The 144,179-nt window shown below is 46.2% G+C and overlaps 2 protein-coding genes across 3 annotated transcripts; one reads left to right on the plus strand and one right to left on the minus strand.

The window, feature by feature from the left end:
• The first annotated feature begins 14,255 nt into the window (after nt 1-14,255).
• Nucleotides 14,256-116,764, plus strand: JHY (junctional cadherin complex regulator). 2 transcript variants are annotated; one of them, XM_081113756.1, is made up of 8 exons: nt 14,256-14,337; nt 16,325-16,756; nt 29,893-30,409; nt 83,517-84,172; nt 99,793-100,081; nt 113,682-113,762; nt 114,500-114,628; nt 116,161-116,696. In XM_081113756.1, exons 2-8 carry the CDS (start codon nt 16,422-16,424, stop codon nt 116,353-116,355), a joined length of 2,202 nt encoding a protein of 733 aa, XP_080969882.1. In that variant the 5' UTR covers nt 14,256-14,337; nt 16,325-16,421; the 3' UTR covers nt 116,356-116,696. The 2 variants fall into 2 exon arrangements, with proteins under 2 accessions (XP_080969882.1, XP_080969883.1); XM_081113757.1 differs by lacking the exon at nt 113,682-113,762 and having other exon boundaries at nt 116,161-116,764.
• A 16,048-nt stretch (nt 116,765-132,812) lies between these two features.
• On the minus strand, nt 132,813-136,043 carry BSX (brain specific homeobox; the record flags this gene model as incomplete). Its single annotated transcript, XM_081114080.1, has 3 exons — nt 132,813-133,052; nt 133,913-134,109; nt 135,782-136,043. The coding sequence occupies 3 exons, from the start codon at nt 136,041-136,043 to the stop codon at nt 132,813-132,815; spliced, it is 699 nt and encodes a 232-aa protein (XP_080970206.1).
• Between the last annotated feature and the right edge of the window lie 8,136 nt (nt 136,044-144,179).

Genomic DNA, 144,179 nt, shown 5'->3' on the forward strand with positions numbered 1-144,179 from the left:
GGCCCCAGACGGCAGGGAGTCGAGCTGTAAGCAGTGCACACTGCACCTTCCCTGCTGGCACAGCCTCTGAGTCTTACAGTCTAAGCCTAGGACATGTTCTCCCAACGAGTCTGAGTGTTCTTTGCTTCTAACACTCCACTTCCTGCTGAAGAATGGGTGCAAAAACCTGACTCACTTCTGTGTTACCACCTGCCCAAAGTCTCAAATCAAAATATTTCACCTATTTAAAATATATTGCATCATAAAAATCTTACCAAGTCACTCATCCATTCAACAGATATTTATTGATCACATCCTAGGAGCTAAGAACCGATCTAGGCCCTGGGTTTATAGCAATAAACAAGAAGACACGATCCCTGACGTCTGGAGCTATTTGCTGTCAGTGCACTAACTCCTATTGAACTGGGCATTCAATACTGCCCCTTTCTAACATTTCAACGTTTAAAATCAGAGCTGGTCTAGAAAATAAAAGGCTTATGATCATCTGTTCATATGACAATCCTTGACGCTTTGAAGTTGGGTAAGGTTTCTTTGGAAAGGGTCTGCAATTGCACAGAACCAAGCCTGGTGAATGACAGGAGCGATGCAACTGGTGAAGAGCATCTATCTAGAGCCATGATAAAATAATGAGACTGGTTGTTCCGCGGGGCTGGGTGCCTCCGGAAGGCAGGGACTCTGACCTGTTTATCCCTCATTCCCAACGGCTGGCACACTGCCTGGCATATAGTGGGTGTTTGATGAAATTAGAGCACTCCCTTGGTGATCCCATCTAGTCTCTTTACGATCAAGACAGAAATAACTCCCAAATGTATATCTCCAGTCCAGAATTTGCCTCTGAATTTGGCTCTTATATCCAATTGCCTTCTCATCTTACCTGGCTGTCTTCTAGATATCGTTAACTTAATATGTTCAAAATCATGTTTTTTATTCCTTTTCTACCCCACTCACAAACTGTCCCACCCACAGTCTGCCCTTACTCAGTCAACGACAGCTTCACCCTTCCCTGACAGTTGCTCATGGTCAAAATCTTGAAGTCATCCTTGACTCCTTTCTTTCTTCTTCTCCCTCCTCCTCCTCCCCCTCTTTCCCCTCCTCCTCCTCCTCCTCCTTCTCCTCCTCCTCCTCCTAAAATATACTTTTATTGATTTCAGAGAGGAAAGGAGAGGGAGAGAGAGATAGAAATATCAATGACTCTACTGGGAATCAAGCCCACAACCTGAGCACGTGCCCTGACCAGGAATGGAACCATGACCTCCTGGTTCACAGGTTGACACTCAATCACTGAGCCATGCCAGCCGGCAGCACATGTACATCGGCAGCACATGTGCTAAAATTGGAACAATACAGAGATCAGCATGGCCTTTGCGCAAGGACGACAGGCACATTTGTCAAGTATATACAGTATATCTGCCTAAGTGACTGTTACAACCAGCCGACTGGCGAACTGGCTGGTAGCTATGACGTGCACCGACCACCAGGGGGCAGACGCTGCCCCCTGGTCATCAGTGGGTTTCCACAGCCAACCTCCTGCAGCCCGCCACCCCATCGTTGGCTGTGGTCCCTCCCCCCTGCCAGGTCGAGGGACCCCACCTGTGCATGAATTTGTGCACCAGGCCTCTAGTATCCTTCCTATATAATAAAAGCCTAATATGCAAAATGTTCAACGGGGAGTTCAACTGCTCGCTATGACATGCGCTGACCACCAGGGGGCGGCATGGAACATGGCACTGGAGTGGGTGGCAGTGGAGGCGCTGCTGTCCCCAATGGGCCCCGACAACAGCAGGACCACAGCAGGATGGTGGAGGTGAGCGGGCGGCGCCAAGCCAAGGTGGGTGCAACTGGGGGCCCAATTGCCCCGCTGGTCATCCTGCAGACAGCGACCAGTGGGAGTGGCAGGAGGCAGGGCCACCTCCTGGCTCCCTGGCGTTAAGGGAGCTGGGCAGGAGGCCCAGCCCTGATCGATCATTTTGCAGGCAGGATGGTGGATCAGGTGAGGGGGCAGCACCAGGCCATAGCGGGGGCACGAGCTGGGGCCCGATCCCCGCAGGCCACCCCGAGGGACCCCACACATGTACGAATTCATGCATCAGGCCTCTAGTGTGTGTGTGTGTGTGTGTGTGTGTGTGTGTGTGTGTGTGTGTGTGTATACACACTATATCCTAGCCCAGCCTGAACCCTCTCCAATCCGGGACCCCTCAGGGATGTCTGACTGCCGGTTTAGGCCCAACCCGGGGAATGGGCCTAAACCGGTAGTCGGTCATCCCTCTCACAATCCTGGACTGCTGGCTCCTAATTGCTCACCTGTCTACCTGCCTGGTCACCCTTAACTGCCCCCCACCCCCTGCAAGCCTGACTGCCCTTCATTGCCTCTCCGTGTCAGCCTGATCACCCCTAACTGCCCCCCGCTGCTGGCCAGGTCACTCCTAACTGCCCCTCTGCCGGCCTGGTCACCCGTTGCTGCACCCCCTGCTGGCCTAGTCACCCCTCACTGCCCCTCCTGCCAGCCTGGTTGCCCCCCACATCCCACATCCCCCCTCACCCCCGCTGGCTTAGTCACCCCATGCAGCCTGCTTGTTCAGTTGTTTGGTCATCCCTCACTAACCCCCCTGCCAGTCTGGTTGTAAGCAGCCATCTTGTGAGGGCTTGAGGGTTAATTTGCATATCACCTCTTTATTATATAGGATATTCTTATGGCTCTACCTTCAAAATCTGTATTTCCAGATTCTGTCTACTTATCACTGTTTCCACTACTTTTACTGGGTTCAAGCTACCATTACTTGTTTGTACTTTTATAAGAGTCTCCTGACTTGTCTTCCAACTTCTACTTTTGCCCCACAACAGAGGCTAGTCTGTTTCCCCACAACAGCCGGCCCGATCTGTTAAACATAAGTCACTACATGTGACTCTTCCAATGGCTTCCCCAATCGCTTGAGTCAAAGTCCTTAAAACATATTTTGTCCCAACCACATTTTCTACCCTCCCTTCAGCTTATGGTTCCAGCCACTCACTGACTGCCTTGCTGATCCTTAAATATCAGCATGCTCAGGACTCAGGGCCTTAGCACTTACCATTCCCTCTGCCTGGAATGATGTTCCCAAAGGGCTCTTGCTTCCTTGCCTCAAAGCTCACCTTTCTTGACCATCCCATTAAAAACTGGAACCACCAAATAGCTCCCATTTCTCTGGAAGCAGAAGAGCCGTGATTAGAAACCCAGAGCTAAGCCAACAACCTGTATTCTTTCCTGCAGAACCCCGTGCCTGCCCTGTGCTGGATGGAGTGGGGCGCTCCCTTGCAGCGAATCTCCCTTGTAAGGAATTGAGAGCTGTCAGAACAGAGCTTGATTGGTCAGCTCACTGTTAGGCACCGCCCAGTTCCTTCCTGTTGTGTTTAGTTACCTCGGGTTGGAAAGCGATGCTTCTGGGAGGGGGGGTGCTGGATTTGCGGCTTTGCCCACCTAGGCCTAGGGAGGGAGCAGGAGGCTTCCCGGTGGCAGCAGGCACCCGGAACCTAAAGTCAGGGTCTCGGTTTCCAACCGGAGAGCTGCTTCCGCTGCTCAGACCGCGCCCAGAAGCTGCTCAGTTGCCCGGGTAACCGTGCAGGCGGCTTGGGCGGGAGGGCACCGAAGCCCAGGTGAAGGGGCCGGAGGACATCGCTGGCTGCGGGGGGCGCCACAGACCGCAGGAAGCGGCCGAAGGCTGCAGGCTGGCGAAGGGACGGGGCCGCGGGCCTGGGAGCGTGTCTTTGGGAGAAAGAGGCCGGAGAGTGCGGCCGGAGGAGGTTTGGGTGAGGGAGGATGGGTGACAGCCCCTGGGGGAGGATGGCGCTGTGGGCTGTGTTCCCAGCCCTGCAGTCTCCCTGGGAGTCCTGGCCTCCGGGTAGGGGACACTCCAGGTAACGGTACTTACCATGCGGGTGAGTGAGACCTTACCGCCTTGCCAAATACACGTGGCTTTTGTTTTAATCCTCACCCAAGGAGTGAGGATATTTTTTCCATTGATTTTTAGAGAGTGGGAAGGGGTGGGGGGAAGAGAAGCATCCATTGGCCGCCTTCTGCTGGCGCCCCCACTGTGCGGGGCATTACACGTGCAACCGAGGTACCTCCCTTGACCGGCATCCAACCTCGCCCCTTCGGTCAGCTGGCCCCGGCTCTAACCACTGAGCCACCGGCCAGGGCTGTGGCATTCGTGTTTGACATTCTACACAAAATGCCGCATCCTTTGATGGCATTAAGTATTCTATAATTAGATCGACGCTAATGTCAAACACCAAAGAGTTGGGGATCAGTAGCTGACAGTCTGGGAACAGAAGGCCTTACTCATTGTAGACGCTCAATAGATAATAGATGTTTAGTGAGTGATGGATGGTGACGTCTGTAAATCATGGTAACTCACCAATCGTCCATAGATGCTGTAAGTAGGGATCATGTCCTGTTTTGCTCCCCTTGGAACCCTCATCACCTAGTTACATGCCTAGTACATAGATAGTTGCTACTCATTATTGAAACAATTGTAATAAAAAATCTGGTTTCTTTGTGGTGAATACATGTTTTTAGTGTCCTGGAGGAAGTTCAAATGACATGCTGTTTCTGTTTTGTTTTGTTTTAGTCTTCCCTATACTTAAATCTCGTCATCTTTTTATTTTTTATTGATTTTTAGAGGGAGAGAGAAAGAGAGAGGAACATCGATGTGAGAGCAAAGCATCTATAAGCTGCCTGCTGCCCCCCCCCGCACCCTCCCCCAAAAGCCCTCAACCTAGGCACGTGCCCCGACCAGGAATTGAGCCTGAAACCTTCCAGTGCAGGCAACAGCCGCACCGGCCAGGGCTTGCCATCATTTTAAAGCACAGCATTTTCAAGGAGTTTTACTTACTCATCTTTTTTCCATTTTATCCCCACCTTTCCTTCATCTCCCCCTCATCCACTGTACATTAGAGAAACTTGAATGGTTTCATTCCATTTCAAACTGCTCAAGAAACTCAACTGCTATTCTCGCTTAAAAATGATCTCTCCCATATTTTCTATGATTTGTGTGGGGCAGGATTGCAGGTCACCCGGTGGAACTGCAGGGTGAGGGCCAATGTACTGAGCGTGGGTCTCCTCTCCTGCAGAGAGAGTGCCGAGAACGCGGTGCTCCGTGTGCTGCTGCCTCTTGAGGCCTTAACGGATGACGGCAGGTACTATTGTACTTCTTGCCACAATGTGCAGAAGTAAGTGACAGATCTCTTCTATGAAATTGCTTATATGTTTCAAAAATTGCAGGTTCAGCCTGATATGGGACTAATAATTGATCTATTTTTATCAGTCTTGCAATGCCCACATTCCAAGAATATAAGTAGTTTTCAAGTGCTTACATAAGGCGAAGGGATTTGTAAATTAGATTTAGGATGAGCTTTTGAAATTATAGTGGGCCATATATTTAAACTAGAGGCCCAGTGTGCGAAATCATGAAAGCTAGCCCGCCACTGCTTGCCGCGCTCACCACCCTGCCCACCCGCCTGCCACTGCTTGCCATGCTTGCTGTCCTACCCGCCTGCCGCCCGCCTTGCTGCAATGAGAGCCTGTGGGACACGGGGAGGGACCGAGAGGTGCTCAATGCACCTCATGGCGACTGGTCGAGCGGTCATTCCGGTCGTGACACTTGTGGCCTCTGGCCTTTTATTATATAGGATGATTTCCTGATTCAGACCGTATAGTCTAGGGCAGTGGTCGGCAAACTCATTAGTCAACAGAGCCAAATATCAACAGCACGACGATTGAAATTTCTTTTGAGAGCCAAATTTTTTAAACTTAAACTATATAGGTATGGACATTGTTATTAACTTAATTAGGGTACTCCTAAGGCTTAGGAAGAGCCACACTCAAGGGGCCAAAGAGCCGCATGTGGCTCATGAGCCGCAGTTTGCCGACCACGGGTCTAAGGGGAAATCATTGAAATTGCTTAGAAGATGATGCATTTCTTTTTATTAGTTAATACTTAAGAGTTTTTAAATGTGTTGCGATACCTTAGAGGTTTGGAAGAAGGAATGTTAGAAAGACTGAGGGTTCTTAGGAGTATTTGCTGGAAATTTGCTTCATTTAGTCTTTGCACAGTACCTTACAGATTGCCAAGTGCTTCCTTACCCAGTATTTGATTTCCTCCTTGTAACCGCCTGTGAGCTATACTATTGTGCCTATCTAGGGACGGGCTATCTATTGTGCCTATCTAGGGACGGCACAATTGAGTGAGTTTGTCAGAGCCACACAGGCATAAAGTGTTGAACCAGGACTGGAACCTGAGTCTTCTGGCTCCAGTGCTCATTTTACCCCACCACACCTGCCTCTTAAAGTGGAGACTGCCATTCTATCCTGCATGGCCTTCGTAAGTGAGGCCACCTTCCCACTGGGAGTGCTGGGCCTGCTCTAGTGACACGCCTTCCAGGCAATCTAGATATTTAAAAAGCCAGTGAGTGGAACACCATAACGGCCGGCCCCACCCCAGATCGCCCCCGAACCCAATCAGGGGCAGGGCCTGTGGCCCACCACCCACAGCCCCTCCCCACGGCTGGCCCCACCCCCAATCAGCCCCCCCACCTCAATCGGGGGTGGGGCCTGCTGGCCAATCGCCCGCGACCCCTCCCCCCAGCCAGCTCTGTCCCGGATCAGCCCCCCACACACACCAATAAGGGGTGGGGCTGGCCGGCCAACCTCCCACGACCCCTCCCCCAGCCACTGACCCCCAATTGGGCCTCCCACCCCATTTGTGGGTGCAGCTGCCAGCCCACTGTCCACAATCCCTCGCCATGGCTGATCTGGCCCTGATCAGGTCCCAATCATGGTGGGCCGGCTGGCCAACCTCCCACTGGATCCCATCCATGCACGAATTCGTGCACTGGGCCTCTAGTATAACCAGAATAACCAAGGTGTGGACAGCCTGCTCTTGGGCAAGCTAAACATGCCAGGACTCTTCTCTCTGGAAAAGGATTTGCTCACAGTCTACAGAGCCAAGAAGGAGCAGCAATCACCTTCACCTCAGTGGCTTCAGAAAGGCACATCTGGGACAGATAAAAGTAACTGTAGACTTCTGCTTCTGGCCAGGATGGAGTAGCAGGGACCAGACTTATCTTCCTACCCTAAACAACTAAAAACCTGGAAAAAAATATGAAACAAATAAAAAACAATTTTCTCCCCTTGAAAAAGTGCACCTCTATCACACAAGAGCTTTTCCTTGAGACAGTTATTGTTCAACATACATGTCCAGGGGTATCTTTGTTTGGACCCGTATGTCAGCCATGCCTGGTGTCTGCAGTGTGATCGGTAGGACTGCTGGTTACGGACAGTAGGTTCGCAGTGGAGATGGAGGGCAGCACGGGCAGTTGCAGAGATTCCGAAGTTCAGATGGGCCCTCGTATTTGCCATCATAACCCCAACTCATTTCTCTTCCGCCTTAGAATCACGTTTCACATACTTTTCAGCAATGGGGCCTTCAGAAGAGCAAGCAGGCATATTGTGAAAACCCAGTTTATTCCGGAAGAAGGAAGGCTGTGTGAGTCACAAGACTGAGAAGTGGGAGTTAGAGGTGAAGATGGGTTCAGCCTCATCGGGGTTTATGATGCTTGCCAGGGCGTTTTCAGCGAAGAGGCTTCTGTTAAAGTCCAGAAGGATGTGGCCACTGGCCTAGACACTGGCATTAACTTTGACTTCTTATTTTATTAATGGAAACAAATGTATGGTCAAGTTCTAAATAGAAGTTTAAGGAATATAATTGTACTATCAAAAACTATTTTGTATATGTTTTCCCTTGTGCTGGAATACCTTGCCTGGCATTTCAAGATTCAGCTCAGAATATCATCCCTTCTGCCCTGGCCAGTTTTGCTGAGTGGGTAGAGCATTGGCCTGTGGACTGAAGGATCCCAGGTTCGATTCCAGTCAAGGGCACGTACCTCAGTTGCAGTATCCTCCCCAGCCTGGGCCTGGTTGGGCACATGCAGGAGGCAACCAGTAGATGTGTTTCTCTCACATCAGTATTTCTCTCTGTCTTTCTCTCTCTCTTCCACTCTCTCTCAAAAAAAAAAAAAAAAATCAATGGAAAAATATTCTCAGGTGAAGATTAAAAAAAGAAAAAGAATATCATCTCTTCTCAGAAGCCTGTGTGTGAAGAAGAGTCTGGGTGCCTCCAACCACCCTTCCACCTCCAGAGCAACCATATTTTTAAATGGCCGTGGTGCCTCTTATTTGAGGGAGAGGGGCTGCCACTATCAAGAAAGACAAATCGGATAAACTGATGTGCTTGTCGACGAGCTGAAGAGCTTCTGAATCTCTTTGACATATTTTGTTGAGAGGATGGAGACATGGCTCATGTTTCCTTGTTTGTTTGGGGCCTCGGGGCTCTCCATGCAGAGTTTCATGACTCAGAAGCCCAGGTCCTGTGGAAGGGGCAGGTTGGAGAAGAGGAAGTTTGAGAGCTGTCAAACCACACAGGATACAGTAATAAAAGTGTGACTAACCCATGGAAGTAGTTTAGGAAACATCCTTTCAAATGTGAGTTAATGAATTTAAATCAGCCCACGTTGAAGAACTTGAATTTACTGGAAAATAAGACATTTTATAGTCATCGAGTTGTGACACATTATCCTCAGTTCAGGAGGCAGGTGCTTCTCCAGAAAAGCAAAAGATGCTGTATGGTTCTAAGGTGACCTTTGAAAGAAGAAGAAAGACAGAAGTATCCGACCTATTAAGAACCTGATGTTTAAAACTAAAAAGCTATTGCCCTGGCCAGTGTGCTCAGTGGTCAGAGCATCAGCCCTGTCAAGGGCACATACCTGGGTGGCAGGGTCGATCCCCAGCCCTGGCTGGGGCACATGCAGGAGGCAGCCAGTCAATGTGTCTCTCTCACATTGATGTCTCTCTCTCTCTCTCTCTCTCTTTCTCCCCCCTCCCTTCTCCTATTCTCCCTCCCTCCCTTCCACTCTCTCTAAAAATCAATGGGAAAAAATATTCTCGGGCGAGGATTAACAAAACAATTTATAAATAAATAGATATCTATTTGTTGGTTACATTTTTGCACTGGAGTTTGCCTTGCACATAGAAAATCTGAATCAGAACCTGGGATTTCTCTTGAGATTTTAATATTTTTAGGTTAAGATATTGAAAAGGTTTTGTTGACTTGACTAAATACCCAAGTCACACTGAAGTCCTGTGGGTGAATAAATAAGCAATAAACAAAATTTTAAGCTGACATATAAACTGATAATTCCTATCCTAACAGCACAGCTATACTCGATTTTGGAAGGAAAGGGAACAAGTGCTTTTAAATTAGAAACTGAGTCTCCAATGTTCAGTAATATTTTCTTGGTGCTTTGGAAATAACTGTTCCAAGAATGGTAAGAGGTCTGCATCTGACTCTTGCCCTAGCCAGTTTGGCCCAGTGGATAGAGTGTGGGCCCACGGACTGAGTGGTTCTGGGTTTGATTTGATTCCCAGCCCTGGTGGGGGTGCCTGCGGGAGGCAACTAATCAATGTGTCTCTCTCACATTGATGTTTCTCTCTCTCTGTCTCTCCCCCTCCCTTTCACTCCCTCTAAAAATTAATGGAAAAAATATCCTCAGGTGAGGATTAACCAAAAAAAAAAAAAAAAAGTGACTCATAGGGATTTTGACCTGAGCAGCTGGAAGGAAGGAGTTACCAGTAGTTCAGACTTGGACCAATAAGTTTGAGACTTTAGCCATTAACATCCAAGAGGAAATATCAAGAACTCAGAGGGAAGGGGAGGGAGGGCAGGAAGAGATTAACCAAAGAACTTAACATGCATAGCCCACGGACACAGACAATAGTGTGGTGAAGGCCCTGGGGGGGAGTAGGGTGGGGGAGGGGTACAGTGGGGGCAAAGGGGACATCTCTAATATTATCAACAATAAAGATAAATAAAAACAAAAAAAGAACTCAGATACGCAAGTCTTCAATTCAGAAGAGGGTCTGGGCAGGAGGTATACATTTGGAGGCAGTCAATTTACAGCAAGCATGTCAAACTCAAAGGCTAACACGGGCCAAATAAACAAGGTGTAAGTTTATGTGGCCGCAAAAAAACAAAAGCTTCAATTTTCATAGAAACATAGGTTTATTTCAATAGAGACACGCTGAATTCAAAGGGCTGAAATAAATGAGTCATTAACATAAAATAATAGCTCTTAATAAAAATTAATATTTTCTCTTGAACATTAACTTACCAGACACTGATTAACTGCACAAATTAATAAGTGTAACGCAAATAAACCTATTTTTCTTGTTCTCCAAAAGTGAAATATTTCCTGTTGTGCACACCAAACAGGTCAGTCCAAGACTAATGAGTGGAAAGTGGGGTGAAGAGTTTTATTGGGATAGGGTTTAGGGAGACCGGGAGGGGAGGGTGTGGGGACGCAGGTCTGCACAGCCCTCTCTCTCTAGGCGCTCTGCTGTAAAGAAGTGCAGGTGTTCCTCCGAGATGCTGCAGGTTAGGCTCCTGGCCACCGAAATAAAGCGAGTACTGCAATAAAGCAAGTTGTAATCTTTTTGCTGATGGGGGTCTTGCCTTCAATTTGTAAAAATGCGACAACTGTGCAGTGCAATACAACAAAGTCTGGCTGTACAAAGAAATCGCATCGTAGCTGGAGTTCAGGAAAGCGTTTAATTGGATGAACAATAGCATATTCGCTTACTGATAGGAATGATACAGGAGAGAGTGTGGAAGTGAATGGTAAACAATGAGTAGAGAGACGAGAGAGAGAGAGAGAGAGAGAGAGAGAGAGAGAGAGAGAGAGAGAGAGAGAGAGAGAGAGAGACTTTGTTCCCCTGGGGTTGTAAGCAGGAGCTTTTTCAAAATAACCAACTTCCCAAGCTTTTGAGGGCTTCTGATGAGTCCACCCTCTGACCTTTCCCAGAGTAGACTGACAGGCCTCTATGGTCAAGCACCTTCCTTTGAGCCGTTTTCACTTGTACTGCAATGCGCTTACCTCTCCCTGGTCCCCCAGACAGTCCTGGATGGGGGAAAGGAAAGGTGTTAATCCTGGCGGGGCAAGCAAACAGGCTCACGCTCCCCAGCCCAATAGGCTCATTTCCTTTGCTTCCTTCCTAATATCTAGCTGCCCGTGGTAACATTTCACCTGTGAAGGCCTTGGGCCTTGTAATCTTATATGGGTAAATGGACAAAGGTCTCATCTTCTGTAGCTACTTCTTGCTGTCAAGGGCGTAGTCCTGAATAGCCCCAGGCCCAGGGATCCCTCCTATCTGCAACGGAGGAAAGGAGCAGAAGGGAAGTGGAGTCTTCCTACGGGTAAGAGGGATCTGCAAGGCCCAGGTCGGTGTGCTGTCTCTGGGAGGGGGCATACATGGTGTCTAGAGGATGACGTTGTTGGACGAGCTGGCATTCTTGTATTCCAGGGGTGACAAATTTGATAAGAAGGTTAAGGCATAGCTCAAAAATGAGGAGAATTATAGCAACTAGAGGTCTGGTGAGAAGTAAAAACCAGGTGACCACAGGAGGAACTAACTTCACAGTGTCCTGGAAGCAGTGTCGGAGCAGGTGCGTCACACCTGTCTAAGCCCTCTTGTCCACCATACTTGATTCAAATTAGGCTCGGGATTATGTTAAGATCCCCCTAAAGGACTGTGGCCTTTTCTGTCTGAACCATTTGGGCAGGAAAGTGAAAGTAGTTTCAAGCAAAGCCGACAGACTGCCCACACTTCACCAGCTCAGCCGTCTAGTCCTGACAGCCAGTCCATCCAGCCAGACCTCTGAGTCTCATTCCAGGAGACAGTGATGCAGATGGGCTTCTAAAGCGAGGCCTACACTGTGTCAACAAGCACTCAGGTAAAGAAGGTAATAGGCATACATTCTACGAGAACAGACGGAAAAAATAACCAAGGCTAATGCACACAGCAAATCATAAGCCAGTTTCTGAGTCTGCAAGGCTATCAGTTGAGAAGACTACCAAAGGCACGACTCTTGCTGGAATGATCAAGCAGTGACAATCTGATCAACCGTCTTTGTCTGCAGTTGGATCATCTTTGCTGATGTCATCAGGTGCTGAGGTAAATTCCGTATGGCATACACACAGCCTTAGGGAAAAACTTATAGTTCTCAATAATTCCTAGTCCAAAGATGGGAGAAAACGATACATTAGCTTAGAGAGTTGGAGAAAACTAGAAGAATTTAGGAACCAGTTCAGCTTATAGGTGAAAAACAAAACGTTTAAGACAATTAACTGCACTAGATCCAATATCCACAGCTGGGTATTATGATTTCCGCTGAAACATAGTTTTTTCCCCGAAAATTACCGTAATTTCCATCAGAGAGCTGCATTAAGTCCCGGATTATTTGCATAAACACAAGTACAGCAATTAGTTATACAGGCTCTTTGAATCTGCTCTCCAGGGGTCTTACAGGGAATCTTTAGATTGAGCTTTAGTTGGCCCCTCAGAGCAAAGAAGCCAAGCCACACAGCTGCCACCGGGCTCTTCCTGCAATACCCATAGGTTTGGGTGAATCCTGAAGTCCTGGAGGTCCCCCAAGTGTCTTGAGGTTCCTTCCTTGCCATCTTTCAGGAAAGCAACCCTGTTCCTTACCTGGAAAAGCTGCTATGAGCCATGTGACCAGGTGAGGCGCCAGGCCAGCTCTGCAGTGGCTTCTATTAGCTTCAGAGGTCAAGCTACCATTTAAAATTGATGGACAGACAAGGAGCTTTCCAGACAAGAAGAAATTGACGGAGTTCACCACCACCAAACCAGCATTAAAGGGAATTCTCTAAGAAGAAATAAAATGAACAACAGGAATAATAGAATAACTACAATAACTACATAACTATTGATAATTACTTTAACTATAAATGGGTTAAATGCTCCAATCAAAAGACATAGGGTAGCTGAATGGAGATGAAAATAAAATGTATATATATGCTGCCTACAAGAGACCCACTTCAGGTTGAACAACACAGGCAAAGTAAGGGGATGGGAAAAGATGTTTCATGCAAATGGAAACAAAAAAATCTGGGGTAGAATACGTCTATTGGACAAAATAAATTTTAAAACAAAAGTTATAATAAGAGACAAAGAAGGACCCAGCAAGTCCACCTCTGGGTGTTTATTCAAAGAAACCCAAAACACGAATTTGAGATGAGAGATGCATCCATGTGCCCACTGCACCATTATGTACAGCAGCTGAGATATGGCAATAACCTAGGTGTCCAGCAATAGGCACGTGAAGGAAGATGTGGCATAAATATGTATGTATGTATGTATGTATGTATAATGGAAGATTAGTCATCTGTAGAAAAGAATGAGATCTTGCCCTGGCCTGTGTTGCTCAGTGGTTAGGGAGTTAGCCCACACACTAAAGGGTCCGAGGTTTGAGTCCCAGTTAAGGGCACTACCTGGGTTGCAGGTTCAGTCTCCAGCTCCCTTTGGGGTATGTGTGTCTCTCACTTCCATGTTCCTCTCTCTCCTCCCTCCCTCTCCCCTCCCCCTCTCTTCCTCCCACTCACTCTAAGAAATCAATGGGAACAATGTCCTCAGGTGAGGATTAATAAAAAGAACGAAATACTGATATCTGCAACACGTGGAGGCCCCTGTGTCATTTCGTGTAGCTGGACTTCACTCGTTCTCACTGTTGGAGAGTAGGCCGCTATGCGGGACACCACGGTGGAGTGACCCATTCTATTGCCTTTCCAGTTTGGGGGCGCGCACACTTCTTAGGGTAAATGCCTAGGAGTGAGATTACTGACTCGCCGGGTCCACATACTCTCGCTAATGCCAGGCCCTTTCCCGGAGTGGCCGCCCCCACCCCGCGCCCCCCGCAGCGGCATGAGGGCCCGCCCGCCTCCCCCGCCCCGTGAGCGCGCGGAGTCCTAGCCCTGGGCCGACTGCGTCCCCTCGATCTCTACTGCGCTCAGCGCCTTCGTTATCAGCAGGTGTGTATCGGGTGTCCTGCCCCTTCGTTAACTGATTGTCTTCCTTTCCTGTCGTTCCCGATTCTGTCGTTCCTGGTGGCAAATACCTCCTCCCACTCGGCGGCCGCCTTCCCTGCCCGCTGCGGGACCTCAGGGTCCCGGCCGCCCCCGCCCGCTCGCGTCACAACCGCCCCGCCCCCGGGACCAGCGGGAGGCTGCGGGCGCGCTGGCCCCTCCCTCCCGGGCGCGCTGGCCCCTCCCTCCCGGGCGCGCTGGCCCCTCCCTCCCGGGCGCGCTGGCCCCTCCCTCCCGGGCGCGGGCCGCGGTCTCCAGGGCAGCGCGGGGCGCGGGGCGCGGGCGCGGGCGGCAGGACGGGGCGGTGCCCGCGGGCGGCAGGTGGCGGCGCGGGAGGATGCGGCCGCGGGGCCGGAGAGCGCCGGGCAGGTGACGGGCGGTTGCACCGAGCAGGGGGGGCGGGGCGCCCGGGAGGAGGGGTGGCCACCGGGGACCGCGGTGGGACCGCCGGAGGCCCCGAGGGAACTGGACGGACGGGAAGGGCTCGGAGCGGGAGGCCGGCGAAGGCTTCGGTGCCCACTTCCGAGCCGCTCGCCCTCGGCAGGTCAGGGTCAGTCCGGGCACCAGACCCGCCGGCCCGACACTCGCGGCCCGACACTGCCCCTTGCTGCCCGGTCTTGTCCGTCGGAGGAAAGGCGACGGGAGGACGGGAATCCGAGCGCCCCTTTGGCAGCTTCGGCCTGTACCCCAACAGCAGCTTTGCTCTGCCTCTCACGGCGGGCAAGCAGGTTCCTTCCCACCAGGACTCCCGCCCGGCCCGGGGGCTGGACCCGCGGCGGGTCCGGAGCTGGCGGTGCCCAGGGCCCAGGATCCCTGCGGGGCATGTGTCTCCGCGTGTCTGCCTCGGGGTCAGACACTTGGGTGGGAAACGCCACCAGGAGCCACGTCCTTACAGTGACCGCCCCTCCCGCCAGTCCCCCACCAGCCTGAGCTGGGCACCGACCTCCGCAGCCGGCTTCTGGCTTTGCCCCCTTCACACCCTCCCAAGCGTCACTACTCCATTAACAAAGGACTGTCTTCTATGGACATTTTTTATTGATTCACTCCAAGAGACACTAATCTATCTCATTTAAGAAAAGAAGGGAAAGTGGAGAGAATAATTTCATGAAGGAGCATTTCCAAATTGAAATGTGGTGATTATTTTAAGCTTTTTCTTTAAGATCCCGGGTACAGTGACTTGAAGTCTTAGAGTAACACCGGTGTTTTAAAGCTTCCAATTTTTGGAAGCTTTCGCTGCTTTGTAAAAATATCCCAAAAAGCAACAGTTAGCCAGCTCTCCAGTGTTAAAATAACACAGTGGCATGAAATAGATGTATTTTAAATACGAAACTCAGTACAGCAAACAGTCTGCAGTGAGACAATCACATGTGAATATGGGACCTGGCCTGCTTTGTTAGGTGCTTTTCTCCACGGAATAGATGAGGTTCCTTAGCAACAAATCAACATAAGCCGCGCTAGGGACAGGTCATGTGCTTAAATTAAAATTAGGATCTGCCAAAACCAAGAGCAGCCCTTAAACACCTTTAGCGTGCTCCCTGACGCCCAAGGTCCTGTTACCGGGCCCACAGGGACCCAGGTGGCCTCAGGCAGTGAGCTCGAAGCCAGCCGAGAAGTGCCAGGTGGAGATGACAGGCAGCCCACTCCAAACCCGCTCCTTCAGTCTGCTGTGAACTCAAAGCACCTTCCCAGAGCGTCTCAGGGTCTAACAGTCAGCGGCTGGTGAGGCAGGGGTGCACGTGGAATGACACTCTGACGCCATCAGGCCCGTCCCCCAGCACTCCCAGGGCGGCCTCAGGCTGCCCTGCTCAGCATTCACAGCTGCCACACTTCCGGTGAACAGTTTGAATCATTTTTCTAATGAAGTCGCTGAGGTTGACCCCATGACTGACCTCCCCTAGTTACCCCTGCCTCTCAGCAGCAGCAGCCTGTATCAGTGAGGGCGCCAGCGTGGGCCAGGGCCCCCCAGCTTTCTTCCCCCCCTCCCGGCAGTTAGGACTGTGGAAACACCCCCATCCCTTCCTGTGCACACGGCAGCCCGGACCTGTTTCTCTCTCCATGTGTCCGCGCCCTGGGTATTGAAATAAGGCACCAAAGTCCTGTCCACGTTACCGTGTGGCCTGCTCAGGCCTGCTGGCCCCAGGCCCTGAGCTGCCCTTGACCCTCGCTGGGTAGCCCTCTTCCTCAGACGTGCTCCTTGGAGGAGAAACGTCTCCAACAGACCTTCCTCGCGCACGGAGGGTGCGCCCCGAAGCCTCGGGCCATGTCACCCAGCTGCTGTCCTCGTTTACAGTTTTATTAACATGGGAATTAAGGAGACTTTAGTAGCCACAGAGTAACAGAAACATAATTATTTTAGGTAACGCTCTTGTGAGCCACAGCTGGAAACATTCGGCCACAACTTGAAACTGCGCCTGTCAACAAGAGTTTCCTGGTAATTTTTGATTATTTTCAAGATGAGTCACGGTAAACTAATTCCCAGGCTCTCTATTCAGTCTCCTGTGCATCGTGCCAGCCTAAAGGTCCAGGCCACAGAACCACCTTATCAGAAAGAAGACTTACCTCTGATTTCCAAAGATTCCCTGGAAGCCGACTCAGAGAGCCTCAGCCCCGAGAGTGCCCCTCAGGCTGAGCGTGGAGAGCGAAGCCAGGACAGCGACATGGAGCAGGACAGCTTGGAGGAGAGCTCTCCCGGGGACAGCCTGAGTGAGACCGAGGAGGAAGCCAGCAGGAAGGCGGCCCAGGCGGCCAGCAAGGATAGCCGTGCCCAGGACAAGGGCGCGGGCAGCAGGTCAGGAACCGGCTTGTGGACAGCGGGGGTCTCCGAGGCGTATTGTTAAATAGTTACAGGTACCATCCGCGAGGGTGAGGATGGGTGCTCACAGGGAGCCCCCTGCAGTGTCAGATGGGTCTCCGGGCATCTAAGGACAGCGGGGGCCGGGCTTTTGGCAACGGTCTTTTTTTTTTTTTTTAATTAAAAAATATGTAAAAGACAAGGAGCCCTGGCTGGATAACTCAGCTGGTTAGTACATCGTCCTGATTCACCATTCACCAAGGTTGTGGGTTCGATCCCCAGTCAGGACACATAGAAGAACCAACCCATGAATGCATAAATGAGACAATCACCTGCAACAATAACAGCATTTTTATTGTTGCAAGTTATATGCAAAAGACAAGGGAGCTATTCATAGAGGCATCTGCTTTTCTTATCCTCCTCATTTTCTGTCCATATTCCTGCTGTGGTCTCACCCTGGAGACACACAGAAAGGCTGGTACAGAAAAGTGCTACCTTGCAGTCAGATGGTCTTGCTTCAGGGCAGGCACTGCTGTTTAGTGTACAGTTTAGAATAAGCCTCTTAACTGTTTTGCATCTCACTTTTTCTTCCTTTTTAAAAAATATATTGTTATTGATTTCAGAGAGGAAGGGAGAGGGAGAGATAGAAACAGCAATGATGAGAGGGACTCATTGATTGGCTGCCTCCTGCATGCCCCCTGCTAGGGATCGAGCCCGCAATCTGGGCAGATGCCCTTGACTGGAGTCAAGCCCGGAACCCTTCAGTTTACAGACCGATACTCTATCCACTGAGCCAAACTGGCCAGGGCGCATCTCACTTTTTCTCACCTGTTAACTAAACCAGCCTCTCTCTCACAATTGCTATACATGTCAGTAAAGTACATTTGGGGGGTATGTACCTCCCAGGGCTTATAGCATCATATAAAGATTCCATTTCTAATAATCAGTATTGATGGAGCATTAACTTTATGCTAGATGCTACCAAAAACTAAAAATGAATTTGTGCAATATTACTCTGTTGCAATGAAAGTGTAAATGATGTGGTAGAGTATAGAAGTTAAAAGGTATTGATTAGAAAGAGGCTTTAGTGTGGTGGTGAAGTGCATGGTGTCCGCAACAGACCATCCGGTTCAAATTCTCCCACTTACCAGCTGTATGGCTTTGGCCAAGTCCATTTAATCTCTCTGTGCCTCAGTTTCTCCATAGTAACACTGGGATAATAATAATAATTACCTTACAGAGTTATCATGATGCTAAAATTATATATATATATTACTGGGAACAGGGACTGGCTGTTTATAAGCTATATATGTTCTAGATTTTTTTAAATTAAGGGTAAAATATGTTGAGGAAAGTTTATTAGAAGTCCTAGAGCTTGGACAGTTAGGCTTTTGGGGTCAAAGTAAATTTAGAAAACAAAAGCATCCCTAGCCAGTTTGGCTCAGTGGATAGAGCATTGGCCTGCGGACCAAAGGGTCCCAGGTTCGATTCTGGTCAAGGGCATGTACCTCGGTTGTAGGATCCTCCCTGGCCTGGGCCCTGGTAAAAACTCTTGCAGGAGGCAACCAATCAATGTGTTTCTCTCACATGCATGTTTCTCTCTGTCGTTCCCTCTCTCTTCCACTCTCTAAAAATCAATGGAACAATATCCTTGGGTGAGGATTAAAGAAGAAAAAAAAAAAGGAACAGGATTAGAGTGGTGTGTGCGGCACACTGAGGGACCCTGCTCGATGGCGGAGCATCCGCACTCGGTGTAGGGCGAGTGGGCTGAGTGGGCCTGGGGGGGCCATCCAGGAGTGAGACCCGCTCCGCCACCGCCAGGGCCCTCGGCCGGGGACAGGCACCGCCAGGGCTCTTCTGAAAGACGATGGAGCCTGCTCCTCACCTTCCTTCCTTCTTTCCATCCTGTCTTCCCTGGGAATAGTGAGTGGAATCAAGCTCGTATGCTTCTTAAGGACCTCAAAGTGCACGTGATAAACGCTGTCAGGACGACGGGTGCTGAGGGCATGGGGCTTGGGAAGGCGGCAGCCCCGTGCTCTGCGGGTGGAGGGGGGGGAGCGGGGCGCGCCAGGGGGAGTGCAGGTTGAGGGGGGTGGAGAGCGGGGGAGCAGTGTTCTGCAGTTGGCACGCTCTGCATTAGAAGCACACAGGGACAAAGAGACGCCAGGTGGTAAAATGCAACCACCACGGCAGCTCCAACAGTAGCAGCATCTGTAGGCTCATCAGTAACTTCACTTCATTCTTCCCTGTGACCCTGCGCACCTGCTCCCATGGTACAGCTAAGGAAAGGGGGCTGACTCGTCTGACATCATAGAGCCGGGAGGGGTATTGGTGGTTTGGCTGCTGATCCCGTGCTTTTTTAAAAATTTGACAAAATTCTAACCTACAGAGCAGCACAGAGAAAAGTGTTACAGTGCTGCGTACAGTGCTGCAGGGAAAGCGTTCTTTTTCCTCCTCAGAGATAACCATTGCATATTCGTCCTGGCAGTCCTTATTCACCTGTCTTTTCTCCACAATTCGGAGTTAGAGGAGAGATGCACATACAAGTGGAAGACCTGGCAGGGCTTGGAGACAGGAGGTGGACACGGTGCCGGCCACGTCCTAACACCAGCTGGCGTTACAGGGCGTGGCCTGGGCCCGCGCTCCCGCACTTGCCTGTGTCCGCTCACCTGATGCTGTGGCGGCCCGGGCAGGTGGACGCTACCACGCCCTGTTTTAAAGGTCGTAGGTGAAGCGTAAGAAGGCTACGCTATACCCATGTCTTACACCTGGTGAGTGTGGAGCGGAAAACTCAGGCAGCCTGACTCTGCTTTAAGCCATGTGTTTCTTTATTTTATTTTCCATCACCATTAGTCCCCTCGGCCCTCCTCCACCTCGAGGCCATGTTTTCCTTTTAGCTCCACCCTGAGAGAGTCCTGGTCTCCCGGGTGAGAAACGGTGGCGGCTGCATTACAGAAAGGGACGGTCTTGGCAGGGCATAGCAATCTGCCTGTGCTTTTAAGATGAAGAAACCAAGTCGAGGACCCAGGAAGTGACCTCATTTCCCCAGAGATGAGTTTTTTCCTGTTGGAGTCGACGCTCAGGGACCCAGCTTTAACCTTGCTCTTTACCCAAGGACCATGTCAATCCCACTCAATAAGTTTCAGAATTTTTTATTTACAAAAATAAAAATCATGGTTAGGGCCTTGGTCTTCCGATTCAGAGCTCCTTAAATAACGCTGTTTTCCTTAGGCCGCCTCGCCATGGAGATGTTTAATGAGAGGTGATGGTCCCCAGGGTTAGAATGGGTTACAGTTTGAACATTTGAGGACAGTTCTCCACTACAGAGGAAAACAGAACTACAGCATTTGGCCAAATAATGCCTCAAAAATATTATTCATGTGAGGGTTTAGCTCCTGGCCCCTTTCTCTGCCTCACTGAAGTCCTGGGAAGCTTGCCCAGGTGTACTGTTGCTTGGGTCTGGGAGTTTTTGAGCCATAAAGTAGACAAATTCCTATCAGACTCTCGATATAAATTAAAGTATGCCTTCATTTCTGTAAGGTAGATGGCATTCTGGGACTGGTAGTTCAAAAAATCAGTCATAGTTTTGCCTTAAAACCAAGGAAAACCCCTCTCTTCTAGCCTTTAGAAACATGTTTAACGCTGCCTGATAAATCACTTGAGCCTGCCTCTGTGTCTTGATGTTACTAGGACCTCCTCAAAGCAATTACTCCCGGCATCTCACCAAAGTCAGTTCAATGTAAATGGATTAGAGGCAACACTTTTCTTAATGGAAATTGGAGCTGCATTGACTGCAGTGAATGAATCAGGAGTGGAGAGAGGATCTTCACATGATAATCCTTAAGCCCACTCCAGGCCCAGCCTGTGACCCTCGCGCACGCAGAAAGAGATCAGTGTAATTCCTAGCGCGTCAGGAAGGACCTGCCCCGCCTGGGCCTTCTGAACCTTCGTAAAACCTTTGAAAGCACCAGAGAGCAGCAGCACAGCACCTACACGTGTGTGTATATGCATATGGTCTGTTCACAGGACCACTCAGATGCACTAGCTACCATTTGTAAAGCTGCTTGCTCTGTACACACTCTCATTCACCTAAAAAGAGCCTCCTGGGGTGGCTATCCCCGTTTTGCAGACAGGAACTGAAGTGCTGGGAGATGGGCGAGTATAGGTAGTGACTCAGCGGGAGAGCCTGAGCCTCTAAGTCACTGGATAGGTGATCAACGGCTGATCGGATAAAAGATTCAATGTTACTACCTAACAAATATTAAAGATACAACAATTTTAATGTGGACTCAACTGAGGCCCAACTATAGATGCATGTAAAATCAAATTTCATTGAAATCATACCAATATTTACAGGATCCGGTGCCCGCAGAACAAATGAACATGACTAATAGGTTATGTAGGGTGGCGAGGTCACAGTCCCTGCAAGCCTCCCCTCCCCTCCCCTCCCCTCCCCTCCCCTCCCCTGGGAGACAGAGACGCTCCTGTCCATCGAGGTCTGCAGGTGCCGCTTTCGGACCACCTGGGACCGGAGCCTACAAGGAAGCCCCCATGTCTGTCAATAAGCCCCCTTGTGCCAGAAATGGCCCGGCGGAGAGAGGCACAATGAGGAATTAGAAATTAAATGGACTATTCAGGATTGTCTGAAAGTAAGAAAGGGACTCGGCAATAGCTGCATTTCTATTGTTTGGTGGTGGTATATAATTTCCCTCTCAAATGCTTCCATATGTGTTGTTTCCGATTAATAATCAAGAATCAGGTGCAGTACTGAGTGGTTTCTGGGTCTTAAATAGCAATACTGGACAACCAAAATGGACCTGGGTAAAGACCAGAACTCGGCGTTTCAGCACCCCTCCGAGCGCACGGGCTGCTGTGGGCACAGTGGGAGCACTGAAGCTGGGCACAGGCCCGGATTGCTTCTGTGCTGGAGGGAGTGTAAGGCAGCCTTGCGGGGAGGGCTGGTATCCTAGTGTCATCAGGGGCACCTGTGTTTCCCCGGGCGGCTCTCACTCCTTCCGGTTTCTGGAAAGATTCCTCCCTGCTGATGTCTCTTGTCTTTAAGGTAGACTGGAATGCTAACCACCTCATACACATGGCACTGTCTTCCAGAGGTGTCACACAGTATCAGGGGTAGCTACTGGCATTTTAGTTATTTATTCAGGTCACATGGGAATCATATCGGAGATGTGACTTTTGGTTACTGGTAGTAGCCATTTCTGTTTTACGGGCCTTCACTGGCTCGCAAGTTCTGCAGTGGCTAAGCCTGGTCCCCGCCCCCCGCCCCCCCAAGCAGGCCCGGTGCCATCACGGTGCCATCGCGCAGAGGAGCGGAGGGAGGGACCCGAGCTGTGCCAGGGATGAGTGTGTCTGTTAAAGGCAGAGGTCCCTCCAGAAGGGCTGCAGCCACAGCCACTCCTGGCTCCGTCCCCGTCCCCGGAGACGAGCAGTTTCTTCCTGGCTTGTTTCAGCACAGGGATGCATTACCAGGTTAAAATAAGCCAATCAGCAGTGGCTCTGAACCCTCCCCAAGTAGGATTAAATGTGTCACCTGCAAGCCTGTGTGTTCATCAGGAGGACTCGGAAGGTTGTTGCCGAGTTCCTAAAGGGATGGTTTAGTTCATGACCTTTCCTGTTTTCATGTATTTCTGCTCTGTGACAAGTTTGAAGATACAGAGGCTTTAATAACTATAATCATCAATGAATTGAATTTAAAACAAGTGCTTTTCTCCACACTTACTGTCGATTGCCAGGCTTCCCCGCCAGGCCCAGCCTGTGGCTAAGTGGGGGGGTTTTAGAGCAGCTGGGGCTCCTCAGCCTGTCCCCGTTGATGTAGGAGGAGGAGCTGAGGCCTGGAGCGGCCAACGCCTCCCCCAGGTTCCCACAGCTCAGTCAGTGGCAGAGGCTGGACCCAGAGGTCAGGCCTGCGTGTCCCAGGACATCACAGCTCCCTGGAAACCCCAGAGCCGTGCATATCTGTCATTGAAGATACAGGAAATCCTGCCTGGAGAAAGTGTAACACCCAGAAGTGTTCCCAATCCATCCGACTCTTGGCCCTCATCTCTAGAGAATGGGAAGTGCAGAAGCCGCCCTCCTGGAGCCCCTGGGGACTCCCACTGGGTGAGTCCCAGCAGGTCCTCCAGGAGGCAGTCTCTGCTCCACAAAAGACACACTTGATAGAACGAAAGTGCTAGAAGTTGGCCTTGCAGCCCACCATGCCTCTTAGACCATTTGTTTTCATGTAACTCACAGACTGTCCTTGAGTCAGGCTGTTACTAACAATTCTAATGATCGGGGGCCAATATCTGGTTATTTTGCAGCCATAAATTTGTTGTCAAAGAAAAGAAAGGACTTCAGTCGGAATTATACAATTTATATATTTGCTGTAAAAAACATCCACTAGATAACAGCCCAGCCCCTCTAGTTTAGTGTGTTTCTGTAGACAGTCGTTGGCCTTCGGTTCATTAAACCACCTTTTTTTCTATTAAAATGTTGTTGTTTTTTGACAGAATAGTGCCTACAGTAAATGAAATTTTCTGGGTTGTAGATAATCTTCCCAAAGCATTCCAGTGTATTTGAGGAGCCATTTTATTTCGTACTTGCAGCAGTGATTTTTTAGTCCTTTGGGGTTTTTATTTACTTAAAAGCTCTTGATAAAAGATTAAGATGAGCATACAATTCAGAAATCCTTGGAAACAATTGCCAATTTTATAGTTCTTAAAGAGCCATTAAAAACTTTACACTTAAATAAAAATTGAATTTGCTGTTCATATGCATGAAAGATTTAATGGCATATAAATTAGCAATAATTGTTCTGTTTAAAAGGATTAAATTAAACCTCAATCAATAATAACATGTGCAGTTTCAATTTAACCGGCTACTTAAAATAAAGTAGCAAATAAATAACTGCTCAATGATTAGCAGCAATGCTTTTATTCACCTCCTCAACAGGCAAAGTGGCCAGTTATTGAATATTTTATTATGTGCACGAAGGATGTTAATTGTGCTAGAAATATGCTCTGATTTTAGTGATTTTTTTGATTGAATACTGTGCTGAAGATGAGGCTCTTCATTAAGTGGAGATTTTATTTTATTTTGTTTGAAGTTGTCACAGTCAGTAACCAAATAGGGTCCATTAGGGCCAGCAGATACCCTGGCACATGCTCCCGGGACTGCCTCCGGCCTCCCATCCATCTCCCACCCCGGCACCTGGAGGGGCACCTGGCACCTGGAGCCGAGCGGTAACAAAGGGGTGTCGTCCTCATTGTCCTGCCGCGCGTCTGTCACGCGGGGAAGGGTGAGCGCTGCGTGCAGATGCCGCCGGTGAAGGAGCACTTCACGCTCACTTTGCCCCCGTTGACCTGGCCACAGAGACAATTGAGCTGCTTCGCACACAAGCCCAGGACAATGGGCTCTTTAGACTCAGCCATCAGGTTCGCTTCTGTAAAGTGTTACAGCTTCCACGTTCATGGTTTGGCAAAACATAACCTCCCATTTATCTCAACATACGATTTCCATCCAGAAAGGGGACGGAGGGAATGTGGCAGGGTAGTCACTGTAGGGACGAGGGGTGCAGTGTGATCACTGCGCTTTTAAGAGCCACATGTTCAGATTCTATCTGGAAGGATATCTCTTCCAGCAGTTGGTTCAAATGCATTTTTCGTAGCCAAAGCCATTCATGTTGTCTGATTTGTGTCACAACGTCTGCATTTTCTAGGGCCCATAAGACCTCGGCCTTCCCTGTCGTGTGTGATGTTGCTTCCCTGGGCATTTCAGAATGGACGTTGCTGAGGCTAGAGCGCAGAGCTGTTTCTGAAGGTCTGAAGTGATGTCCTTCTGCCAGTGTACCCCCTCTTCGTTTTCCAGCAGTTCTTTAGGAATTTCATCATGTGGAAACACTGACCTTTCTTAATCTCATTTCCTCAATCACAGTTCAAACAGATGCTCAGGATGCCTAGGTCATGGCCAACAATTGGATTTGCACAGATGTGCTGATTTTTCAGCCACTGAGGTGCCTCAGGAGACCACTGTGTGCCCTGGAGATAACAAGCTCTGGGAGAGAGGAGCCCAGTGCGGGCACCAGCAGGAAGCACGACGCGCAGCAAGGTCATGTCATGGCAACGGGATGGAGCCCGGCCGCCCAAAGCAGGGAGCCTCACTGGCGGCTTTCAGAGCTCGTCCTATGGACGCTCACTCTGTGTGAAGGCATAGCGCTAAATGTATGCAGAGTGTCCCAGAAAATGTGTACACAATTTAATAGCTGATAGCTCAATTTTGAAAATGAAATGCTCTATATAATAACAGGGTAATATGCAAATTGACCTAAATGGCGGAACCACCAGGAGCAACCGGTCGCTATGATGCACACTGATCACCAGGGGGCAGATGCTCAACGCAGGAGCTGCCCCCTTGTGGTGAGTGTGCTCCCACAGGGGGAGCTCTGCTCAGCTACAAGCTAGGCTGACAGCTGTGAGCACAGTGGTGGTGGTGGGAGCTTCTCCTGCCTCCTCCACAGCCCTAAGGATGTCTGACTGCGGCTTAATCCCTTGAGGGTCCTGGACTGCAAGAGGGCGCAGGCTGGGCTGAGGGACCCGTCCCCCAGAGTGCACGAATTTTCGTGCACCAGTCCTCTAGTATTGTAATAAATGCTGCCTTTATAATTACTTAAAATGTGTGTATACGTTTTTTGGGACACCCTCTCTATATAAATTTGCTTAATCCGCTCAGCTACACCGTGAGGTCGGTGCTGTTATTACCCATTCCATTTTGTTGATGAGGAAGCTGAGGCACAGACACATTAAATAATGTGCCCACGCGACTCAGTCCTGGGAGCACCAGGCATGAGCCAGGCAGTGGGTTCCAGGACCCTCATCCTTAGACACTCTGCTATCCCATTTCTCAGAACCCAAACTCTCCAGATGACTATTCAGAGAAGCAAAGCACCATGGAGATTCCATGAGACTGAGGAAGGTCTAGAACCGTGGCTGTAGACATTATTCCACTCTCCACAGGTGCTGGTTAAATATGATGACCAATCTGGGAGCCAGTTTTTTAGTATTACTGCAGCGATGGAAGTCAGGAAGCCATTTCCATCAATCACTGAAGACTACCTAATTTTTATAAAACATATTTTTATTGATTTCGGAGAGAAAGGGAGAGGGAGAGAGAGATAGAAACATCAATGATGAGAGCGAATCATTGATTGGCTGCCTCCTTCACGTCCCCCACTGGGGATCAGCCTGCAACCCAGGCACGTACCATTTTCCAGAATCAAACCCGGGACCCTTTGGTCCCCAGGCCAACATTCTATCCACTGAGCAAAACGAGCCAGGGCTAATTTTTGTAATAGTAGACCCTCCTCAGTTATTGAGTCTCTTATGAGTTTATAATAGGATCCTAGAACAAGAGTGTTGGAATGAACTTTGTGATATCTTCTAGCAAGTGAATCTGGAAATAAGAAGTTAACACGTTTTCAGTGATATGTCCTCCTACCTTAAATACCCATAATGCCCTCTATCTCTTTACATTTCTAACTTGTTAGTTGACTATCACAGTTGGTATAACAAGCCTATCTTCCCCACTGGCAGGGAAGGTCCATCACCTGCGTCTGTTTTTCTCACCACTCAGTCTTCAGTACCAGTACCTGGGGAGCCACTCAGTAATACTTGTTGACTGGCCAAGTGACTGACGAGTGAGCTCGCTAGCTTACATAAGGCAGGCCTGTGGACAACGTGTGCTTCGCCACGGCCTATAGGAACAGCCGCCTGACAAAGGGCAACTGAATGGACATGGAGCCGGGTCCTGGGACAGACTGCCAGGACTATGTCCTAGCCCCATGGCGGCAAACTGCAGCTCGGGAGCCACATGCGGCTCTTTGGCCCCTTGAGTGTGGCTCTTCCTAAGCCTTAGGAGTCCCCTAATTAAGTTAATAACAATGTACCTTCCTATATAGTTTCAGTTTAAAAAATGTGGCTCTCAAAAGAAATTTCAATCGTTGTACTGTTGATATTTGGCTCTGTTGACTAATGAGTTTGCCAACCATTGTCCTAGCCCCTCCACTTGTTAGCTCTGCGACCTTGTAAGAGTTACACGAGCTCTGTAAGCCTCAGTTTCTCGATCTATTAAATGGGGATGATAATAGCACCTCCCTCAGAGGGTTGTTCTAAGGAAAAACTAGAGATTCGCTAGAAGCATTCCCTAGGTCGGCATGCCATAATATATGTTGTCCCCCCAGTTCAGCCGGCACCACATCCTACCCAGGACAACGTAGCAGGCAGTGACCCCCACAAGACCTGCCACTTTGAAAGGTTGCCAACTCCTGCCTCAAACAGTGCAAAGGAGTGCCTGTTCCAGAACGTTCCAAACACCCCAGAAAGCCCTCCCAGCCTCTGTGGATAATGCCTGCCAAGCACTCAGCACTTTGCTCTCCAGAAGTATGTGGGTTACTACCACTTTGCTCTCTATGGAGTTATTTTTGCTGATCAGATTCTCATAGGAGCTTGGTTAAGCCAAACTCCTCACAGAGTCTACAACACCCTCCAAGACCTCACCGCTCCTTGGTTCTGAGTCTGCCCCTCGCCCTTCCTCCTCCGTCCTTGGGGAGTGCCATGCTTGCCTTCCCCTCCTGCCTTTCCCATGCTGCTCCCTCAGCCTGGCCCTTCTGAGCCTCAGGCTGCAGCTGAGCCACCACTTCCTTCAGAAAGCCCCCTGGCCTTCCGGGGGGTCAGATGCCGCGCCCGAGGCCCGAGGCCCAGGCCCTCATCAGGGCTCCCTCGCTCTCTGTGAATTGGTTGTCTCCTTGGTTGCACCCTCCCTCCCCCATGAGCACTCGGGAAACAGCTGTAGAATCACTAAGTGAGCAGATGGATGAGGTACATTCTGCTGCGTCAAGCAAATCAAGGAGGAGATGAAATTCACTTTCCTTTCAACACAGATGGATATGGCGAGACAGCGCCATCCTCACGAGAACACGGTCTCTCTGTGTTTACCTGACGGCATAGCCGAGGCTCCTTATCCTTTCCCACCTCAGCCACACGGGGTCCCTGCAGGTAACTGAGCGCCAGATAAGCCCTAAGCCAGTCACTAATCTGGTCCATGCCAGACACTTCTGCACATTTAGATTCTAATTTACTACCATTGGCTTTTAAAGAAATAAATACCTAATGCTACATCGAGAAGGAACACTTACTCTTCCGCCTACAGCACAGGCGAGTGTCAGGGCAGGCAAGGGAGGGGAACGTCAGTCCTGGTGCCCCAGCCTGACTGGGCGAGGAGTCCGGTCCCCACAGGGCAACAGGAAAGGAGCACAAACACAGAGGAGTAACTTAGACATAATGTCCCGTTTTGATCCTGATTCCGTCCTGAGCAATAAACAGAATAAATGTGCTGCATCCCTGCTCACAGGTGGGGGAAGCTGGCTCGGAGTGACATGCTCTGCCCGCGGGTGGACAGACCCAGAACTTAACCCCAGTCTGTCCTGTCCCACGTCTGCTGGGCCCTGCTGTGCCCTTCCATCCCCTAGTGCCTACCAGGGACCCTTAGCACAGGCGAGTGGCAGCGCCCAAAACTGCCGTGAGTTCGGGTCACGGGGATATCGCAGGGGAAAGAAACCTCCCAGGAGCCCCTGAGACAGGGGACATTGCGGTGCCCAGCGAGGGCGAGTCGCACAGTTTGATGCCCAGTGGCCTGAGAGGCGAGAGCCATGGTCACTCGGGCGCTTGGCTGGAGGAGAATGTCACGTCTCTTCCCTCAATGGCAAAGGAATAGCAGCCCGTGCCCAGAGCTCTTCCATCTTAATACGTGAGCGAAAAAAGTCAACGTGACAAGTTAGCAAGACTCGGGGTTCTGGCTTGTTCTCCTTTCTGCTTTACATCAAATCAAAGAACCTCAGTGCACAGTAAGGAGAGTCAGTTAGCATCAGGGGCACTGTCGGTTTGTTTACCCAGCATAAAATCACGTCCTCCGTAAACGGGAGTATCAGTAGCAGAAAAGCCTGGCTGATTTCCATTTCCTTTTTGATTAGAGAATTGCATCTACTGAACTCAAGAAGGGAAATCTCTCCCATTTAGCTTTTGAAGATCAAAGAGCCCATTAAACATGCCGTGTTACCAGCATTCTTTTTCTCTCTTGGGTAAGACGTGGAGGGGCTTTATACATTGAGATTGCCCTGGGGAACAGAGAAGACTGGTATGGACTTCCCTCAAGGTCACTTCCCTCAGCCAGGACATCTGTTGACCCTTTTATTCAAACAGGGCTGCCCTGTCTGCTGAGGTTTCTGTGCTTAGACCTGACAACCAGAGAGTGTGGGCCAAGGGCTTTTCAGTGAGTCGCCTTCTGATTCCAGGGATTGGGGTTCTTTCTGTATGTAGTTCATTCGATAAACTCTACCAACACAATGTGCACTGAAAAGTAAAATCATTGGTCTGGCTAGTGTGGCTCCATGGTTGAGCGTCAACCTATGAACCAGAAGGTCACGGTTCGATTCCCGGCCAGGGTACATGCCGGGGTTGCAGGCTCGATCCCCAGAGGGAGTGTGCAGGAGGCAGTCTATCAGTGATTCTCTCTCATCATTGATGTTTGTATCTCTCTCCCCCTCTCCCTTCCTCTCTGAAATCAATTTTTTAAAAAGTAAAGTCATTGACCAGAGAATGAATCTGTGTAGGAGTTCAGTTGGGGTAAATCTTGCTTTGCCCGAAAGGGAGCAGACGGAGACAGATGCCCAGGTGATGACCACATTCCCTCCCTGGATAAGTATCCAAATGAGTAACTGACCCACCAGAGCATGAGGTCAACTGCATCTGCAGGAAATCCCCCCGGGGAGCACAGTAAGGCGGGGGAGGGGGGGGCGGGCCTGAGCCACAGGCACTGGCTGGTCTCTCAGTTGCTTCCTGGCCTTTTGAGATTAACTGTCCTGCTTTCATTCCCTGTTTTAATAAACCGGGAGCGTGAAGGCCTTTTTGCCCTTATGTGTGGTGCGTAGGCCTAATTTGAGCCCGAGATAGGTCTTTACCATGTCAATCGTAAAAGGAAAATTATAGGAGAAAAGTTGAGATTGATTTCAAATTAAATGATCAACTAAATATAATGAGTACATTTATCTTGATCAAGTACTTGACATTTCTTTCTGCTTTGGGCAGCCAACAGTCCAAAGAAGACAAATACTCAGATCTCCGCTATGACCCGAACTGGAGGAGTAAGAGAGAGGAAGGGTACCTGCTGACTGTGGAGGCGTCGCCGGAGTCCGCGGGCGGGTCTGCAGACGAGCTGGCTCCGGGTCCGCTCTTCCCCTCGGAGACTTCCACGGGACCCTCGGCGGGGCACGGCCCGCAGGACAGGAGCCCACAGAGCGAAGCCTCCCTACTTGGTAGTGAGTTTTTAAGCCCAAACTCTGATCATGGTGCCCAGCACAGCACCTGGATCTCGGGGCTGAGCGACAGGGACCTGGCGGAGACGTCCAGCAACCTCTCTCAGTACGTGCAGAGTTCAAGTTCACACAATGAGGTCTTCTGGCCAAGATCACGGGGCCCTCGGCGAAGGAAGTCCAAACAATATTTTGTGGAAAAAAACAAGCTGACTTTGGGATTCCCCACCCCTAAAGTGGACTCTTATCTTCAACTTCACCATAAAAAAAGGGAGGAAAGTCACACAGAACAGGTACGTAACAGCTACTTTTAATGTCATCTGAAACACTAAACTGGAATCTCCTTTGTTTGAAATGGCTGGATAGCACTTCTCTGGGATAGTGATGTCACTATGAACACCTAGCTGAGGAAGTCAAATGCCCTACACCTTGCCCCTCTTTACAGAATGAAGGAAATTATTCCACAAATTCCTAAGAGCAAAATAAAAGTCATGAATGGTTATAGTTCTGTAATTGATGTAACCCTATTATTATCTCCAAAATGTTTTCATGCAAGGGCCCATAGAGTCTTTAAACGCATGCTCCGGGAGATGAAATTGACAAAGGTTTGACTCCATATCAGTTGCCTTGGTTTCCGCCATAGCCCTGGGTTTCAACCCTGCTCCCTGCCCTCAGCACATTGGGTGGCAAGACACACTCACTGACCGCAACTCACATCCAGAGCTGACACTGTTGGGTGGTCATGGGAAGGTGGCAGAGACGGCCTCTCTAACCCCCACGGAGAACCACGACAACGCCCTTTATTATTAAGCCTTAGTCTCCCCATCTGTACAGATAGAACAATAATAAATGCCCTCCTTTTCTTATCTGACCATTTTGAAGATCATTCTATCCCAGATAATGGATTTAAAATCTACTGAAGCCAGTAAACTTTTAAACAAATGTGTCTTTATTGCTGAGTATTACAGATGTCCCCCTTTTTTTGCTCCACTGACCCCTTCTACCCCACTCCCACCCCACCCCCAGGCCTTCACGGGATTGTTGTCCCTATCCAGGGGTAATGCATATGTGCATATAACTTCTTTGGTCAATCTCTTCCCACTCCCCACTCCTCACTCCCCCTTTCCCTGAGGCTCGTCAGTCTGTCCCAGGCTTCCGAGTCTCTGGATCCATTTCGTTCATCCACAGGTACATGAGATCATATGATACTTGTCTTCCTCAGACTGAAGCCAGTAAACTTAATTTTATCTGATGGGCACACAGATTGATCATATCAGCCCACCTCCTATTGAATATGTCTGTGGATGTAAGAAAAGAGTATGGCTGGATTGGTGTATCCACCACCCTTACTGGGGGAACAGCTTGAAATTCATCTTCTATTGCGGGTTCATTTTCAAATATGGAGGAGAGGTTATTACATTAAATGGGAGTTCCCTTAGGCCTCCAGATCGAAGTTGGTATCATTGAAGGTGCTGTAACCTATTTTAACCTTTACTTCCTGATGGAACAAGAGAGATGGGATGAATGTTTGTGATTATTTTCTTGATTCAGAAATTCCTTTTAAGGGAGCACCTTTCAGTTGCTAGATGGATCTGCCCAACTCATGAATCACTGAATACAGCCAATCAGATCCTCACATTTAAAGAAAGAAAGAAAAATGACTCCTTTTATAGTCTTAAAGCATATGTCACATCCTTGCCTTTGTACCTAATAATAAACTAAAGGAGTGGGTGTAGTATATTTAGCTGAATTATCAAAACAATAGCTGAATTCAAATAGAGTTTTCAACGTTTTAAGCCAGTTTTAGATGTTTAATGTACTTTTTTGTTTCATAAAACATACATGAAATTTTGAATTTTGACTGCTCATTTAAAGTTATAAATACATTTTATAGTGCAATATATGTGAAAAATGTTTAAAGCTAGTTATTTCTCCCAGACTAGGATACGTTTCATTGTTTTTGAATGTGTTCTCAAAAGAAGCCAGTATAGAAGGGAAGGCCAATAGTCAGGCCAAAATTAATAGTTATATTTTTAATGATGAAAGAGAAAATGTTTATTATAAGCTCTTTAATTGCTCATATTTTAGTGGTTATTGTCTGTGTCTAAGGGTTATGCATACATGCATATGAGTTCTTTGCAAACCATTTAATTTACTAAGCACTGTTGGGCTGAGTTGATTGTGGGTGATTCCATAGCACAGTTTTCATTATGCCAAGGAGGAGACTCTAAGCATCTTAGGCTTGCTCCATCTTTGAGCTCATGAATTATTCTTTGGCCATTGACCTTGTCCGTTGCTTTTTCCAGGTTCAAATATCTAAAGGCTGATTGCTAATTGTATTCAAAATTGTTTAATAATCATTTCTAACGTATATTCCTTTCATCTTTACTCCCATTCTTTTAAAAGCAATAAAAATTAGTTTGACCTAACAGTGATATAATGATATATGTAACTTTTAAAATTATGTTATAGTCAGTAGCATGGAATATATTACTTTTAAATAATTATTTATATGTGAAATGTGTGGTCTTTTCTGCCGATACAGGCTATATATTCTCTTATGGGCAGGAACTATGCTTTGCACTTATTTTTAATCTTCATAGTAACTAGCCTAACGCACTGCACAGACTCAGTAAATATATGGGAATTGAAAAATGCCTCTCTTCCCTTACATCCAAACTTCATTTTCTTAGTGTGACTTGAGGTTTGCGTGGGGTTCAGTCTTTCTAGAGCAGTGGTTTGAAATCCCAGCTGGATATTAGAATCACCCGAGAAACCACACTTTTTTTTTTTTGGTTGATTCTTTTTTTAAAAAAAAAATCATTTATTTATTTATTTATTTATTTATTTATTTATTTTAAATTAAATCTTTATTGTTCAGATTATTACAGTTGTTCCTCTTTTTTCCCCCCCATAGCTCCCCTCCACCCAGTTCCCCACCCCACCCTCTGCCCTTACCCCCCCACTGTCCTCATCCATAGGTGTACGATTTTTGTCCAGTCTCTTCCTGCACCCCCACACCCCTTTCCCCCCCGAGAATAGTCAGTCCACTCCCTTTCTATGCCCCTGATTCTATTATATTCACCAGTTTATTCTGTTCATCAGATTATTTATTCACTTGATTTTCAGATTCACTTGTTGCTAGATGTGTATTTGTTGTTCATAATTTGTATCTTTACCTTTTTCTTCTCCTTCCTCTTCTTAAGGATACCTTTCAGCATTTCATATAATACTGGTTTGGTGGCGATGAACTACTTTAGCTTTTTCTTATCTCTGAAGCTCTTTATCTGACCTTCAATTCTGAATGATAGCTTTGCTGGGTAAAGTAATCTAGGTTGTAGGTTCTTGGTATTCATCACTTTGAATATTTCTTGCCACTCCCTTCTGGCCTGCAAAGTTTCTGTTGAGAAACCAGCTGACAGTCGTATGGGTATTCCCTTGTAGGTAACTGACTGTCTTTCTCTTGCTGCTTTCAAGATTCTCTCTTTGTCTTTTGCTCTTGGCATTTTAATTATGATGTGTCTTGGTTTGGTCCTCTTTGGATTCCTTTTGTTTGGGGTTCTCTGCACTTCCTGGACTTGTAAGTCCATTTCTTTCACCAGGTGGGGGAAATTTTCTGTCATTATTTCTTCAAATAGGTTTTCAATATCTTTCTCTCTCTCTTCTTCTGGCACCCCTATAATTCTGATGTTTGTACGTTTGAAGCTGTCCCAGAGGCTCCTCACACTATCTTCATATTTTTGGATTCTTTTTTCATTTTGCTTTTCTGGTTGGGTGTTTTTTGCTTCTTCGTATTTCAAATCTTTGACTTGATTCTTGTGATCCTCTAGTCTGCTGTTGGATCTCTGTATATTATTCTTTATTTCAGTCAGTGTGTGATTAATTTCTAGTTGGTCCTTGTTCATATCCTCGAGGGTCTCACTAGATTTCTTGAAGGTCTCACTAAATTTATTGGTGGTTTTTAGAAAATTCTTGAAAACCCTTATACGTTTGGTTTTGAACTCTATATCCAGTCATTTGCTTTCCTCCATTTCTGTCATTTGTGACCTGTTTCTTTGTCTCTGCATTTTTTATGTTTCCCTGTGTTGATGGAGTGGCTTTCTGTGCTAGGTGTCCTATAGGGCCCAGTGGCTCAGCCTCCCCAATTACCTGAGGTGGACACTCTTGGTGCACCCCTTTGTGGGCTTTGTGTACAGTCTTGTTGTAGTTAAGCCTTGATTGTTGTAGGTATCATTGGGAGGAATTTACCTCCAGGCCAATTGTCTGTGAGAATCAGCTGTGTCTGCAGTGGGAGAACTTCTGTGCTGGAGACACTCTTCTGGGGCAAGACTTGCTTCAGTGGGCCTTTGGTGCTCACTGAGTCTGCCCCCTGAGTATGCCCCTTATGGACCTGAGGAGTTGTAATCTGGATGGTCCCACTCTGACCACTGGGTACACTGGCTCTTGGATCTCTAAGGAGTTGCTAATTTAGCCTCTGCAGCAGGCTACCCAGCAGGAGCTAAGGAGAGATCTGCAGATTCCTCTTCTTTGTTTGGGATTTGGAGGTGCCCAGATGAGGCCCAGCTGTGAAGCAATGCAAGCTGCGGTGGGGCCTTGGGCCTTCTTTTGGAAGTTCTGGGTCTCTCTGACCCAGCTGCAGTTTGTTAGGTAATGTTAGATTGCAAAGGGCCAGGCCTTTCATATGCAAAAGCCTCTGAGCACAGCTTGGGTGGGGCGGGGTCTCAGGGGATCAACAGAGCAGAGCAAACAGCTATGGCTGCTCCTCAGTCCTACCCTAAGAGGTACCAGGTCTCAGTGTCCCAGTAATCGCTGCAAGCACCTCTGAGAGAAAGCCGCCCTCAAGTTCCGCCCAATGCCAGACAGTCCAGTTTCTCCCCATATGAGTCTGGGTCCCCAGAGACTCACCCGGGCCGTCGGGAGCTTGTGACTCCCTCCTGATTGCAAAAGACAACCGCGTCCTCAGTTGCCAGCCCTTTCCACGTGCGCCTTCGTACCTCTGCACTTTACTTCCGCACCTCCTCTGAGTCTCAGTGTGCTTTTCTCTTTCCTTCTAGTTGTAGAATTTCCACTCAGCCAGCCTTTCTGTGGTTCTGGATGATGTCCATTTTGTCTTTTCATTGTATTTTTGAAGTGGTTATACAAGGCAGCAATTTCCAGTGTTTACCTATGCCGCCATCTTGGTTTCCAAGAAACCACACTTTTAAAAAGTGATTCTTCGCTTCATCCAGACCAACTTCCATCTCTGCAGAAGACCTTCAGCATCAGTACTTTTTATTTACTATTTTTTTAAATATATCTTTATTGGTTTCAGAGAGGAAGGAAGGAATAGGGAGAGAGAGATAGAAACATCAACGATGACAGAGAATCACCGATCAGCTGCCTCCTGCACACCCCACGCTGGGAATCGAGCCCGAAACCTGGGCATGTGCCCCTGACTGGAATCTAGTCCGGACCCTTCAGTCCACAGGCTGATGCTCTAGGCTAGGGCCACATCAGTACTTTTTAAAGAAGATCCTCAGGCGATTCTGAGGAGCCAGGTGTGAGAAGCATTGTTCAAGGCAGAGCAGAGGCCCTAACCCTAGCCTTCACATTGGAATCACCTGGAAAACTAAAAATACTGACTCCGTGGCCTGCAGCCCTGACATTCGGATGTAATTTATTAGGGGTGCCCTCTACGCATGGGGATGTCAGAGCTCCCCAGGTGATCCCAGTGGCTGGCCAGGACCGCATCCCTGACCTGGAGCATGGGCCTCAGTCACTAGCACCAGGAGAAGCATCTGGAGGGCTGCTCAGACCAGACTCCTGGACAGACCCAAGCACTGCTGCCTCAGGAGGGTGAGGGTCAGGCCCAAGAGTTTGAATTTGCTACATGGCTCTAGAGCAGTGGTTCCCAACGTGGGCACATGCCCCACAGGGGGGCAATTTGACTTTTAAGGGGAGCAACTCAAGAATGAGTTATTAACAGTGAATTTTTTGCATTTCTTATGGTTCTAGGGGCCTCATATACAGTATGTAAATATATTGTGACATATTTATGATTTCAGTTTTCTATTTTATGTTTTAAAACTTTATTTGCTATTTTTTCATATCACTTCATATTACTATTATTTTAACAATTTCTTCGTGATTTCTTCCTCAGTACTTCAACTGTCCTTTCGTTCTTTTATTTTTCTCTTCTTTAATGCCATGTTCTTTGGAAGCTTGTTTAAACCAAGTTAATGGCCTTTTAGGCTTCCTCCACATGAATAGGACTTCACTTCTTGAATGATAAGAATGATATGTCACCGGGGGGCAGGCATCAGGATTATAGAGATGCTTAGGTGGGGCATGGCCAAAAAACAAGGTTGGGAACCACTGTTCTAGATCATGCCACTTCTGCTGTCAGGCCCACACTTTGGGAACCACGAATCTTTTGCTTCGCACACTTGAAGGTGCTATGACCTCCCTCAGGGTCTTCTTGAAATACAGACTTTTCAGCAGGTCTGGCGTGAGGCAAGAGTGCATTTCTACAAGAGTAGCAAGGGGCAATGGTAGGCAAACTTCGGCTCGGCAAACCGCGGCTCTTTGGCCCCTTGACTGTGGCTCTTCCACAAAATACCAACTTCTGCGCATGGGCCATGAAGTTTCAATCGCACTGTATGTGTGCGCCCGCATGTGGTATTTTGTGGAAGAGCCACAGGCAAGGGGCCAAAGAGCCGCGGTTTGCCGACCCCGGGTAGAGCATAAAGAACAGAAAGCGTTTATCGGACCTGAAGCCAAAGTGGGGCGAGTCGCAGGCACTAAGCGTCGGTGATGGACGTCCTCTGATTGGAGGCAGGAGGGATGGAGTGGGGGCAGGATCGGAGGCTGTTTTCAATGACAGCAGCATCCTCCTGGAAGGTTTTCACGTTAGAACGATGTTTCCCCTTCTCATTTCTTTGAAAGAGGTGACAAATGTCTGACAAGCAGGAACAGTGAGAGGATACGTAACGTCTATTGTTAACTGAATGAATACAAAAATCTCCATTACCACGAGCACGACCAAACACTGAGCTTTTTAAGACATTGTTTTGTTGCCAGCACCAGGCCAGGCTGCGTCAGATCTAAGGGTCGTAAGTGGTGTATTGTATTCAGGAAGGTCTGAAAGTAAATCTAAAACGTTAATATCCCAATAAAAATATCAATAATTATTTTTAAAAATAAAATTTGAAAGGCTGATTATGAAGTTCATAAGAAACATTGGCATGAATAATAAAGAAAGCTCTGGAATTAAGAGTCATCATAAGAGAAAATAGCCCTACTAGATAGTATAGTATAGCATAACGCCTAAATAATTAAATATTAAGGTAATATTTCATCCATATACAGATAGAAACATGGAAGAAAAGAATAGAAAATTTAGAAAGAGAACCAAGTTACATATGGGAATGTAAGATCTGAAACTGTGATTTGATAAAGGCATATCTCAAATCATGAGGAAATCAAAGGTTGTTCAAAAAACGACAACTGGATAAGCCACCTGGAGAAAAATAAAGTTGGATCCATACCTCATATCATTTAACAAAATAAATTCTAAGAGGATCTTTTTTAATTTTAAAAAAGTAAACCATAAAAAACTATAAAAATGGGAAAATTCTCCTATTACCTTAACATTATTTGAAATCTAGAATCTGTAGAAGATTGATAAATTTGACTACAAAAATATCAAAAACTGCTACAGGAAGAAAGCATATGAAAGTCAAAATGTAAAGAACAAGCTAGGGAAGATATTTCAAACTTATATCACAGACAATTCACTAATATCTCAAATATATAAAGAGCTCCTATAAATCAATAAGGAGACCAATACTCCAGTATAAAAATACACAAGATATGAAAAGATAACTCACAGAAAAGTTAATACCTATGGCTTTTAAGCATATGGAAATACATCCACCCTCAGGGTGTTCTAAGAGAAATGCAAGTTAATACCACATTGGGATTCCATTTTTCACCAATAACTAAACAACAAAATCCTCCAAGTTTGATGAACCTATAGGCCAAAAGTATAGTCAAGCTGGTGAGAGAATAAGTTAGGATACCAGTATGGGGGCATTTATTAACATCTATTTAAAATACAAATACATACACTCCTGGAGAAAATAAAGTATAATGGCTGAGAGTATAAGCTTTGGAGACAGGTTGGTTGGCACTAATGCCTGCCCTTGGGCAGGTTCTTTCACCTCTCAGTGCTTCCGTTTCCTCATCTTTAAGATGGGATAATAGTTCTTAATAATCCTTTTAAGGTTAAATAAATGGTGGGATATATGATTACACATTTTTACATCAAAGCCTAGCTTATAGAAAGCTCTGTATACATGTTAGCAATTATTTTTGTTTGACCCAACACATTCCACTCCTAGGAATTTAATATTAGTTATATGTGTGCAGTTTTGAAATAACTTTTGTGTTTGGGAAGTACTAAGTAAATTCTAATGTCTCCACACAACAGAATACAACTGTAGCTGTTAAAAAATAAATGATGATCTTCATGAACTGTTATGGACCACATAGCAGGCTTTATTATTAAGACAGAAATTAAAGATGCAGGATAGTATATACAGTATAAAAAGGTGGGGAGGAGTAAAATATATGTCATATTTGGTTGGTGTATGTAAAAAACTTTGGGAGGATAATCGATGGTGAGGGTGGAGAGGAGCAGGTGGGGCACTCTGTACACTTTAATATCTCTTCGTTTGAAACATGCCCGTGTATTTACAGTTTACAACATTTGTAGGAATCCTTGTAACTTCACACCCCCTGATTGCTCAGTTACCAAAATTGCATTTTTTTGCCTGTAAATAATGGCTCATAGTAGAACCATTGATTTTTTAAATTCAATTGCTCCACAATCCTTTGGCCATTGTTCATAGATCTATCAGCTGTACATTAAAATGCCCTGGGAAATTCACCTTTGAAGTCATGAAGGACCTTAGTCCCATGATGTGTAGAGCAAGGAACTGCTGTAAAAGCCAGCCCACACTAGAGGGCGCCTAAGCGTCGCACTGGACCATAGCTTTGCGGGCGAGCACCCAGTGCTTGCTTTTCTTTACGGTTTGTTCAGTAGCACAAGCCTTTGTCTGAAACTCCCTAGAATTTGAGTCCGTTTACCGTCTACCATTACAGGAAATCGTGTCTTGAAAGGTGACCGTCCTTTCTACCTGGATTCTAATGTGACTTTGCAGACTGAGGATGATGAATTTCATGTGGGCTCAGAAAAGAGCAGGCAGCCCTTATTCATGCTATTCTTCTCTCTCCTTGTAATTTCTTGGGAAGAAATGACAGACACTTTGCAAATGTGGGTATGGAAAGGTTACTCAACCACCTTAGTCTTCAAGGCCATAGAAAGCCATAGGTAGACTCCACTTCCCATTCTGAGGACCAACCCACCCTTGTGGTTGTTGAACATTTACGGAGCCACAGCTCTCCCCAGTGCTAGGGATATAACTGAAAACGAGACATACAGAGCCCTTTCATTTTTCTTTCTTTCTTCTTTTTTTTTTTTTAATGACCCAATTGGTTCCTTTGAATACATTACAGAATTTAAAAACTAAGCAAGTGGCTCTGGGTGGTGTGGCTCACTCAGCTGGTTGAGCATCATCCCATGCACCAAAAGGTTGCTGGTTTGATTCAGGGTCAGGGCACATGCCTAGGTTGCAGGCTCACTCCCCATTAGGGGACACACAGGAAGCAGCCTGGTCGATGTTCCTTTCTCACATCGATGTTTCTCTCTCTCCCTCTCCCTCTCCCTTTCTTTCTCCCTAAAATTAATAACAGCATATAAAAAATAAACACAGGAACCAGTTGAACTTTCTAAAGTAATACAAAACATTCTTAAGTCAATGATCAATTACTTCTTGAGTAAACTCAAACCCAAAAATTCTTAGCTACATACTTCTAAAATGCTAATCTATTTTAAATAAGAAAATGGTATAAATCACATAGGGTTAGGTATACATACTTGTGAAACCTCTTGAAATACTCTGAAATATAATTTATGAAATTCCAGTACTCATTATTTGATTCCTTCCCAACCACTTAAAAAAACTTATTTATTTATTTTAATTGAATTTATTAGGAGGACATTGGTTAATAAAAATTATATAGGGTTGCCAATTGGATTCCCAGTCAGGGCATATGCCCAGGTTGCAAGCTCAATCCCCAGTAAAGGGTGTGCAAGAGGCAGCTGATCAATGTTCCTCTCTCATCTCTCTCTCTCTCTCTCACTAAAAAAATCAATAAAAACATATTTTTAAAAATGTATAGGGTTCAGGAGTACAATTACATACTTCATCTGTATATTGTGTTCACCACCGCAAGTCAAGTCTCCTTCCATCACCATTTATTCCCCCCTTTACCCTCGCCTACGTTCCCCACACCTCTTTCACTCTGGTAATCGCCATACTGTTTTCTGTCTATTTGTTGTTTTTTGTTTGTTTGTTTTTTGCTTAATCTCTTCACCTTTTTACCCAACCCCCTAACATTTCCCCCCTGACAGCTATCAGTCTGTTCTCTGTATCTACGAGTCATGTGTTTGTTAGTTCATTCAGTTCCACATATAAGTGAAATTATATGCTGTTTGTCTTTCTCTGACTGGCGTATTTCACTTAGCATAATCCTCTCCAGGTTCATCCATGCTGTTGCAAAGGTTAAGATTTCTTTTTTTTTTTTACCACCAAGTAGTGTTCCATTCTGTAAATGTACCACAGCTTTTTTTATCCATTCATCTACTGATGGGCACTTCAGCTGCTTCCAAATCTTGCCTTTTGTAAATAACACTGCACTGAACATAGGGGTACATATATTCTTTTGAATCAGTGGTTCAGGTTTCTTCAGATATATTCCCGGAAGTGGAATCGCTGGTTCGTAAGGCAGTTCCATTTTTTTTTATATCATTTTTAAAAAATATATTTTATTGATTTTTTTACAGAAAGGAAGGAAGATAGAGAGTTAGAAACATCGATGAGAGAGAAACATCGATCAGCTGCCTCCTGAACACCTCCTACTGGGAATGCACCCGCAACCAAGATACATGCCCTTGACTGGAATCGAACCCGGGACCCTTGAGTCCGCAGGCAGACACTCTATCCACTGAGCCAAACCAGCCAGGGCATTTTCATTGTTTTTATATCATGTTTTTGTTGTTGTTATATCATGTTATTATTTATTTATTAATCAATTTATATATTATTTTCATATACATTTTACTAATTTTCTTTTTTATTTTAATTTTGTTTTATTTCTTAAAGTATTACAAAGAGTATTACATATGTCTCCCCCCTTCCCCCCCTTGACATTCCCCCGGCCTCCCCTACCCCCCAGTGTCTTGTGTCCATTGGTTATTCTTATATGCATGCATACAAGTCCTTCGGTTGATCTCTTACCACCAACCCGCAACCCTCCCCAGGCTTCCCACTGTAGTTTGACAGTCTGTTCAATGCTGCTCTGCCTTTGTATCTATTTTTGTTCATCATTTTATAATGGTCTTTATTATCCATAAATGAGTGAGATCATGTGGTATTTTTCTCGGCTTTCCAGGGGCCGTCACAGCCTCGCAGGGTCTGTCTCAGCCTCACAGGGGCCATCTCAGCCTCACAGGGGCCGTTTCAGCCTCACCGGGGCCGTTTCGACCTCATGGGGGCCATCACAGCCTCACGGGGGCCGGCTCAGCCTCATGGAGGCCGGCTCAGCAACACAAAGTTTGGCATTCTGTCTTTTGTTGGGCAGCTCCTTGCTGGACAAAATCTCCAGGCGTTCTTGCTGGCTGAATATCTGGTATGCTTGCTTGGATTTTGTTTTCTACTAAGTGCACAGACTGCTTGTCTGCAGTCTCCTGGCGTCCCATGTGAGACTGGATCTAGTGGACCTGTTTGTGCGTTTGCTGGTACAGCGGTTCCATGTTGCTGGCCCAGCTGGGTCCGGTTCTGGCTTCCTCTGAACCTGATTCTGCTTCTTGAGTGTGTCCCTTACGGGTGCGAGGAGTTGAAATCTGCAGTTTGTTGGGTTATGCTGTAAAAGTGCCGGTGGTTCCTTTTGTGCCTCTGGCACAGCTTGGGCAGGGATGTAAATTGAGTAGGGCGGGGTCTCAGGGAGTCACCAGGGTAAAGCAAACAGCAATGGCTTCTCCGCAGCTCCGCGACTCCCCGAGTACTGGCGAGCAGCTTCACGAGAAAGCCACCCTCGCTCTCCGATCCGCTGCAAGGCCATCCTGCCTCTCCCCGTAGGGTTCTGGGACCTCAGAATCTCGCCCCAAACAAGCTCATTGGATCCGAGAGTTTGTAACCCCTTTCGATTGAAAGAAACTTCGCATCCAGTTGCAGCCCGCCTGGCGTGCAACTCCGTACCTCTGTTCTTGGCGCCTCTGCATATCCTACTCAGTCTCAATGCTCTTCTTTCTTTCCTTCCAGTTGTAGAACTTCCACCTGGCCAGCTTTCCCATGGTTCTGAGTGATAGCTGTTTTGTCTTATAGTTGGTAATTTTTTTTTTCAGTTCGTTTCCTCCTTTTTTTTTTAAATTAAATCTTTATTGTTCAGATTATTACATTTGTTCCTCTTTTTTCCCCCCCATAACTCCCCTCCTCCCAGTTCCCGCCCCACCCTCCGCCCTCACTCCCCACCCACTGTCCTCATCCATAGGCGCACGATTTTTGTCCAGTCTTTTCCCGCATCTCCCACACCCCTTTCTCCCCCAAGAATAGCCAGTCCATTCCCTTTCTATGTCCCTGATTCTATTATGATCACCAGATTATTTGTTCACTTGATTCTTAGATTCACTTATTGATAGATGCATGTTTGTTGTTCATAATTTGTATCTTTACCTTTTTCTTCTTCCTCCTCCTCTTAAAGGATACCTTTCAGCATTTCATATAATACTGGTTTGGTGGTGATGAACTCCTTTAGCTTTTCCTTATCTGTGAAGCTCTTTATCTGACCTTCAGTTCTGAATGATAGCTTTGCTGGATAAAGTAATCTTGGTTGTAGGTTCTTGATATTCATCACTTTGAATATTTCTTGCCACTCCCTTCTGGCCTGCAAAGTTTCTGTTGAGAAATCAGCTGACAGTCGTATGGGTATTCCCTTGTAGGTAACTGAGTTTCTTTCTCTTGCTGCTTTTAGGATTTTCTCTTTGTCTTTTGCTCTTGGCATTTTAATTATGATGTGTCTTGGTGTGGTCCTCTTTGGATTCCTTTTGTTTGGGGTTCTCTGCGCTTCCTGGACCTGTAAGTCTATTTCTTTCACCAGGTGCAGGAAGTTTTCTGTCATTATTTCTTCAAATAGGTTTTCAATATCTTGCTCTCTCTCATCTTCTGGCACTCCTATAATTCTGATGTTGGTACGTTTGAAGCTGTCCCAAAGGCTCCTTACACTATCTTCATATTTTCGGATTCTTTTTTCATTTTGCTTTTCCAGTTGGGTGTTTTTTGCTTCTTTGCATTTCGAATCTTTGACTTGATTCTTGCGCTCCTCTGGTCTGCTGTTGGGTGTCTGTACAATATTCTTTATTTCAGTCAGTGTATGCTTAATTTCTAGTTGGTTCTTTATCACAATATCGAGGGTCTCATTAGATTTCTTGAGGATCTCACTACATTTATCGGCGGTCTCACCAGTCTTTTTGAGGGCCTTACTAAGTTTATCGGCAGCTTCTAGACAGTTCTTGAGAGACCTTAAAAGTGTGGTTTTGAGCTCTATATCTTCCATTTCTGACATTTGCGTCCTGTTTCTTTGTCTCCGCATTTTTTTATCTTTTCTTGGTGCACCCCCTAGTGGTCTTTGTGCGAAGTCTTGTTGTAGTTAAGCCTTGATTGTTGTCGGCAATAGTGGGGGTGATTTGACCTCCAGGCTAACTGGCTGTGAGAGTCAGCTGTGTCTGCAGTGGGAGAGCTTCTGTGCTGGATCTCTAAGGCGGTGCTAATCTAGCTTTTGCCTGAGGCTATCCGGCAAATGGCTCTGCGCAGGGCTTGGGCAGGGCGGGTCCCCAGGGATCTACAGAGCAGGCCAGCTTGAGCAGTTATGGCTGCTCTCAGTTCCGTCCCTAGGGGCTCTGCCTCACAGAGTCCCAGCAACCGCTGCAAACCTCGGAGAGAAAGCTGCCTTCGAGTTCCGACCGAAGCCAGACAGTCCCGCTTCTCCCATTTGAGTCTGGGTCCTAGAGACTCGCCCGGATCTGGAGCTCAGAGTCTGAAACTCCCTCCCGGTTGAAAACAACAACCGCGCCCTCCGCCTCCAGCCCGCTCCGCGCGCACTCCATACCTGAGTATTTTACTTCAGCACTGCACCTCCTCTGAGTCTGGGTATGATATTCTCTTTCCTCCTAGTTGTAGAATTTCCACTCAGCCAGCCTTCCTGTGGTTCTGGATGACGTCTGTTCCGCCTTTTAGGTGTACCCTTGAATTAGTTGTTCAAGGCAGCGATCTCCGGCGTTAACCTATGCTGCCATCTTGGTTTCCTCTTATAGTTGGTAATTTCAATGTTGTTGTGGGAGGCAGCACGCACAGGTCTGTACCTTACGCCACCATCTTGGTTCTCCAGCAGTTCCATTTTTAATTTTTTGAGGTAATCCCATATTGCTTTCCACAGTGACTGCACCAGTCTGCATTCCCACCAACAGTGCACATGAGTTCCCTTTTCTCCACATCCTCACCAACACTTGCTTTTTGATTTATTGATAATAGCCATTCTGACAGGCATGAGATGAGGTCTCATTGTAATTTCAATTTGAATTTCTCTGATGATTAGTGACATTGAGCATCTTTTCATATGTCTATTGACCATTTGTACGTCCTCTTTGGAGAAATATCTATTCAGATACTTTGCCCATTTTAAAATTGATTTTAGAGAGACGAAGGGAAAGGGAGAAGAACATCGATGTGAAAGGGAAGCATTGAGCACTGCCTCTCACACGCACCTTGACCTGGAATCAAACCCGCCACCTTTGATGTACCCTGTACCGGATGACACTCCAACCAACTAAACCACATCAGCCAGGACTGTCCATTTTTCAATTGGATTGTTTGGTTTTCTTTTGGTGCTGAGGTGTAGAAGTTCTTTATAAAATTTGATATTAACCCCTTATTAGATGTATGTTCTTCCATTTAGTAGGTTGTCTTTTCATTATGTTGATGATTCCCTTTGTTGTTGCAAAAACTTTTAGTTTGATATAGTCCCCTTTGTTTATTTTTTCTTTTGTTTTCCTCGCCGGAGGTGGTGGAAAAGGTGGTCTATTTTCACTTTTTGCACATGTGTGTCCAATTTTTCCCAATACCATTTACTGAATAGACTGTCTTTAACCCATTGTATGATCTTGCCTCCTTTGTCAACAATTAATTGATGATAAAGATGTGGATTTATCTCTGGGCTTTATATTCTCTTCAATTGAAATGTATGTTTGTTCTTATGCTGGTACCATACTGTTTTGAGTACTATGTCATTGTAGTATAGTTTGATATCAGGTACCATGATACCTCCAACTTTATTCTTATTTCTCAAGATTACTGTGGCTATTTGGGGTCTTTTGTGGCTCCATATTTATTGTTGGAATAATTGTTCCAGTTCTGTGAAATATACCATTGGTGTCTTGACAGGAATTTCATCTTCTTACACCATACACAAGAACAAACCCCAAATGGATGAAAGACTTAAATGTTAGATTTGAAACAATAAAAATCCTAGAAGAAAACATTGGGAGTTGAATCTATACATTGCATTGGGTAGCATGGACATTTCAATTATGTTAATTCTTCCTATCCATGAACATGGTATATGCCTCCACTTATTGGTATCTTCTTCAGTTTCTTTCTTCAGTGTCTTACAGTTTTATGAGTACAGGTCTATTACATCCTTGGTTAAATTTATTTCCTTTTTTAAAATTTAAAATTACATAAGTCTCCTTTTTTCCCCATTGGCCTTTCCCCAACTGTGATCATCCCCCAGCACATGCCCTCACGCCCCTACTGTCTGTGTCCATTGGGTATGTGCATATGCATGCAAGTCCTTTGGTTGATCTCTTACCCACCCCACCCCCACCCCTGCCTTCCCTTTTAGGTTGGACTGTACAATACTTCTGGCTCTATTTTTATTCATCAGTTTATGTTGTTCATTATATTCCAAAAATGAGTGGGATCATGTGAAATTTATCCCCTTTTTAATGCAAATGTAATTAGAATTGTTTTCTTAAATTCCCTTTCTGGCCCTGACTGGTTTGGCTCAGTGGATAGAGCATCGGCCTGCGGACTCAAGGGTCACAGGTTTGATTCCAGTTAAGGGCATGTGCCTTGGTTGCGGGCGCATCCCCAGTAGGGGTCGTGCAAGAGGCAACTGATCGATGTTTCTCTCTCATCGATGTTTCTGACTCTCTGTCCCTCTCCCCTCCTCTCTGTGAAAGATCAATGAAATATATTTTTTTTAAAAATTCCCTTTCTGATAGATCATCATTGGTGTATAAAAATGCAAGTGATGTCTGGATATTTATTTTGTATCCTGCTGCATAACCAAATTCATTTATAAGTTCTAATAGTTTTTTGGTAGAATTACTAGGATTTTTTATATACCATGTCACCTGCAAATAATGGTAGTTTTACTTCTTCCTTTCCAGTTTGGATGACTTTTATTTTGTCATCTTCTTTGACTGCTGTAGCTAGAACTTTCAATACTATCTATACTAATAAAAGGGTAATATGCTAATTAGACCGGGAGACCTTCCAGGAGACCAGCCAAGGAGGGCAGTTGGGGGCCATGAGGCTGGCAGGGGAGGGCAGTTGGGGGTGATCAGGCTGGTGAGGGGGGCAATTAGGGGTGATCAGACCAGAAGTGGGAGCAGTTGGGGGCAATCAGGCCTGCAGGCAGAGTGGTTAGGGGTGATCAGGCAGACAGGCAGGTGAGCGGTTAGGAGCCAGAAGTCCCAGATTGCGAGAGGGATGTTGGACTGCCGGTTTAGGCCTGATCCCTGTGGGATGTCCAAACTGGCAGTTGGACATCCCCCAGGGGTCCCAGATTAGAGAGGGTGCAGGCCGGGATGAGGGACACCCCCCATCCCATGCACGAATTTCATGCACTGAGCCACTAGTGTTGAATAAGAGTGTTGAAAACAGATATCCCTGTCCTGTTCCCAATCTAAAGGGAAGCACATAGTTTTTGCCTGTTGAGTATTTGCCTGTGGGTTTGTCATATATAGACTCTATTATGCTGACGTATGTTTCTTCTATTCCCACTTTGTTGAGAGTTTTTATCATAAATGGGTGCTAGATTTTATCAAATGCTTTAGCTGTATCTATGGTTATGGTCATGTGATTTTTATCCATTTTGCTTATGTGATGTATCACGTTCATTGATTTGAGGATATTATGGTAACCTTGGCATCCCAGGAATAAATTCACTTGATCATAGTGAATGATCTTTTTAATGTATTGCTAGATCTTGTTTGCTAATATTTTGTCAAGAGTTTTTGCATCTATGTTCATCAGGGATATTGGGCTATAATTTTCTTTGTAGTTTCTCTATCTGGTTTTAGAATTAGGATAATGCTAACCTTATAATATGATCTTGGCAGTCTTCCCTCCTCTTGAAATTTTTGGAATAGTTTTAGAAGGATAGGTGTTAGTTCTTTTTAAGTGTTTGGTAAATTCACATGTGAAGCCATCTGGTCTAAGACTTTAGTTTGTTGGAAGTTTTTCCATTATTGCTTCAATTTCATTAGTTATAACCTGTCTATTAAGATTCTCTGAGTCTTCCTGATTCAGTTTTAGAAGATTGTATATTTCTAGGAATTTATCTATTTTGTCCAGATTGTCCAATTTATTGGCATATAGTTGTTTGTAATATTTTCTTACAACCCCTTGTATTTCTGTGGAATCAGTTTTTACTTCTTTTCATTCTGATTTTATTTATTTGGGTCCTCCTTTTTTCTTGGTGAGTCTGGTTAAAGGTTTGTTGGTCCCATTTATTTTTTTCAAAGAATCAACTATTGATTTCATTGATCTTTTGAAATTTTTTTGTAGACTATTTTGTTTATTTCTTCTCTGATCTTAATTATTTCCTTTCTTCTCTCACTTCTGGCTTTGTTGGTTGTTTGTTTTTCTAGTTCCTTTAATTATAAAGTTAGATTGTTTATTTGAGATTTTTCTTGTTTATTGAGGTAGTACTGCAGTGCTATGAATTTCTCTCTTATGATTGCTTTTGCTGGGTCCATTAGATTTTGGATTGTTGTGTTCTCATTATCATTGTTTCAAGATATCTTTTTATTTCTTCCTTGATCTCATTGTTAAGCCGTTCATTGTTTAACAACATCTTATTTAGCCTCCATGTCTTTGTGTGTTTTTCACTGTTTTCTTGTGATTGATTTCTAGTTTCATACCGTTATATACAGAAAAAATGCTTGATATGATTTCAAACTTCTTAAACTTATTGATACTTGTTTTGCGCCCTAACATGTTGTCTATCCTAGAAAATGTTTCATGTGTACTTAAAAGGAATGTATATTCCACTGCTTTGGGGTGAAATGTTCTGAAGATATCAATCAAATCCATCTGATCTAGTGTGCCATTTAAGGCCACTGTTTCCTTGTTGATTTTCTGTCTGGAAGATCTATCCATTGATGTCAATGGTATATTAAAGTTACTACTGTATTACTGTCAATCTCTCTATCAAGATTTGCTTTATATATTTAGGTGCCTCTAAGTATGTTTACAAGAGTTATATCCTGCCCTAACTAGTTTGGCTCAGTGGATAGAGCGTCGGCCTGTGGACTGAAGGGTTCCAGGTTCGATTCCAGTCAAGGGCATGTACCTTGGTTGCAGGCACATCCCCAGTGGGGGAGTGTGCAGGAGGCAGCTGATTGATGTTTCTCTCTCATCAATGTTTCTAACTCTCTATCTCCACTCCTCTCTGTAAAAAATCAAATATATTTTTAAAAAATTTAAAAAAAGAACTGTGTATTAAAAAAAGAGTTATATCCTCTTTTGGCTTGATTATTTTATCATTATGTTGTGTCCTTCTCCCACATAGCCTTTGTGTTAAAGTCTTTTTTGTCAGATATAGTATTGCTACCTCAGCTTTTTAAAAACATTCTCATTTGCATGAAATAACACTTTTCATCTCTTTATTTTTAGTCTGTGAGTATCTTTCATTCTGAGGTGGGTCTCTTGTAGACAGCATATATGTAGGTCTTGTTTTCTTATTTATTCAGCTGCCCTATGTCTTTTGATTTGAGCATTTAAGCTATTTACACTTAAAGTGATTATTGATAGATACATATTTATTGTCATTTTATTCTTTAAACTATGTAACTATGTTTCTTCTTCTTCTTCTTCTTCTTCTTCTTCTTCTTCTTCTTCTTCTTTTTCTTCTTCTTCTTCTTCTCCTCCTCCTCCTCCTCCTCCTCCTCCTCCTCCTCCTCCTCCTCCTCCTCCTCCTCCTCCTCCTTCTTCTTCTTCTTCTTCTTCTTCTTCTTCAATAAGACCTTCTAACTGTTCTTCTAATATTGGTTGGGTGCCAATAAACTCCTTTAGCTTTTTCTTATCTGAAAAGGTCTTTATTTCTTTTTCAATTTTAAGTGATAGCCTTGCTGGATAAAGTAGTCTTGGTGGTAGGTCCTTGGTTTTCATCACTTTGAATATTTCATGTCAATCACTCTGGCCTGAAAGTTTCCATTGAGAAATCAGCTGACAGTATTGTGGGAGCTCCCTCGTACTAACTGTTTTTCTCTTGCTGCTTTTAAGATTCTTTCCTTGTCTTTTATCTATGTGACTTTAATTATAATGGTCTTGGTTTGGGCCACTTTGAGTCCATCTTGTTTGGAACTCTACACTTCCTGGACTTGTATGCCATTTTTCTTTACCAGGTTAGGGAAGTTTTCAGTCAGTATCTCTTCAAATAGTTTCTTGACCCCTTGCTCTCTCTCTCTTTCTCTTCTCTTTATGGTACCACTATTAGGAATATGTTGTTATGCTTTATGTTTTCCCTAAGTTCCCTTAACGTGCCCTCATTTTTTAGAATTCTTTTTCCTTCTTGCTGCTCTGATTGGGTGTTTCCTGCTACTTTGTCTTTCAGATCTCTGATTTTATCTTCTGCTTCATCCACCTGACTTTATTCTTTCTAGTGTATTCTTCATTTCAGATATTGTATTCTTTATTTCTGACTGGTTCTTTCTTTATGGTTTCTATGTCCTTTTTTATGTGTATTATCTCTTTTTTAAGTTCTCATTGATTTCATCCATTTTCCCCTTAAGTTTCTTGAGCATCCTTAAAACCATTTTTTAAAAATTCTATATCTGTTAGATTGCTTGCCTCCACTTCATTTAGCTTTTTTTTTTTCTGGAAATTTCTCCTTTCATTTGGGGCATGTATCTTTGTCTCCCCATTTTGGCTGCCTTTTTTGTGTTTGTTTCAATATATTAAATAGATCTGCTATGACTACCAGTCTTGGTAGGGTGGCCTTATGTAGTATGTGTCCTGTGGGACGCAGTGGCACAGTCTCCTTGATCACTTGTGCTGGGTGCTCCATGAATAACCCTTGTGTGTATGTGGGCCCTTCTGCTGCAGTTGAGTCTTGATGGCTATTGACCCATTAAGGCATGGAGTTGACCCTCAGGCTGCCTGACTGTGAGGATCTGCCCCGACCCACAGGGTACAAGCTGCTGTGCAGATGCTGACCACACAGAGCAGATTTCGCCTCAGCGGGGTCCTGTTCCTGCCGCGATCTCCCTGTGGATGTGCTGCTTGTGATCCTAATTGGATCCTGCTCTGGTGTTGTCTGATGCTGGACACAGGGTGTGTTGGTTCTGGGGCCTCTTGGGAGAGATTCTGATGTAGGCCAATGGCAGACGCTGCCGATGACTGGTGCTGGGCAGCCTATTTGGAGCTACAAAGCTATCCATAGTTTGTGGCTGTCCCTGCTGGACCTGGGAGTGCACAGGAAGGACCAAGCTGTGCCAAGGCCAGCTTTTACCAGCACTGGGCCCTGGGGCAGGTCAGCAAGAGTCCTCGGAACCCCAAGGTCTGCCTCTGTTTGCCTCCGCCTGCCGGCTGCCTACTAGGCTCTGTCATTAAAAAAGCCTCTGGCAGCACTTGGTTCCATGTAGTAGGTTCTCAGTGAGTCACCAGGTAGGGCAAGAGGTGTTCATCAGATCTATACAGGTTTAGACTTGGTGTCAGTGCTGGGTCTGAGGCCACTCAGCCAATGTCCCAGGGTACACCAAGTCTAGCTGCCACCCACTGGGTGCTTGCACACCTTCGTGGTGAGGCAGGATCTCAGGGAGTGGTCAGGGTGAGTCCAGTGTATCTGGCTCAAACAGACCAAGGTTTGACACGTGAGGAAGGCTGTCCACCACGTGGTTGTGCAAGGGAAGAATTCTCCATCCTAGAGCCACACAACTCATTCTGTCCCGAATTTTGCCAGGAGACCATCTCAGCAGGCGGAGCCAGTGGGAATCAGGAAAGGGGGAGGTGCCTGTCAGGCTTGATGGAAGTTGGGGGCGTGGGGTAGAGTTCCCCTCCACACCCAAGAGCCACATAACCCTGTCCTGGATTCTTCCCAGATCTCAGCAGGGCAAAGCCACCAAGAGTCAAGAAGGTGGGGCCACCAAAAACCCGGAGAGTGGGGCTAGCGGATCTCCCATAGGGGAGAGGCACCAGTCAGGTGCATAGGAAAGTGGGGCAATAGCTCCCACCCCAAAGCCACACAGCTCAGTCCCTGACACCCATGAGACTGCCCAGACCTCTGCACCCCATCCCAGGCAGCTGACTCCTCACAGATTGCAAGCTCCACAGGGTGAGGCCGCAGGGAGCCCAGAGGGCGGGGCCGCAGGGAGTCAGTGGGTGAGCTATTGCTCCCCAGGCTGATGTGCAGGAGGGAGTGCTCCACCCAAGAAAGATGGTATCTGTGGTGAGGGAGGATGACTCCATCTGTGGAATCTCGGCTGTGTCCCCTCAGCCACAGCCTGTGTCCTCTCTCTCCAGAGCCACAAACCCCATTTCTCCTCTGCCCTACCTCTGCTGGAGCCCAGGGTGAGTGGCTGAAAACGAGATTTTGTGCACTGGTCCTTTAAAAGGGTGCCTTGCGTCTCTAGCAGACTCCCCTCTCTCCCTGGCAGACAGACCCCTGCTGATTTTCACAGCCAGATGTTATGTGGGTGCCTCATCCCAGCTCTGGGGCTCTGGGCTGGGGAGCCTGGCACCGGGTTGCGACCCACGCTTCTCAGGGGGAACCTTTGCACCTGAGATGCCCCTCAGAATCTCAGCCACTGCCCGTGGGCGCAGGGCCAGTCCTTTTGCACCTCCGTGCCTCCTAACAGCTCTGTGCACTGCTTCTGTACAGCCTGGTTACCAGGCTGCTGTTCAGCTGGTCTTCAGTTGGGTGTTCGGTTGGTTAGTCCATATTTTAGTTGTAATTCAAGTTTGCTCCCGGAAGGAGCAAGGTCCACTTATTCCACCACCGTCTTGGATCTCAAACGCTTTTGGATAAAAGCCTGGCTCTTCAGCGGCCTGGGAGGCAGCCCTTACTCGGTCCTTGAACCAGTGGCTTTAGACCTTCTCTGCTCAATCTATTGTGTGGGGCCAGTTCCCACCTGGGACGCTCCCGAGCCCGGCCATGGCGACACGACACACCTGAAGGGAAGCTGCTGTTAGCTCTGGGCGTCCTGGAGCCGCGGGGAAGGAATCCACGCTGGGAACAGGCCCTTCTACACGGATCTCATGTTCCAGGCGACAGTGTCGCAGGTGAAAGAGATAGACTTCAGGTAGAATAAGAACAGTGTTGCCAAAAGATAGCACCTGCGCGGTCCAGTGGCCCTTCCCGGTGTGACTCCCAGAGACTGTCTGCAAACGGCACATCCCTAGTCCCGCCTCACACCTGCCAGTCCTGCCTCACACGTGCCAGTCCCGCCTCACACACACCAGTCCCTTCACACATGCCAGTCCCGCCTCAGACACACCAGTCCCCTCACACACACCAGTCCCCTCACACGTGCCAGCCCCGCCTCACACGTGCCAGTCTCCTCACACACACCGTCCCCTCACACGTGCCATGCTGTCTTCCAGACTCAAACCTTAGAGCGGTACCCAGGCCCTTCATGGCCTGGCCCTTCCTGCTGACTCAGCCTCATCCTTCCTGCCCCCACCCCGACCCCCTGGGCCTCTAGGTAGACCACTCTCCCCTGTCTTGTTTGGTTCAGCTCAAAGGCCGCTGCCTTATGAAGAGTCTCTATCCACCCCCCACCTCCCTCATCCCGAACCCCCACCACAGACCCCATGGCACCACATGGCACTGCTTAGCTCACATGCCCGCCTACGTTCCATGATCCAGCTCCATCCCGCATGGGCTGACCCTGAATTCCCAGAGTACAGTAAGTACTATTTTTGACAGAGGTGTAATTTTTATATATTCTTTCTTTGGTTCAGAATTTTATTATTTTCAAAATAAGAAAAATTAACTAGAGCTTGTGCTGTTGACTTAAGTACTGGAATTTGTCATTAGAAGGCCTGACTGGAGCCCTATTGCTACTGAAGTCATTTATTACTGGCAGCAAATCACAGAATCTGCTGGGCCTTATTCCCCCTTAGAGCGAGGGTAAGGCGCTTGCCTTCCACATAGATGCAGGATGACTGCGATGACCACATAAGATGCTGTGTGTAAATACATCAAGTGACATATTGCTCTCCTTTGCTATCATTTTGAATTTGGTGAAACTTTTTGTTGTCTATAAAATTAAGCTTTACTTAACCTATGGTTTTCTAATTACATTTGGTTGGAAATATAGAATTCTTCTAGTACGCTGGTGTTTTTGAGTCCCGACTCTCCTATTCTACTTGTAAATATTGTTCTACACAGGGAGTACTCAGTGTATGTTCATTGATTCTTGGATTTGGTTTTCTTTGCCCTGAGCAGCTACAAGAGTACTTACTTATGACAGCATAATTTACATTGAATTTTATGGAATTTTCCATTCAAGACACTGTTCAGGCGTCTCTCCCGTCTGCGCCATTCAGCACGTAGTGGCCTCACTACCGACTTGTATGATCTATAAAGTGATACTTCGTTAACACGGCATCACTGACCAGGGAGCCGTGAAAACTTTCCACATAACTAATGCACGCCCTTTTGAAAATCAGAACGCCAACGTACTTGTTTCTAAGGACAGCTTTCAAAAACGGGCCTAGTGTACCTGGGAATTCTACACTGTTTCACCCAGCCTTCGTGCGCTGTCCTGCAATAGAGTCCGGAGCAGCGCGATGGGGGCGGTTCTTTCCTCTTCATTAAGGGCCCTAGAGCGCTCGGAGGCCGGGCCACTTGGCTGCTGTTACTGAATCTGCTCTCCGGAGCTTCTGGCCACGGGGGAAGCAGACAGTAAACAGTCAGTCTAAGTGGTAACTGCTACGCTGGAGGCAGGCGACGCCCCGAATGAACCCAGGAGAAAAAGTGTCTGCGTCTGTCAGGGGAAGTCAGAGAGGCCTTCAAGAAGAGGCAATCACTGAACTGATTCTTTAAAAAAAGCAGCACGTGTCCTGGCCAGTGTGGCTTAATTGGTTGGACATCCTGTGCACCAAAAGGTTGCCGGTTTGATTCCTGGACAGGGTACATGCCCAGTTTGCGGGCTTGAATCCAGGTAGGGAGTGTGCAGGAGGCAGCCGATTGATGGTTTGCTCTCACATTGATATTTCTCTCTCCCCCTCCCTTCCTCTCTAAGAAAATCTATTTTAAAAATCTTTTCTTAAAAAGGAAGTAGAAGGCAACAGGTGTAGGTGGGCAGCAAAGGGAGCAGGAGCAATGGTATGAAGGCCTGAATGTGGATACTATTTAAGCAGAAGCATACTGATCCAGCACGAACTTCTGTGGCACTAGTTAGGAACCAATAGTCAATTAATCACATGGAGTATTTAAAGCAGAATGAAAACTGGAACTATATAACTTAAAACACATAATGCATGCATTGGCCAGTTTTTTCCTGAGGAGGCAAGCCGTCCTGTCAGGGCAGATCCCAGGGCTCGGAGCCTGGCACTGTCCTCCTTCCATCAGTTTGAGCGTACCTAGATTCCCATACGATTTCCCAAAGGAAAGTAAAACCGTAAAGAGCCGTTAGAAACAATCTAAGAACATCGTCTTTACGGGTTTTGGGGAAAGTTTCCACTAATCTTTTACAGTCTTCCCCTCCGTGTGTTATTTTGCCATTTGCTTTTATTGAGTCATTCTAAATTATTTAACTTAGTTTTCATGAAAATAAAAACTCCATTCACATTCAGATTCCTCCACATGATCTAGTCTTTAAATAAGTTCCATAGTTTTAATGCATTCAATAGGAATAAGCAGGTTTGGGGACAAATATAAAAGACTCTTGGCAAACACACAAACATACTTGGTGGAAACTGAAGTACAAAGTCATACTTACGTGTAGCTGGCCAGCCACGAGCACTCAGCTGTGGGCATTATTTAGGACATCTAAAAGAGGACTGGAAAGTATTGCTTAATCCAGTAAACTACTTAAGGAGAAGATAAGATGTCTACTTTCACCATTCATTCAACATAGTACTGGAAGTCCTAGCTACAGCAATCAGACAAGAAAAAGAAATAGAGGCATCCAAATTGGAAAGGAAGAAGTAAAATTGTCATTATTTTCAGATGACATGATGCTATGTATATAGAGAACCCTAAAGATTCCACCAGAAAGAAATAATAGTGTGCCAAGCCATCATGGCCATGGGTGAACCTGAGAAGGGGTGGTGAAGGACTTAGAAAAGACAGACAAGAGAATAAAGCTGAGGCTAGGTGGGGCACTGCTCTCTGATGGAGAGACAGTGCCACAGCCTTCAAGCTGAGTCTTTATTTTATAGCCCATTTCCACGAGGCAAAGTAAGGGCATGGTTTCAAAACTAGTCAATTACACACACCTGATCAAGCTTTGTTTACTTACTGCACTTCCCGCAGCCTATATCCCTCAGCCACGTGGGACCACAGGTTCAGAACATACGGTCAAGCTGGGACTTACACGTGGCTTTGCCACGAGAGGATCGTGCCCTCTCAGTTCCAGGCTTGAACCTCTCCAAACGCTGTAGACCAGTGATGGTGAACCTATGACACGGGTGTCAGAGGTGACACGCGAACTCGTTTCTTTGGTTGATTTTTCTTTGTTAAATGGCATTTAAATATATCAAATAAATATCAAAAATATAAGTCTTTGTTTTACTCTGGTTGCAAATATCAAAAAATTTCTATATGTGACACGGCACCAGAGTTAAGTTAGGGTTTTTCAAAATGCTGACACGCCGAGCTCGAAAGGTTTGCCTTCACTGCTATAGACCTCTCCACATACTAGAACTGAAATTGGTGTATTTATATATACCAGCAATGAGCTCTCAGGAAAGGAAACTAAGAAGCAATGCCATTTACAATTGCATAAAAAACAAAACTAACTACCTAGGAATAAAATTAACCAAGGAAGTAAAAGACCTGGACTCAGAAAATTATAAGACGCTGAAGAACGAAATTGAAGACCATACAAATAAATGGAAGCACATACTGTGCTAATGGATTGGTAGAATTAACATCATTAAAATGTCTGTGATACCCAAAGCAATCTATAGATTCAATGCAATTCCTATCAAAATACCAATAACATATTTCACAGAACTAGAACAAAAACACCAAAAATCTGTATGGACCACAAAAGACCCCAAATGGCCACAGCAATCTTGAGAAAGAAGAACAAAGTTGGAGGTATCACTCTATCAGACTATACTACAAGGCCATAGTAATTAAAACAGCATGCTACTGGCATAAAAACAGACATGTAGATCAATGGAACAAAATGGAGAGCTCAGAAATAAATCCACACCTATATGGACAAAGGAAGCAAGAACACACAATGAGGTGAAAATAGTCTATTCAATAAGTGGTGCTGGGAAAATTGGACAGACACATGCAAAAAAATGAAACTAGACCATCTTCTTACACCATATATAAGAATAAACAAAATAAATTAAAGATATAAATGTAAGGCTCAAAACCATAAAAATCCTAGAAGAAAACATAGGCAATATCCCTAGCTGGTTTGGCTCAGTGAATAGAGTGTGGGCCTGTGGACTGAAGGGTCCTGGGTTCAATTCCAGTGAAGAGCACATGCCTGGATTGTGGGCTCAACCCCGAGTAGGGGGTGTGCAGGAGGCAGCCTATCAATGATTCTCTCACATCATTGATGTTTCTATTTCTCTCTTCCCTCTCCCTTCCTCTCTGAAATCAAGAAAAATATATTTTTAAAAAATCTCTGGCATTTCTCTTAGCAATATTGTATCTGATATGTCTCCTCAGGCAAGGGAAACAAAAGAAAAAATGAACAAATGGGACTACATCAAACTAAAATGTTTTGCACAGCAAAGGAAACCATCAACAGAATGGCAAGACAACCTACTGAACAGCATAACACATTCACCAATAATATATTCAATAAGGGGTTAATATCCAAAATTTATAAAGAACTTATACAACTCTATACTAAAACAACAACAACAACAACAATCCAATTTAAAAAATGGGCAAAGGATCTGAAAATTTCTTCAGAAAGGACATACAAATGGCCAATAGATGTATGAAAAGATGCTCGATGTTATTAATCATCAGAGAAATGCAAATTAAAACCCCCATGATATCACCTCACACCTGTCAGAATAGTGAGGTAAAATACATGGTTATCTAACCACGATGCTGTACACACGAAACTAATACAAAGTCATATTGAGTGTGGAAGAAACAGCCCTGTGCTGAGGGTTGAGCCTTTCCTGGGCCTGATGTAGAATCCCTGAAGGATGTCAGTGATGGTGCAGCCCGAATGCTGTGACCATCCGCGGTCACACTTAGTCTTAATTGTGTCACGGAGAGCTCAGGTCACCGTAATCAACCTTCATACAGGTTACAAGAGACATTCCTAAAACTCTCTCACGGTTTTGAAAATGGTTAATTTCTTCATCCTTTGCATTTATTTATTTAGAGTTTATTATGTGTCAGGCATTGCACTAGGATACATCATCCTATATAATAAAGAAGTAATAAGCAAATTAACCATCGCTCCAACACACAAGATGGCCACCACAGATGGCCAGCAGGGGAGGGCAGTTGTGGGTGATCAGGCCAGCAGGGGAGGGCAGTTGTGGGTGATCAGGCCTGCAGGGGAGGGCAGTTAGGGCCAATTGGGCCTGCAGGGGAGGGCAGTTGGGAGGGACCAGGCCTGCAAGGGAGGGCAGTTGGAGGAGACCAGGCCTGCAGGGGGAGGGCAGTTAGGGGCAATTGGGCCTGCAGGGGAGGGCAGTTAGGGGCAATTGGGCCTGCAGGGGAGGGCAGTTGGGGAAGACCAGGCCTGCAGGGGAGGGCAGTTGGGGGGGACCAGGCCTGCAGGGAAGGGCAGTTAGGGGCAATCGGGCCTGCAGGGGAGGACAGTTGCAGGGGGGGGGGGCCGGGAACCCAGGCTTCAGGGAAGGGCAGTTAGGAGTGACCAGGCCAGCGGGGGAGAGCAGTTAGGGGTGATCAGGCCTACAGGGGAGGGCAGTTGTAGGGGACCAGGCTGGCAGGGGAGGGCAGTTAGGGGTGACTGGGCCAACAGGGGAGGGCAATTAAGGGCAATTGGGCAGGCAGGGGAGCAGTTAGGCATCGATCAGGCTGGCAGGAGAGTGGTTAGGGGGTGATCAGGCTGGCAGGCAGAGGCAGTTAGGGGCAATCAGTCAGGCAGGCAGGCGAGCGTTTGGGAGCCAGCAGTCCTGGATTGTGAGAGGGATGTCCGACTGCCCGTTTAGGACTGATACAGTGGGATCTGTCCTAAATAGGCAGTTGAACATCCCTTGAGGGGTCCCAGATTGGAGAGGGTTCAGGCTGGACTGAGGAACACACCCTCACCCCTGTGCATGAATTTTGTGCACTGGGCCTCTAGTTAGAATATATCACTGAACAAAACAGACACAAATCCCAGATCTGTGGGGCTAGCCTTCCATTAGGAGTTGGACAATAGACACACTGTGTGAGTCGGCGTATTGACATGTGGTCTAAGTGCTAAGGAGAGAAATGAAGCAGAGCAGAGGGGAAGGAGTGCTGGTGTTGGGGGAAATAAAAAGGAGGTGAGAGAGCTCGCCATGCAAAGAACACCCTGGAAAAGGGAACAGCAAATATGAAGGGCAGAAGGGCCAGAGAGCCTCGGGCCCAGTGACCAAGGGAAAGAAATGGAAGATGAGGTCCTACTTCCTGCCTTATTTTGTTGACAGTTGGCTACCTGGCTTTAGTATAAACACAAATCTAGCCAGATGAACAAGTGGATTGTAGGTATTCTGACATGAATGGGAAGGTCAGTGAGCAAGGCGCATTGATTTTTTTCACACAATAATACTTATTGAGCACGTATGTGTGAGGCATACACAAAGCCCCTGTGTAGCGTATGTGGAGCATGCCTGTGGCTGCAGGGCTCGGCAGCCCCCATAGAGTCCCTTCTGCCTTCATGGGACTCAGGTTAGAGGGGAAACAAACGCGATGACCAGGTGGCACTTGTTGCGAAAGGGAAAGTACAAACCTCTAAGGACACGTGCTCAGGTGCATCCATTTTAACCTCTGGGTGTCAGGGAGGAAGTTCCATTTCAGCCAAATCTGGAACAGTGAAGGAGATGGTCAGAGTCAGTGCGGGCAAGGGGGTTCCAGGCAAAGAATGGCCTGTGCTCAGGCGCAGCGATGAGGTGCCTGTGGCCCACCTGCAAGATGGACACAGTACACAGGAGAGAGGAGCGAATTGAGGCTGAAGAGCAGAGGGTGCAGGGCCTTATGCATTTTTTATTTTAATTTTTTGGTGGTGGGGGGGGTGCTTATACATTTTTAAAGATTAGGGGCCATGGAAAATCAATGAAGTTTTAAGTAGGTGACAGGCATAATTAGTTTTAGGTTGTACAACTCGAGAATCTCATATAGAAAATGAGTATAAAAAATAATATAGCCAAAGGTTTCCCTGTCATCCAATTTTTATTGAGCACATGCCTGGTAGGGCATTATTAAGTGTTCTATACAATGCAGAGAGTGGCCAACTGCAGAACCAAAATATTTCATGTGCTGAATAAGTCGTGTAAACCCCCAGCGAATTCAAAGGGCTGCGCGAATAGCACGCGGAGCCTCACAAAGCCACCCTGCCCGGCCCTGCCTCACCTCCTGCTGCTGTTAGGGGACCAGCCCACACGCAGAATGGATGAGGGATCGAGCAGGGAAGTCATACTGCAGACCCTTCACTCAGCAAGTTAACAAGCAAACGCACACCAGTCCAGGCTGTGCCCTGGAGACGGGGTGAAATGGCAGGTGTGCTCATCCTGGCCCATCTGGCTCAGTGGCTGGAGCGTCGGCCTGCGGACTGAAGGGCCCCGGTTTGATTCAGGTCAAGGGCTCGTACCTCAGTTCCCGGCTTGTGCAACCAATCAATGTGTTTCTCTCACATCAATGTTTCTCTCTGTCTTTCCCTCTCTCTTCCGAGCTCTCTAAAAATTCAATGGAAAAACATCCCCGGGTGAGGATTAAAACAATATTCATAAGAGTTGAGTTGGAGTCATGGTGAGCACACACCACATTTTTAAAAACCAGCACCTGGCCTGTTTTTATTGGGAGATAGGCTAGTTGTTAGTGCCATCAAGGAGTGAGAATCATAAGGAACCTCGTATATCAACGTGAGGCTCCTCACCACATCGAAATAGAAGGTCAGTAATAAAAAACACAAAAAGGAAAAAGGCCCCAGCTCTCCGGTGATGGCGGACCTCAGTGGCAATATGCTGCTTAAACACGTTTCCATGCGTGTCTGTGCCGATACACGGACTCGCATCAGCTCCTGGTAAAGCATCCACTTCTCTGTGGTGCTGTCCCCGGGGGCGATGAGTCTCTCTGAGAGCGCAGCAGCCAATCTAGCTCAGCTGTGCTCGGTCTGAGTTGCTTTCCTACCTACAAACCCTCACATCAAAGGGAGGAACATAATGTACAATTTTTTAATGGCTCTAGACCCAGGCTCTCAGGCTCTGCTCCTGCCTTGCCTCGGTGTAAACACCTCATCGAGATTGCCTGCGCTTCAACAATAGCAGCCAAATGCAATTCGAGAACCACAAGCCTTTGAAGTCCTCCCAGCAAAGGCCGTTTTCTAGTCTGGGATAATGACATGCCATGATTGCTGTCTTTGTTGTATCTTTTCAGTAGAGAAGCAATTATAGGCCCCAATTTAACAGAATAGACATTACACAGCTTATGATGCTCAAAATGCAATTTCATTTGATCATTTTCTCAATTTGATTGGTATTAATAGAATGGTTCACAAAAAAAAAAAAAAAGTAGCTGGCAGAGGTTGTGTCCCATTCCACTTTCAAAGAGATAATGTAGAAGCATGCTCTACTTGTCCAGGACTCTGCTGGGTGACTCAGGCCCGAGTTCCCGCAAAACGGCGCTGTGGGAGCATCGTGCTTCCTACATTCTCTGGGGAAGGGAGCGCCAGACAATGTATGTTCAGTTCGTAAACTTTTACCTAAGCTATACAATGGATCCCATCATTGCCAGTCTACCAGTGTCACCAGGAGAAGCCTGAATTACTGACCAAGCCCCCTTCGCAGCCGCCACAGGGTAACGCTGCCCAGGGGAAGGTCAAGGCATAAGCCCAACTTTTCTCTGAGGCTCCAGACAACAGCTCATCCCAGACCCGTGTGTCTGGGGTTTGGAAAAGGGCTGTTTCCTTGTCCAGTTAGGCTGCCTGTTCAGGTGGGTTGTGTTTTTCTGACAATCTTAGCCTTCACTTCTCCCAGACAGAGCTGATTGTCCCTTTAAGTAGGCTGTGCTTCCTTTCAACATGGTGGCAATAAGGGATTGAAACTCGTAATCATGATGACAAAGTTGTAAAACTTAGGACTTTCTAAAGTGCCCAGTATTTCTTGGCCAGGCCCTGCAGGAGGGGCCCGGAGCTGGACGCAGGAGAGATGGGCCCGACCTGGGGCAGCACCTGTTGTCCTAAACTCTCCATCTCAGCACGAGTTCAACTTTTCACGTGAAGTTTTCCATTTGCAGAGCAGGTGATCATTCAAACCCTGCTGATTGCTCCCACTGGACTCAGAAAAAGGCCATCATCAAATAGTTCATGTTGATCCTGGTAGCAGCAGTGAAAATTCAAGCATGATAAAGTTTCATTTTTTTCCATTTTCAGATTAAGCTTTAAGTATCTAAACTGCCACACCTCCTATTTGTCCCCCCCCCTACATGTGTGTGTACTGTACATATATGTATATGTGTGAGTACAGTAATTGTGATAAGTAGACATTCAGGTAGAGAAGGTTGCATTCAAAACAAAGGAAACAAAATGTTCTTTTTTGCACCAGGGAAGCCACCCTGAGTGGGAAGGAATGAGGTGATCTTCAATGTCAAATGCTTGCTTCCTACTTAATACTTGACAAATGTTTTTGCTTCTTTTCATACTGAATACCAGTCTGCATAACGTGAGGTAAAAGTAAGCAGCAGACGGAGAACTCGAGCAGACAGATCCCAAACCCCGTGTTCTTTCTGGTGTTACACCTGCTGCTGCTCACGCCACAGCCCCCAGGGCAAGTTAACAAAACCGTATAAAATCCTGAATGGAAATTTTGAAATTAAGCCCATCAGAAGGGGAGGCCAGCATTGCAGGTGATGCAGCCACGGCCAGGGCCCCGGGCGAGTGGCGTCAGGAATCCCACGCTGCTCCCCGCTCCTCGGGCAGGGGAGGCTCAGGAAGGCGCCTGGTCAGCTAGGCAGCGCTGGGTGCTTCCCGAAGGCGAGATTGGCCTGCTCCATGTGGCCTCGAGGGCAGAGGGACAGGAGCCAGAGGAGGACGGCTTTCTGCTCCTGAGGAGGAGCCTGAGGCATGGGGGCTGCTCACTGGAGAAATCAGCGCTCAGAGCCTGAGGTGAGATTAAGGACCTAACATTTCATGCCAAGGGGTGATGGAAAGGGCCAGGTTTCCCACCAAAAGGGGATATTCGAAAGCTGCCTTTTTCTTTTCTCTCCCTCCCTCCCACCCTCCCTCCCTCCCTTCCCTCCCTTCCTTCCTTCTTCCCTCCCTTCCTTCCTTCCTTCCTTCCTTCCTCCCTTCCTTCTTCCCTCCCTTCCTCCCTTTCTTCCTTCTTTCCTTCCTTCCTTCTTCCCTCCTTCCCTCCCTCCCTTCCTTCCTTCCTTTCTCCCTTCCTTCCTTCTTCCCTCCCTTCCTCCCTTTCTTCCTTCTTTCCTTCCTTCCTTCTTCCCTCCTTCCCTCCCTTCCTTCCTTCCTTCCTTCCTCCCTTCCTTCTTTCCTTCCTCCCTTCCTTCTTTCCTTCCTCCCTCCCTTCCTCCCTTCCTTCTTTCCTTCCTCCCTCCCTTCCTCCCTTCCTTCCTTCCTTCCTTCCTTCCTTCTTCCCTCCCTTCCTTCCTTCCTTCTTCCCTCCCTTCCTTCCTTCCTCCCTTCCTTCTTCCCTCCCTTCCTCCCTTCCTTCCTTCCTTCCTTCCTTTCTTCCTTCCTTCCTCCCTCCCTTCCTTCTTCCCTCCCTTCCTCCCTTCCTTCCTTCCTTCCTTCCTTCCTTCCTTCCTTCCTTCCTTCCATCCTTCCTCCCTTCCTTCTTTCCTTCCTTCCTTCCTTCCTTCCTTCCTTCCTTCCTTCCTTCCTTCCCTCCTTCCTTCCTTCCCCGAGGATCCTTAAAGCTGTATAACACTGACAAATAGGTAGCTTCTGCCAGGAGAGGGGCATGCATTTAGCAGCAAGTGGGTGAACATCTATCTACATGGCACAGAAATACCAGGGGTTTACCGGAGCCCCTCCAGAATCTTTCCCAATATGAAGATTGTATAACTGTAACTCTGCTTCTGAAATGCTCCCTGGTGCCCAGAATTCCACGCAGGACAGAGGCAGTCTCATTTTCTAAATTTAGAACAGGTAGCTCATGGAGGCAATGGAGGGCCTGCAGAATTTGGGGACCCACGTCTAATAAAGCTACCTTTGTCAGTGGTTCCCAACCCTGGCTAAGGTTAGACCTGCGTAAGGGGTGGTGGCTAAGGCATATCCATATGTGGGGCCACCCCAGAGGTTCTGACTTAAGTGGTCTGGGGTGGGATTGCACTGATTTTTTTTAACTTCCTAGTTTATTCTAATATCTTACTAAAGTTGAGAACCACTGACCTATGTCCTTCAAATTCACTGAGTGCCAAACCAAAAAATTCTGCAAGACAAAGACGATATTTCTAATAAGTGAGTTTAGCAAAGCTTAGACTCTGGGGTTACACTGCCTTCACTACTTCCTAGCTGTTGATTCTGGGCAAGTTACTTACTTCTGTGTCCCTCAGTTTTTTCTATTTTCCAAAAGGTAATAATAATAGTGCCTACCTGATAAGGTTGTTTGAGGATTAACTGATCGATGCTAAGTGCTGGGGACAGCTACTGGCATACTGTAAGCATTCACTGTATATCAAATACTATGTCACTTCTATTGTTATCATCTTGCAGGGTAGTGTTACTTCATTATATTATTTTATCTCGCCTGCTCAAACATTAGTTGCAGCATCTGGTTCAGATAACTTATAAAACCCTTATAAAACCGGGTCCTCTGAGTATGTAGAGCATTTAAAGTAATTAGTAGTGTGACCTCAAGGCACCAATTTTCATATCATGCCTGAAAGAGAAAACTGCTTATTCCCCTTTCTCTTTGGAACAATCCAGGTCCCTGAGGACGAACATGAATCCTTGAAATGAACTGAAAATAAAACCAGCTCTTTTCCTAGAAACCGGAACCCCATCGCTCTATGACCAACCAGAGTCCAGTTAGCACACTACATGCTTCACCCTCTTAGATCTCCCCAGTCAGAGTAACTGACAAGATGTCTATCCAGAGTGCCAAGGAGATGGGAAATGTTGCCATCGATCTTGAAAACAACTGGCACCAAAGTGCCCAACAGCTAAAGGTTACTGCTGAATTGATTTTAAATGTGTTTCCCTGGTGACTGCTGAATAAGTCAAGTCTGTGACTGACTTCTTGTCACTTAGGGTTTATTCTTACGCCCGAGGATGGTCACACCTCCGAGGGATAACACTGGCATCTGCCCAGAGGAGCCAGTGCTTGCTCAGCAGCCAAGCTGACCCATTTTTCCAAAGGTTCTATTTCCTAGAGGAAAATCATCATGTCACTCTCTAAACATCCACAGTTATAACCCCTTAGAGAAGAAAAGCATGGAGAAAACATAGGGAAATTCACAGTTCCAAAATACGTCCACTTCTGTGCTGCTCCTAAGTCGGTTTCCTTTGGAAGTGGCCGTTCATCCGGAGATGAGAGGGAACATCCTCTTTGGGTTCCTCTTGTTTGGGGTTCTCTGTGCTTCCTGGACTTGTAAGTCTATTTCTTTCACCAGGTAGGGAAGTTTTCTGTCATTATTTCTTCAACTAGGTTTTCAATATCTTGCTCTCTCTCTTCTCCTTCTGGCACCCCCGCAATGTGATGTTGATATGCTTGAAGTTGTCCCAGAGGCTCCTTACACTAACTGCATATTTTTAGATTCTTTTTTTCTTTTTGCTCTTCTGATTGGATGTTTTTTGCTTCCTTGTATTCCAAATTGTTTATTTGATTCTCAGAATCCTCTACTCTACTTTTGAATCCCTATAAATTATTCATTACTTCAGTTAGTGTATGCTTAATTTCTGGCTGGTCTTTTTTTATGTCTTTGACATTCTCACTAAGATCCTTGAAAGTCCCGCTAAGGCCCTTGATACTCTCATTAATTCCCGTGAAGCTCTCATGAAGATCCTTGCATCGCCGTATAACCATGGTTTTGAACTCTGCATCCAGTAGTTTGCTGCTTCCATTTTTTTCATTTGTGGCATGTATTCTTTGTCTCTGCGGTCTGGCTGCTTCCCTGTGTCCATTTCTTTGTGTTGGGCAGAGCTGCTCTGTGTCCTGGAATTGGTAGAGTGGCCTTGTGTAGTAGGGGTCCTGTAGGGCCCAGAGGCTCAGCCTTCCCAGTCACCTGAGCTGGGCACTCTAAGTGCGCCCCTTTGTGGGCTGTGTGCACAGTCTGTAGTTGAGCCTTGATTGCTGTTGGCATCACCGAGAGGAGTTCACCTCCAGGCCAATTGGCTGTGATGACCAGCTGTGTCTACAATGGAAGAGCTGTTGTGCAGAAGATTCCCCTATGGAACAGGACTTGCTTCAATGGGGCTTTGGTGCTCACTGGGTCTGCCTCTTGAGTGTGTCGCTGGTGGGCATGTAGAGTTGTAATCTGCTGTGGTCTGAAGCTGTCCACCTGGTGCACTGGCTCTGGGGCCTCCTGGGAGTGCAAAGTTGGCCACTGCCTGCCCCTACCTGGCAGGAGCTACAGAGGGATCTGCTGATGGCTGCTATTTGTGTTGGGCTTGGATGTGCTCAGGTGAGGCCCAGCTGTGATGCAAGGCAGGCTGGTGCTAGTGCTGGGTCTTGGGCCTCTTATTGATAGGTTGGGGACACACTGTCACCAGCTGCAGCTTGTTTAATAGATTTTAGGAAAGTCTGAAGCCTGAGCCAGGATAGGCCATACATATGGAAAAGCTACTGCAAACAGCTTGGGTGGAGCTGCAAATTGAATGGGGCAGTATCTCAGGGAATCACCAGGGCAGAGCAAACAGTGTGGGCCATCTTGATGGAAACTCAGATATGGCTGCTAGTCAGTCCTGTGACAGGGGAGCTCCCAGCACAGGATCAGTGACTCCTGAGAGCACCCCTATCTGGGAGAAAGCTGCCCCAAGTTCCTGCCCCAGTGCCAGACAGTCCAGTTCCTTCCCATATATCCCTGGATTCCCCAAAGCTGCCCGGTGCTGGAGCTCAGAGGGATTGAATAAGTCTGTGCACTGGCCCTTTAAAAGAAATGCCTGGGTCTCCAGCAGCCTTCGTATACTTCAGCCACAATCCTCACTGGTTTTTACAGCCCATAGTTGTGGGCACTTCTCTTCCCAGCTCTGGAACCCTGGGCTAGGGGTCTTGTGTGGGGCTGGGACCCCTTGTTCCTAATGGGCAGCCTCTGTAGAGACCATCTCCCTCCCAGTTAAAAAATACACCACACGTGGGTGTCAGACCAGCCCGTCTGTGCCCCCACCCCTCCTACCTGTCTCAGTGCGCTTTCTTCTTTACTTCATTAGTTGTAGGACTTCCATTCAGCCAGCTTTCAGGTGGTTCTGAATGATGGTTGTTTTGTGTTTTGGTTGTAATTTTGATGTGGTTTTGGGAGTTGGCGAGTATCGATGTTTACCTATGCTGCCATCTTGGCTTGCCTGTCACCATATTTTTTACCAAAATAACAATGTGTTTTCCTCCATCTAGTGCCATCTATACTTTATGATAGGTTTGGCTCAGTGAATGAAGACTTTTAGCTATTTCATGATCTAAAATTTTGAGTTTTTCTCCTGGCCAGTTTCCATATAAATAATTTCATGGATTGAGTTAAATCTCACAGTACATTTGATTTTCAGTGTTAATATTGTTATGTTTTATTAGCCTTAGGTAAAGTTTCTTTACCTATAATCTCTATATTATACCATATTCCTGTAGCATTTACTATAAATTTAGTATTATTACAAAAGAAGTTACTTAGCATAACAGAGGAATTTTCTAATCCCTCCTGACAAAAATGTTTCTTTCCCATGTACCATGATTTGTTGTTTGTTGGGGTAGATACAATAGACAAGGTTTGGGTAAACTCAGAATTTCACATAGTCTGAGGGAATAACTGTATATGTCTTTGATTTTCATAATGACAATGATATGGGCTCCCATGTGCTGTCATGTTTTTAAATATGGCTCATCTACTTCCCTTGGAAAGTGTTATTAAGAATAGGTGGGGTTTTTTTTTTTTTTTTACCATCCAGTTAAATTATGGAAATTTTCACTTTAGGATTTAGCTGGGTACTAAATGTGTCATACATTACATTTTCCATTTAATAATTTCCAAAGCTCAGGGAGACCGTAAGAGTCCCATAGGTGTTTATACCCATTGTAGCATTATAACCATTTCAGTTTCCATTGGTATTAACATGAATAACAGGGCTTGATTAAGGTGCAGGCATTAATCATGAGCAATTGGCAAAAGGCAGTCAGACTTATGAGCCTAGTTAGTCTATATCTTTTTGATCCAAAAAGATATGCAAGCACTTTATGTATAGCAGAGAAAGAGTTTGTCATTCCTAACTAAAGGACATAGTGCTTGAGGGATCATTTCTATTCTTTGTGCCACCATAGTTTTAGTATGAGCAGCTGATTTCAAGCAGTGGGAAAGACAATGACTTTGATTTGAATGCTACAAAAAAAATCAGCAAACCTACCAATATCAAACAATCTTTAACAGAAATCGAAACGATGTGCTAATCCTGAAGGTAGCCAGCTGAACAATGCATGCAGGGCGTCATCTTTTCCTATTGAAGTCACTTAGCTTTTTGAGCGACCTTTTCTAATTAAGTCTCTGCCTCCCTGAGGTGGAATAGGCAGTATGAGCAAATGGCCAAAGGCTATGGGATTGTCAAGGGCAACCCAAGCAAGAGGATGTAGAGATTTTGTTGGGTCAATCATCTTAGCCATCTTTTTAGCAATTTTCTGATGGTAACAGATAAAATTTTAATCATATTTTTAATTGATATATATGCTGGCTCTTGGGATTAGTATGCTGAGTATACTTTACCAATCCTGTCATCATAACCAGTCAGCATTTCCCTTTTGGGCCTTATGAATTGTTTTTGCTTCTATTGAAACAGCTCCTTGTTAAAATAATTTGCCCTATGGAAAGTCAGGGGATTCTTACGAATAGATAAAGGAGTGGTGAATTGCCCCAATAAACAGAGTTCTTCCATTTGCCAACTGTTTAAACATCAAAGTGCCCATCCTTTAGCTGGGGCATCTTCTATGCCACAAATAAAAATGAATTTGAGTGGGGCACAAACCACCACCACCCCACCGCCCCTGGAGTATTTTTGTTTATAGATTCCTTCGTAAGTATGACCTAGAGACTCCCTTTCAATCAAGAATGAAACCAGTTACATGGTTTCCAAAATCCACTGGGGTGATATTGGTTATATTTTTCTTTTCAATTTTGCCATGTAGACATTTAGAGATAAGTAAGAAGGAGATCAGAGAGGGGGCAGAGTTAAACGCAAATCTGGTAGAGATGACAGGAATGGTGAAAGCATGGGATGGATGTCCCTGGCTCTTGAACAATATCCACCTGCATCAAAGTTGGTAACAGGTGCAACTAGTGGTAAGAATTGGTCTCTTATTGATTTAGGAATTTGATGACATATCTAGCAATCACTTAGATTTCCTCCTTAGCAGAACTTTGGGAGAGTTTCACTGAAATATCTTCCCAGGCATTAGAGAGAATGATGAAAGAGAGAGCAAGGAAAGGAGGAACAATTGGGTTTGTTATTTATTATGTTAGACAGTCTTCCTGTAATATAAATCAAGATCAGCAAGGGATAAAGGCGAGAAATTCAAGAAAGAGTTTATGTAAAGGCTGATGTGACACAGGCCTGGTCCAGTCTTTTGGGAAACAGGTCTTCACTTCGGTTGGCGGTGGCTTCTCACCTTCGAGTAGTTTTTGATGTTTGATGTAGGTGGAGGCAAGTGTCGCAGACAGGGGTAGATGTCCGTTTGGGTCAGGTACCTTTTTAAAATGAGAAATGTGACTTCATGCATGAACTCCTTTAAGTTTAGCTGCACCTGGATTGCTTAACCATATCTAATGGGGTCCCCTCCGAGGAGGCTGGAGTGAATGTTTTACTTGCTGTCTCTTCCCACAGACAATCCCTTATTGTAAGCCATGGTGTGCCGGGAGCCGGTCCATGCTTGCTGTTTCAAAGGACCTGGCATATATGGCATACTGTTCTTAATATGTTTGCTCACCTTGGCACTATGTGTTTTAGCCAAGGTCTCCTCTCTGAGAAAGGTTGTTTCCCCAGGTAGGGATTTTCCCCTGAAGTTAGGGAGGGAATAACACCCCTCAACTAAGTGCCAAGTGGGTAATTAATCACTTTAACTACGAACAATCATGCTTAAGCTACATAATCTTTACTCCCTGGAATGGAGATAAGAAACGCCCTAACCTTTGTAATAGAGATTGATAGGATTGAATCAACTGGTATAAATACAGATGTAACAAGACAGCAAGAGACAGAGAGAGAGACAGAACCTAGGCACAGAACCTACACAGAATGTTCTCTAGGAACAGAAGAACTTCGCTGGAGAGAACGTGGCAAAAGATCCTGGACAGAAACTGGCCTCAGAACCTAGCGAGAGAACATGGCAAAAGATCCTGGACTGAACCTGACTACAGAAATTGGCAAGAGAACCTGACTAGAACCTGGTGACTGAACCTGGCTGGAGAACCTGGACAGAACCTGGCTGGAGAACCTAGCGAGGGAACATGGCTACAGAGCCTGGCTGGAGAACCTGGAGAACCTAACAAGAGAACATGGACACAGAACCTGGCTAGAGATCCTAACCAGAACTTCTCTGGAGATCCTGACCAGAACTTGGCTAGAGATCCTGGCTAAGCTGCTGATCAACTGAACGCTGCCTCCGTGTCATTCCTTCTTCGCCGACTCCGTCCACACCTTTGGGGACCCCTGGACCTGCTGGGGTTGGACCCCGGCAATGGTGTGAAGTCTTTGTCCCGTGGGAGCACAGTATGAAGTGAATCGGTCATTGATTTATAGTTTTCTTCCAGTTGGTTAGTGAGTCCTTGGCAAGCGTGTGGGATGTCTCCTCTTAGCAAGGCCGGTTCGTATGCCCCTTCATCCAGATGCATCAGGCGGCCAGTCACTGTCTCATAAGGAGAAAGGCTGTCTTTACCAAAAGGGGTGGATCTTAGGCTGAGGAGTGTTATAGGAAGAGCTGTTGGCCAAGGGAGATAAAGCTTCTGAGAATTTAGCTATTTGAGTTTTGATTGTACCATTGGTACATTCCACCAATCAGAGGACAGAGGCGGGAAGGGTGATAAGAACAATTAAAATGTTGCAGAATAGGCCAAATGTTATAAATGGATTGCATTATTTTCCCAGTGAAATGAGTCCCTCAGTCATTATGTAATTCAGTGGAAATTCCCCAATTGGAAATTATTTTTCTAATAATAATTTGCCTGCATTAAAGCAGTTGCTGTTCTGCAAGGGAATACCTCAACCCAGTAAGAAAACACACATCATGACTCACTTAATCTTGCCAATATCCATAGAAAGATCCCAGAGCTCCATGGGGACATCCTGTAGTAAATGTTCAATCTCAAGACTACTTTCCTCTTTTCTTAAAAAAAAAAAAAAAATGCTTTTATTGGTTTGAGAGGAAGGGAGAGGGAGAAAGAAACCTCAACAGGCCACCTTCTGCATGCACCCCGGCAGGAGAGCGAACTCACAACCCTGGCGTGTGCCCTGACCGGGAATCGAACTGGTGACCCTTCAGTACTCAGGATGATGCTCAACCAACTGAGCCACACTTGCCAGGCAGTTTCCTCTTTTCCAGGCTCCTTTAAAATCATTTTCTCAATCGATCTATTTACTTCTAAATACATTTGACCTTTTGAGAAAAGGATATGTGGGTGTCATGAGCTTCAAGGAAGTCTTGTCCTATCAGGTGTATTGGGGCAGATTTTACTAGTAAAAATATATGTTGCCCCGTAACATTCCTGAGGGAACAGATTCTGCATTAAAAAGACGTAATTGGTTAGCTGCCCCTACCATTTGTTTAGGAGTTTTACTCTGAGGGCGAGGGCGATGTAACTGGGTAGGGTTGGAAACAGGGAAAGTAGTCCTGGCAGGGATGAGAGCCTTGGTAATTTTCCCCTTGGTGATAATTTCAGTTTCCTCTGAAGATTGGTAAGGAGAAGGGGAAATAATTCTCATAATTTTTGGAGCAGCCCTATGCTTGCTTCTGTTTCTTTCTTTTCTTTTCTTCTTTTCCTAAATGCCATTTGGGTTTTCTGCCATCTTTCTCCAGATGTCCTGGCTTGCTGTAGAAGCAGGTTCTCCTTTCCCTGGCGAAAGTCCTTTGGGAAGGTCTGCCCTGATTGCTTCATTATTGGAGCTGTAAATTCATGATTTTAGTAGCTCCATCCTTTTCCTTCTTTTGAATAGTTTAGATAATTGACCAGCCAGAACTGCTAGCTGATTAGCATGCATAGTAGGCCAGTTTAATTGATGCTGTTCAACCAGAATTACAAACTCTTCATCTAATCCTTCCAAAAATGGCAACTTGAGAAATGGGTAATTTCGATGATTATTAAAATTGTCTGGAGACAGGTCTGAATGTTGTTTGGAAGTTTTATTGAAGCGTTCAGAGAAATCAGGCCTGGTTTCGTCAGGTCTCCACCTACAGTGCTGGGTTTCAGTCCAGTCTCTTTTGGGGGACACCTCAGGAGGGGCTTTGGTAAAACCAACGGGCTGGTTCCCTGCATTCATCCTGGTTTCTGTCTTAAAAACCCTCTGTAGGTTTTTTACATGAGTCTTTCATGTAACTTTTGTGCTGCCTTCCTCTCGGAAACGAACAGGTGTATCAGCTGGGACAGGTCTGAGAAGCCAGGCTCATGTGTCCTAATAGTTACATCAGATTCCTCGCAAGTCTGCCAGGGTCGTGGAGGGCATGGGGAGCATATCCAGCTGGGTTTCTTAATTGTTTTCTACTCGAGGTCACACAAGTTATTGCTGGTTCTCCCCTCCTGGAACTGGCGTTTCCCTAAAGGGAGCCACCGGAATGTCTGGTCTTTCTAGCTCCTCCAGGCTCAGCTGTTTTTAGTTTCTTTTTCAGTCAGGGAAGGTGAAGGAGGGAGAGCAGGAAGAGAAGGGAAGGGGAGGGGCGGAAGAAGGAAAATACTAGTAAGTCCACACAGAAAAGCTCAGAGCTGAAAGGATATAGTGGAGTAGTTGGAAAAGAGGGAGGAGTAGGGACTTGGAAGCCATTTTTAATTCAGAGACAGTCTCTCAAACCTTTTTATTAACTTCCTGGGGAAAAAAGAGTTTATCTATACCTTGTCTTGAGGCTCCTAATTTTCAAAGTAAGCTTCACATTCATTTTGTTTCATTTTAGAGCTGGCTTTTTCCAATTGTACATGCATAAAAATCAATTTGATATATCCAAAGTTCCTCATTTTAGCCATCTTAACCTATGATCATTTTTTAGTTAAATCTTTCCATTTCTTTAAATACTTACAAATAAAGCTCTGCGTGAATTGTACGCGAATCCTCCAGGAGTGTAATAAGTGGCTGTCCCTTTGGGGCTTGTTGGCCTTAGAGGTACAATTTCCCGTTTTGAATTTAATTTCCTTTTGAAACCTGTAGAATCTGAATAAGCTTCTAGAAATATTAAGTTGTGGGTTACAGGGTGCTGCTTGTGGGTTGACTTCCTTGGGGCTTTTACCTCCTGAGTCTCTAGAGCCCTCATGTGCCTGGGTGTCTCTCTCTGGCTGTCTAATACAGCCATGGACTTGGAGCACTGAGTGATGGTCCTATGTGTACGTCCCCAGACGAGTCAGTTATTATTATTATTACACTGTCCTGGATTTCCCTGTGTGATCACTTCGTGCCTTGAGATTCCCAGACTCCCCCGCTGTGATATTTAGTTAGTGAAGACTGCCCAAAACTGGGGCTGGAAGAAGTAGTTGTCCCTCTCATTTAACTAGCAAAGATTTCTTTTTTATTCAGACTCTAAAAAAGCAATCCTAATTGAAAGACAGAAACATAAAAACAAACACCCCTTCTTCCTTTTTCTGGGTTAATTTTAATTCAACCAACCCTTATCTTTGGTGCCACCTCCGGGATTTTCTAATAGCAGCTCAAGCAAAGCCAGGACTGCAACCAAAAGCAGGAAGGTCTGGGATTCCAGGAGAGAACTCGCCCAAGGTCACCGATATGAAGCCAGGAGCCAGCGCAGCATAATGGGCCCCTGCTGGGGCCTAACAGCAGGTCTGTGTCTGCAGGGTGGTCCTGGGGTTTTCTTTGGAATCCTGCTCACATCATCTAATAGATGAAGGGTTAGCGTTTATTTGAGTCCTGGCTGAGGGCTCGCCCCGAAAGCAAAAGCTACGTTTCCAAGTGTCTGATGAGTGTCTCAGTTCCACTGAGGAAGAAAAGGAAGGAGGGCTTGGCACTGGTCTGAAAGGGGGAGGGCGTAAGGATGTGGGGGTGGGGGGGGGGCTTGGTGTTGAGTTTGGAGTTGCCTGGAAGAGGGCGTGAGGAAGGGCGGGTGGGGGGGGGGTGGGCGGTGTGTTGAATTTGGAGTTGCTTGTATCTGGTCTGGGTACAGAACACAGGAGAGACATAGGCGCTAGCACCATACATTTGCATCATTAGAATTCACTGGTGCATTGAAGCTGCGGGAATTGCTGAAATGCCCCAGGTAGGTAGTGGAAGAAGAGAGAAAGGTCTAGAACAAGGCCCTATAAAGAACAGCAGACATTTAAGAGTGAGCAGAGGCAGAGGTAGAGAGCAGAAGGTGAGACTACAAAGGAATTGCCAGAGAGGTCAAAAGCTGACTAGGATAAAACAGTGTCATAAAACTGGAGACATGGAAATTTCAAGAAAGAAAAATCAGTGAGCTAGGTCAAACTCTGCAGAGACAAGTAAACAGATGCTGTGAAAAGGGGGTGATATGTGCACCTCATAGATTCGAGTTTCAAATGATTCAGAGAAAACTAAATACCAATACCACAAACAATAATATAAATAATATATATGTAAATGTGTGTGTCTATCTATGTATGAAGAGACAGAGAAGGAATGATAAAATGTGGCAAAATGTTAAAAATTGGTGAATCTTGGTACGAATATTTGGGAGCTCTCTGTGCTATTCTCGCATCTTTTTCTCTAACTTTTAAAATAATTTTGAAGTTTGAAAAATAAAGAGTTAAAGAAAAAGGTACCCATAGTATTTAACAACTGAGAGGTTACTGGAGGCCTGAGCAGTGCAGCTCAGGTGGGGGGTGGGAATAGCTGCATGGCTGCAGGTGCAGAAAGGAGATGAGAGATGGGGAACGGAGCACCAACACTTTCAAGATGCTTGGCAGTGGGTTAAGAGGGAAGTTTGAGCTGGAGAATGAGATCAAGTGAGAGATTCTTTCATTTTTGTAACAGAAGAGATTTAAACACATTTACATGCTGAAAAAAAGTGAGAAACTAGAGATAGGGAGGGCATGGGAAGAAAGAAGACATGGAGGAATCAATGTCCGTGAGACCATTTAAGCCTCTGTATTTCCATTTTTAGAATACTGATAATTGATCCTTCTCATCTTCTTTTCTTCTTTACAAGCCACGTAATCCCTCTGCACTTACCTTTCAATGTAGATCTTGCTGTCCTGCGTCACTCTGTGTGCCCTGAGAATCGTCACAGGTCTTCCAAATTCGACTTCCGTTGTGTACTCAGAATTGGACACAGTACTTAGCGAAGGGCCTGACCCTTGCAGGCCAGTGAAAGGGAGAACACTCCCACCAACAGATCCTTCCCAGGCAAAGGACATGTTGTCAACAGAGAAATGGAAAATTCTCCAATTAAGAAAAGCTTCAAAAGTATGAAATAGGTCCGGCCGGTGTTGCTCAGTGGTTGAGCATCAACCTATGAACCAGGAGGTCACAGTTTGATTCCCAGTCAGGGCACATGCCCGGATTGTGGGCTCAATCCCCAGTAGGAAGCGTGCAAGAGGCAGTCGATCAATGATTCTCTCTGATCATTGATGTTTCTATCTCTCTCTCCCTCTTCTTTCCTCTCTGAAATCAATAAAAATATTTTTTTAAAAAGGATGAAATAGGATATTTTCCTCTTGCCACTCTTAAATTACTCTTGACTTTGTAGGCAAGGAAAATGTATGGTAGTGTGAAAGGTGTGAAGGATCTTTGACTAATCTCAAAGTCTTTGGGATCATATCCTATGTAATCATCCCACATTTCCAAAGAGCTATTAATTTGGTTTTGCCTCTAACACCACCCATATAACTATGCTTCTTTTAAAATCTGAACAGAGTCCTCCCTTACTGATGCTGAAAATTAGAGCCAGTTGATAAGTATGCTCTAAATTTTCTTAATATTATCAGGTAGAACTTATAACCCAACCTCAAAGTACTCATGTATTTGTTTCCTTAATAATTTTTTAAAATTTATATTTATTGTTGAAAATATTACAGATGACCCCTTTTTTTACCATTCACCCCCTCCGCCCTGCCCCCGCTCCACCACCACCACTCCCTCAGGCATTCACTGCACCATGGGTTATGCATATGTGTGTATATGTTCTTTGGTTAATCTCTTCCAACCCCCACCCAAACCTTGCTTTCCCTCTGAAAGTCTTTTTCCTTTACCAGGCAGGTTAGGGAAGCGTTCCATGCTTCTGTGTCCCTGGATCTATTTTGTTCATTAGATTTTACATATAAATGACTGGCTTATTTTGCTTAGCATAGTACTCTTCAGGTCCCTCCGTGCTGTCTCAAATTACACTTGACACATAATATTATATTATTTTCAGGTATTCCTAGTGATTACGAAGTGATCACTTCGATAAACCTAGTACCCATCTGATGCCACACTAATTTTTACAATATTATTGCCTACACTAGAGGCCCGGTGCACAAAATTTGTCCCTCAGCCTGGCCTGCACCCTCTCCAATCCAGGACCCCTCGGGAGATGTCCGACTACCAGTTTAGGCCTGATTCCCGGGATTGGGCCTAAACCGGCAGTCAGACATCCCTCTCTCAATCTGGGACCACTGGCTCCTAAACGCTCACCTCCCTGCATGCCTTATTGCCCCTAAGCACCTCTGCCTGCATGCCTGACCACCCCTAACCCCTCTGCCTTCTTGACTGATGCCCCTAACCACTCTCCCCGGCCGGCCTGATAGCCCCTGCCTGCCTGCCTGCCTGATCACCCCTAACCGCCTCTGCCTCAGCCCCTGCCACCAAGGCTTTGATTCCCAATCAAAGACGTCCAGAAGACGTCCAGTCTATCTGGTCTAATTAGCATATTACCCTTTTATTAGTATAGATTCCTTATGCTGTACTTTACAAATACCCATGACTATCTTGTAACTATTAATTTGTACTTCTTAATCCCTTCTCCTTTTTGACACCACCAACCCCAATGCCCTCTCCGACCTGACAACCATCAAAATGTTATCTGTATCTGTGGGTCTGTTCCTGTTTTGTTTATTTGTTTATTTTGTTTTTTAGATTTCACATATAAGTAAAATCATATGGCATTTGTTTTTGTCTGTCTGACTTATTTCACTCAGCACAATGCCCTCTAGTCCATCCATGTTGTCGCAGATAGCAAGATGTCATTCTTTTTTATGGATGAGTTATAGTCCATTGTGTATAATGCATGACTTCTTCTTTATCCATTCATCTATGATGAACACTTAGGTTGCTTCCATATCTTGGCTATTATAAAGAAACATATGGATATACAGTACATGTCTTTTTAATTTAGTGTTTTGGGTTGTTTTGTTTTGTTTTTCAGATACATACCCAGAAGTGGGTTTGCTGGATCTTTCTTTATCTCTTGTTATAACCTCTGCTTTAAAGTCTACTTTGTCTTATATAAGTATTGTTACCCCAGCTTTATTTTTTATTTTTCATTCCCATTTCCATGAAATATCTTCTTTTATCCCTTGATTTTCATTCTAGGTGTGTCTTTCAATCTGAAGTGGATCTCTTACAGACAACATACGTATGGGTCTTGTTTTGTTATCCATTCAATTCCTGTATGTCTTTTGATTGGGGCATTTAATCCATTTGCATTTAAAGTAAATGTTGATAGATATGTATTTATTGCCATTTTATTATTCATATTTTTATCTTTTTTTTTTCTTCTTCTTCTTAAAGAAAACCATTTAACATTTCTTTTAATACTGTCTTGGTGGTAATGAACTTCTTTAGCTTTTTCTTGTATGGGAAGCTCTTTATCTGGCCTTTGATTCTAAATGATAGATTTGCAGGGTGGAGTAATCTTGGTTGTACAGTAGATCCTTGCTTTCCATTACTTTGAATATTTCTTGCTAATCTCTTCTGGTCTGCAGAGTTTCTGTTGAGAAATCAGCTGAGTCTTTATGGTAACAAACTGCTGTTTTCTTGCTGCTTTTAAGATTCTCTCTTTGTCTTTAACCCTTGGCATTTTAATTATGATGAGTCTTGACCTTTTTAGGTTCATCTTGTTTGGGACTCTCTGCCCTTCCTGGGCATGAGTATCTTTTCCTTCACCAGATGAGAGTTTTCCATCATTATTTTTTCAAATAGGTTTTCAATCTCTCTCTCTCTCTCTCTCTCTCTCTCTCTCTCTCTCTCTCTTCTCTTCTCTCCTCTCCTCTCCTCTCCTCTCCTCTCCTCTCCTCTTCTCTTCTCTTCTCTTCTCTTCTCTTTCCAGCACTTCCACAATGCTCAAAGTTGTCCTTGAGGCTCCTAAAACTATCCTTTTTTCTTTGGGATTCTTTTTTCCTTTTTCCTTTATGCTGTTCTGATTAGGTGTTTTCTGCTTCCTTATCTTCCGATCACTGATTTCATCTTCTGCTTCATCGACTCTACTGTTGGTTCCCTGTAATATAATCTTCATTTCAGTTATTGTACTCTTTTTATCTAATTCCTTTTTATATTTTCTGTGTCCATTTCCATGTTTTCTGTCTCTTTGTTGAAGTTCTCACTAAGTTCATTTACTCTTACTATAAGTTCACTGAGCATCCTTATAACCAGTGTTTTGAACTCTGCATCTGGTAGATTGTCTCCATTTTGTTTCGTTCTTTTTCTGAAGTTTTGTTCTGTTCTTTCATTTGGGACAGGTTTCTTTGTCTCCTCATTCTGGCTGCCTCCTGTGTTTGATTCTTTGTATTAGGTAGAGCTGCTATATCTCCTGGTCTTGGTAGAGTGGCCTAATGTAGTAGGTGTCGTGTGGAGTCCAGTGGCATTGCCTTCCCAGTCACTCAAACTGGGCGCTTCAGGTATGACCCCTCTGTGAGCTGTGTGCACCGTCCTGTTGTAGTTGAGTGTTAATTGCTGTTGGCACATTATTAGGAGGTGTTTACCCCCAGGCCTATTGGTTTTGAGGTCTGATGAGACCACAATTAAGGATCAGCTGTGCAGGCCTCACCCCACATAGGAGGACTTGCTTCAGCTGAGCTCTGGTGTCTGGTGACTCCACCCCTTAAATGTGTTGCTTGGGAGGTGGTTGTATAGTGCTTTGGCATGGCCTGGAGCTGTCCACCAAGTACATTGGCTCAGGGTCTCCTGGGAGGTGCAGGCCAAGGTAAGCCACCCAGCATGAGCTACAAAGTGATGTGCAGATGGCTGCTACTTGTGCTGGGCATGGGGTGCCCAGGAGAGGCCAAGCCAAGCTGTGAGCAAAGGCTGGCTGCTATTAATGCTGAACCTGGGGCCACTTAGCAAGATGTATGGGGCCACCAAGAAGCCAGGTCCTGCTTGTTTGGGGTGTGTGAACCTTGGAGGGAGTTTAGGAAAGTCCGCACATGAGCTGAGATGGGCTGTTTGTATGAAAAAGCCACTGGAAGCGCTTTGGGTGGGCCTGCAAGTGGGATGGGCGGGTCTCAGGGAATCACCAGGGCAAGGTGAACAGTGTGAGACATTGATGGAGATCAGATATGGCACCTGCCTGCCGGCTCTGCCGGGGGAGGGCTCAGCGGAGAAACAGTGGCCTCTGCCAGCACTTCTGTCTGGGAGAACTCTGCCCTCCCGGTGTCCTTGGACAGTTCCGTTCCTCCCCACGTGTCTGTGGTGCCTTTCAAGCTGCCTCCCCAGCACAGAGCTCAGAGTGAGTGAGGCAGACTAAGTCCGTGTGCAGGCCCTTTAAGAGGAACTCCAGCAGCCTCCGTCTCACTCAGCCAAGATCTCTACTGCTTGTTTGTTTTTTAAAGAGACCAAAGTTCTGCCACCTTGAAACTGTTTTATAGTACATTAATTTTAAGCTATTTTTAAAAAATATATTTTTTTGGTGATTTCAGAGAGGAAGGTAGAGGGAGACAGAGATAGAAATATCAGCGATGAGACAGAATCATTGATCGGCTGCCTCCTGCACGCCAAACAATGGGGATTGAGCTCACAACCCGGGCATGTGCCCGGACTGGGAATTGAACCATGACCTCCTGTTTCATAGGTCGGTGCTCAACCACTGAGCCATACTGGCTGGGCTCCACTGATTTTACAGCCAGAAGTTATGGGGACTTCCCTTCCTGGAACTGGAGCCTGGCCTGAGGGATCTGGTGTGGGGTGAGACCCCTCACTCCTCAGTGGAGACCTCCACATCCAAGACATCCCTCCTGGTTTTTAATCACTATCTGGGTTGTGGGACCAGCCTGTTCCATGTTTCTGCCCCTTTACCAGCCTCCATGTAGCTTCTTTTTTATACCCTTAGTTGTAGGACTTCCATTCAGCTAGATTGCAGGCAGTTCTGAATGATGAACTTCTCAGTTGAGATCAGAGCATATATTCTCCCCTCTGCTTACGCCATGTAAACAGCAAAGCCATGAAAGAGGAAACTTCTGGTCTGCCTTTCTCAGGGTTGGGGAAAACTTCTCTCAGATGGCCCAGTGGGAACAGACATTAACTAAGGCCGGGTCTGACTGAGAAATTATCATCCTCGCATTAGGCACCAGGATGCCCGGGCGCTGATGGTGCCGCCGAAGGACCCAGCTCTGTGTGCGCCAGGGAAACCTCCGGCCATTAAGCAGTTGCTCGAGTGCATGCAGCATGGGCTGACTGTGCCTGTGGGCAACAAAAGAACCCCAGTGAGAGCCGATGAAATAGAGGGTTTCAGTGCTGATGGAGATTAAATCGCCCCGAGAATGGCTTTGTATGTTAACTTCAGGGAACTCAGGTCTTACCACCTAAAGTGTGACACCTGATGTCTCCATTGTAGGGTAATAAATCCTGGGTAAACCACAGATCTCAAGTAGGCTACTGGGAAAGTAAGAGACATCACATCAAGCCCATAAGTGTCTTCCTTGCTGGGGACTGAAATGCCACCTCGGGCACTTACATTTGTGTGAATAGCGAATGTAGCACTTGAGAGGAAGTTTCATGACATGATGAGTCCTTGGCCTTGTTGACAATGCACCCTGAGAAGAACACTGTAGTAACCTGAACTGTCAGCAATGGTGTAACACGACTAAACCCAAGATTTCAGGTCTGTACCCAGGAAAAACTTCCTAATAGGTGTTTTTTTTTTCCCCTTTTTTGCTGAAAATGAGGAAAGAGAACTAAAGCAAGTACAGTTGGATGGCAGCAAAAATAAAGTTACTGGTCACTTATTTTTCTAGCAATTGAAAGACTGAACAGGTATGGAACAGACTGACCTTATCAGCACCGATCCCTGTTTACAGATCCCAGCAAAGGGCCCTTCTGCCTGTCACAGACAGTGATGACAGCCATGGAAAGAGCCCCGTGCTTCATGAACACCCCTGTGAGACTGTGGATAGCAGGTTTCTTCTGGATCCGCTGCGAGGAAGGGTGCTCTCGGGCACCTGCAGAGCCTGCTCGCCCACATTCCCATGCAGCTCAAGGCACTGCCTGGGAGGAAGAAGTTGTCTTTCCTTTTTTAAATCATTGATTTGAGAGAGAGAGGGAGAGAGATCAATTTGTTATTCCACTTATTGATGCATTCATTGGTTGATTCTTGTGTGTGCCCTGATTGGGGATCGAACCTGCAACCTTTCTCTGTATGTACCAGGACAACCCTCTAACCAACTGAGCCACCTGGCCAGGGCCACAGCCTGTCTTAATTGGAATACAGAAAAGGAAGTTTTCTTTTTTGGAACACCACAGGAAAAAAAATAAATAAAGTTTAGAGGAGCTAATCAGAATTTGGCCAATCCTCCAGAAATCTCCAATTCCAAAGAGAACATACTCTAAATTTCAAATTATAAGCCATTCTTATTTTGAAAATCTGATGTAAGAAGTAAAATTCTCTGTTATGTTTTAAATAGTCTCACCCTTATCATTGTAATTAGATTTCATTCAAAATAGAATGCCACCTAATATTATACAAGAACAGGATGAGTCTTAGTGATTATATCAGGAAAGTGAAATAAAAGTTGAATTCATTGCAAGACTTTGATCATTCTTCATAGCAAGCTAAATAGTTTAAGCAAAATCATGATTTACTCACTTTAAGCTATTTTTCTCAAATGGTCCTGGTAACTTGCATGTTTTGATTAATGTTTTGTGGACTCAGACCACAGACCTCCCATACACGTGTGCTCAGAAAGGAGGCATGAGCTGCAGTTATGTAACATGCTGATGCATGTGGTCATCTGGCTGTTTTCAGTGAGCAGTTAATCATTCCAACGGCCTCTTAGCTCAGCGAGTTTTCACAATGTAATGAGTGCTTTATTCCTTGAAACATATTTCTAAATGACTTAGTACAATATAGTTACATGGTGTATCTATTATATCAGGAGTACATTTTGTTGTTACAAGACTGAAAAGCATGAAGACTTTTGTGAAGTTGAATTATTTCCCCCAGATGTTTGATTGCCTAAGTACAGGCTACATTAAGGAACAGAACCAAAACAACCCTTGTGGTTTCACAGACGTCCTATCGGAGTGCAGACTCTTATAAATCCAATTTGTTTCCTCTGGTGAAGAGGTCATGTCTAGCTGCTGAACTATATGAGTAAAAAGATCTGGTAAGTGATTGTATTTCATACTAAACTTGTGTTTGGTTGGTAAAGCAAATCATTAATGTTCTTTCTGGTTAATATTTTTGAAATATTCCTATTAGTTCAAGTAAACTTGCCCTAGCCGGTTTGGAGCATCAGCCTGCGGACTGAATGGGTCCCGAGTTCGATTCCAATCGAGGGCACATACCTTGGTGGCAGGCTCAATCCCCAGCCCTGGTCAGGACTCGTGTGGGAGGCAACCATTCTCTCACATCGATGTTTCTCTCTCTGTGTCTCTCCCCCTCCCATCCACTCTCTCTAAAAATCAATGGGAAAATATCCCCGGGTGAAGATTAATAGATAGATAGATAGATAGATAGATAGATAGATAGATAGATAGATGAACGTGAATATTTTGATGTACATTTGCATTTTCTTTGTATGCAGCTCTTTAGAGGGAAAGCTTCTCTCCCCACCCCAACTTAGCAACACTTCGTTTTATAAGATTTTAAGTCAAAGACTTGTCCTTGATAGAAAGTCCATTCTAAACTCTGTATTTCTTCCTAGAAAATGTATAACCTAAAATCGCCAGGAGGAGTCACCGAGCTGAGTCTCCTCTCGGGGCCTGAGATAGGAAAGAGCCTCTGTAGTCTCTATCTCCTTTCAACTCCACGGTCACCTTCCTGCAAGTCTCAGCTCCCCGACGAAAACCACTAATTTAAAACGTGTGAAGAGTGCCCACCTTTTAGTTTTACATTAACCAAAGTATCTTTTTGGAATTACCAGGATCACTGGTCTCAGTATGAAAGTGCAGCATCGAGTCAGGAACCCAGAGGGCGATCTCCGGAAGCCGCCAGTGGCCAGCAGCCTTCCAGAAGAGCAGCCGGGCACAAGGCTGGAAAACAGCAGAAGCACAAGCCTGGCCTGAAGTCTTTGGTGCTGGAAGAGCTGGTGTTCAGTCAGGGAAACCCGAAAAACACTCCCAGACGGCAACCAACTCAGAACAAGCCTGTTGATGCTCCCATAAGGCATGAGACAGCTGCGGTCACGCATGCCCCCAGCAACGACTTACAACACTCAGGGGCACCTCGGGGCCAGGGGCCCCACGGAACCTCCAATAGATTTGCTCCACCACAGCAGCCTTTTGACAAGGCGTTATTATACAAAAATGCTCCTGGATATCACTCAGTGATGAATTTTAATAAAAAAAGAGGACGCAAAGACCAAGAAGAGGACAGATTCTCATACCAGCAGCTACACATGAACACTCTTTCCAATATGGACTTGAATTACCCTAATGGACTCACTAAGAGACAAGTGCCCCTGAGTTACAAAGGCTCTCCGTCTGCTTCTAACTCAAATGTTAACAGAGCAACTGAAAATAAGAAACAACCCAAACAAACTTACACAGAGACCAAATATAAGAACTTGGAAATATTATGGTAAGAATGCTCTTTTCTCAAGCGGTTTTCTAGGGGAGAAAGACAGGAGAGGAAGAATGGGAAGTGATGGGGGGGAGGGGAGGGTCAGGGCATGGTCAGAGGAAAGGAAAAATTTACCTAACAACATCCTTGGCTCCAATCTCTGCCTAAAATAGTCCACTTTTTATGTATTTCTTTTCTTTTTCCCTGTCTCTACTGTTTCCACTCTAGTTAAACCAGAGGTTGGAGGGAGGGGAGAAGGAGAGAAAGACAAAAGACTCAGTCTTAGAATTTTCCCATCTGCCACTGGCCCCATCTCCGATGAACTATGAAGATGATACCAGTCTCATAAAATGAGTTGGGGAATACTCCCCTATTTTACACTCTCTGGGGTACTTCTATTACTTGAAGATTTCACAGAATTTTTTGTAAAACTATTTAAGTCATATGTACTTTTTATTTCACTTTGTTCTATTGTTTGCAGGCAGACTTCAACTTTCGCTACTTACATTGATTGTGATACTCATATATTTGAATTGATTTCTACCATCTTAACTGGTCCTTCTTCTTTGCATCTTTTTTTTATATCTTCTATTGAACTGATAGAATATTCTTTGTTACTTTTTCCCTAGAAAAAGGGAAATATATATTTATCTTTCTATTGGAAATATATATTCTCTTTCTATTCTTTTTTTTACCTTACATACTTAACTACTCTTATGTAAAATTGAGATTTCCATCCTCCTCTAGAATATATTCAATATCAATGGATCATTATTACCAGATCACTATTTCTGCCACACATATTATATTTTTGTTATATTATTCAAAATCTTATATCTCCAAAACTAATCATTACTTTTATTGTTATATAGAGTCAGTGATGTTTTTATTCTTTATTTTTATAGAATTTATTGGGCTGATATATATATCCTATCTAATAAAAGAGAAACATGGTAAATAGCGTACGAACGCTACCCTTCCCATTGGCTAATCAGCGAGATATGCAAATTAACTGCCTGCCAAGATGGCAGCCGGCAGCCAGGCAGCTTGAAACTAACATGAGGCTTGCTTGCTTCAGTGACGTAGGAAACCAACCTTCCCCTCCTGCCTTGCCGGCCTCTGAGCCTGCAGTTTAAAAAAACATTGTAACAAATATAGAAGCTAAACAAAACCCCAGAAACCAGCTTTCAGCGAGCCAGGATCTCAGAGCTGGAATTGATACAGAGTTTCGATTATAGAACTGAAACAAACCAGATACCTGCTTTCAGCAGTGGATGCCTAATAGCTGGAGCCTTAGAGCTAAAGCTGGCCCAGAATAAAAAAGAAAAAAAGGAGCAGTTGGGAGCTTCCGTCACCCGCCAGCCTGAAAACAGACCTCAGCCCCTCACCCAGACTGGCCAGGCACCCCAGTGGGGACCCCCACCCTGATCCAGGACACCCTTCAGGGCAAACCAGCCGGCCCCCACCCGTGCACCAGGCCTCTATCCTATATAGTAAAAGGGTAATATGCCTCCCAGCACCAGGATCAGCGGAGCCGCGAGGCCTCCCGGCACCAGGATCAGTGTGACGGGGCAGCGCCCAAACCCCCTGATCGCCCTGCAGCTCTGTGTGTGACAGTAGGCAGGGCCACAACCTCCCTATCGGCCCTGCTCTGTTCGTGACAGGTGAAGGCGCCCCAACCCCCTGATCAACCCTGCTCTGTGCCTGATAGGGGGGAGCTCCCCAACCCCCTGATCGCCCTGCGGCTCTGTGTGTGACAGGGTATAGCGCCCCAACCCCCCCTCCCCCACCCCATGGGCCCTGTTCTGTGCGTAACGGGGTAGAGCCATAACCTCCCCATTGGCCCTGCCCTGAGTGTGAGAGTGGCAGCACCCCAACCCCCTGATCTGCCCTGCTCTGTGTGTGACAGGGGGCGGTGCCCCAACTCCCCTATCGGCCCTACTCTGTGAGTGACGGGGGGAGCTCCTCAACACCCTGATCAACCCTGCTCTGTGCATGACAGGGGGGAGCTCCCCAACCCCCTGATTGACCCTGCTCTGTGCGTGACAGGGGGGAGCTCCCCAACCCCCTGATCGGCCCTGCTCTGTGCGTGACAGGGGGTGGCACTGCAACCTCCCCATCGACCCTGCCTTGAGTGTGACAGGGGGTGGTGCCCCAACCCCCCAACCGGCCCTACCCTGAGCGTGACTGAGGGTGGCATCACAACCTCCCAATCCGCCCTGCTCTGTGCATGACAGGGGCCAGTGCCCCAACTCCCCAATCGGCCCTGCTCTGAGCCCGACCAGGGGCTGCACCTAGGGATTAGGCCTGCCCTCTGCCACCCGGGAGCAGGTCTAAGCCAGCAGATCATTATCTCCCGAGGGGTCCCAGACTGCGAGAGGGCACAGGCCGGGCTGAGGGACCTCCCCCTCCCTCCCCCCCCCCCCCGAGTGCACAAATTTTTGTGCACCGGGCCTATAGTATATATATATATATATATATTTATATATATATATGCCTAATATGCTAAGTGTCCGACTGAGTGGTCGACCGACCAGTGGCTATGACGTGCACTGATCACCAAGGGCAGATGCTCCGACCGGTAGGTTAGCTTCCTGCTGGGGTCCAGTGGATCGGGCAATATGGTGCCAGACAAGCCCTGGAGCCTTCCCGCAGTCCCTCCCGCAGACCCTTCCCCTGCCACTGGCCCCGATCAGCCCCGATCAGGACTGGGTGAGATGGCCCTGATCGGCTCCAATCACCGGCCAAGCAGAGGAACCCCACCCATGCACAAATTCATGCACTGGGCCTCTAGTTAGTTAATAAAATTATAGAGGTTTCAGGTGTACAATTCTATATACATCATCTTTATATTATATTTTGTGTTCACCATCTCACGTCATTTATCCCCACTTTACCTTCCTACCTCTCCCCCACTTTTGCTCTGCTCATTACAATGCTGTTGTTTGTGTCTACCACTTTTGTGTTGTTTTTGCTTAATCCCTTCACCTTTTTCACGCAGCCCCCCAAACCACCTCCTCTCTGACAGTTGTCAGTCTGTTATCTGTATCTATGAGTCTGTTTCTGTTTTGTTTGTTAGTTTATTTTGTTCATTAGATTCCACATGTAAGTGAAATCATATGGTATTTGTCTTTCTCTGACTGGCTTATTTCATTTAGCATAATACTGTGCAGGTCGACCCATGATGTTGCAAAGGGTATTGTTCTCTTTTTATGGCTGAATAGTATTCCATTGTGTAGATGTACCATGGCTTTTTATCCACTCATCTGCCAATGGACTGCTTCCAAATCTTGGCTATTGTAAATAACACTGCAATGAACATAAGGGTACATACATTATTTCTTGTTGGATTTTCGGATTTCTTCAGATATGTGTTTGGAAGTCAAATCTCTGGGTCAGAAAGCAGTTCCATTTTAAACTTTTTGCAGTCACTTCATACTGCTTTCCACAGTGGCTGCACCAGTCTGTATACCCTCCAACAGTGCAGAAGGGTTCCCTTTTCTCCACATCCTCACCAACACTTGTTTGTTGATTTATTGATGGTAGCCATTCTGACAGGTGTCAAGTGATATCTCATTGTGGTTTCATTTTGTATTTCTCTGAATATTAGTGACATTGAGCATCCTTTCATATGTCTATTGGCTATCTGTATGTCCACTTTGGAGAAGTGTCTATTCAGAACCTTTGCCTATTTCTTAATTGGATTGTTTGGGTTTTTTTATTTGTTTGTTTGTTTGTTTTGTTTGTGTGTGTTGTTTTATAAGTTCTTTCTAAATTTTTAATATTAAGCCCTTATCATGTGTCATTGGCATATATGTTCTCCCATTCAGCAGGTTGCCATTTCATTGATACTTTCCTTTGCTGTGCAAAAACTGTGTAGTTTAATGTAGTTCCACTTGTTTATTTTTTCTTTTGTTTCTCTTGCCCAAGGTGATAAATCAGAAAAAATATTGCTATGAGAAATGTCCAAGATTTTATTTCTAGGACTTTTATAGTTTTGAGTCTAACGTTAAATTTAATCCATTTTTATTCCTGTGTATTGTGTAGGTTGGTGCCCTACTTTCTTTTTTTCTTTTTTTTCCACATACCAGTCTTTACCCCAGTGTGTGTTTGTGCCTCCTTTGTCAAATATTAATTGACCACCGTAAAGGCATGGGATTATTTCTGGGCTCTATTCTGTTCCTCTGACCTCTATGTCTGTTTGTATGCCAGTTCCATGCTGCTTTGATTACTATGGCCTTTTAGTATAGCTTGATATCAGGTAGCATGATTCCTCCAATTTTGTTCTTCTTTCCCAAGATTGTTGTGAGTATTCAGGGTCTTTTGTGGCTCCACATAAATTTTGGATATTCTAGTTCTATGAAATATGCCATTGGTATCATGACAGAAATTTCATTGTATCTATAGATTGCTTTCAGTAGTATGGACATTTTAATGATGTTACTTCTTCCTATCAATGAACATGATATATGCTTTCCATTATTTATATCTTCTTCAATTTCTTTCTACAGAATCTTGTAATTTTCTGAGTAAAGGTCTTTTACATTGGTATTTTTATGCAACCATAAATGAAGTTGTTTTCTTAGTTTCTCTTTTTGATAGTTTATTATTGGTGTATAGAAATGCTACCAATTTCTAAATATAATTTTATATTTTGCTGCTTTGCCAAATTCATTTATTAGATCTAGTAGCTTTTTGGTGGAGTCTCTAAAGTTTTCTATGTACAATATCATATCATCTATGAATAATGAGTTTTACTTCTTCCTTTTCAATTTGGATGCCTTTCATTTTTTCTTCTCCTCTGATTGCTGTGGCTGGGACTTTCAGTACTATGTTGAATAGGAGTGGTAAAAGCAAACAACCCTGTCTTGTTCCTGATTTTAAGGGAAACTCTTATAGTTTTTGTTCATTGTAACTGACGTTGGCTATGGGTTTGCCATATATGGCCTTTATTACATTGAGGTATGTTCCCTCTATTCCCACTTTCCTGAGAGACTTTATTATACAGTAGAAGCCTGGTGCATGAAATTCGTGCACGGGTAGGGTCCCTAGGCCTGGCCAGCGCTCAGGGCCGAGCGGGGCCTTTGGCCGGGGCCTTCCTTCATTCGGCACCGCCCCCCGGTAGTCAGCACATGTCATAGCAAGCAATCAAACTTGCAAGGATACAATTTGCATATTAGGCTTTTATATATCAAGACTAGAGGCTTGGTGCACAGATGCGTGCCCTGGTGGGGTCCCTTGGCCTGGCCTGTGGACATCCCCCAAGGGGTCCCAGATTGTGAGAGGGCGCAGGCCAGGCCGAGGGACCCCACCGGTGCACGATCGGGGCCAGGGAGGGACTACGGGAGGGCTCTAGGGCGTGTCTGGCTGTCTTGCCCAGCCCTGATCTGCCGGACCCCAGCAGCAAGCTAACCTTCCTGTCAAAGTGTCTGCCCCTGGTGGTCAGTGCACATCATAGCAAGCGGTCAAACAGTCAAATGAACAGTCAGACACTTAGCATGTTACACTTTTAGTATATAGGATAAGTGCTGAATTTTATCAAATGTTTTTCCTGCATTTGTTGATATGATCATGTGGTTTTCATCCTTCATTTTCTTTATCACATTTTTTGCTTTGCAGATATTATACCAACCTTGGATCCCTAGAATAAATCCCATTTGGTTATGGTATATGACCTTTTTGACATATTGCTAGATCCAATTTTCTAATATTTTGTTGAGCATTTTAGCATCTATGTTCATCAAGGATATTGACCTATACTTTCCTTTCTTTGTAGTTTTTTTTATCTGGTTTTGGAATTAATTTAATGTTGGCCTCATAAACTGAGCTTATGAGTCTTCTCTCCTTTTGAGTTTTTTGGAATAGTTTGAGAAGAATAGGTGTTAGTTCTTTGAATGTTTGGTAAAATTCAGATGTGAAGCCATCTGGTCCAGGACTTTGGTTTGCTGAGAGTTTTTTCATTACTGCTTCAATTTCACTAGTTGTAATCTGTCTATTCAGATTCTCTGATTCTTTCTGCTTCTGTTTTGAAAGATTGTATGTTTCTGGGAATTTATCCATTTCGTCCAGATTGTCCAATTTATTGGCATATAGTTGGTCATAATATTTTCTTAGAATCCTTTGTATTTCTTTGGTATCAGTTGTTATTTCTCCTCATCAGTTGTTAATTTCTCATTTTATGTATCTGGGTCCTCTTTCTTTTTATTTTTTTCTTAATCCTTGCCCAAGTATATGTTTTTCACTGGTTTTAGAAAGAGAAAGGGAGAGGGAGAGATGGAGAGAGAGAGGGTAGGAAGGAGGGAAGGAAAGAGAGAGAGAGAGAGAGAGAGAGAGAGAGAGAGAGAGAGAGAGAGAGAAATTGATGTGAGAGAGAAATTTTGATCAGTTGCCTCCCATACCACCAGAGATTGGACTCACAACCTAGGTATGTGCCCAATCAGGAATTGAACCCAACCAACTGAACTGCACTGACCAGGGTTCTATTTTTTTCTTGATGGGTATGGTTAAATGTTTATCAATGTCATTTATCTCTTTAAAGAATCAGCTCTAGGTTTCATTGATATTTTGTATGTTTTTAGACTTTATTTCACTTACTTCTCTCTGATCTTTATTACTTCCTTTCTTCTACTCACTTTGGGCTTTGTTTGTTGTTCTTTTTTAAGTTCCTTTAAGTGTAAATTTAGATTGTTTATATGAGATTTTTCTTATCTTTTGAGGTAGGACTGTAATGCTATGAATTTTCCTCTTAGGACCGCTTTCACTCTATCCCATAGGTTTTGGGTTGCGATCTCATTTTTATTTTTTTCAAGGTATCTTTTGATTTCTCCCTTGATCTAGTTTTAAACCAATCCATTGTTTAGTAACATGTTATTTAGCCTCCATGTTATAAGTCTTTTTCAGTGTTCTTCTTGTTATTGATTTCTAATTTCATACCATTATGGTCAGAAAAGATACTTGATATGATTTCAATGTTCTTAAGTTTATTGAGACTTTGTATTGTTTTGTACCTTAGCATATGGTCTATCCTAGAAAATGTTTCGTGTGTACTTGAAAAGAATATGTGTTCTGCTGCTTTGTGGTAAAATGCTCTGAAGATATCAATTAAATCTATCTGATCGTGTGTGTGTGTGTGTGTGTGTGTGTGTGTGTGTGTGTGTGTTTACCAGATTCAAATTATTATTTTTTCTGGTAAAAACAACAACAACACATAACAAAATTTACCACCTTAATTATTTTTTTAATATATTTTATTGATTTTTTACAGAGAGGAAGGGAGAGAGATAGAGAGTTAGAAACATCGATGAGAGAGAAGCATCGATCAGTTGCCTCCTGCACATCTCCTACTGGGGATGTGCCCGCAACCCAGGTACATGCCCTTGACCGGAATCGAACCTGGGACCCTTCAGTCCGCAGGCCGACGCTCTATCCACTGAGCCAAACCGGTTTTGGCGACCACCTTAATTATTTTTAAGTGCACAATATAGTATTATTGACTTCATGCATATGATTGTGCAACAGATCTCTCTTTCATCTTGCAAAACTGAAACAACCATTGACCAACAACTCCCCTTTCTCCCTCCCTCTCCAGCTCTCTGGTAACCACATTCTACTTTTTGTTTCTTTTTTTAAATAAACTGTTTATTGTTGATAGTATTATATGTAGATATCTCCCCTTTTTCCTGCCTTTACTCCCATCCTCTCAGATCCTACCCACCCCCCATGTCTTCACTACCCTATTGTCCATGTCCATGAGCCATTATGCCTGTAATTATATAAGTTCTTTGGTTTATCTCTTCTCATGCCCCCAACCCTACATCGAGGTATGTCAGTCTGTCCCATGCCTCCAGTAGATGAATGGATAAAAAAGCTGTGGGACATTTACACATGGAATACTATGCAGCTTTTAAAACAGAGGGATCTCTTACCCTTTGGAACAGCATAGATGGACCTGGAAAATATGCTAAGTGAAATAAACCAAACTGAGAAAGAGATATATAACATGATCTCACTTATTTGTGGAATCTAATGAGCAGAATGAATTGATCAACAAAATAAGATCTAGTGTATCTTTTAAGGCCACCGTGTTCTTGTTGATTTCTGTCTGAAAGATCTACCTATTGGTGTCAAAGGAGTGTTCACATCTCTTACTGTGACTGTATTACTGTCAATCTCTCCCTTTATGTCCACCAAGATTTGCTTTACATATTTAGGTGCTCCCATGTTGGATGCATGAATGATTACAAGGGTTAAATCCTCTTATTGAATTGCTTCTTTTATCATAACGTAATGATTTTGTTTGTCTTTTGCTATATATAGCCTTTGTTTTAACGTCTATTTTATATTGCTACCTCTGCTTTTTTTCCCTTTCAATTTTCATGAAATATCTTTTTCCATCCCTTTACTTTTAGTCTGTGGGCATCTTTCATTCTGAGGTGGGTCTCTTGTAGACAGCATATATATGGTTCTTGTTTTCTTATTCATTTAGCTATCCTATGTCTTTTGATTGGAACATTTATGCAATTTGCATTTTATTATTATGTTTTTAATCCTCAACCAGAGGATGTTTTTCCATTGATTTTTAGAGAGAATGGAAGAGAGAGGAAAAAACAGAGAGAAATATCAATGTGAGAGAAACACATCGTTTGGTTGCCTCCTGCACACATCCTGACCAGGGCCAGGGCTGGGGAGGAGCCTGCAACCAAAGTACATGCCCTTTACTGGAATTGAACTCAGGACCCTTTGATCTGCAGGTCAATACTCTATCCACTGAGCCAAACTGGCTAGGGCCAATTTGCATTTTAAATTAATATTGATAAGTATATATTTATTGCTATTTTATCCTTTTAACAATGTTTGCCTGTTTCTTTTTCCTTTCCTCCTCATACTCTTTGTCCTCCTCATCATTATCATCCTCCTCCTCCCCCATCCTCCTCATTATTATTATCATCATTATTAAAGAAGGCCTTTTAACATTTCCTGTAATACTGGTTTGGTGGTAACAAACTCCTTTAGCTATTTTTTTTGTCTGGGAAGCTCATTTCTTCATCAATTTTAAGTGATAGCCTTGCTGGGTAAAGTAGTCTTTGTTGTAGATTCTTGCTTTTCATGACTTTGAATATTTTATGCCAATCCCTTCTGGCCCAAAATGTTTCCATTGAGAGATCAGCTGACAGCCTTATGGGAGCGCCCTTGTAGGTGACTGTCTTTCACTTGCAGCTTTTAAGATTCTCTCTTTGTCCTTAATCTTCAACATTTTTATTATGATGTGTCTTGGTGTGGGCCTCTTTGGGTTCATCTTGCGCGAGACCATTTGCACTTCCTGGGTTGTATATCTTTTTCCTTCGACAAGTTTGGGAAGTTTTCAGTTATTATTTCTACAAATAGGTTCTCAGTCCCTTCCTCTCTCTCTTCTTCCTGTACCCCTATGAAGAGGATGATGTTACACTTTCTGTTTTTCCAAAGGTCCTTTAATCTATCTTCACTTTTTAAAATTATTTTTGCTGCTCTGATTGCGGGTTTTCTGCCACTTCATTTTCCAAATCACTGGTTAGATCCTCTGCTTCATCCAGCCTATGGTTTATTTTTTCTAGTGTGTTCTTCATTTCTGACTGGTTCTTTTTTATGGTTTTATGTCCTCTATCATACTGTGGTAAGTTTCTTGAGCATTCTTATAACCATTGTTTTGAACACTATTTCTGATAAATTATTTCCCTTCATTTCTTTCATTTAGCTTTTTTTTCTGGAGATTTCTCCTGTTCTTTCATTTGAGACAAGTTTCTTTGTCTTCCCATTTGGTAGGGTGGCCTTATGTAGTATGTGTCCTGTGGGATGCAGTGGCACAGTCTTCTCGATCACCTGTGCTGGGTGCTCCATGAATAACCCTTGTGTGTATGTGGGCCCTTCTGCTGCAGTTGAGTCTTGATTGCTATTCGCCCATTAAGGCATGGAGTTGACCCTCAGGCTGCCTGACTGTGAGGATCTGCCCGAACACAGTGTACAAGCTGCTGTGCAGATGCTGACCACACAGAGCAGATTTTGCCTCAGCAGAGTCTTGTTCCTGCCGCGATCTCCCTGTGGACGTGCTGCTTGTGATCCTAATTGGATCCTGCTCTGGTGTTGTCTGATGCTGGACACAGGGTGTGTTGGTTCTGGGGCCTCTTGGGAGAGACTCTGATGCAGGCCAATGGCAGACGCTGCCTGTGACTGGCCCTGGGTAATCTGTTTGGAGACACAAAGTGATCCACAATCAGTGGCTGCCTCTGCTGGGCTTGGGGGTGCATGCAAAGGACCAAGCTGCCTCTCAAGGCCTGTTTCCACCAGCATCACGCTTGGGGACAGGTCAGCAAAAGGCCTGCCATCCCCGAGATCCACCTCTGCCTCCTCTGCCTGCAGCAGCCTGTGTGGCCAGGTCATTGAGAGAGCCTCTGCCAGTACTTGAGCTGCACGAGGTGGGTTCTCGGTGAGTCACCAGGTAGAGGCTATTGCTTCCCCCCAGGCTGATGCAGTGTGGAGGTGATTGCTCCACCCACGAAAGATGGCACGGGTGGTGTGGGAGAGCAACTCTGCACAGGGATCCCGGTGACTTCCCTTCGGCTTCCTCCCAAGAGCCACAAACCGCAGTCTCTCCTCACATGACTTGAGTCTGCTCCACTCTCCCTCCACCAGAGCCCAGGGTGAGCGGCTGCAAAAGAGCTATGTGTGTTGGCACTCTAAGAAGGTGCCTGTATGGTCAGTGGACGCCGTCTCTCCCGGCAGACAGAAACCGCACTGCTTTTCACACTGGATGTTATGTGGGCGCCTCTTCATGGCTCTGATGCTCTTGGCTGGGGAGCCCGGCATTGGGTTGAGACCCCACTTTCCTGAGGGAAGACTTTGGCAGCTGAGACATCCTTCCAGAATCTCAGCCATCGCCTGCAGGAGCGGGGCCAGCCCTTTTCACTTCTCTGCCCTTCCTACCAGTTTCGATGTGGCATCTTCTGCAAATCCTTTGTTGTAAAGACTTCTATTCAGCTAGTCTTCATTGGTTATTCAGGTTGATTGCTCTGTATTTTAGTTGTAATTCCAGTTTGATCCTGGGAGGAGGTAAATGTAGCTTCCACCTACTCACTGCCATCTTGGGTCCCCTCGAGTCAATGATGGTTTAGATTTAACTGATTGCTTATTAATGTGGTTTTAAAAAATATATTTTTATGGATTTCAGAGAGGAAGGAAGAGGGAGAGGGAGAGAAACATCAATGATGAGAGAGAATCATGGAACAGCTGTCTCCTGCACGCCCCCTATTAGGAATCAAGTCCGAAACCCGGGCATGTGCCCTGACCGGGAATGGAACCATGACATCCTGGTTCATAGGTCAATTCTCAACCACTGAGTCACACCCACCTGGCATTCATGGTTTTGCCTCATATTCTTTCTTCTATTTTATTCTTTTTTCCTGAAGTGGATTCTCTAGAAGTTCTTTCAGGAAGTATGTGTGTCACTTGGTAAACTTACCTGAAGTTACTTTATCCTTTATCTTAAATTATAGTTTAACCTGATAGAGAATTAACGTCTTTAAAAACATTATTTTTCTATCTTTTAGTTTGTGTTTTTATATTATATTTTATCAATATAATTATTCATTTTGTTTATAATCTGTCTATTTTTCTCTTGTTGGTTTTAAGGTCTTTCCTTTGCTTTTAGTATTCTGAAGTTTCACTGTGAATTATCTAGGTATGAAATTATAAATCCTAATTGTTATTCTTCTATGATCCCTAAATCTGAGGATTCATCTCTTTCATAAATTCTGAAAAATTACCACCAATTTTCCCTTTGAATATTATGTCTTCCATATTTGCTTTATTTTTCCTCTGGAAACATCAAATGCATATATATTAGATTCTCTTACTCTAGTCTCTGTGTCTTTTTTAACTCTGTTTATTTTTCAGCTGTTATCTCTCTGTGCTTCTTTCTGAGAAGTTTCCTCTGATGAGTTTTCCAGTGAAATAATTCTTGAGTTATAAATTTTAATGAGGGTAATTTTTCTGTCTAGAATTTTTATGTGGTTCTGATTAGAACCTTCCTGTTCTTTTTTTCCACATTTGTTTCTCAGGGTTTTGATTTCTTCTTTCATATCTTTAATAATTTTAAACATGCTTACTTTATGAATGTTATTTAATATTCTATTATCTAAAGTTCTTAGAAATATTTTACTGCTTTGTGAGTGTGTGCATATTTGTCTGTTAACTCTCATACTTGGTAGAATATGTCCTCATCTATTCTAGGATTTGGGATGGTTTAGATTTAACTAATTGCTTATTAATGTGGTTTTTAAAAAAATATTTTTATGGATTTCAGAGAGGAAGGAAGAGGGAGAGAGAGAGAGAAACATCAATGATGTTTTGTGCGTGACAGTGTATCCCTCCAGAGAATTTTTTTGTTTCCCCCATTACTACAGAGGCACCCCAATTCCAGGATCATTTTTATGTTAATTTCTTTGTGTTAAATTTCCATGATTATGTGGGTAAGGTAAATGTGAACCCTAAATATTTTCCCATGGAAATTCACAGAATTTGTTTTTTTCCAATTCAAAGCCTAGACCAAGACAGGTAGGCTTGCCCTGTCGTTTCTCAAGTCTGGTGAATGAGCTTCTCACCACTCCGCCTTTGTGTTGAGGATGTAGCTCTTTGAGGGTTGCAACTTCATACAGGCATCTCCTACCTGATTCCCCACCTCACATGGGGCCATGGTTTCACATATCCAGCTCCAGTGTTAAACATTAAAACTCAGTAGACGTTTTGGACCTAATAGCTTCAGCTTATGCAAAATCTGCTTTACTTTTAGGGTTGTTGTTGTTTTTCTTTATTTTTTGGTCTTTGAAGATTCCCTGCTTCTCATACAAATTCAACTTTATGTTGAAAAGGATTTTTGTTTAATTTTTTTTGTGTGTGTGTGTTTTTTTTAATTAAATCTTTATTGTTCAGATTATTACATTTGTTCCTCTTTTTTCCCCCCCATAACTCCCCTCCTCCCAGTTCCCGCCCCACCCTCCGCCCTCACTCCCCACCCACTGTCCTCATCCATAGGTGCACGATTTTTGTCCAGTCTCTTCCCGCATCTCCCACACCCCTTTCCCCCCCAAGAATAGTCAGTCCATTCCCTTTTTATGTCCCTGATTCTATTATAATCACCAGTTCATTCTGTTCATCAGATTATTTATTCACTTGATTCTTAGATTCACTTGTTGATAGATGCATATTTGTTGTTCATAATTTGTATCTTTACCTTTTTCTTCCTCTTCCTCTTCTTAAAGGATACCTTTCAGCATTTCATATAATCCTGGTTTGGTGGTGATGAACTCCTTTAGCTTTTCCTTATCTGTGAAGCTCTTTATCTGACCTTCAGTTCTGAATGATAGCTTTGCTGGATAAAGTAATCTTGGCTGTAGGTTCTTGGTATTCACCACTTTGAATATTTCTTGCCACTCCCTTCTGGCCTGCAAAGTTTCTGTTGAGAAATCAGCTGACAGTCGTATGGGTATTCCCTTGTAGGTAACTGAGTTTCTTTCTCTTGCTGTTTTTAAGATTCTCTCTTTATCTTTTGCTCTTGGCATTTTAATTATGATGTGTCTTGGTGTGGTCCTCTTTGGATTCCTTTTGTTTGGGGTTCTCCGCGCTTCTTGGACCTGTAAGTCCATTTCTTTCACCAGGTGGGGGAAGTTTTCTGTCATTATTTCTTCAAATAGGTTTTCAATATCTTGCTCTCTCTCATCTTCTGGCACCCCTATAATTCTAATGTTGGTACGCTTGAAGCTGTCCCAGAGGCTCCTTACACTATCCTCGCATTTTTGGATTCTTTTTTCATTCCGCCCCTCCGGTTGGGTGTTTTTTGCTTCCTCGCATTTCAAATCATTGACTTGATTCTTGCGCTCCTCTGGTCTGCTGTCGGGAGTCTGTATAATATGCGTTATTTCAGTCCGTGTATGCTTAATTTCTAGTTGGTTCCCCAACATAACATCGAAGGTCTCATTAGTTTTCTTGTAGATCTCATTAAGTTTATCGGCGGCTTCTAAACAGTTCTTGAGAGACCTTAAAAGTGTGGTTCTGAACTCTATATCTTCCATTGACAATTTTGTTCTGTTTCTTTGTCTCCGCATTTTGTTATGCTTCCTTGGTGCACCCCCTAGTGGTCTTTGTGTGCAGATTGTAGTTAAGCCTTGATTGTTGTAGCTAATACCAGGGAGGGTTTGACCTCCAGGCCAAGTGACTGTGAGAATCAGCTGTGTCTGCAGTGAGAGAACTTCTGTCCTCTAGGGAGGTGCTAATCTAGCCTTTGCCTGAGGCTATCCGGCAAATGCCTCTGTGCAGGGCTTGGGCGGGGCGGGTCACACAGGATCAACAGGGTGGGCTGGAGAGAGCAGTTATGGCGGCTCTCAGTCCTGTCCCCAGGGGCTCTGCCTCTCTGAGTCCCAGCAACCACTGCAAACCTCGGAGAGAAAGCTGCACTCGCTCTGACCGAAGCCAGACAGTCCCGCTTCTCCCGTTTGAGTGTGGGTCCCTAAAGACTCACCCGTATCTGGAGCTCAGAGTCTGCAACTCCCTCCCGATTGAAAACGCCAACCGCACCCTCTGCCACCAGCCTGCTCCGCGCACTCCGCACCTCAGAATTTGACTTCAGCACTGCGCCTCCTCTGAGTGTCCGTATGCGTTTCTCTTTCCTCCTAGTTGTAGGACTTCCACTTAGCCAGCGTTCCTGTGGTTCTGGGTGATGTCCGTTCCATCTTTTAGTTTCACTTTTGAAGTAGTTGTTCAAGGCAGCAAACTCCGGCGTTAACCTATGCCGCCATCTTGGTTCTCCAGATTTTTGTTTAATTTAATTCAACATTATTAGGTATTTTGAAGTGGAAAGTTCTTTGATTTTTCAAAATGGAGTTTTTCTATTTAAAGTGCAATAAATGAAAGTTATAAATAAAAGGTGGATTATTCTAAAGATAAAAATAGCCCTAGTTAGTTTGGCTCAGTGGATAGAGCATCAGCCTGCGGACTGAACGGTCCCAGATTTTATTACGGTTAAGGGGGCATGCAGGAGGCAGCTGATCAATGATTGTCTCTCATCATTGATGTTTCTATCTCTCTTCCATCTCCCTTCCTCTCTGAAATCAATAAAAATCCTATATAATAAAAGGCTAATATGCAAATCGACTGAATGGCAGAACAACCAGTTGCTATGACGTGCACTGACCACCAGGGGGCAGACAATCAATGCAGGAGCTGCTCCCTGGTGGTCAGTGTGCTCCCACAGGGGGAGCACCTCTCAGCCAGAAGCTGGGCTCACAGCTGGCAAGCAAAGCAGCAGTGGTGGGAGCCTCTCCTGCCTCTGCGGCAGCGCTAAGGATGTCCGACTGACTGCTTAGGCCTGCTAGCTGTCGGTCGGACATCCCCTAAGGGCTCCCGGACTGTGAGAGGGCACAAGCCGGGCTGAGGGACCACCCCTCCTCCCAGTGATTTTAAAAAAATGGAAGTATTTTGAGTTAAGAAATTAGTGTATGAAAAGGTCGTTAAAGTGATTTATGGAGTAAGAAATATATCAAAATAATGATTGCTAAAGAGTTCTGTGCTATGTATGTATCAGGTTTTATTAACATCTGTGCTTTTTCCGTAAGGAACTTCCATCCTTCCCCCGACAGCCCCCCTGCGGAGTCCCCAGGCTCGCGGCTGGGGCGGCTCATGGAGCAGCACCAGCAAGCCTTGGCGCAGCTGGCGGAGGTGCAGCCCGGCGCAGGGGCCTCGACCCGGGTCACATTCCCACCCATTCTGCCAAGAACAGGAAGCGAATCCCAACTCAGCTCCGAGAAGAGCCGAAGAAACGAGCTGAAAATAAGCCGTGCCAACTCCGAAGGCTATCTGTTCCAACTGGAGAAAGGGAAAACGCACAGGAAGCGCAGCGTTAAGGTAACAGCCCCTGGCCAAGTACCTTTTCCTTTGGCTCACACAGACGGACCTTGATTTTCCGTCGCGTCTTTCCAGCCTGGGGTGGGGATGTCACCCCTGAGCTGAGTCCGAGGGGTCCTCCCCGGAGCCCGCTCCCGCCTGAAATGCCCCCCGTCCCGTCCCACCACCCCCCCCTTCCTGAGGCTGCTGCACAGGAATGCCCACTTCCACTCCTGCTCCGTCCGGGCAGGGCTACACCTGCAGAGGCAATAGCCCCTTTGCCACACGCTGACACATCGCACCCCCAGAAACGCTCCCCACGGCCCCCTCACCCCGAGGCAGGGCTGAGTCCCCGCCAAGAAGAGGAAGGGGGGCCGAGTGAGTGGGAGCACGGTGGCCACTGCGAGTCCCCTCCGTCCACTGTCTCCCCACCCGAGAACCGGGCCAGGCCCGGGCTCAGCTCGGCTCCTGCAGCCACACGCTCAGGAGAGTGGGAGCTTCTTCCTCCGGAAGCTGCGCATCTCCCCGGGTTCTTTCCACAGGAAGGTGCACCAGGACCAGCAGTCTGTGCGCTTGTCTCTCCCACTGAGTCTGCACCGTTAAAGAGGGGAATTGAGGGAGGGAATGGCAACGTGCAATGTTTAGGGAGAAATGAGGGCCCTGGAGGGAGCTGTTTTATGGCCTTTGCCTTTGTCCCGTTGGAAGCAATAGAACCCCTCAGACAAGATCACGTGCTTCAGGGGTCGCAGTCAGAAGCTGGAGGGGTGCTCTGTGTAGCGGGGTGCTCTCACTGGAGAGGCCTGTGATGGGAGGGAGATGTGCATGCACGGGTCATAGAGGAGGGAATGGGCGGGGCTGGAGTCATAGAGGAGGGAGTGGGCGGGGTTGGGGTCATAGAGGAGGGGGTGGGAGGGGCTGGAGTCATAGAGGAGGGAGTGGGCGGGGCTGGGGTCATAGAGGAGGGAGTGGGCGGGGTTGGGGTCATAGAGGAGGGGGTGGGCGGGGCTGGGGTCATAGAGGAGGGGGTGGGCGGGGCTGGGGTCATAGAGGAGGGGGTGGGCGGGGCTGGGGTCATAGAGGAGGGAGTGGGCGGGGCTGGGGCTCATAGAGGAGGGCGTGGGCGGGGCTGGGGGTCATTGGGGAGGGAGAGGGCGGGGCTGGGGGTCATTGAGGAGGGAGTAGGGGGGACTGGGGGTCATTGAGGAGGGAGTGAGCGGGGCTGGGGTCATTGGGGAGGGGGTGGGCGGGGCGGGGGGGTCATAGAGGAGGGGGTGGGCGGGGCTGGGGGGGTCATTGGGGAGGGAGTGGGGGGGGCTGGGGGTCATTGAGGAGGGAGTGAGCGGGGCTGCGGGGGTCATTGGGGAGGGGGTGGGCGGAGCTGAGGTCATTGAGGAGGGAGTGGGTGGGGCTGGGGTCATTGAGGATGGAGTGGGCGGGACGGGGGTCATAGAGGAGGGAGTGGGCGGGGCTGAGGTCATTGAGGAGGGAGTGGGTGGGGCGGGGCGGGGCTGAGGGAGGTGCACGGTGATGCAGGTACAACAAAGGCTGCCCCCCAGCGCTGAGGGCTGTGAGTGGGGGTGGCCCTCAAAGGCAAGGGGCCAGGCTCTGGCTGCCCGACCTGGACCAGCCGTTGGCTACTGAGTGCCCTGGGAAGGGCTGTGACTTGGGCGCGGGGAGCGCCTCAGCTGTGAGTCACACCACCGCTCGCCAGCCGCTCCCAGAGGCCCCCCCACAAGCGCGTGGGAAGCCACCTCACCTCGCTGGACGTGCATGGGTGGGATCCCAGTGGGAGCTGTGGTGGGTGCTGGTGTCAAGAGAAGGCACCCATGTAAACGGCCTCAGGGTAACGTTGCAATTTAAATGGGGGAAGAGGTGCACGGATGGAGGATCGGACACGCCCCTGCCTGGGGGTCGGCAGGTTCAGGAGACAGTTGTGAGCCGGTCTCAGAGGATGGGGGAGCGTGAACTAGAGGAGGGAGACGGGGGCGCACTCGGGGCGGGGGCCCAGCCTGGGGCGCAGACAGAGCCTGGGAGCCCGCGCTGTGCCCGGGGCTGCGGAAGGTGGAGAGGCAGGTGGCCGCTTCCAGGAGCTGGTTTATCATTTGAAAAAGGAGGGCTCAGCCCTGGCCGGTGTGGCTCGGTAGTTAGAGCGTCGGCCTGTGGCCTGAAGGGTCCCGGGGAACCCCGGTCAAGGGCACATGCCCGGGTTGCAGGCCTGATCCCCAGTAGGGGGCGTGCAGGAAGCAGACGAACGATTCTCTCTCATTGATGTTTCTGCTTCTCTCTTCCTCTTCCTTCCTCTCTGAAATCCAGAAAATATATATATATATTTTTTTTTTTTAAAAGGACGGCCTCATTGTGGGTGGGGGCAGGGAGGACGGACACACTGAGGAATGTTAACGGTGATCAGATTGCAGCCGGGCAGACGACCTTGGGGGTTTTAAAGTCAGCGCACCCTCCTGTGAGGCCTTCCGAGGAAAAGGAAAGGGCGGCTTTGAAGAGCAGAGGAAACTGGACTAGGCAGACAGCGTGTCCATTAAAGAGAAAAGAAAGGCTGGCCTGGGCTGCGACGTGACTGAGGTTGATGGCTATGAAACGCCAGCCCACTCCTGCCACCCCCCCACCCCCGCCCCGGCCTGTGGAGCAGACACCAGCTTGCCCAGCCCACCGCCCAGCAGGCCTGTCCCCAGCGTCCTCACAGCCACGTGGGGCTTCCCTGCTCCTCATTCTGACTCCACTCCCTCCCGCCCTCTGCTCTGCTGGGGCCATGGCTCCTGCCCCGGCTGTGGAACCACGACGCGCACTGGGTGACCCCCATTTCACTGTAAGAAATATGTTTCTGGGATCACAACCACAACCCCCTCCCCCTCCCACCCCACCCCCGCCACACACACACACACAGAAACCTCATTGCGTGGCAGGTCCTGAGGCAGCATCACACCATGTGAAGCGTTTCATAGATAACGTGGTTTTGTAGACGAGCCTAGGAGGCCAGACCCCCGCGTTCTCATTCCTGCAGGGAGTGCATCCAGGGCTTTGGGCCCAGCACGTTCTCCAGGGGGGATGGTCTGTTCGCTCCACAGCGCCTGTGCTGCCAGGGCCTAGAGCAGCCGTGGGCAAACTACAGCCCGCGGGCCGGATCCGGCCCGTTTGAAATGAATAAAACTAAAAAAAAAAAAGACCGTACCCTTTTATGTAATGATGTTTACTTTGAATTTATATTAGTTCACACAAACACTCCGTCCATGCTTTTGTTCCGGCCCTCCGGTCCAGTTTAAGAACCCATTGTTGCCCTCGAGTCAAAAAGTTTGCCCACCCCTGGCCTAGAGGCAGCTCAAGCACCCACATTGCCAGGACCTTCCGAGTCAGGGACCTGGCCAGCTGCAGGCTGTTGAAAGCGGGAGCTTTCATTGCACTGAAGGTAGCAATTTCGTTCCTGAAGGTGCTAATCGGCACACTAAGACAAAGAGATTGCCCTGGACTCGCCCTGATCACGCAGGTGGCCCCGGACCAGGAGAGTCTCAGAGGGAGAGGGAGGCAGAGTCCAGTCAGAGCACAGTCACACCTGGGGCAGGGGTTCAGGTCCAGGCCACCCCAAGGGCACAAGTATCACAACACAGCCGGCCACAGGACGCCTTTGGCTTCTGGGCGCATACGAAAGGCATGTCTCCACTATCCTTAGTCCCTTAAGTGTTATGTCACACAGGGTGCACACACCTTCATTAAAAATACTGTATTGCTGAAAGTGCTGACTATAAGAAAGAGAATGCCAGCTCCCTTCCCCCCCCCCCCAACCCCCATGCTTGCTGGGCAGGGTGAGTGGGTACTGACTCAGCCACCCGCAGTTGGCATCCCTGCTCCAGCACTAGGAACTGTGACCTGGGCGGCTTATTCCTTCACCTCAGCGCCTATTTCCTCGCATGCGCAGTCGGGACTGTCCTTCCTTTGTGGATTTGGGACGTGATTAAATTAATTGATGTAAAGCCTTCGCTCGCAAGGACCAAACAGCAGCTAGACGTCCTTCCCTTTCCTTCCTCCTTTCCCAACGGTCTGAACCAGTGGTCGGCAAACTCATTAGTCAACAGAGCCAAATATCAACAGTACAACGATTGAAATTTCTTTTGAGAGTCAAATTTTTTAAACTTAAACTATATAGGTAGGTACATTGTTATTAACTTAATTGGGGTACTCCTAAGCTGGCCTTTGCTAAAAACGTCCTCAACCTGATTGAGGTGCATTCGCTGAGGTCGACCCCTTCCAACTCTCCCATCCACATTCGTCTTGTATACTTGTTTCAGATAGATGAGTGTGGATGGGAGAGTTGGAAGGGGTCGACCTCAGCGAACGTACCTCAAAACAATGTACCTCCCCCGCGCTGCATGCATACCCTGGGGCCCGCCTGCACCGCGTCTCCCGTCGCCCACCCGACCGACACCCCCCCACACACACTTCTTCTAACGCCACTTCTTCAAAATAGACTCGCCCAGGCCGAAAACTGACTTCTGCGCATGGGCCACGAAGTTTCAATCGCACTGTACGTGCGTGCCCGCACGTGGTATTTTGTGGAAGAGCCACACTCAAGGGGCCAAAGAGCCGAATGTGGTTCTCGAGCCACAGTTTGCCGACCACTGGTCTGGACTGTTCACTGTGCAGGGCAGGAAAGGCCTGTGACAGCCCAGCGCGGGCCCTGAGAGCTGGGGGCGGGCAGGAGGGAGGAGGCAATGGCAGGCACTGCTTCCCAAACCCTCTCCCCCTGGGAAAACCCTCCCTCCTGCCTTCCTCCCGAAACGTTACACCCATCCAGATCCATCTTCTCCACCCAACACCTTCCCCGTCCAACAAATACACAGAAGCAGCTTTGTCCTGGCAGCTACTCCAGAAGCAAGATGATCCAGAAGGGAGCCATGCGTCTGGGACAGCAGGCAGCCAAGGCTCACTGTCCAGGTCATGCCCAGTCGCTAATCAGCACATCTCGTGGTTTCCAGGGAATCGACTTGAATCCCATTAAAATTTGAGGCTGTGTAAAGCGAATAGGCCCTTCTCCTCACAGTTCCGCTGTGAGTCCAGGCATTGTCCGCGCCATCAGATCCAGACTCCAGCGGTAGAGATGACCATGCTGCAGGAGACGGCAGCCCAGAGCACCTGCCGCAGCTCCCCCACCCCCCCCCCCACACACACACTGCTCCCCCAGACTCACTGCTCCCCCAGACTCACTGCTCCCCCAGACTCACTGCAGCCCACAGCCCGCCCGGTGGCTCTGGTGGGCCGGCGGCTGTGGCACAGCCTGGGCGTGGCTGCGTGGCTGCTCCGGGAAGGGTTTAGTGGATTAAGTTTAGCAGCTGCAGAGCAGCTTCCTCCTTTGCCCTCCCAGTGTCTGAGGCCTAATCTGTCCTGTTTCTCAGCAACATTGGCACGTTGATATGTTGGCACATTGGCACCTCTGAGGGGTGATTAGAAAAGAGCCTGCTGGTCCCCCCCTCCCCCCCCCCAAGCAGGGACATGTCCTCGTTCAACGTCGTTTCCCGTTCTGGCCCACTTTGCCCCAAGTTCACAGTAAGTCACTCCTCCAGCTGGAAGTGTCCTGAGTTACTTGCAAACGTCTCCCATCGGGAGAACCTCATGCCGCCTCTGCCTGAGACCAGCGCTAAGGCTCAAGGCAGTCCGGGCTCAGCGTATCAGCAGAGCAGGTCCAGGCAGAGACAGGCCGCCAGGGGCTGAGAACAAGCCTCCGCCTCTGGGAGCAGAGCCCTAACAGAGCTGTCAGTGTTGATTTTTTTTGGGGGGAGGGCATCAAGCTATTGTGACCTTTCAGTCTTGTAACAGCCGAGGAGAAGTAAATCAAAGTAAATTATGGGGATTATTATAAAAGCCTTTTGAAGAGATGGAAAGTAGATTAGTGGCTGCCTGGGGCTGGATTTGCAGGGGAGAGGGGAGCGGCTGCTCATGGTATGGGGTTTCCTTTTCGGGTGATGAACGCGCTCTGAAATCGGACTGTGGTGATGTTTGCACCACTCCATGAGTAGACTAAATAACCACGGAATTGTACAACTTCAAATGGGTGAGTTTTGTGCCGCGTGAAATACCTCAGTGAAGCTGTTAAAAAGACTCGATGGAAAGAGATCAAACAAACTTGCAGCGCTGGGAGCCGATCAAGGTTACTTGAACCAAAGTTAAGTAAATCCAGGCTTTTCATGGCCAGTCACCCGGAGCAAACTCTGTTAGCCATCGCTCTCCCTCCAGACGCGCTCTGCGGGACGCTTCTCCTGGAAGGGCGAGTGTCCTCGGGAGAGAGTCCTCAGGGCACACCCTTCCCACAGGTCAGCAAGGCTAGACCCCCAGCTCATGTTCATTCAAGGCGGGGGTGGGAGCCGGGACTGGGGAGCAGCGAGCGATTATTCACGCCCCACGATGTACCTGTGAGTCCGTGCGATGATTAAAGCCAAGCTGCTCAGACTAAGAATGTGATTATGGGCCCAGCACTTCTTTCTCGTCAGTCAGGACAAATTGGATCTATGATTTGGATACCAAAGGGGCCTCTCCTTTTTTGTTACTGGTTTACTTTGGCAAATAGACAGCAACTTAGTGATTGCAAAACAATCGTTCAGAAGACATGTCAGAAAAAGAACAAATTTGCAGTTGCAAAGTATACGACACTAGGGGCCCAGTGCACAAATTTCTGCACTTTGAAAGGAACTGTGGGCCACGAGGCTGCGGTGGGCACAGGGGCAGGTCTCCACCCACCCTCTGCACCCACATCTGGCCCCTCCCGCCGCAGCCCCAGGTCCCCTGTCTGCCGGCAGCCCTGCCCCAGCTGCCACCACTTCCACATGCTGACGGTGCCGACCCCGCTCGCATCTGCTGACGGTGTGGAGCAATTGGGGTTGGCACCAGCAGCGGGTGCAAGTGGAGCCAGCACTGTCAGCAGGTGCAAGCGGTTGCTGCTGCCCTGATCGCCCCTCAGGAGCAGGGGGAGGTGAAGCCCTCAGGGGCAACTGGGGCTGGCAGCTGCCGCTCGCACCTGCTGACAGTGCCGAATGATTGGAGCCAGCGCCAGGTGCCAGCAGTGGGTGCGAGTTTGGGGCAGGACTGCAGCGCATGGGAGCAAAGAATTTTAAGTAACCACCAGAGGCTCACCCTAATGACAGTGACCGGTGCCCCACCTTGGTCTGGTGCCCCCACTCCACCTGCTCCACCATCCTGCTGTGGCTGATACCCGCCATGTTCCGTGTGTGCCCCCTGGTGGTCAGCACATGTCATAGCAGCCAGTTCGGTTGTTCCGCCGTTCAGTCTCTCTGCATATTAGCCTTTTATTATATAGAATGGGAGCTCACTCAACTATTAAAAATTAACAAAGATTTTTAAATGTGATAATACCCAGCATAATCCAGGTTTAGACAAAAAGAGCATTTGGGATTTTTGTCTTGTTTTTTGCCTTTTAAATACCATATGATTTTTATTACTTATTTTTTTATTTTTACATTTTTCAATTATAGTTTACTTTTAGTATTATTTTGTACTAGGGGCCCAATGCACGAACTCGTGCACCTTGAAAGAAACTGTGGGCCGCGAGGCTGCAGTGGGCAAAGGGGGGGGGTCTCAGCCCATCCTCTGCACCCCTGTCCGGCCCCTCCCACTATGGCCCCTGGTCCCCTGTCTGCCAGCAGCCCCGGTCCCACTGCTGCTGCTCCCACGCACTGATGGCACAAAGTTATTGGAGCTGGTGCCAGCAGCAGGTGCCAGTGAGGCCCGTGCCATCAGTGGGTGTGAGCAGTGGCTGTTGGCCCCGATTGCCCCTGAGAGCTTCTCCACCTTTCCCTGCTCCTGAGGGGCAATCGGGCAGCAGGCACTGCTTGCACCCACTGACAGCACCAAGTGATCAGGACTCTCACCGAGCCCCGGCAGCAGGTGTGAGCAGCAGCTCTGGTGCCGGCTGCGGGTGCAAGCGGGGCCGGCACCAGCATCGGGTGCAAGTGGGGCCGGTGCCAACAGCAGGTGTGAAGGACCAGTGGGACCACAGGTGTGGGAGCAAAGAATTTTCAGTAACCACCAGAGGCTAACCCGATGACAGCGACCAGCGACCCGCTCACCTGCTCCACCATCCCGCCGCAGCTGATGCGCACCATGTTCAGCACTCTGCTGCCTGCTGCCAATGCCCACCATGTTCTGTGTGCACCCTCTGGTAGTCAGCGCACGATATAGTGACTGGTTGTTCCGGTGTTCTTCTGTTCATTCTATTTGCATACCAGGGTTTTATATATAGAGACTAGAGGCCCAGCACACAAAACCACATGAGACACAGACCTGCCGCACCAGCAGGACCCAGACTCCTGGTGATCAGTCGTTTGGTCATTACGGCGTTATGGCGTTACGGCCGCAGGCTTTTTATATATAGACTAGAGGTCTGGTGCATGAAAATTCATGCACTGGAGGGGGGTCGCTCAGCCTGGCCTGCCTCCTCTCACAGTCCAGGAGCCCTCAGGGGAGGGAGGCGACCTAGCGATCAGGGGAAGGTGACGCCCCATCACACCTCTGCTGCTGCCACTGCTGGCAGCACAAGCCTCAGCCAGACCTGGTTACCTGAGCCTCTTCTTTGGGGAAAAATCTTTTCATGTCCTCTGCACATTTTTCAATTGCATTGTTTTTGTTTCTGTTTTTGAGTTGTATAAGTTTCTTATATATTTTGGATATCAAACCCTCATGGAATATATAATTTGTGAATATATCTGGTATTCTCCCATTCAGTAGGTTGCCTTTTTATCTAATTGGGTATTTCTTTTCACTGTGCAGAAGCTTTTTAGTTTGATGTAGTCTTATTTATTTTTGCTTTGTTTCCCTTGCCCAAGGGGACATATTTAAAGAGATATTACTCAGACTGATGTCAGATAGTTTATTTCCTATGTTATCTCCTAGGAGTTTTATGGTTTCAGGCCTTACATTTAAGTCTTTGATCCATTTTGAGGTTATTTTTGTATATGGTATAATAGAGTGGTCCAGTTTCATTTTTTGCATGTATCTGTCCAGTTTTCCCAACATCGCTTGTTATAAAGATTGTCATGCCCTAGCTGGTTTGGCTCTGTAGATAGAGATTTGGCCTACAGACTGAAGGCCTGTAGTTCAGTTCTGATTCAGGGCACATGCCCAGGTTGAGGGCTCAATACCCAGTAGGGAGCATGCAGGAGGCAGCCAACCAATGATTCTCTCTCATCATTACTGTTTCTATCTCTCTCTCCTTCTCCCTTCCTCTCTGAAATCAATAAAAATATATATTAAAAAAAAAGACTGTTGTTACTGCAGTGTATATTTTTACCTCCTTTGTCACACATTGTTGACGGCATAAGTGAGGCTTTATTCTGTCTCTCTATACTGTTCCATTGATATACATGTCTATTTTTGTGCAAGTGCCATACTGTTTTGATTATTACACCTTTGTAGTATAGTTTGAGATGGGGAAGCCTGATACCTCCAACTTTGTTTTTCCTTCTCAAGATTGCTGTAGCTATTCGAGGTCTTTTGTGATTCCATATATCCATGGTATATTATTCCATTTATTTGGGTTTCTTCATTTTTTCCCTCAGTGTCTTATGGTTTCAGAGTACAGATCTTTCACCTCCTTGGTTACATTTATTCTTAGGTATTTTATTCTTTGTGATGCAATTGTGAATGGTATTGTTTTTTCCATTTCTTTTTCTGATTGTTCATTATTATTGTACTAGAGACCCAGTGCACAAAATTCATGCACAGGTAGGGTCCCTAGTGGCTTCCAGCTGCCGGCCAGGGCCTCCCTTCCCCTGGCTGCCTGCCACCACAACTGCTGCCCAGGGCCAGGGGGAGGGGCCATGGGCGGCTGGCTGGCCAGCCCCACCCCCTGGTCAAATTTCCAGTTGAACTCCTGGTCAAGGGGACAATTTGCATATTAGGCTTTTATTATATAGGATAGAAACATGACAGATTTCTGTATATTAATTTTGTATCCTGATACTTGACTGAATTATTTTATTAATTCTCTTAATTTTTGGTGGATTCTTAGGATTTTCTATATATGGTATCAGGTTATCTGCAAATAGTGACATATTTACATATTGGGGAAATGTAAATCAAAACCACAATGAGATATCATCTCACACCAGTCAGAATGGCTATCAACAAGTCAACAAACAACAAGTGTTGGCAAGGATCTGGAGAAAAGGGGAACCCTCATGCACTGTTGGCAGGGAATACAAATTAGTGCAGCCACTGTGGAAAACAGTATTTGAGATTCCACTTCTAGATATTTATCCAAAGAAAATGAAAACACTAATTCAAAAAGATATATGTACCCCTTGTTTATTGCTGCATTGTTTACCATAGACAAGATATGGAAGCACCCCAGGTGTCTATTGGTAGATTAATGGATAAAGAAGTGAGATAGATATATAGATATAGATATAATATATTATACAATTGAATATTGCATAGCAATAAAAAAGAATGAAATCTTGCTATTTGCGAAAGCCTGGATGAATCTAAAGGGTATTATGCCAAGTGAAATAAGATAGACAGAGAAACACATATACAGTATGGTTTATGGTTCCACTTATAAGTGGAATCTTTCTTTTTTTTTAATCCTCACCCGAAGTATTTTTCCATTGATTTTTAGGGAGAGTGGAAGAGAGAGAGATAGAAAGAGAGACATTGATGTGAGAGAAGCACATTGATTGGTTGCCTCCTGCATGAGCCCTGACCAGGGCCCAGGCAGGGGAGGAGCTTGCAACCGAGGTACATGCCCTTGACTATAATTGAACCCGGGACCCTTCGGTCCGCAGGCCCACGCTCTAACCACAGAGCCAAACCAGCTGGGGCTATATGTGGAATCTTAAAAAACAAACAACAACAAAAAAAAACAACTCTCATAAAAACAGAGACCAAAGGGATGGTAAGCAGAAGGGCAAGGAGTTGAGGATGTGTGAAAGGGAAGGGGAATATAGTCAATAATATTATGATACCAGTAAGTTGGCATGGTAACAGATAAATACTATAATTAATGGGTGATCACTTTGTAAGGTATAAAAGTGTCGAATCACTAAAACCAATACAACCAATATAAGATTATATACCAACTATACTTAAATTTTTGTAAATGTCTTTTGTAGGAAACCACAAAAAAGGCACATTTTCAAAAAATAGTGATAGCAAAATACAGTGTAATGCTAAACTGCTTAGTGAAAAAAATTAAATAAATTGTATCATAGTGACAATTTTATAAAAATATGAACAAATAGATCTAAAGAGCAGAAACAACTGTGGTGGTTTTGCCGGGGGGGGGGGGGGGGGTGGGGGGATGCCGCTCTTCTTAAAGGAGAGTATGGCTTTGAAATGCCATCAATGAATAATATTTATACACCTTATTGTTGTTGATTTTTAATGATTTTACAGTAGTCCAAAGGCTTCTTTAGGAAAGTATCTTCTCTCACCTTTTAGAATTAGATGCACGGAAAGCATTTTGACTATAAATGTTTATCACTGTCATTGGGCAGATTCTATTTTCAGAACTTTTTATCCTGGCACTGTAGAAGTGTTGCCTCTGTGGCACATGATGCTGGCCCTTTGAAGCATGGCAGGTGCCGTAGACATGTTGTAGTACCATAGAAATTTTCCCTTCAGCTACAAGTCACAGAATTAACATTTACAGCAACTTCAAAAATATGGGTTCATTTTTCTTACAACTAATCTACAAGTAAGTAGTTGCTAGCATAATGGTTCTACATCTCAAAACATCAGACCAGTGTTTGTATAATTCTTTTGTCCTTTTTTCTTTTCCTGGCCACAAGGTTGCCTCTGAAGCTGCAGCTCCAGAAATCACATCACTCGTCTGTTGTGAAGGGAGAGGGGTGGGCTGCCCCAGGCCACATAAACGCCTCCTCAGATGCACCCTCTACCCAACCAGAAACCTGTCCCTCATACTTCATGGGCAGACCTTGGTGCTCAGTGTCTTTGTGAAAAGAGTCTTTGGCTCTGAGCCTCCAAAATGGGAAATGGCAACGGAGACACTAATGGGTATGGCCTCCGGGGAGTCAGTCGAGAGGCCTCTGTGAGTAAACACCTTGTGATGGTTGGTACAATGTGTGGACATCAGTTCACTGCTGAGGTCTGGGAGTTATGCACGGTAACTGTATTTAACATGAGGAAACGGTGGTGGTGTTTGTTAAGTCTCTGGACTGTCTTCCAAATTCTATCTATGGAAAGGGCACCTGGATTTATTGTGTGCCTTAGGACTTCATTCACAGGAGCTTTCAAAATTAGAAGAATACCGTGCCTGGTCCGGAGATACAGACAGTACCCGCACGGCCCTACAGCGTCACCACCTCGGTGTGGCTGTTCTTCCTCCCTCCCACCAAACTCAGCACCAACCAGGATGTGCCCTAAAAGAAGTACTGTCATCCAAGCCATCTTCTTGGCATTGTCCTCTACCCTCCCCAAGGAAGGAAACCAAATAAACTCACAAACTAAAAAAAAAAAAAAAAAAAAAAGGATTTCGTTTCCCCACAAGGGCATCTGCTATAAGCAGCACGTTGATTTTTTGTTGGTTTGTTTTTAAAATATATTTTTTTTATTGATTTCAGAGAGGAAGGAAGAGGGAGAGAGAAATAGAAACAGCCTATATAATAAAAGGCTAATATGCAAATTGTCCTTTCAATTGGGAGTTCGACCAGGAGGTGGGGCTGGCCAGCCAACCACCCATAGCTCCTCCCCCGGCTGGCCCCACCCACCCTGATCAGGGGCGGAGCTGGCCAGACCCCACCCATGCAAATTCGGGCACTGGGCCTCTAGTGATGTCATAATATTCAAAAGACAGTAAGAGTCTAGGCATGACCTACAGAGAAACTCATTTGATCCAGTGTGAGTTGGATATTTTAAAGGGTGCAATTAATTTTACATAACTCTTATTAGTATTTTTATCTTTGAAGGGACAAAGTAACATGAGGCAATTGATTATGACACTTGAGCACAGTAACAGGCAGGAAAAACTCAAAAACTCTCCTGACTGTGGGATAAATTGAGGTATTCTTCAAACTGCTGCTTTTGATATTAAAACCAACTTGCTGCCCTTGCTGGTTTGGCTCAGTGGATAGAGCATTGGTCTGTGAACTGAAGGGTCCCAGGTTCAATTCTGGTCAAGGGCACATGTCTGGGTTGCGGGCTCGATCCCCATTAGGGGGCGTGCAGGAGGCAGCCAATCAGTGATTCTCTCTCATCATTGATGTTTCTATCTCTTCCTTCCTTCTCTTTGAAATCAATAAAAATATATTTTTAAAAGACTATACATAAATTAACAGCAGCAGCAAAGTGGTCATGTACATGTTACCAGTATATTAAAAAGGTTAACAACAAAACAGCACTTTGCTCACTTGAGATTTTTTATTTATGATGCTCAGATTTCAAATTTTTAATTTCAGAAGTGGAAGGTGAAAACACGTTAGCTAACCAGCTACAAAATGCCAAAGAAACTATTACCAGTCACTACCATTAGAGCGGAGGGTTGCCAGGGAATGCACCCCTCCCCTCCCCTGCTGCTGTGGTGGCTGTGACAACTGTGGGGGGCAGACAAGTCCTTAAAAAACTGTCTCTGTGAATGTGTTTCTAGAGTTCCAAGCTGAAAGGTTATCAGAAAAGAGACGTGAAGCTTGGAGGCCTTGGACCCGACCTTGAGGCCATCAGAGATAAAGTGAGTGCGGCGTGCATTCAGTGTGTTTTCAGGCTGGGATTTGCCCATCTGTCTTTTAGCAAAAATGTCTAAGATGCCCCCCAGAACCAAGCCCTCAGTCAAGTGTCTCACTCTGAATAGACACACTTCTGAAATATCACCGGTAATAGAGACCCAGGCATTCCTCTTACTGTAAAATAAAATTACTTAGCAATCTTGTTTTTCGTATCCACCTTTCAGTTTTGAAGGCCGAGCAGAGAAGTGGGGCGTGCGCCTGAAGAGGGGCGTGCGTGCCACGTGCGTGCAGGGCTTTCCCTGGAGTCATCTTGGTAATTGTGCACAGTGGCTGCAGGGCCGACACTTAGGCTAAGAGTTTCCCAGCCCATGGAAAGTGCACCCACTTTATTCTCTTTCCTCCAGTGAAAGGAGATCTTCATTTAATGTGTTTTAACTGCAGTTGCACTCAAGGCATAAAAAGAGAGCACAGTTCAAAGTTGGAAGCAAAAATGAAAATAAATGGGTAAATGCAACAAAGAAGAGGCTGAATGTGATTTAGCCGCCGTGAAGGGGCCCCTGGGTGTGCTATGCAGCCATGTGCCCCCCCCCAACCTCCCTCCCCACCCCCCAGGCTGTTTCCGGGAGAAACATCAACTTAACCATCTCACTGCTCGCCCTCCCTGTGCGGCCGAGAGGCTTTAAATAGAGAACGAAGACATGGCAGGGCCAGCGAGCTGCTGTCACTTTGTTTCTCTGAATAGATGCAGAAATTGAGACAGCAGAAGGAATACGCAAAGCAGGTGAAGGAGTACAACATGAAGACGCTCTCCCTTCTCTCAAGCCCGCAAACAGCAAAAGCCGAGAAGAGCCCCGCCATCTCTCGGCAGAAGGTAAGGACTCGCTGAGGCCGCTCCCTTTCGACTAGAATGAAAAGAAACCTTAATGAGCTCCCGCACGCTTGTTGAACACAGGGCATGTTTTAGCTACCACCATCCCTGCCGCTGCCCATCAGTCACAGACACGGATGTAAACACGATAGACACACACACATATGGTGCCACCGGGTTAGCCTGAAGTTCATTATTGCCTTTATTCACCTGCACGTTTCCTTCTAAGTGTAGTAGCCCTAGGTCGCCACACCATAAAAATCAAGCGGGAGGGTGGTTTCTGAGTTCATCAGGATTGGTAGTTTCTTCCGTCCGTTTTCTTCTCTACGGTTAAGTAAGCCTTGAGGCAAGGGTGTTTTCAGGCTGTTTATGGGGCCTACGTCAAAGCAAAGGCCTTCATTGTTTCTCTCAAGTTCAGTCTCCTACATGTTTCCCACGGGGTTGTCATCTATAGCTTCCTCTATCCAAGAAAAATGATTTCAGAAAATACAGATTCTCTCTCACAGCCATCGTCCTCCAACCCGGACGTGACGCGAAGGAAATGTGTTCCGTGGAGACGGGAGCTCTGCCCAGCAGGTCTGCTCTGGCCGGGAAGGCTGCGGGACCTGGGTGCCTGCGGGAGTGCATACATGTTCTCTTTCACAGACCAGCGTGTGTGTCTATCACTGCCTCCCTCCCTCAGGCCTTGCGGCCTCCATCCGCCTGAGTTATCATGGTGCCACTTTTTATTTTCTTCTCCAACCCATTAATTTTTTATGACGAGATTCCAGACAACAAGTCTGTCATTAGAAACTCACAGAGAAGTCACTGCACATACTGAGAAGCCTGTTTTTTTTTTTTCTTTCTAGGACTTCCATACCATCCATTCCTGTTTTAGCATCAATAAATTCTTATAAAAATATAAAACTGACATAAAGGCAGGTTTAGAAATCATATTTAGAGATATCATTTTATTGTAATGCCTTTTAGAACTGACATCACTCAGAAAAAACCTGCCTTTTCCAGTATCCAGGTTTAGATAGTATACGAAAAAAGAAAAATAATAATTTCGAACCTCTAATAAGTACTTGCTAGACTTCTGAGCGCCCAGGAGCAAGAACAGCTGGTGTCACAATGGCAGTGCGATTTTCTAGAGTGAATCTTGGTCTGAATCAGTAACAAGGCCTCTTTGGACAGAAAGGTCTGTAAATATCTCCTGGTGATGTTTGGTTTTAACAAGACTGCCAGAGCTAACTAGGTCAAATACACGGCAAGTCTATTTCCAAGCACTGAGTAAGCCTCTGCTTTATAAATAACTACAGAAGGCACTTTAAATAGCTAATTCTTGTGTGGCTGGTTTATTTTGTTGAAGCTGTAGGGTATACTGCATTATTTGCATTTTCCATTTGATCTCCGCGTCCATCCACATCTTAGTACATTATTGTAACAATAGTCTTCACTTACATTATCGATAAATATTCCCTAAGACCAGATTTAATTTAAAGAATCCAGGGCTCACTCCCATTTCAAATAAAATTTTTCCTGTATGCTTTCAGGCTTTGGAATATGCTAAGACCATCCCCAAACCCAAACCTTCAAACCTGGCGGATCAAGCGTCCAAGGAAACGAAAAACCCAACCTCTGCTGCAGAAGACACGTTACCTGAAATCTCACTGCTGGGCATCCTGCAGAGCAGACACGAGAGGGAAAAGCAGGCCGTGGCTGCTTTCAAAGTCCTGCACATCGTGTAGCGACATGTGGGGACCACAGTGCCCAGCGGAGGCCCTGCAGCAAGGACGCGGCAGCCAGCCGCTCTGCGTCAGTGATGACCTGTCACCGGGCTGCAGTCCCTGCTTGTGTTGCATAGGATGTAGGACTTGGGGCCCTAGTCTATTATGGTGCCATAGTGTACTTTCTGGGAAGAAATGTTTTAATTATTTATTTTCAAATCAGTTGAACTTTGGGCATAATAAGAATTAGGGAATAAAGCCTTTGGGTTTTATATTGGATCTTTTTATTTCTTAAACAATCTGTGCCCTTCCTTAGCAATGAAAACCATGAAATTACCGAAAAATAAATGTATCAACTTGTGTTTCTCTTTTTTACATTCCCGGTAATAAAAAAAAGTAGAAACGCTTCAGTTTCTACTAAGATGAACTCAAATTGGACTAATAACCAGTATATTTTGAGATACCATTTCCAAAATATTTACAAAATTTTTAAATTTAGCCAAGGGCTTATATATGAGATTGGAAGAGCCCTGGCCTGTGTGGCCTGCTTGGTGTGGGTGTCATCCCATACAACAAGAGGTGGCAGTTTGATTCCTGGTCAGGGCACAAACCCAGTTTATGGGTTAGATCCTGGTTGGGGCGCATGTAGGAGGCAACCAACAATGTTTCTCTCTCATATCAATGTCTCTCTCTCTCTGTCTGTCTGTCTTTCTCTCTCACCTCTGCCCACACATACACTCTACACACTCTAACTCTTGCTCACTCTCACTCTGTAAAAAAATCAATAAGATTTAAAAAATAAAATAAAATTGGGAGGGATGTGTCAGCTACAGAGGTCTCCCCTGAGGAGTGAGGGTTCCCACGTCCACACCAGGCCTCCCAAGCCCAGAGCCAGGAAGAGAAGTCCCTGTCACTTCTGGCTGTGAAAACCAGCAGGGATTGTGGCTGAGACAGAGGCTGCTGGAGTCCCAAGCAGTTCCTCTTAAAGGGCTCACACATGAACTTACTCATACTCACTCCCTCTGAGCTCCAGTGCTGAGCAGCAGCATAAAAGGAACCAGAGACATAAGGGGAGAAACTGAATTGTCTGGCATCAGAGCAAGAACTGAGGGGAAATTTTCTGCCAGAAAAAAATTCTGGCAGTGACCATTGTTCCTTTTCTGAGACCCCCACCTCCCATTGAGCTGGCAGATGGGCACTATATATGAGTCTCCCTCAACCAGGTTCACACTCTTTGCCCCACCCTGATGATTTCCTGAGATCCTGCCCTGCCCAACTTGTGGACCCACCCAAGCCATTTCCAAGTGGCTTTTCCATACAAATGGCCTTTCTTCCTTCATGATTTGGACTTTTCTAAAATCTCTCAAACAAGCAGATCTGACCTCTGTGTACCCTCTACTTCTCAATAAGTTACCCCAAACCTGGCACAGTGGCAGCTTAGCATCTCCTGGGTACCTCCAAGCCCAGCACAAGTGGCTATCTGTATATTTCTCTGTAGCTTGTGCCACGTGGCCCTAAGGAGGGCACAGGCACACCTTGCACCTGGTGGACAGCTTCAAACTACACCAGATTACAACCCTACCACCTCCACAAGTGACATGCTTGAGGGATGGACTTGGTGAGCACCAAAGCCCCACTGAAGCTAGTCCTGCTCTATAGGCTCAACTCCTGAACAGAAATTCCTCTGCTGTAGTTGTAGCTGGTAACTTATAGGCCTGGGGCTCAATCCCTCCCAGTGATGCTAACAGCACTCAAGGCTCAACTACAACAGGACAGTCCACACAGGGGCGCACATGGAGCACCCAGCTCAAGTGACTGGGGAGGCTGCACCACTGGACCCTACAGGACACCTGTTACACAAGGCCACTCTAACAAGACTGGGAGATGTAGCAGGTCTACCTAACACATTAAAAAAAAAAAAAAAAAAAAAAAAAAAAAAAAACAGAAAAAATGCAGAGATGAAGAATCAGGTCCTAAATGAAAAAACAAAACAAAAATAAACAGGAGAAATTTCCAGAAAAAGAACTAAATGAAATGGAGGCAAGCAAACTATCAGATACAGAGTTCAAAACAATGGTTATAAAGATGCTCATGGAACTTAGTGAGAACCTCAAGAACTTAGTGAGAACTTCAAAAGCATGAAAAAGGACATAGAAACCATAAAAAAGAATGAGGCCTTAGCTGGTTTTGCTCAGTGGATAGAGCATCAGCCTGTGACAAAGGATCCTGTGTTCTATTACAGTCAAGAACACATACCTCAGTTGCAGGCTTCTCCCCAGCCCACGACCCGGTTGAGGCATGTGTAGGAAGCAACCAATCAATGTGTTTCTCTCACGTGAATGTTTCTCTCTGTCTTTCCCTCTTCTTCCATTCTCTCTAAAATAAAATCAATGGAAAAATATCCTCGGGCAAGAAATAATAAAAAAGAAAGACCATGCAAGTTATCATATTTTTAACATGTAAAATCTGGCAACTTTGTTAGTTACTACACTGATAAAGTTTAAGAGACCTGTATAAAGCAATTCAGATGCTGACCAATAAAAGAGATACTATTTCAATTTTTTTCCAGAACTTTAACACTAGATTGCCCAAGGAAGTCATTTTGACTGCTTTTTAATTTCAATTAGAAAAACAATGATGTATATAATGACACAATTTCTTAGAATTTTGTGACTTTTTGTACAACATATAAATGCGTTGTAGTTACCTCCCCCCTCCTTCATTTCCGGTATATATATATGTGTTATACCTATATTGCCCAAAAGCAGTCATTTTGACTGCTTGGGGAAATTTTAAATAATCAAATGACTCTTATTATTGAATTGAGTAAATTTCTTATATGACCAGTTCGGCTCTGTATTGAAATAACAGTTTTCATTTTTTTTTCGATTACCGTCACATGATAACATACAAGTACATGATAAATGGTCGATACTTGATAAGTTGCAGTTGCTCAATAAGCTAAACTAGTACTTGTTATTCGAATCTTTATGCAGTGATACTTGTTCTAATAAGTTGTTTATTTTATTTCTTTTGTGCCCTAAATTCATGAAAGAAATGTCGAATAGAAGTGAGTTATTGGAAAAGCTAAGGAACATAAGTGCAGAGTGCTCCGATATTATTCTTTCACAATGCAGTCATTTTGACTGCTTTTGGGCAATATAGGTATGTACTAAATGTCAGTCTTTCTAGTGTTAAAAACCTTCCCTTAACTATTTCTCTGTTAGCCTAAGCATTGTTAAATCCTTCCAGCATTTTCACACATAAACCAAGAACCCACACTTAGGTAAAGCAGGTTAAATAATTCAGTTCATTGTCAAGCAACATTTCAAAGGATCTTTACTCCCAAGGCAAGTCTTTAGCATAAGACTATAGAACATCAAAAATTTTTGTAAGTAAATAGAGTGACAAATGACAAATGATTTGGGCTAAAAAAAAAAAATAGGGCATATTTATTAAATGTTTGGTGTTGAAATCACAGAATGGATCAAAATAGGCCTTCATCTGACCTCCAGTCATCTCACAGTGATAAGATCCAGCAGGAAGAGAGTCTGCAAAAACAGTGAATGACAATGTTTGCCGCTTCTTTGAAGTCAACTGTATTAATGATAACATTGATCTTGCATAGACCCATGTGGACCAGTGATTGATTTCTATAGTATTTCTGTTTCAGATATTTAAGAAGTAAAAACAATATGTCTACTAGAAAGCAAGGGACTTTACACTTGAGAGAGATAATGATGGAGGGCCTGTATTTTACCAGACATTATATATAGCAGTGCCTAATCTGCCTAATCGCCATGAACGGGGTCCATAAAGGACCTTTAAACTACATATTACCTCTTATTATAGCCCCTTTTTTGTGGTGGTGTTTCATCTTGAGTTTCCAATGAGAACATCCTCTTTCAGGGAGCTTTTTTACAAGTAGCGAATTGAATGACAGCTGTCTTCATGATACTGTTTTGTACCGAAAGGAGTCTCTTGGGAGTTATCTAGAAACCAACTCAAGAAAAGACAATGTTGAGGAACAAATAAAAGGTAAGCCTAGCAAAGGCGCCAATGCCTGATGGTTCCAATTGGGACCTTATTATTGGCTAATGAATCATTGTCAAAACATCAGAGCAAGCGTGCGCGTGCACAGCCTCGTCTATAGTGAGAAAATGACCCTTCCTCTGGGTGGTTATTATCTGGGAGTTGTTTGAAACACATCCAGTAATTATAACAGCACTAGACCTCACTGAGAATTTTGAGTTTATAGCAAATGGTCTACAATAGCAGACTAGATAAATTCAGGAGGGATTCTTTTTAATTACTTATTGAAAAACAGCAGAAAATGAATTAAATTTGCATGATAGTCTGCAGATATCAGGGCGAGTTTAGCTAATTCTCTCCAAGATGTACTTCAAAACACCTATTACCATTATATTAGAAGTAGCATTTGAAAATATAAAGTTCTTAAGGAAAAAGCAAAGTTGTTCTCCTAAATACACCTTTTTAAACAATTCCCTTTTCTTATTAGAGTAAGAACCTTGAATGATACATATTTCATCCAACTCTCAGGAATTCATATGATCACTACAGGACATCTCCCTAATGCTGTGTGTTTTCATAACTTCGATTCCTAATGGGTAAGAGCAGACACGAAAAGATGCATGAATACTCCATTTCCCTCGTTAGTTGTTTTCCCAGGGAAGAAAGGTTTAAAACAGTCGCACAAAGTAAAGTTCTGTCAGTATTGTGGGTTCTGTTTATCCATAGTGTCTCATTTCCCCCTCTATCCCTGATTATACGGAGTTGTCTATATTGTCAGACAAAACTTTTTTACTATAAAAGCAAAATAAAGGAGAAATATGTATCCTAATAAACTTTTTATTTAGACATTTATTCCACTTTTTAAAATATATTGAAGTGGGATCTCAGAATAGCTAAAAATCTGATATTCAGAATTGTCCCCTCACCCCCATTGCCTCCAGACTAAGTACATTTTTCTCTACTCTCCCTATTGAGAGTGTGAAGCCAAACCCACAGCTTTCTCACAAAGGTATAAGAAAACAAATCACCTCCATTTTCCAAGCAAACATTTGGTCAATGAAAAGCGAAAGGTTTTGGAGAGCAGATTTTCCATTCCTTTGTTCATTTTATTCCCCCGTCTTACAGATTCCTATTCTTCAGGTTTGGTTACTTAATTTCAGCTTAGTGAAATAACTGGAAAAGTGGGGTTTCCCAAATGGTACGACAGCATCACTTACCAGCCTTTTCAGCTCTTTCTACTGCTCAACACAGGGGCTCTTTGGGTATGACAAGGGGGGGCGGGAGGTTGGTGGGCTGCCTTTGTCTCCCTGCTGCCTCGCCATTGCCCTTTCCTTTTCCCTTTGCAACGTAAGTAATTAATTTTCAATAAGCTACATAAATGGTCTTCTGCGCTTCAATAGTCTAACAGGTTGAGAGGATGACAATGATATGAGCATTTCCGGCAAACATACTTAGGGAAGCCTTGGAGATATCTGACAAGATGGCAGGAATACCCTTCACTGCGCTGACAGCCTGACCCCAGCCTGGTGCTGGGCTGCTGCGGGGCTGCTCAGGGGGTCCCGACTCCTGCGGGAGATACTCACATAGCAGACATCCTCGTGGAGCAGATCTGACAGTGAAGGAAGTAACCTTCAGAAAGTTAAAATCCAAAACACACACAGGAGGAGGGAGCAGAGAATGGAATGAACATCCAGTGAATAAAACCAACGTGGATCTCTACACGAAATAAGTTGGGCACCGATGGACTGTTTCCTCTATGGTAAATTTGTCTCACAGACTAAACCTATGCTTCTGCGTTTGCCATGCAAACACCTACCTAAGTCACTGCCAGGAAGCCTGGTGGCCTTGCCTCATGTCCAACCCGCCACCTGACAGTGATGCCTTTACTTCTCCTCTGCTTCCCCACAGAGGTACCGATGAAGCAGCGCTGATGAAGTCCCTAAATTTGTTGTCTCTGCGTAACATTGATAATCTCCTATCACACAAATCTCAAGCACCAATTTCTAATGAAACCTTTAGATGAATATCAAAGAACAATTTAGCCATGTCTAATATTTTAATTAGATTATATTCTCAATTTAACCCATTAAACCTCCTTTGATGATCCCCATATTTAGTGGTTAGCCTCAGATGCATGAGGTAATGAATACTGGACCTTTTGACTTAATGAGAATTTCGGCTCTTTCAGCCTGGGCCTCTTTGTGTACCTTTTATTTTGCTGGCTATAGAATTCAGTTAATTGGAGGAGTCTCTTGCCATCACACATTAAGGAGTATAAATTAGCATCCCCATTCTGATTGGAAAATGCAGGCAGGCAGCATTTCTTTGATCTGCGGATTGAGCTGAAGAAGACAGCAGCCCTCTGAAAATGAGCTGATGGCCTAGTTATCATGGCAAAATGCAGACGTGTCCATGTGTCACAAAACACTTAATGTCTTAATTGGTCACCTTCCAGCTCTCGCTGTCCTGTTTGTATCATTCTCATTAGGAGCATGTGTGATGTGCATGCGTGCATGTGTGTGTGTGTGTGTGTGTATGTGATGTGTGTGTGTCTGTGTGTGTGTGTGTGCACGCGCATGTGTTTCTGTAGTTCTGTCTTACTCTCTCTGAACATTCTTTCTGTTTCCTTACTCGAAGAATTAGGAACCTACGTTTGAAATTAATCCGAACCAAGGAAAATGAAATAATATAAACTCCCTCACCTTGAAATTGTTAAGAATATCCTGTAAAATTATTCGGGACCTTCCACAAAGATTCTTAAGGACTAACTCTGACTTCCAAGCCCGAAATGCATAGATCCCAATCCACTTGTGCTGCATCACTGACTGTGAGGTAGAAGGGACTATTTTGTGCTTTGGCAATGAAGTCAGCCGTTTTTATCTCCTCTACCAATTGCTCAATCCTCCTGAACCTCAACAAATTCAGTTACAGAAAAGAAACATTGAGGTAAAAGATCAACACCTCCCTCACTCAAAGTAAAAGCCAGAGCAAAATAACATGAAATTCAAATGATGAGGTTTCTGGATAAATACAGTAGACGGAACACACACACACACACACACACACACACACACATCTATTTCACTCTCTTGGCAAGCTCCCGTTAAAATCACAGTAAGGGTGTTTTTAAGGCATACGCTTATAAAAACTGAAAAAACAACAGGAAGAGGGACAACAGATAAATTTTTGAAAACTGGAAAGCAGATAAATGAGTTGTTTTTTAAAAAAATTGGCAGACTTCAGAAATGCTAAATTCCAACCTTGCAAAAGGGACATCCAAAAATCAATCTGATTTACACTAAAGAATACCCCCAAATGCTCAGGAACTGATGGTGTCAATTATCGCTAGAAGTGGGGGTGAAAGGAGGTGAGGAGGGCTAAATGAATGAAAACTGCCCCTCACTCTGCAGGGACAGTGTTGGGAGTGAGGCACAAGTGGCTGTTAGGAGGCACAGTGTGGAACACAGTCAATAGTGACCTGGACCTCTGGTCCTCTTCTGCCACTGCCCCAGAACACGGGGCCTTCAACCTACAAACAGGAATTCAGGAAATTCTTCCCTGGGGAACCTGACCAGCCTAACAGGAAACACCTAAAACTTCTGACTTCAGAGGTTCTCCAGTAAAGCTCAGAGTCAATAAATCCCACCAAGTAGCCACAACTTCCTATTAGCTTTTCTGCTTCTCCTACTAAAACACAAGCATACAACCAGAAATTCCCAAGCATCTGAGAATATTAAACAAAACATGATTAAAAAGAAGCAGGAGGATAAAGAAACTAGAAGAGATCTTGTGAATTAGAGATATGGTAGCAGAAATTTAAAAAACCCAAAGCTTACGAGATACCATTGAGGAATTTTCCCAGAAAGCAGAGCAAAAAATGCAAAAAAGTAATAAATTTAAGGGATAAATCTGGGGGCAAAATCCAAATAATAGGAGTTCCATTAAGAACAAACATAGAAAAAGAGAAATAGAAATCATCAAAGAGTTAATTTGAGAAATCTTTCCATAACTGAAATAAATTAGTTTTCAGATTGAAAGGCATATTGAGTATCCACAACAGTGAATAAAAATAGACCTCCAACCAAGGCACATAATTATAAAATTTCAGTACAATAGCTATAGAGTATTCTACAGGCCTCAATACAATCCTATATAAAAATGACCATCACGCCCTTGCACCCTCGCACCGGGGCAGGGGGCCCTGAGACTGTGCCCCCCACCTGGAGGGGCTTGATGGGGGTGGAGCCGGCCAGGTCTGGGTCTTTTGCAATTTCTAGGCTTGTGTGGATGGGCAGGGCTTGACTCTGGGTTCCACAGCGTGCCCCAGACTCTGACAGGAAGGAGATTTTCATATACATTTTACTAATTTTCTTTCATCTCTGACCCTTCTATTATAGAGAAAGGGAAAACAGCAATATTAAAATATTTCCTCTAATTAATTCTCTTTTAATGTGCATGAATTTTGTGCACCGGGCCACTAGTCTATAATAATAAAAGCATAACATGCTAATTAGACCCAACATCCTTCCAGACAAAACCTCGGCGGGCAGGGACTGAGGCAGAGGCCCCCCTGGCCACGGCAGAGGGTGGGAGCCGAGGCAGAGGTGGCCACAGTGGTGGCGGCAGGGGCCAAGGCCCTTGCACGAATTTTGTGCATTGGGCCTCTAGTGGATAAATAAAACAAGACACACAAAGAATCAAGAATCAAAATGGCTTTAGACTTCACAACAGCAATTGAAAGCTAAAAATCAATTGAATGATGCCTTCAAATTTATCCAAAAATAAAGTATTCAAAAATTATTCCCCATTTAGAATTCTATACTTAGCCAAATACTAATAAAGCATGAAACTAGAATAAAGAAAATTTTAGAGAAGGATGGTCTCAAAACATTTGCCTTTCACACACCAATCAGGAAACTACAGACTGCTCATCACCAAAATGAGAGCTTAAACCAAGAAAGAAGAAGTTAAGAGAAACAGTAATAAACTGAAAGACTTCTGGCTAGAATATTGCACTTAATTACTCCAGGATGGAGGGACAGGAGATGCATTGACACGAGAACCCAGAAGGAAACAGACCAGAGGTTTTGGGAGATATTTATTCAGGAAAATGAAATGTTAACAATACATGAATATCTTTTCTTTTATAAACAAAGACTTTATTTATTTATTTACTTATTATTTTTAAATCCTCACCCAAGGATAATTGTCCACTGACTTTTAGAGAGAGTGGAAGAGAGCAGGAAAGACAGAGAGAAACACCGATGTGAAAGAAACACATCGATTGGTTGCCTCCTGCACATGCCCTGACCAGGTCCTGGGCCAGGGAGGAGCCTGCAACTGAAGTTCATGCCCTTGACTGGAATCTGAGGCTCTATCCACTGAGCCAAACTGGCTAGGGCAACACATGAATATCTTGGGGGGAAGGGGATATAGACAAATGGTAAAGAGCTTGGAGTAAAATTAGTAGTAGATACATCAAAAATTAAGAATAAAACAAGACAAGCATTAACTCCCAGAAAAATAAAAAGTCTTGCAGAACAAGAAAAATAATCATAATTGATTACCTCATTTAGCTGAGAATTACACTTACATCTCATAATTATGATCTAACCAAAATTACAATTTTGAAAAAAGAGATGGAGAGAGTGCACATATGTGGTAGGAGCATGGGAAAAAGAGAATTAAATCTTTATTTTTATAACATAAAATACTAGATAATTCCTCAAGTAAAAATACCAAAAAGCATCCGTTCAGTGAAATAATTTGGAAGCATAAAGTAGATGCCAAAATAATCAGGCACTAGTGAGACTAGCTGCCCCTGTGGAGAGAATAGGGAGGGGCAGGGGGCTGCGCCCCTGCTGCAATAGCCCTTGCAGAATTCTGTGGCTCTTCAAACAATGCACACCAATGCACAAACAGAGCAAGTACCTGATAAAACTCAAATATTTTAAAATTAAAAATAGAGAACTTAGGAATTGAAGGAGAAAAAACAGAAGGAAAAAGATCAGAGCAAGCATAACGTATTCCCTTTTTGCTTTTAGCTTGTAAATTATGGAGCCACCTTCTATCCCTTATTCCCATGGCTTTTTACAGTTCGTTTCTCATTCCAAGTCAAGCACTGAGGAAGAAGACAAACTATTTAGCTGTTCTTTAACTTCTGGCTAGAATATTGGCAAGTGGACTTCATTACTCCATTATGCGTAGCCATGGAGGCTAGGGAGAGAATGGATGCACCAAATATTCAGATAATCCCCAAGGGTTATATTAGTCAATATTTTAAAACAACTCCTTTGCTTATTCTTGTTTCAGAGGTATAGAAGGTGTGTCTTTTTAAACTAAAATTTTTTTTGAAAGCTTAAATCCTGGATTTCCCGGGTAGATTCTGTACTGGAAACAGGCAATTGTTTATCTTTTAAGAAGGTTCCCATGGATTTGAATTCTCACTTCCCTCCCTTCCCAGAACGATGTCTGTCAGGGATAACAACATGCTGGGCAGGATGTGGGTGGGCGAGGTGAGGGGCAGAAATAGGAGCTCCTCAGTGAAACCTCTGACTCCTGTTTCATCCAGCACCTGCATGTCCTCTTTTAGTCCACACAGGAGGACAATGACAAAGAGAAAATAAGATGAACTTCTAAAAAAATTCCTCGGAAAGAGACACGATGACCCTTCCGTAACACTGGTGATGGAGCACAAGAACAATACCTTTTAGTTAACCAGGTTCTTGCAATACTCTTATGAAGTATCATGTCAAGAACAAAACTGATCTGTTCAGATGTATGTTGTATTTCATTCTCTTCCTCTAGCACTTCCACCCAAGATCTCACAGTAGGTACTTTCATATCTCTTATCTCACATGCCCTCTCCACTTTTATTTTTAAATATATTTTTATTGATTTCAGAGAGGAAGGGAGAGGAGAAAGATAGAAACATCAATGATGAGGGAGAATCATTGATTGGCTGCCTCCTACACACCCGCTACTGGGGATCAAGCCCGCAACCTGGGCATGTGCCCTTGACCAGAATGGAGCCCGGGACCCTTTAGTCCTCAGGATAGCCCTCTATGCTCTATCAGCTGAGCCAAACCAGCTAGGGCTCCCCTCTCCGCTCTTTATTGATTTATAAGGCACTCTCCTTATTTTTCAGATGCCAAGTAAGAGACGTACTTCAATCATTAGCAAAAGTAAGATTAGAATTTAAGTCTCTAAGCCAAGCCATCTAGCCAGTGGCTATGATGCCAAATCCGATTGTGGCTATACAATATTATAAAGAGGGTAATAAAAAAAAAAGGCTCCCAGAATTATTATGAATACAACCATAGAGGAAAGGCTATCTGGTATGCACACTGGGAATTCTAAGAGAGAATAGACGTCTGTAATCGTGTCAACAATGAAAATAAAGTTTTTTTAAAAAAACTTTGATCTCTTGGTTTCTAATGAAAATAACCTTTATTTTTAAAAACACAGAAAATAGAATGGAGAGAATATGATTGGAGAGAAAACATGAGAATCATTTCAGATTTTCACCTCACTCCTAAATATTTATTAAAGGTCACTTCTCTGACCGCTACATGTATTAATTCTATATAACTCACCGAACTAGTAGGTTGTATAACACTGGGCAAGTCAACATCTCAGCCCTTGGTTGCCTCGTCTACAATTAAAGGAGATCAGGCCAACATTTTTAGAATAAAAATATCGAGATTTGAAGTAGCTTACAGATCATCTAGCTCATTGATTATATGAACCTCTCTGAAACAGTCCAAGTGGTTATTCAATGTTGGCTTGAGTGAAAACAGGACTTAGGTACTCAGTACCTCCTAGGAAAGCCAATTTAAGTTTCAGGTTATTCTGAATCAGAAGTTTTTTCATAAACTGATCTAAGATTTTACCAGATAATTTCCAGCTAAATCTTTTTAAATTTTACATTTAAAATTGCTATGCAAAATCCTCTTCTCCACATAATACAATGACAATAGCCCCACTGTCACTTTTATCAAAACATGAATTAGTTGTAAGGTGTGATCATGAAAATTGGCCATTAGTCTTAATTCTGCCCCTGTCTATTTGACCTTGGCAAGATATTCATTATATCTGAATCCTAATTTCTTTGCTTATAACATGAAGGGCTTAGAGTTTGTCAAATGTCTCTTTTAACATTAATGATTCTTTCCTGACTATACCTTTGTCCTGAACTCAGTGGAACATCACTGTTTTATTTTTAAGAATGAGATTTTTTAGATTTCTTTAATGAGGAATATACTTTTCTTCCTTTTTTGTGTGTCTCTTGACTTTTCTAAATGTTCTGGATATAGATATTTACATTAGAGTGTATGACCTAAAATCTTATTCTTAGTGAGATGACAAGTAATTTTGATAAGTTGGAAGTTATATTTCCTTTCCAATAAAAAGATGATAGAATACTAGGATCTTAAAGGTTAGAAGGAACCACACAAGGTATTCAACCCAGTCTTCCCGTAAGGAAGAAATCCATAATAGAATATCCCTAATGTTTTGCCTTCCAACTTCTGCTCAAACTTTCCTAGTGAAAGGAGTGCAGTGCTTTGCGGAGTTGGCCTGTTATATTGAAAGACAACACAGTGCCCAACCTGTAGAAGGTATTTAAATGTTGTTCAAAAGTTTGCTTTCCTGGAACCACCCATTGGTTCTGGTCCTGCTCTCTTAGCGTGCCAAAATAGACATGCCCCTTGATACTCAGGCGTGCAACCATTGAGATACAACTACCATAGCTAGTCTCCCCTCCCCCACCCCTCTCCAAGGCTTTGCTTCTCCAAGCTAAAAACTCATGCTCCTTTATTTGTTGTTTTCCACACCTTTTACTATCCAGCTCCCTGAACATTGGATGAATTTTAGCTTGTCAATATCCTCTTTAAAATGCGATTCCAAGAATATAACAAACATGATATAAAGTATTTTAATTAATTCATTATTTTTGCACATATATTGAGCCCACTTCAAGAAAACCAGGGAGTCATTGCTTCAACTAAATATGTTTATTGCATGATTCTGTTAGCACCAGAAAGCATTCTGTTTGCTCTTTGTTTTCATATCTCTAGTTACCAAATACATCCACACAAGTGGTATCATGGATTCCAATTAATATTTCTTAGTGCCACTATCAGCTTAATACTGGGCTGAATGGTGTGTTGTTCGTGTCTTATATTATTATGTCATGTGAGCAGAAATATTATCAAGAGCCCCTCTCTGAAAATCTGTGAAATGAAATCCATCACAGAAATTAAGAACAAATATGAAACAAATTATTTACTAAAATTAAGATTACATATAGGATGACTTTCCCACCTTGGCTATTTTAAGATGCTTTTGCCCTGTCAGAATCAGACTTAACTATGTGTTCCTTTCTTTAATATATCATCATGAACATGGTTTTGTCAGATCTTCATCACCAAGTGAAACTGAGTTTAGGCAAAAGGCTGGATAATTCAGGCAAAACACCTTTTCAGCCTATAGAGGCTTTGATCAGTATTGAAGGCCAAAAACAAAAATGTGAATATGTTATAATAAATTGTGTCCCTCCCCTACTGTCACTACCCCCTGTGTGTAGGAAACAAAAAGGGAAGGAGGAAGGAAGGAAGAAAGGAAGGAAGGAAGGAAGAAGGAAAAAGAAGAGAAGAGGAAAGAGAAGGAAAGAAGAAAGAAGAACCGTTAAGAGAACTTTGCTGTTGAATGGCTTGCCACCAACCTAAGGGCATCTGTCTGGTGAGAAAGCAGTGCTCCAGGTCCTAGCTCTCCGCTTCCCAGTGAATCTCACCAGGAACAGCCGCAAAGGGAGGACCGCACGAGGCGGAGTGAGCATCCTTCTGCTCAGTGCTACCGAATCAAAGACAGAGACAGCCACTCCTGGGCTCCAGATTCCTTCTGCCCCGGGAGCTGTGCCTGTGCTAACAACGCGCACCCAGCAAGTCCTGGCATCTCCTTGTGAAGACGGAAGAGAGAGAGAAAGCTCCGAGGTTTGGGCGGTGTTAACCCTCTGATTTAATTTTGTACAATTTCCCTCAAAACATATAAGTTCTTTAATGTTCACTTTAAAAATTCTCCCCAATCCCTTTAGTAGTTGTTCTCCCTGGTGTTGGAAGAACTTGAGGTCCCCCCACCCCGTAATAGTACCTATTTTCCCTTCCAGGTTACCAGGAACATTCTTATTCACAAACCACTTTTTTCCCTAAAACCAAGTTGTTTGTGTTACTGTAAAGCATTTGTCAAAACTCCTGCCTTAACACAGCATTGTCATTATCTGAACGAGAAGAGCAAAGAGAAATCTGCGCCCACATTTGCTTTCAGAGCTCATCTACACAGTCTACATAAATGACCGAGGTGTTCCCACAGTGACAGGCAAATGCCAGTCAGTGCATTGCCACTAGGAAGCACACGGACGGGCAGGGAGGCAAACAGGAGTCGGACTGTATGTATTGCCCTGCTTCGGCTGGCAGCTAGTCCTGACTTCACGGGTAAATCCTACAATCCTGCCAAGCCTTCATTTCCTTAACGATGACAGGGAAAAATAACTGCTGTCTGTGACTCACAAGACTGTTAACTGATAGAAAGAACTTTGGAAAATAGAAACAGCTATACGATGCTTATGTTTTTAAAGCAACAGTTATCCTCCTAAGTGATGCAGAACGAATAAAGGTCCCACTCTGACACTTCTCTCTGCTTAAGATAATGTTTCCCTGAACAAGCCTACTGTAAAAAAGAAAAAGAAAAAAGAAAGGGGGAAAAAAAGAAAAGCCTACTCCTACATTCATGAGACCATAGAAGTAGGCCTAGAAGGATCTTTTAGAGACGTGAGGAACCAAAAAAGATGAAATGCAATGTAAACTCACACCGCTGTTGTCTACATACAGGCATACCTCATTTTATTGCGCTTCACAGTTGTTGCGTTTTTACAAACTGAAGGCGAGGCCTTGCGCCAGCGAAAGGATCACCATTCGCTTCATCGCCCGCTCCTGCTGTCACAGTGGCCGGGCCCCGCCGCCCGCCGCCTCCAGGTGCGCCCGGAGTCACTGCTCACCACCAGGGCCCGGGGCCGGGGCCGGCCGGCGCCCTCGCTCGCGCCGCCTTCCTGGGCTCACTTACCTAACACGCAACCGAGCGAAAGAAAGACGGAAGCGGAGTGGGCTGCTCTGTGGATAAAGGTACTGGGTCGGTGGCGCCACCGCGTCATCCCTTATATAGTTTCAACTACAAACATCCAGAGAGTTCTGTCTCTTCAGCCTTTCCGAGTCAACAGATAGGATTTGCTGGGCCTTTTCCATGCAGGTGGAACGCGAGACGATTTCCCGGTTGAAAATGAGAAGCCGGATTGGGCCGGGGGATCTGCTAAGGGAGGCGGGCGCGTCTCCTCCGGCCGCGGAGCGGGAGCCGCCCGGGCGGCGGGAAGGAGGCGCATGGGTTGGACGCCGCGACAAACGGTCCCCAGACACTTCCCGCGTTTCCCGCGAGCCCTTAATTCCGAAAACCCGGGAGCAGAACCGACGTCGGGGGCCGGGCGCTGGCCGCGGGGCGCAGCGGCCTCCCGCCCGGCTCAGCAGCCGCGGCAGGTGCGCTTGCAGAGGGTCCCCTGGTCTCGCTGGAACCCCGCGCGCCCTTACAATGCAGGGAGCGCGCGGCGTCCCCCGCGCACCGAGGGACACGCGCCGGGAACGCCGGGGAGCCGTGGGCGCGGGAGGGCTGCGGGACGGGCGCGCAGCAAGTCGGGAAGCAAACTCGCTCGATGGGTTTTTCCTGCTCAAGTTCCTGCCGCGCGCGGGCGCAGCTCACCATGGGACCGCGGGACCCGGGCGCAGGGGGTGAGGAGGGCGTGGGGAGCTCCCGGCCCGACCACGAGCCGGGAAGGGGCCGGGCTGACCCGCCAGCTCGAGTGGACAGCGGAGGGGAAGGCCGCGCCGCCGGGAGGAGGGAGCGCTTTAGGATGGGGTTCGAGACGGGCAGGGGCCCCGACTGCGGGGTGGCGGCGAGCAGCGCGCGTCCGGCCCGTCCGGACCCGGTTCCCCGCAGAGCGGAGGCGCGGCCGCCGGCCCCTCACGTGCAGTCCGTCGTTCTGCCCGAGGAAGGACCGAGGGTCCGGGGAGAGGCCGCGGGACCCCGACACCGGAGCTGGGGCCGGTGGCTGCGCGAAGGCCCGGGGTCTGCGGTCCCGGCGGAGAAACCGTCCCCCCGAGTGAGAGCCGGGAGCCTGGCCCTTGTGCGCGCGCGGCCGGCGCGGGAAGAGCCGCCCGGGCGGACGCACCTGCGGGGACCAGGCGCGGGGGGCGCGGGGAACGCGGGAGGTCGCGCCACGGCCGCGCGGGTGCAGGGCGACAGGGCGTTTTGTTTCCTTCCGGGAGCCGGTCTCTGGAGCCGCCGGGCCTTCGGGTCTGGGAGGGAGCGCGCCCGGCCCACGGCACCTTCCCTCCTCCCGCGGCTCAGAGCCCCCGCGGCGCCGAGCCCGGCTCCCCCTCGTCCCCGATGTCCACCTCGTCCTCCGGCTCCGCGAGCGCGAAGGGGCCGGCGGGCAGCCCAGGCCGGGCCTCGGCGGGCGCGGCTTCGGGGCCGCGGGGGCTGCCCGCGGGGCTCTCGGGAGCACCCGGCGCTTTGGGCTCGTCCTGGCTTTTCCTCAGCTGCTTTTTATGCTTCATCCGCCGGTTCTGGAACCACGTTTTCACCTGATTTCAGGGAGAAAAATAGAAAACCCATCATTCCTCCAGACCCACGGCGACCGGCCTGAGGTCTGAGCGTGGCTGGGGGTGAGGAAGGTGGACCGAGGGACTGCGAGCCGCGGACGGACCACTCAGGGGCTGGGACCGCGCTCCCGGCGAAGCCGCTCCGATGCGCACAGGCCAGTCCTGGGCTCGCGGAGGGAACCCCCGAAACGGCACGAGGGTCCGCGGCGTGGGGAACACTAGGCCTGTTTGCTCAGAATCGCCGTCAGCGAGCGTGACGCCTCCTGTACTGCCCGCGCCCCCGACATGGCGCCTGAACCCCTGGCCAGCGGTTCCTGGACGGCAGCGGGGGCCCAACTGCGGTTCTCAGCAGAGGCGGCTCCCGCCCCGCAGGCCAGCGGCGGCAGCACGTGGGTGCGGGTGGCAGTGAGCGCGGGGTGCGCGGGGAGGGCGCGGGGGTGCGGAGGGGGTGAGGCTTCGGAGGAAGGCGAGCGGCTCGGAAGGACCGGGCCCAGGGTCAGCCTCCAGGGCACCGGGCAGGTGAGAGCCTGGCCGCTGAGGCTGAACTAAGACAGCCGTCCTGCGCGGGCTGCGCTAGGGACGGGGACCCCCGTCTGACGGGGACCGGCCCTGGGGGAGGAGACGCGGGAGCGCGGAGGCAGGATCGCGAGCAGGGGCGGCGGTCGGATCGCGGAGGAGGTTCCTCCCGGTCCGCGGCCCCTGCGCGAGGCTGACGCGGGGCTGGGAGCGGTTGTGCGGGCGGAGGGGCCTCGGAGCCGCCTGGGACCGAGGGGCGCGGTCCTGCCCTCCGGCACCCTGCGGGGCGGAACGGGGGACGGGGGGAGCCTCCCGCGCCGGCCCACCTGCGTCTCGGACAGGCTGAGCGCCGTGGCCAGCTCCACCCGCTCGGGCGTGGACAGGTAGCGCTGGATCTCGAACCTCTTCTCCAGGCCGGACAGCTGCGAGTCCGAGAACACGGTGCGGGCTTTGCGGCGGCGGCAGTGCTTCCCGGGCAGCTCGGCGGGCGGTGGGTGCGGGAACAGCGCGGGGACCGGCACGCCTGCGGGGAGAAGCCGCCCAGGGGCGTCAGGGGCGAGCAGCCCGCTCCACACCCTCCTCCGCCCGCACTCCCCCGCCCCCCACCCCCAGCCTCCTGCGGCCGCGGTCCCGGAGCCGCCGGCCCCGCCCGGGAACCGCAGGGCATGGGGGGTGGGGGCGGGGGCGGGGGATGCCGCTCGGAGGTCTTTAGCCGGAAGCCACCTAGAAACCCCAACATCAAGCAGCGGGGAGACGGGAGGAGCTTGTAAAAGAGCCGGGGGGCTTCCTAGCGCACCGGGTCCACCTTCTGTCGCGACACCCAAGTTTTCTTGCAAACACCGGACAGTCCGGGCGCCCATCCCCCTCCTGCACCCCGTCCTTCCAGGCCCCGCGGCGCGGCTTACGGTGGTTTAAGGCCGGTAGCGTCATGGCCGTGGTCTCGCCTCCAAACGCACTGGAACGCCTCTCCCCGAGCCCGCGGGTTCCCGCCGGCGGCCCAGGACCCGGAGCCCGTCGGAGGGGCAATCCCGCCTCGCGCGTCCCCTTGTCAGCCTCGGGGAGCCCGGGGACCCCTCTCTCTATGTGTTCATCGTGCTCCTCGTTTTCTCCTCGACCCCGGCAGACTTTCCCCACCGTCGCGGGCTCCCTGGGTCGGAGCGGCTCCAGGCGGGCGAAGGGCCACCGGCGCCCACAGGCCGATGGACCCGGGAAACGACCGCCAACACGGAAACCCGCAGCCGGGCGCCGGGGCTTCGGCCGCCGCTCTTTGGGGGGACACGGGTGTGCCGGCGGGCGCTGACGCCAACGCGGAGAGTGCGACTTGGATGCGGGCTGACTCCCTCCCGACCCCGTGCCCGCGCCGGGCTTCCCGCTCCACAAACACCTTCAGCTTTTGTTGTGGCTTCACCAGCCGCCTCGTGTCTCCGCAGCCCCGCCGGGCCTCGGGGAGTGACTGTGTCCTTCTCCGGCCGGAATGGAAGTGCCGGGAGAGGCGGCGGGGCTTCCGGAGAGAGGCGGCCACACCTGGCGTCCCCGCCGCCCCGCACCAGACGCGGCCGGTGCCTGCTCTCTCTCGCCCGGTCTGCAATCACAGTGCTTTGGGGCCGGGCTCCCAGAGGCCAGCGACGGGCTTAAGACTGAGAGTTAAAGGCGAGACGTTGGGAGTAAAGAGAGTTAAGGAGCAGCCGCGTCCCTCCCTCTTTTCTTCTTACCCCTTCTCCCTTATTCTGGCGCCCAAACCTCCGTCCTCAGAATATCCCAACCCTCCTTCACTCCTAGGCCTCCGCCGCCTGGGTGGTGAGTGCGCAGCCCTGGGAGGGTCCCGTGGATTTCCGATTACAAAGTTGAGGTCTGTCCAAGGGGGTGAAGGGGCTGGGGTCTCCCTCCCAGCAGGCAGACAGCGAGTGGAGACTGAGAGCTGGACCAAGTGGCCAGAAAGACCCCGAGGGAGGGGACTGGGCACTGCCCGCCGCCAAGAACAGCACCCCCTTCCAGCCCCTCTCGCTGGCATGTCCCCCATGGTGAAGGGCACAGAGCGACAGGAGTCACCCGTGGGTGGGCATGCCGCCAGCGAGCCCTGCTGCTCACAGCCACAGCCCTCACCTTCTACCTCTCACTCCGGGAAGGAGGCGACAGGCCAGGCTGCGCCCGCGTGGCCTTCTCTAGGCTCCCACAGCTGGAGACCCGTTACTTACCCGAAGTGGTGAGGAAGTAGGGGTGGTGGTGGTCTCCCTTATGCAGAGGGTGGTGGGGGTGAGGAGCCAGGAGGGTGGGGGTGGGCATGAGGGGGTAGCCATAGTCTAGCAGAGGCACCCGGGAGGCCAGGGAGCTGGCGAAATGGTCGGGGGGCACCTCCCTGAGCGGCTTGGGCTTGTGCAGCAGGATGTCCTCAATGAAGAAAGACGTGGGCCTCTGAGAAGACGCTGGGTGTAGCGGGGAGGTGAAGTTGAGGTTCATCTTGGTCCGAGCCCCCCAACACAGAAAGAAGGCCCAGGAGGAAGTGTAGGGAGCAGGCAGCGGCTCCGCACGCCTGGCCAGGGGCCGACAGCCACCCCTCGAGGCTGGGATCTCCAGGCTCTCCCCCGGCCCTGGGCTACCCCTGGCGCTGGAGGCGAGAAGACTAGCTCCTGGGTAGGTTGGGTCTGAGTGTAGGAGAATTGGCAGCTTGGAGAGGGGGCCAGGAGAGCCAATGGCGAGGCTGCCAGCAGCGGAGGGGCGGGTGCGGGCTCGGGGCGTGGCGGGGAGCTGTCCGCGGTGCTGAATCCGGCCTTCCAGACCAGGGAGAGCGGAGGAGTCCAGGTTCTTGCTCCTACCTAGATTCTCCACCTTAATTTCTGCCCCTCCAACTGCAGGAGCTGTTTGCTCCCAGCTGTTTTTAAAGAACGCTAAAAAGACAAAGTCTCTGTCCCCCAACAACTCCTCTTTAGAGAACAGAAAGCACTTAAAAGGCCCAAAGCAATAGGGATAAGGCATTTATTTTGGCATTTGGGTCTGGGTTTTAAAATTTTAGAAAAATGGCCCTGCAGGGTGTGACTCAGTAGATGAACATCGACCAATGAACCAGGAGCTCATGGTTCGATTCCTGGTCAGGGCACATGCCCAGGTTGCGGGCTCGATCCCCAGTAGGGGGCGTGCAGGAGGCAGCCTATTCTCTCTCATCATTGATCTCTCTCTCTCTCTCTCTCTCTCTCTCTCTCTCCCTCTCCCTTCCTCTCTAAAATCAATAAAAATGTATTTTTAAAAAATAAATAAATATTTAGAAAAATGAAAGCAAAGGAGAAGTGAGAAGAGAGTCCACGTCTGATAGACCCACCCTAAATTGATGGCTGAGGGATGACTAGATTGTTGAGGTAGATAAATAAAATGATGGATCATAATATTCTTGACCTCAGTTATAGAGGGTGGTGTGAGGGAGTTATATCTGCATCAATCGAGTAATATGGTCTGTGTAAATCTGTCCAGAGCTACTCTTAAAGCCAGTCTCCACCTCCTATCAAATTTCATTATCTCCTCCTCACTGCATTCGCAGGGCTTGCTATTTCTGCTAGACTTACCCTTTTCAACCTCCCCTGTCCCCCCCCACCCCCCCACCCCCCCCCACACACACACATACATACATACTAGTATACTTGTGCTAGGGTTTTTTGTCTCCCATTCCCTTTCCAGCCTTTCTTTTCATTTCCTTCCCTCCCAATATTTGTTTTCCTGTTTGTCTTTTTCTAATCTGTCACATTTATTTCCCTTGAGTCAATTTGCTAAAATGAAGTTGATCATCTACAGCACAGCAGGGCTAACTTTGGCTCGCATCTCCAAAAATTGCTCTAATTATTGGTGTTAAACTCAAGGAAATTAAAAGAAGCCACTTCTCTTCCATCTCCCCATTTTTAAGCTCTAATTTGTTGAAATCTAGTTGTCATCACAATTCCAATCACTACTGCTAATAGCAAAAGTGTTTTAATAGACACTGAGTCCTCACAACCCATGCTATTAGGTAATTAGAGGAGGTGTTAGAAAGCCAAGTGCTAATCCTTGGGCGCCCGGGTAGAATTTTCATCTGATCTAGCAGGTAAAACAAATTAATTACCAGAATCAATTAGGCCCCAAACTACAGTGCTGCAGGAAGTGGGAGCGCGTGCTCCCTATGGATGACCTGGTAAAAATGGTAAACAGAGGAGAGTGAGAGGAAGGAGAAAGAAGGGGGAGAGAACTCCACAATAAGATCTTAGCAAGGAGACGCCTAAATAAAGTCAGAATGCTTTGTCCTGAAGTCTGAAATGTGATTTTTGTTTTAGGTTCATCATGGTAAGAGCTGAAGATGGAGAGCAGGCCACCGAGAGGCGGCCACGGAGAGGGAAAACGCAGGCTCCAGAAGTTGCGCCTTAGTCCTTAGCCCTGGTCCCGTCCAGTCACCCCCCGAAGGGCTAGAGAAACTCAGGAGGCTCAGGCTCCAGACTTGTAAAGAGGCCCTGGGGGTGCAGTCCACGCCGTAGGAAGTCCACCGCCTCCCAGTGGAGCCTCCGGCCAGTGGAAACCAAGCCATCCTGTCTCCTAAGACCCTAAGGCTGAGGGGCGATTGAGGACGTGCCTGGTCCCCTCTTCTCTCTGCCAACGCGGAGGACGAGCACTCAGCCTTGGAGATGGGATTCAGCCTTGATAGGGGTGGGGACTAACTTCTGCTCGGATGGTGCAATGGAAAGGTGGTTGAATGTCTCTTTGGGAGCAGGGCCAGTAAACGCGTTTGGGGGAGACAGTTACCTTTGACCCAAGGCACTGTGAATGTTTTCTCAGAACAGAATTCAGCCTTAAACATTTCAGAGAGTTCACATATCGGAGAAGGGAAGAGAAGGCCGGCGGGCGGGGGGAGGGGGGTGGGGCAGACCACCTCTGGGTCCTTTCCCTTCCCCTTATTTCATGGACTCTGGACTCAGCTCCTGGGTCTCCCCCAAGCTAAGGCATTTCCGGGGCTGGGGCCGGAGGAGGCCCACCCCGCACACTCCCTCTCTGGGTCCTGCTCTTTCTAGGACTCGGTTCTGCAGCCCAGCACCGCCCACTCAGTAGAAACCTGAGAAGGGAGAGATGGAGGCAAAACTAGATAGCTATGGGAAGGGGCAGGACCCCAGGACTGCAGGGGAGTTAGACTTCCCCTTTCCCATTCCCTCTCCCTTTCAGCGATGCTGGGAAACAAAGCGCCGCCGCTGAGTGTGGTGGTTGCCAGCGGGAAGGGGGGTCACGGGAGAAGGGGGCCCCAATACATGGTGACAGGAGATTCGACTTTGGGTGGTGGGCACACGGTGCACTCTGCAGTTTGTAACAGAAACCCACACCTGAAACCTCTGTGTTCATGTTGACCAATGTCACCCAATAAATTTATTTGTTTAAAAAGCTCCATGGGCCCAACTGGGTTGGCTCACTAGTTGAGTGTGGACCTTTGAACCAGGTCACAGTTCGATTCCTGGTCAGGCCATATGCCTGGGCTGTGGGCTCAATGCCCAGTGTGGGGCCTGCAGGAGGCAGCCAACCAATGATTCTCTCTCATCACTGACGTTTCTATCTCTTTTTCCCTCTCCCTTCCTCTCTGAAATCAATAAAATTATACTAAATAAATAAAGCTCGTGGCTGAGAAAGTAAACAGCCACCAGCATCAAAGCAGGCCCCTGGGGGGGAACAGGGGTGAGAATAGGGGATCCGTGGGACGTGGAGGCAGACAGGGATCCCTAAGTCTACACCCTACGGGATGAGGGAGACCCCCTTCTCCCAGGTGCTCAGGTAACCACAGCCGGGCTTGCCATGGGCCTGTGGACCGGAGCCCAGCGCTCAGATGGACAGGCTGTGCAGGCAAGTCGTGTCCTGGAAAAGTTCCTGAGGGGTTGAGCCTCACGTTGCTCTTAGAGCTCTCAGGGAAATCTTGAGGTCCAAAAAGCTGGGAAGTGTCCTTATGGTGTTGGGGCTGCTGGGCAGAACCAGGGGGAGCTCTGGGGTGAACAGAACCCAGCCCCGCCTTCTCAGGGGCCTCGTGCCTGGGCCTCCTACTTCTGCAGTGGGTGACAGGCCGCCAGGGAGGCCAGCCCCTGCTTGAGAGGCAATCCTGCTTGTCCAAGGTTTGGAGGAAGAGGCATTCCAGAGCCCACAGGCCTTCCTCCACCCACGTCCCTAGGGCCATTCGGGTAAGAGGTGCAGGTCACATTCTCAGCTAGCTTGTAAACAGTTTGCCCTTAAAAGCAGAAATGTTTCATTGCCTGGATTGTCTGTAAAGTCTAGAGCAGCACCGTTCAATAAAAATATGAGCCACATAGGTAATTTTAGATTTTCTACTAGTCACATTTAAAAAGTAAGAAGAAACAGCCCTAGCTGGTTTGACTCAGTGCCTAAAGCATAGGCTGGGGACTTAGGGGTCTCAGGTTTGATTCTGGTCAAGAGCATGCTCCTTGGTTGCAGGCTTGATCCTAGGGCTTCATGGGGGAGGCAACCAATCGGTTTTGTTCTCTCTGTCTCTCCCCCTCCCCTCCATTGTCTCAAATAAATAAATAAATGTAAGAAGAAAGAGGTGAAATATTAATATATTTCATTTAACCCCAATATGTCAAAAATGTTATTATTCAACATGTAATCAATATAAATATTATTAATGAGATTATTTTGCATTTCCTTTTAATACTAAGTCTCCAAACTCCAGTGTGTATTTCACATTTGCTGCACATCTCAGTTCAGACCAGCCAGGTTTCAAGTGCTCAAAAGCCACCTGTGGCTCTTGGTTACCTATTGGACAGCCGTGGCCAGTTAATGGTCACAATCCCTTTATCCCTCTCCAGTGTAGGTTGACATACACAGAGAAAATGGAAAGCAGTTCTGAAGCTAGTCCAGTACACTGTCAATGCTTGCCATTCATCCATCCATTATATTAGATAATTACAAGCATTTATTGAGCATCTACTATATTCCAGGCTACTCACCACACATCTTGCCAACCTAAGGAGATTCAATAAATGCAGTCACATTACATTAATTTTTTATTCTCATTTGACTAAAGGTCTGTCACTCAGGGCCAGCTGTAGCTGACACATACAATCAGATTCTGCACACTGCCCTGAGCAAAAAGAAAAGATCAAATAAACCCTCTCCCACCCCAATCTGCAAAACATGATAGAGCTGCTTATGGCTTCAGCTGAAGAATTACTAATTAATTTAAAGAGAAGAAAGATGTTTCTCAGAGATCAAATAATTAAACAATACTACTCTCTTTCATGTCAGTCTCATCTGAACTGTCATCTGAGCTGGGACTTAGTTTCTCAAAAAGATACCCCTATTGATGATCAAAGGAAAAGACTGGCTCCATTAGCCAAGTTGCCTATACTGTGGCCTTCAAAATAAGGGGAGAAATGTATTTTAGGAGGATCTGAGTAACGCACTTTACTCATAACATTTCTGTATTATGTTGCTTGTTGTCTGTTTCAACTTCCTTCTATCTGAGTACTTTATTTTAAGCACTACCAAAGTGGATGACATGTGTAGAGAAAGAACTGGAGTCATGAATGCTTCCTGCAAATGCATCTTCTTTTATACCGGAAAATAGGATGTGAACTCACATGAAAACACATTCAAGGAGAGGGTCCTTAAATCACAGCATTCCTCCGATGAGGTGGACTAAGCCCACCCAGATTGCTCACTCAGGACTGGGCCAGTCTTTAAGAGCAAAAACTTCATTTCTTTTCTCTAGTGAAGTTTTCTATACTGCCTTTGGCATCTCAATTCAAAACAGGCTTCATAAAGTTTGTGATAGAAAGAAAGACCTGAAGGTAATTAAAGGTTTGAAATATGAGAGATCTTATAGCATCATTTCTTTCTATTTTTTATTATTTTTGTTTTATTTTTATTGATTTCAGAGAGGAAGGGAGAGGGAGAGAGATAGAAACATCAATGATGAGAGAGAATCATTGACCGACTGCCTCCTGCATTCCCCCTCCTGGGGATCGAGCCTGCAACCTGGGCATGTGCCCTTGACCGGAATGGAACCCAGGATCTCTCCGTAGGCAGGCTGACACTCTAGCCACTGAGCAAACTGGCCAGGGCCATATAGCAGCATTTCTTAATCCTCTAAAAGGATATAGTAGAGTGTGAATGATCTTTAAATCAGTTTCTTATCAGAATTCTACCATTTTCCTCAAGTCCCAGAAGACTAGCCAAATATATTTACCAGGAAAACAAAAACAAAAACAATTAGCTAACACAAATGCTTTTTAAATACTTTTCTTCCATTCTAAAGCACCCAAATTCTATTATCAGCGTTAAAATTTAGCACTCAATGATACAATGTACTTTTAACAGTAATACCAAACTAGTATGCATAGTTTTGAAAACCAAAGGGCATCTCTCACCATTAATGCTTCTATCTCTCTCTCCCTCTCCCTTTCTCTCTGAAATCAATAAAAGCATATTTTTTAAAAAGAAAATAAAGGGGTATACATTACTACCACTATATACTGTGAATTTCTGATGTAAGAGATTGGATGACCTTTTCAAACTCTATTTTTAGATACAAAGATGAGCTTGTAAACATTTCCCAAAAGGGCCTCATGTGCAGAACTAAATTTTTGGTATGTTTTTGTTTAAATGCTGGATCATTTATATTTTGTTTGAAAATACTGTTCATAAATTCAAATTGATTTTTATTCTTCTAACTCTCATTTTTAACACAATGGAGTTAGAGGACCAAAAAATACATGTAATAATGGAAGGTATAAATGTTGTCACTATTAGAGTATAATATTGAATTTGTCTTACAATGATCAAGATGGTAATTTTAAAAGGAAGCAAAAGGAAAAATATTGGAGAGATTTTCTTAATCTTAAAATAGGAAAAGCCATTCTGTGTATAACATATAAGCCTAGCTGCCATAGAAGAAAAATATTAATAAAATTAACTATATTAACTTTAAAAAATTCTTTATGGCAAAAACTATCATAAGCAAAGAAAAAAAAGATGAACAATAAACTGGGAGAAAATATATGCAACTCATATCCCAGGCACAGGAATAATCTGTTATACATAAAATGTTACTGCCGCCCTAGCCAGAGTGGCTCAGTTCATTGAGCATCATCCCAGGTACCAAAAGGTTGCCCATTGGATTGCCCAACAGGGCACATACTTGGGTTGCAAGCTCGATCCCTAATAGGTGGTGTGCAGGAGGCAGCCTATCGATGTTTCCACATCAATGTTTCTCTCTCTATCTATCCTTTCTCTCTCTAAAAAATAAATAAAAACATATATTTTAAAAGTTACTACAAATCAGAGAGGAAAAAGATCAAGAGCACAGTTTTAAAATGGGCCAAGATAGACCAACACACACACACACACACACACACACACACACACACACACAACAGTTCACACAAAAAAAGAAAATATAGCCCTAGCTGGTTTGACTCAGTGGATAGAACGTCAGCCTGCAGACTGGAGGCTACCGGCTTGATTCCAGTCAAGGGCACATGCCCAGTTTTCGGGCTCAATCCCCCAGTAGGGGGCGTTCAGGAGGCAGCTGATCAATGATTCTCTCTCTCATTGATGTTTTGATCTCTCCCTCTCACTTCCCCTCTGAAATCAATAAAAATACATTTAAAAAGAAGGAAAATATAAATGGCCATTAAACATTTTTAAAATGCTACTAACACTAAAAGTAAGACTAATAAAAGTTTAATTACACTGAGACAACATCATTAACTACTGAATTAAATTTTTTTAATCTGATTAATTTAAAATCACTCTGTTAGCAAAGTTGTGGGGGAAAGAATCACTCATACATTGATGCAAAGAATGCAAATTTATGCACTCTCTATGAAGAACAATTTGCTTTAATTTTTATAAAATTTTATTGAAATCATCTATCAATTATAATGAATGAGTGAAGGCTTTGTGCAAGACACAATATTAGAGCTGGACCATTAAGGAAGGTAGAGTTTGTACAGGTGAAATGGAGGTGATGAAACTGCTCCGCTCAGGATAGCAGTACAAGTACTCACGGCGGCGGGCGGGGGGCGGGGGGCGGGGGGGGGGGGACGGCGAACACACTGTATTTGCAGGACTCTGAGACTGGCATCAGTGCAGTGGATTTGGAGTAGCATTTTGAAATGTAGTTATGCTCTTATTGGTAAGTCCTTTGAAAGACAGAAGGCTTTGTTTTTACTTTTGAGGACAGTGGGCTGAGCATAGGAGCCAGTGAAGGATTTCTGAGCAGAGGTGTAATTTAGGACATTTCAGCTCCAGTTTCTATGCATGAGGACATAAAGGAATGGTACTAGGAAGTCCAGAAAGTAAATTTTTGGTGTTTCCAGAAATAAGTCCATTCAGCCAATAAACAACCATCCATTCATTCAACAGATATTTATTAGTTATTTCTGTGGCTGTGAGGCACGGTGGTGGCAGCTTAGAAGATAGAAACTCTGCTGTAAGACGTTTACGCCCGTCACAACGGCGTGATCTTAACTGCTCACTGTCTCCGTTCCCCGTTGTCACTCCAATCCTTTCTTTACTGCCAGAGTGGCGATTCAAATGTGCAGATCTGGTTGTGTTGGTTCGAGTTTAAAATCCTTTGATAGTATT

This window comes from Myotis nattereri (genome assembly GCF_964212035.1).
Source record: "Myotis nattereri genome assembly, chromosome: 19".
Lineage (NCBI taxonomy): Eukaryota > Metazoa > Chordata > Mammalia > Chiroptera > Vespertilionidae > Myotis > Myotis nattereri.

Excerpts from the sequence above, each read along its gene's own strand:
- JHY (XM_081113756.1), top strand. The coding sequence starts at position 16,422 with ATGAGTCACGGTAAACTAATTCCCAGGCTCTCTATTCAGTCTCCTGTG. Across the intron at positions 16,757-29,892 it reads GACAAGGGCGCGGGCAGCAG|CCAACAGTCCAAAGAAGACA; the intron begins GTCAGGAACCGG and ends TGCTTTGGGCAG. Across the intron at positions 114,629-116,160 it reads CCGCCATCTCTCGGCAGAAG|GCTTTGGAATATGCTAAGAC; the intron begins GTAAGGACTCGC and ends GTATGCTTTCAG.